This window comes from Dysidea avara, chromosome 3, assembly GCF_963678975.1.
Source record: "Dysidea avara chromosome 3, odDysAvar1.4, whole genome shotgun sequence".
NCBI classification, from domain to species: domain Eukaryota; kingdom Metazoa; phylum Porifera; class Demospongiae; order Dictyoceratida; family Dysideidae; genus Dysidea; species Dysidea avara.
In genome coordinates this window covers 39,814,039-39,958,217 of record NC_089274.1, presented here as the reverse complement: position 1 = coordinate 39,958,217, position 144,179 = coordinate 39,814,039, and the positions used below count along the sequence as shown (strand labels likewise).

Below are 144,179 nucleotides of genomic sequence, written 5' to 3'. Positions count from 1 at the left end.
TTATAATGCCTGCTGCTTGTAATTTATTGTAGCTTAAATCAACTTCTTCTAATGCCATGTTGTTAGAAAGAACAGCTACTATATCATCTGCTGCATCATCAGTAATACCATTACTACTAATGTTTACTGCTTTAAGTGTTGATATGTTTTTTATTCCATTCAGCACATCCAAAGCACCAGAATTTTGAAAGGGATGATATAGCACGTCCTTTGCTGCTTCATTTGTAATGTTGTTGTTACTGATGTTAAGCTTTTTTAAATTTGAGTTTCTCTTCATTCCTTTCAAAATTTTCACAGTACCAGCTACTTGTAATGCATTGTAACTTAAATCAAGTTCTTCTAATTCAGCATTGTGAGACAACACTTCTGCTAAATAATCAACTGCACAGTCACTGATACTATTATTACTAAACTTAAATCTCTTGAGTGTTTGGATATTTTTCATTCCATTTAAGATATCTATAGTGCTTGTTTTATGTAAGTGCTTACAACTCAAATCAAGTTCTTTCAATTTAGTATTGTGTGATAAAATGACTGCTATATTCTTTGCAACTTTCTCAGTGATACTGTTGGTATTGACTTTAAATCTTCCAAGATTCAAAAAGTTTTTCGTTCCATTGAAGATTTCTATAGCACTAGCTTTTTGCAAGTGATTACCACTCAAATCAATCTCTTCCAATTTCGCATATGATAGAATTACTGCTATATCCTTTGCTGCTTTGTGACTGATATGATCACTGCTCATATTAAACTGCTTCAAAGTTGAACCATTGCTCATTTCTTTCAAAACAAGTAAAGCGATAGATATTTTAATTTCACTTAAATCAATAATTTGTTCTAATTCATTGTTGTTAGACAAAACAGCTTTTATACCACTTGCTGGTTCATCACTGATTTGTTCATTATTGTGAGACAAAATAGTTGAAATACTACTTGCTATTTCATCAGTGATGCAGTTATTGTTAATATTGAACAACTTCAGAGATGAAATATTTATCAATTCATTCAAAATCTTTACAATACCTGCTACTTGTAATCTATTGTAACTCAAATCAATTTCTTCCAATTTAGTGTTACAACACAAAATGGGCACAAGATAATCTGTTACCTCATCACTGATACTATTCTTGTTAATAATAAGCTTTTTCAGCGTTACAATCTCTTTCATACCATTAAAAATCTTTATAGCACTTGCAGCTTGTAAGCTATTACAACTCAAATTGAGTTCCTCTAGTTTAGTATTGTGAGACAAAACATCACCTACATCATTTGCTGCTTCTTCGGTGATATTATTGCCACTAATATTCAGTCTCTTTAGGTTTGAAATGTTTGTGGATACTTGCAAAATTGGTATAATCCCTTCTGATAGCATATTATTACAACTCAAATCAAGTTCTTCCAATTGGAGATTGTGAGATAAAACATTTGCTATTGATTTTGCTGCTGCTGGAAAAAGATTATTATGACTAACCACAAGAAGTATTAAAGTTGACGTTTCCTTCATTCCTCTAAATATTCTTGTAGTACCTAATGTCTGTAGGTTATTATGGCTTAAAACAAGTTGTTCTAATTTGGCATTATGGGACAGAACTACTGATAAATCATTTGCAATTGTATCACTGATACAACTATTGATGATACAAAGTTTTGTCAAATTTGAGATATTTTCAATTTCTTTCAAAGTTTTTAATACTTTTGCAACTTTTAAATCGCTGTGATACAAATCTGATATGATGTCACGTGACACAATAACAACAGTGCGTTTACCAGCTTGGGATGCACTGTCACTACAAACTACTATGTTCACCAAATTTGACAGATTTCCTATAGCAATAAAACTTTCATCACTAGCGTTTGTTTGTGAATTACTGATGTTGTCATTTAAATTAGTGCCCTGAGATAAAGCAGTTATAATTTCATCTACTGCATGACCAGTAATGCTATTAAAACCAAAATTGTAATTAGCAGCAGTTAAAACGTTCATTGATCCTTTCAAAATTGCTACAGCACTTTTCACATGTAATCTATTACAACTCAAATCAATCTCTTCCAATTTAGTGTTGCAAACTAAAACACTAGTTATATCTGCTGCTGCTTCATCAGTAATATTGTTATTACTAATATTCAATCTTCTCAAAGTTGAAAGATATTGCATGCCTCTCAAAATTTCCACAGCACCAGCTGCTTGAAGATTATTGTAACTCAAGTCAACAGTATCCAGATTGTTGTTATTAGATAGCAAAACTGCTATACAACTTGCTGCTGCATCAGTGATGTTGTTATAACTAATGTTAAAGACTTTTAAGGTTGATATTTTTGCTGTGCCTTTTAAAATGTCAATGATATCTGCTGCTTGCAAATCATTACTTCTCAAATCAAGTTCTTCCAATTTGTTTGCAAGAGCTAAAGTGCTGGCTAAAGTTTTGTGAATTTTACTGTAACACATTTTCAGTGTTGTTAAATGTGATGCACACTGACTCTGATTAAAACAAGCATTAAACATTTCAAGTTCACACTGTCCAAGAGTACAACCAGAAAAATCCAATGCTACTAAATTAGTTGTATTAGCAGCAAAAACACCAACTGTATGACAATATGTTTGATAATTCAGAAAGCAGTTACAAAATTTCCAAATAGTCACTTTAGATTCTAGCTTCAAAGCCAATACAATTTGTAAATCAGTTGGATTTTGACATGCAAGAGTGTCTTTTGTAACTAACACAGTTGAAGTGTTATGATCGTTTGATAGCAATTCCAGTACATCAGAAGTTAGTGAGAAAAGTAAATTTGTAGTATGTACGAACAGCTCCTTTAACTGAGACTTTCTGTTCAAAAACCTTGTGCAAATGTTGTTTACAAACTGCAACACTAAATGACAATCAGTAATATACAGAAATGATAGTAATTCTTGTTCACCAATTAGATCAGCTATTACAAATGGACTCATACTACAGTTGCTAATAAAAATAGAAGTCAAAAGTTTAAGTGATGCTAGCACTTTACCAATATCATAGAAACTAATTTTACTAGCAATCAGAACATCGTTTTCTACAAGACATATGCTGGTTTGACCTGCAGCATCACAACTGTGCCATGAATCCAATAGTCCTTGAAACACACACTTACTGTCATATAGGACTAATTCAAGCTTGCAAAGAACTTTTGAAGAGAAGGCAGGAGAACTAAGTGGCACCTTTTTTACATTGGCTAAAAGCTTTGGTAGTACTTCAGTGGACAGTTGCACACTGCATGTGTGTTGTATTTTGCCAAGGGTTTTATTGCAACCAATCAATAGCCAATTACATGTACTCGATGTCCACTTGAGTACACCAGCAATATTATCCAGATATTTATCAGGTAATGTATAGTCACAAACAAAGACACTGCTAGCGTTTGTAACAATATCTCTCATTATGCAGTCAGGTAATGCATTTCCCATAATGTGAACTTTATGAAGATCATTCTGCTTTAGTAGTGCAGTTGATAATTCTTTCATTTCTGACTCACTAATCTCCCAGTGACAATTTTTAAGATATAAAGCTTCAAACCTTATTAAATCATTAAGATAATGACATATACTTCTTTGTTTAGCTTTGTTTGCAAATAAAAAAGGACAAACAGAGATTATCTGAGATGCTGTTTCATCAACACAATTTAAAAACTTGTTTACAAACATTTCAAACAGATAATCGTTATTAATATCATTGTGCTCATCATCACCAACAACAACGGCCTGTGATACATGCCAAGCCTGAAATACATCCATTAGTGTTAATATTGATGGAACATGTAATCGATTATGAGAAAAATTGACTTTTTTAATATTTACTACCTGTCTGCTACTTTTATCCCAAAATTGCTGATGCAAAATATTACAACCAACATCTCCAATGCTACAATTTGACAAGTCAAGTATCTTCCATTGTTTACCACTTGACCTTAGTAGAAAAAATCCAAGAGTATTGATATCTTTTGGTAGCAAAGTGTGGTTACTAAGATCAATCACTTCCTCATCAAACAGCTTACTAATTGCTTCATGACCGCCAATTTCTGCGTAGCATTGAAACAAATGAAGGCATCTAATTTTATCACCCAATAGCTTTTTAGAAATTGTAGAAGTTCCAAAAAGCCATGTGGATAATTGGAACCAGTTACCAGAAATAAAATGTCTCCATGAAAATTGTTCTCCACCAGTAATCCCAACATACATGATCCAAGTGTTGAAATAATGTATTTCCCAAAACGTTTCTGATAATAATTTAATTTGTTCACTATTTGACAATGACGCAATATGATAAGCTGCTAAATATTCTTGAATGGAAAAATGAAGAAAATGAAATGAGACATTGGTTACAAACCTAACAGCTTTTAGTAAACCAAGACCACTCCAGCTGTCAGGTGTCATTGTTATATTTGGACAAATATTCTCAATCTCATCAAACTCAAATACTATTTTATCTAACCTCAGAGCATTAAATGCTAACTGACATAAATCCTCAAACATCTTATTGTGTGGTTCGGGAAGGTTAGATAGGTTTTTCAGTAATAAATCACCAGATGATTGTTTTTCTTTCTTTATGGACCGATTAATTGTCATTAAAATAAAATTTCGATACATTTCAGTTTGAGTATTTGGTAAGTTACCTAGCCTTTGAGTGCAATCACTTTGTGTACTGGTATTGGCACTTTCCATCTTACCTTCACCCTCAAAGAGACATAGCAATATGGTCATATTCAAAGGAATATAGCAAAGTGCATTTATTGTAGGATTTGATTGTAGATAAAATTGAAGACCCTCAATTTTATCACCTGATCCTTCTAGGGCATGTTTAATATAATCTAGTCGGTTCTCTTCAGTAAAACCTAACACTTCCACTCTACAGTCTGCAATATCACGAAGATGTACTGAAGCAGTGGGTCGAGATGTGACAACTAGGTCACACTGTGGCAATATCTCCCGCTTAATTATATTAGCAATGAATGAATTTTTTCTATCTTCCTCAGACATCTCATCATAACCGTCAAGTATAACGACGAGATCTTTACCTTTAGTATCAAACAAGTATTCTCCTAAGCTAGATGCCAATTTACCATGCTTCACCATATGTTGTGCTAAATCTTCTACAAAATAAATATTTTTCATGTGAGGATCACGAAGGTATATTAAGAATACCAGTTTTTTCAAAGTAAGCAATTTTTTTACTGCCCATAGATAAGCAATTTCTTTTGACAAAACTGTTTTTCCAATTCCAGGAGCTCCTTCTATTAGAATAAAGCTGGCACTACTGGAAGCTTGCATACTGTAAGAAAATAATTCAGAGATGTCTATTGTAACATTATTGTATTCTCCTCCAATTTGGGATTTTGAATAACTTCCAAGGAAAATGTTTCCTTTAGACACTAACTCCTGTGAAATAACTCTTGTGTCTGCATGTCTTCCTTTGTGATGTATGAGTGCTAATGTTGTATAATGTGTAGGATGGTACGGTGGCCACTCATCAGTACTGAACCTAAATCTACTTTCAACATAAGTGCTGCTTAAGTGATTCATGGCTGACAGTACATGTTCACCTACATATATTAATAATCACAATTTATTTGTACATATACTGTACATACACACAATCACGAATACAGTAAGGTAGAACTGTTATCTGCATACATATGGTAGGAATCATAAAGTTTGCATTGTCCAAAAATATTGACCAAAAACCAACCTCACTGAGGGTGCAATTCCTCAGTGACTTAATGCTAAAGGAGTTGAACTGCTCCTAGGAGGTTACAGCTTCTAGATATCTTACAGAGATTCAGCCAGATCCTACTGAGATAGCCCAAGGTTACTGAGATAGTTAGACTTTTACCAACACTAAATCAGAAAGTCAGATAGTCTAGAAAGAAGCTGAGCCAATTTATTTTCATCATGCAAGGAAAGGTGGTTAATTATATATGGTTGGAGATGTTTTCTTCATACTGTGGTCATCCTTGGGATAGTTGAAATTTAAAGCTATGGTATACTTTTGTCATTAATGTTGATCAAGACATACTATAGTGTGTTGTGCGGCCATGTACAGCCAGTGCAGGCACGCAACAGACAAGTGTGTATTTTACAGGAACCAAGAAAAACGTGGTTTTCACGCATCCATAGCTTGATAGTGCCCGACTGGTAATTAACCATTTTTGCCGTGGAAACTCTCTTGGGGTGGGGCACCTCCTATTTCAAATTTGAGCTGAATCCGCCCATGCAGCCATCACTTGAGATATGCGTCTTCAAAATTTGTCTTCAAATTTTTCTTCTTATTCTTCTTTTTGCAACACTTAGAAAAATCACTATAACTTGCACATGCATTATTGGATTTTCTTCAAATTTGGAGGGCAGTAAGAATGTAATGCAGCACGTTTACAGTTCAAATTTTGTACACATTGGATAAAGAACAAGAGAGTTATACACGATTTTTGAAAAATTTGCATTTTTTGTCATGGCCACAGGATAAACCGCTAGAAGGAATGACTTGAATATCGGTCTGTACATGGAGTAACTATCATAGTGCAAACCTTTTGTGGTTTGAAGGAAATCGCATTAACAGTTATTTACGAAGTTATAACAAAAATACCAACCATGTGTAAAAAGCGCACAATCAAGTTTTGTTTATAAAAAGGTATTTACTTCCCACACCTACCAGGCAAAATAGTTAATAGAATCAGCTGAAAATAGGTATAAAGAGGTAGATTAATTATTTTAGAACGATCTTTCAGTGGTTTATAAGGAATCAGATTAAAAACCACTGAGTTACACTAAGAAAGTCAGCTAAGTGTAACAAGTGCACAATCGAGACACTCTAATAGTGCAATCACCCTAATAGAACATTCGGCTATGTAATAAGTCTTTCTATTAGAATACTCAGCTACAAACAAGTCACCATGTAGAGAGTTCAGCTACAAACAAGTCACCCTGTAGAGTGTTCAACTACAAACAAGTCACCCTAAAGAGAGTTCAGCTGCAAAAAAGTTACCCGTGGAGAGTTCAGCTACAAACAAATAACCCCATGGAGAGATCAGGTACAAACAAATCACCCTGTGGAGAGTTCAGCCATAATTAAGTCGTTCAGCTTAAAAAGTAACCCTAGAGAGAGTTCAGCTGCAAACAAGTCACCCTGTAGAGATTTCAGTTACAAACAATCACTCTGTGGAAGGCTCAGCCACAAACAAGTTACCCTGTTAAGAATTCAGCTCACCTGCACCCTGAAGAGAGTTCAGCTACAAATTACCTCGCAGAGAGATCAGCTACAAAAAGTGACCCTGTGAGAGTTCAGCTATAAACAAATCACCCTGTGGAGAATTCAACCACAAACAAGTAACACTGTAGAGAGTTTAGTAAACAAGTCACCCCCTAGAGTATTCAGTCACAAACAAGTCAGCTGGTACAGAGTTCAGCTACAAATAAATCACCCTGTAGAGAGTTCAGCTACAAAGAAGTCACCCTGTAGAGAGTTTAGCTACAAACAAGCCACCATGTAGAGATGTTCAGCCGCAAACAAATTCCCATTTGGAAGGATTAGCCACAAACAAATCACCACTACAAACAAATCACCCCTACAAATATATTACCCTGTAGAGAGTTCAGCTAGAAAAAAACCACTCAGTAGAGCATTCAGCTACCAACAAGTCACTCTGTAGAAAGTTCAGCTACAAACTAATCCCTCTGTGGAGAATTCAGTACCAAACAAGTCACCCTGAAGAGATTTCAGCTGCAAAAATTCACACTTTAGAGAGTTTAGCTACTAACAAGTCACCTGGTAGAGAGTTCAGCTACAAAAAAAGTCACCCTGTAGAGCATTCAGCTACCAACAAGTCGCCCTGTAGATAGTTCAACTACAGACCTGTGGAAAATTCAGTATTAACCCGATAACGGTCAGATAACGGACAATTTCTGGACAAATTAGCCAATGTCTGACCATAGTCAACAGAATGTCCTATCAAAAGAGCCCAAGCCCAGTGTGTGCATATTTGGTTGACTGTTTACTTTACCAATAATAGCTGTCCCTTGGATGCTAGGAGATTAAACATTCAAGCCACCCAAAGGAGTGACTACAAATGTAACAATGCCAACCCCTCTGCTGTACAGAAACCTCACAAAATCACTTTAATAGTGTCTCAAGAATGCTATCCTCAGCACAACAAAAGGATTGCTACAGCCAAAGTACCTTACATCAGAGAATGCCTACTACAGGAAATGTAATAGGCCACCTGTGTCCATACAAAGTGTAAGTATGTTCGGACAAGTTTGGTTTTGTCAGGACATTTTGCTTGGCACTTAAGAATTCTTATCAGGAGCACTGCAAACAAGTCACCCAGTAGAGAGTTCAAGTCACCTTGTTGAGAGTTCAGCTTCAATAAAGTCACTCTGTAGAGAGTTCAGCTACAAACAAGTCACTCAGTAGAGTTTAGCTGCAAACGAATCACCCTGTTGAGAGTTCAATTATAAACAGGTCATCCTGTAGAGAGTTCACCTACAAACAAATCACCCCATGGAGAATTCAGCTACAAACAAGTAACCTTGTAGATAGTTCAGCTACAACAAGTCATTCTGAAGAGAGTCCAGCTACATTGTAAGTCACTCTGTATACAAACATGCTACCTTGTAAAGATTTCTGCTACAATCTAAGTCTACCTGTAGGAGAGAGGACATGTGATAATTTTCATACAGTATTAATTTTTGTATTAAAAAATTCATCATTATAGAAAATATCCACAGAACTCAGCTCTTGATGTCTTCCTCCTTTCTGCAGTAAAGAAAAAGAAACTCCAAAGCTGGCCTGTCTTTGGAGTACATATAAAAATACAAAAAGAAGTGATATGTAACTATACCAAAACAGCCAAGCTGTGAAAAAAGGGTGTGGTCTCCAAAAAGCCAAGGTGAAAAAAGATGTGAAATCAAAGGTGGCAGTCAAGAAATGACTGTAATGGTAGGCCAATGGCAAAATTTTTAATAACGACAATTCAGGTGAATTTAGTGCCGAATCCTAGTGAAAGTTGGAGAAGGCAACACAAATTGTTGTTATTATAATTGTTACCATTGACCTACCATCACAGTCATTACTTGGCCGCCACCTTTGATTTCACATCTTTTTTCACCCTGGCTTTTTAAGGGCCGCAACCTTTTTTCACAGCTTGGCTGTTTTGGTATAGATAAAGATCTTCATTATACACGTCTATGTAATTTCAAATAAGTATAAAGAAAAACCAGGAATTTTAAGTTTAATTAGGGATCATAGAAAAAAGTAAGGAAACAAGGGAGGTCACCTACACCTGCAGATATACTAGTGAACATTTTTAAGTCCTATACTTCAGTCTATACATGACTGAACTAGGGAATAGGGACTAGTCCACTTGTATATCTGCAGGTGTAGGCAACCTCCCTTGTTTCACTACTTTTATTTTCTATGATCTCTAATTGAACTTAAAATTTCTAATTAATATATTCTCCTTATACTTATTTGTTTACTTTTTTTTGTAACATTATTATAACTGGTGAACCTGCACATACCGCATTAAAAGAAAGGATGGCACAAGAGTCAATGCTTCCATCTGAACGCACGTCCCAGTTATCAGTTACCAACTTGAAGGTGAAGTGACCATTACAGTGGAACCTCCCTTATCCAGACCTCTATTATCCAGGCACCTCCATTGTCCAGACAACCCAAATTGGTCATGTGGCTTGTAGTTTATTGACCATAATGAAGTTTGGTTTAGATGAAAGCACAAGGAGGGAGCCTAAAGGCTGCTGTTTACCTGTTTGGTGGCTTGTTTATTCTACTACTATTAACTACCACTTGGTTGCTAGGTGATAATGCATTTTTACAGCCCAGGGGAGTGACCATGAATGCTCTGTAGTGACTTCCCCCTCTGCCCACTAAACTGCATAGCACTAACAACATTACTTGTATTTAAGTTAGTCACTTTAGCATAATAGCATGTTATGCTTAGTTACGGATATTTCTGAGTATGGACAGTAGTATGTACCAGACTGCCCGGATAAGAGAGGTTCCACTGTATGCTTCACTTTCAGCTACGTTCAGCCCGTTACATAACACCACAAACGAAGAACAGTAGAAGTGCCTCTGCAATCAATCCAGTCACCACAAAAATATGGACGATTTACACACCTCAACTGTCAATTACGTACTCGAAAGTGAAATAGCCATTACGCTTTGCTTTCACCTATTTTCAACCCGTTTCACAGCATTACAAACAAAGAACAGTATTAGAAGTGCCTCTGCAATCAATTCAGTCACCACGGAAAATACAGATGATTCCTGTTTACAAACATGGGGAAGCCATACATTACTCTACCATGAATCGACACCTTGAGCTGTCAGCAAAAAGGAATGGGACACAAAGGAGGACAAACGTAAGTCCATGATGCATGCATTGTATGTACTGCAGTATGCCAAGACATGTCTCAGAACGAAGCAACATCCAACAGTGAAAAATCAAACCCCGTAGCCTTAGCCGTTATCAAGCTACTCTTGCCTGAAGGCATCAGGCAGGCAGGCAGTTAGTCAGTAGACAATTCGTCTTTAAAAATGTCCATTGCCATAGTTTATAGCCTGACTGCATATAGTGTCTATCTAGTAGCTAAGAAGTTAAACTCAGGCTAAATCTTAAGCACACTAACAGGAACTAGAACCCACTATAAACAGGAACTTCTTTACTATCTGTAAACAGTCATGCACCCTGTGCATTGGAATATAAAACATTTACATCCCGTATACTTGGATGATGTCATTGTTACTACATTCAAAACAGGACATAACTATAACATACATTGAATGTTTCACACCATACACAATGATTGTACATGTTTGTCTTTCATATAAGAACTACAGTATACATTGTTGGATTTGATATCAATGGGCAGAGAGTCACAAAATCACAGCTGTTTTAGATAAACAATAAAACCCTGCCTTCTCTGAATTTAAACGGTTTCTCTTTTCATCATAAATATCACTGGTACTAGAAAATATCCTATCTAATGTTGGTAGTGCATGCCAGGTATGGTTGTGGAAATTAATCTAGCTTTATTTTCTTTCCATAAACTGTAGCAGTTAGATCAGTGGAACCAGGAGTCATAAGCCCCACAAGGTGCCTTATGGTACTGACAAACTTCCGGTAGAACTCTAATCAATGGCTCTCCAAAACACTAGTTTACTGAACCAAAAAAGCTAGTAGACCCGCTGTACACACATGACATGGACTCTTCTATGATTAAAACTCTTCCACAGCTCGTCTCCTTGTTGACACACTTCAAGTTGGTTCAGTTACTGTGTCTCCAGAACCTTGTACTCTATCACTGTGCTCTGACTCACTTTTTCTAATTCTTAATTTGCTCTGGACCATTACAAAATCTGTCCATAAAATGTAGGTCCAATAAAGAAGCAAATAAAAGACTTCAACATCATAGAATCTTTGATCCAAAGAACAAAGCATTTCTCTATTCATTGTTCTCACACCAGAATCATTGTGCAGTGTTTTAGACAGCATTTAATGGATGGAATACCAAGTGACACAGATGCACAATCTACAGAAGTGAAATTGATGAGTTTTTCAATTGGTGAGAGTGAATCAACTATCTTATCGACTAAATCCAGTTGCATAGATGATAACATACGTAACCATCACCGTTCTAAAGTATAGGCTGCTAGGCTATATTTTGCTTGACCACATATTTCACCATATACAAAGTGGAGTTCTGTGTGCCCCAACACTCTTGAATGGAACTAAGACAACTAAAAAGTGCTAAAGTAGCCCACAATTCTCTGACACACTGCTGAGACATCCATAACAATAGTACTCCAGTACCAACTGCAAGCTGTAATGAGTCAGAAAAACATCCTAGCAAAGGTAGTGATAGTCCCACATGATTTTTGCCATGTTAGCTGTATTGTCCCAAAGTACTACATGGACCCTGTCCTGATTACTTTTCTCACCCAGTTAACATTCTCTTGTATACTTGTGAACAACCATCACCACTAGCATTCCAGGTGAAACTAAAACACGACACTCTTACAGTTTCAGCCTTCACATCACCATGTACTAATGGTGAAAAACTGCCACAAAAGCACATGTAGTAGACAAGGGAAAAGGGTTGATGGTACAGTCCCCCCCATGGCAAATCTGTGGACTCATCGAGCCCTAGAATCATTAATATCCCATGCTTTAGCCTTGTCTTGTATATTGAACAGCTATAACTGCTTCTTTGATTTCTTTATTTTTCTTGGCATTCGGTATGTATTTCTTGTAAACTTTGCTGTGACTCTTCAAGTGATTCACCAGTACCCCCTCGTGAAATATATTTACTGCAAGATTTGCAGCAGGAGTACTTCATGTCTTTCACCAATTCGTGGGCTATTAACAATCAATAAATTGTGCATTAAATTTCTGATTGTATATCAAAGTTCTTTCATTGGCCTTTTCCAATTGCCAACCCAATAATCAGTACAACACTCGTATATACGTATATACGTTGTAGCAGATTGGACTGCAGCAACCACTGCTAAATGTTTAGTAGATATAATCTGTGCATGTAACATATAGAAACAGCCCAAACCAGGCATTCTTGTCAAAACACCACTGCATGTGTAAAGCTATAAAGCATTGCACTCTAACCATTATACTAAAGCTGCAAGTCAATTATTCACAATACTTTTTCAAAACACAAGGATCAGTACTTAGGCCACTTTTATTCATATTGTATGTCAATGACATAACTGATGGATTGCGAAGTACACTAGAAATATTTACTGACGACTCTAAACTGTATAGAATTATTGAAACACCCTTGGATGGATGTAGAAATTTTACAAAAGGATCTTGACTATATCTCTAACTGGCCTAGACTCTGGTTTCTGAAGTTAAATATTTTAAAGTGCTACGTAATGCATTTAGGTAGAGGAAACAACAACATTATACTTTGTATGATCAGGTCCAGGGGCGGATATAGGATTTATAAAAGGGGGGGGGGGACTAACTCGGGTACTAATCTCTTGGGTGGAGGTGTGCGAAGCACACTGCATGCTGGAACTAGGGGGGTCTGGGGGCATCCCCAGGAAAATTTGAAAAATAGATGCTAAAATACTGCAATTTGGAGACATTTCCACATAAAATTCATACCTGTAGATATTTTATAGACTGCCTTTAGATTATAGGTATGGCTCTCTGAAGCATTTTGCTAATGGAAAAGTTTGGGTAGGTACAGATAACCAAGTACATGGTGCACCCCTCTCACAATTGCACAACACTGAATAGGTGCATGTTAGAATAAGAATGTTGAAAGTGGAAAATTTTGAAATTTGAACAATACAAGATTGAATCTGAGAGCATTTTCAATGGAAATTGTGTACCTGAATTAAGTATTGCCATACATATTAACTACACAAGTAGATGAATGAAGCCCTTTAAACAGACCAATGCACTTCATTGTATGTATAGGTACAGGTAGATTTGGAAAAATTCCATAACAGAACCAACTACATGTTTCCAGTGAATGTTCTATTAGAGCATAAAATTGTGAGTAGTACCAATCAAGTGTTGGCAAGGTTAAAACGTAGTTTCAAGTATAAACCAGCTCCATCTTTTACTACGCTACACAAAATATTGATTCGACCTCACTTAGAGTATTGTGCCCCTATCTGGAATCCTCATTTTGCCAAGGATATTGATGTACTAGAAAAAGTACGAAGGAGGGTCACTAAACCAATACCATCAATCACTACATTGTCATATGAAGCTAGACTTGAAGAACTAAATATACATTCACTTTTTTGTAGAAGGCAAAGAGGTGACCTCATTGAGGTATACAAAATACTTAATTCTTACTACAACATTAATCCAGAATTTGTTTTTACACTACAGCAAGGAAATGCCACAAGGGTCACCAAATGAAACTTTTTAAACGAAGCATAAATACCAGCATTAGTCAGCATTTCTGCACTTTTCGAGTAATTCAACACTGGTACAACCTACCTGAATTAGTTACGGCTGAAATAATCTCAGCACTTAAACGGTTGTTAGACAGACGCTGGATAGGATTTGGATATGGACATTGTCAAAAGCCCCTGGCCTATTAATTTAATTTTGTAATCGAATTGTGTCCATTACATAATAATAATAAAAGAACAATGATATTATGTAAACGAGCTTCACAGGTTTCCAATCAAGCCAGGTGGAATAAGAAAGGTGAGTAAACATTATGAATGGTAAACGTTTAAAAATACAATACAAACTTTCTGCAACACAAGAAGCAAGAAGGTAAATGTACAAACATAAAAACACAAGGTTAGTCATTTAATATAGCACCAGTATGTACACTTTGAGGAAATCAAATAATTCCGATGAAGTACTTTGTATAACAAGTAACACATCATGCTGCATTTTGTGGATTGTTGATCAATTTGTTGGTGGAGAGACGTGTCTTTGGGTTGGTAACCATCCTCCTTGCTAAGTGTTCGAAGTAGCAAGTAACTTGTCATGGAATAACTGTTGATTGCAGAAAAACAACAACCATATAGCCGGAAAATTTGGCAGAAAGAAAGTTAGGTGAATTTGGCAAGTGAGCGGCATTTCACCAAACTAATATCCATCAAACTAAAATCCACCAAATCGTTTGTCCAATACAAATCTAATTTACCTCCACTAAATTCACCAAACTTTATTCTTGCCAAAATCCTATCGTGGCAAATTTGCCACAGTTTACTCCCACCAAACTTTCCAGCTATACGGTAGTGATATTTACCAATAGTTTTGATGGTGAACTACCTGCCATTACTGTTGTGGTGGTGGCAGGAGTAAACGAGCCCATAAACATAAATACAATGCGAAATCAGGCGTTGCTGATATTGGAACAGCTATACCGTATAGTAAAAAACTTTGGCAGTAAAAAAAACTTTGGCGAGTTTGGCGAATAGCATTACAATCGCCAAAGTTTGATCCACCAATTATTTTTAGCAATCACATAAGCAGATTAGCCTTGTTGAAAGGATGGGCATTGAAATATCGTGACAAATATATTGTGGGTATATTTCCAAGCGTTCCCTTCAATTGTCGCAAGGTTCATTGTTCTACAAGAGTTCACGAAAATCTAAACATTACTCTTGATACTCTACATTACAAGAACCAGCGAATGATACTTACACATGTACGGTAGCTAACACTAGAATACAACATCGCTATGTGCAATTAAAAGGGGTGTGACAGTTGTTTCCATCGTGAGTCGTCATTCCTCAATGCAAGGGATAAAGACTCGCAATGGCTGCCACGCCCTTTAATTGGTAAGTTCTTTCTTTAATCACTTGTGTGTAGCGAGCAAAGTTGCATTTGAACAGTACAGTACGTGGTAGCTAAAAAAGTTCAGATGAAGCCCCATTCGCCAAAGTTTTTTCCCAGTCAATTTTGAGGCGAGTGGGTTTTCGCCAAACGTTTTTTACCGCCAAAGTTTTTTACTATATGGTAACCACAACTGCAATCAGGTATTTTGCAGAGAAATAGCCACAGTTTCTGCCCCATGAAAGAAACAACTGTTCATTGACTAAAGGATAAATATCAAGAAGAAATACGTGCTGAGGGTGATATCCCAAGTGCAGAAGACTTTAAAGTGTTTTTTTTAAAACAGGTATCCTCTGAAAATAGGCGTGGACTTAGATAAGCAAGTGAGAGAATACATTGCAAACCTTAGGTACACTGGTACCAGTATCAATACGTCAGTGGTTACAGCTTCTGCTGAAGGTATTTTGAGGCATGAAAATGCTGATCTGCTGTCAATGGTGGATCTCAAAGGCTGGCCAAAATATTTGCTACAAAGAATGTGTTACGTTAAACACAAAGCAACAACCAAAGCAATTGAAATTCTTGACAGCTCCTTGAGGTCTCTCAATATACATGGATGCAGCAATGAGCATAATCCGGACATTTCATCCCTGATTTGTTGTGTTAGTGAATTGATAATATGTAATCTGGTTGTTCCTTGTGAAGTAACATTTGTGGCAACAGCTCTATAACTGCGACGTCCAAGAGAACCAGCAGTCCCTTGCCTTGATGGAGTTACAGGATATCGTTTAGTTCCCCATGGATACTCACATAGAATCTAACATACGAAAATAATCATGTTTCATAGCAGTATTGTATGCAGCAATACATTACAGGCAACATCACCAGATAAAAATTATTAGCCAATATACAGCACAGTATATCAACATCAACTATAGCTAAATAAGGTTCATCAGTGGTGTAGCAATGGCACAGTGATGGGTGACACACTATAATTATGCATACACAACTTGCAGGAGATAGCTACGCAATACTGTAGGAGTATGCAAGCCAGATGAACCAGATAAAGGAAGACAGCCAAGCCAGCCAGAGCCTAGTAGCTAACTTGCCAGGTGAAGGCAAAAAAGATTCCGTACGACACAAAGTATTGGCGGGACAAAACTTTGGCAAATTAGCTGCTTGTAGAATTTGGCGAATAATATTTTGGCGAATGATTGTAATGACGGGCGCCCCATGACACTTAATAATTAGAACCTGAACGCTGCTCTTTAACTGCGACAGTAGCTATTAACCGTGACAGTAACTATTAACTGTACATTTCCCGCATGGGGGTAGTTGGGCAAAACTTGGATGCATATTAATCCTAGACGCTGTTCTGACTATGAAACGCCAAATGTGCCAGCATGCAGTGATAGACTACCGAGTTTAGTATGCTGCTTAACTATTACAGATGTGTTACGTAATCACTGGGCTGAACAATACCTTGTTCCAAGTCGAGGCATGGACCATATGCATCGGGATATGCATGGACCTGCATCATAAGCGCCGTGCCAGCATAAAACAGATGCGCTTATTTGAAATCACGTGGTGATCTAGAGCCACGTGTCAGCATAGTCAGTACTGGTATCTTCTGATGCGACTAAACAGATATGGAGCACGTTTTTGACATCGAGTCTATGGTTTGCGGTTATCACGAATACAAAGATGTCTGGGATGCCCCAGTTGGCGAAATATTACAGTGTCAAAGGGAGATTGGTAATGTCCATGACACGTGTGCTGTCACAGCAATGAGGGGCGACACAATTGTTGGCCATTGTCCCCGAAAGATTTCTGCCATTTGCTTCATATTTATCAGACGTGGTGGTACAATCATATTTCAGGTGACTGGTGGAAGACGTCATTCGTCAGATTTACCTCAAGGAGGACTGGAGGTACCTTGTGTGTTGAAATTTCAAACCAGCAGTAAACAAGACGCAGAAAAGACAGAGAAGTTAATTAGAAATTCTTTGAGCAAGAACATCAAGGATATTCCAAACACTTCTGTTGATTCAACCACTGGCCAGGATGCTACCTCAGCAAGTGGCCTTTCAGCTGATAGTGGTGCTCCTATCAGTATTGAAAATGATGAAAACCCAGCTAAGAAACTGAAGCTGATAAGCAAAGAATTTGAAGGGGAAGAAATAATCATGGGCAACGAGTTGTCGGGTCAGCATATAAACAAGGCACAAAATCTTTTAAAAGTTCAGTTTCCTCAATTAAATGGGCTTACTTCTTCGTTGTTGCAAGCTAAAGAGCTACAGCCAACAGGAAGTGTCAAGAACAAAGTACAAATAATCCATTGTAGTGAGCACCATCACTGGGTAGTAGCAACGACAGTCAATTGTAGGGATGGTCAAGTTCTTGTGATTGACTCGGTGTACAGGTTACTGGACGATGAGACCAAAAACACTGTTTGTCGCCTTTTCCAAAATGGCTCGAAGCATCCTGTAACCAAGGTGATTAGTCCACAGAAGTAAAAGGGAGGTAAAGACTGTGGACTTTTTGCTATAGCTTATGCCACGGCTATTGCTTTCAGTCAGTTCCCTGCCAAGAAAACTTTCAGGCAAGAATCGCTGCGTGCTTGTTTTCAGCACAACAAGATGTCACTATTCCCATAGCAATCTACAAACTTAACTTAAATTGTGATTTAGAATTATGATTATTTACATTTTAAAAAAATGTTTGTTTAAAATCATGTAGCTGTCATTATTTAGAATAATTGTCATTACTAAGAACAATTTACAGGTAAAAGATAATTGCAAATAACACAGTTAACTACAACTTTAGTAATCCAGCTTCCTTAAACCCGTTACGGATTATTTCTGGTTTTCCTTTTACGTGGTCGTACCAGTCCACCATCCACTGAGCGCCTACACTACTGGAGATTTTGTCCACGAAAATCCAATGAAAAAAAAAGTTCACCTTGTGAAAAGTAAAGTATTCATTGGGTGGCATCAATGAAATTTTATTTTCATAGCATTTTCATAGGAAAATTTAATGAAAACCCAATGAAAAATTACCAATGAAAATTCCACGAAAAGCAGTTTCAAAGTATTTTCAGTGGTAATTTTTCATAGGGTTTTCATTAAATTTTCCTATGAAAACGCTATGAAAATAAAATTTCATTGATGCCACCCAATGAATACTTCACTTTTCACAGGGTGAACATTTTTTTCATGGACAAAATCTCCAGTAGTGCTAGTGGTTTGACAATGCTCAAACGAAGATCTATTGGCGGTTCAGTGGTTGCTCCTTATAAATGAGAACAAACTTGTTTGGCATACCACTCATGAAATTTTCTTCTTAAAAATTCTTTTGCAGCTTTGTTCACACTCAAGTCGAGTGGCTGCAACCGGTCTGTACAGTTGGGAGGAACAAGAATCACACTAATATTGTTGGTGTCAAGGAATTTTAACAGCTGTGGTGTGCACTGTCCCTTAAAATTGTCAAAAATGAGCACCACAGGTTGGTCAACAGCAAGCTTAAGTTCTTCACATTTACAGCGAATATATGGCAAAATAATCTTGCTGATGTACTGACGCATTGTAGTCTCATTGCACCAGTGATTGCTGGTATAAGCAATGTCCCAATCCTCTGGAAACTTGAACTTTGGCAAACACTTGCCAGTTTTACCTTGATATACCAGTTGTATCGGAAGAAAGTGCCCAGACATCAAACAAGCAAACAAAGCAGTCAGCTGTCGTTTGTCATCTTTGCCCAGTAACTCCACCCTCTTGGTCCCTGCTTGCTCCTAGTCCAGGAAGAGACAGGTACATAATTTATACCTGTCTGGTCCCAGTTAATCACTAATTGCTTTGGAACTTCGTCCATTTCGACAGCGTTGTTAAACTCTAATACATAAAGTTCCTTTAACTCATCAAAACGTTCCACCAAAACCTTAGATTTCATGTTCACTCTTCTTTTAACGAACCCCATTCTTGAAAGGAGATATCTCGCCCAGTGCTTTTCAAGACTAATGTGGCCACCATTTTCCACCAGCAAATTTGAGTCTTTGTTTATCACTAGCCCCATTCCAACTGCTATCACTACGTGAGCATTTATAACTATACCAAACTTCCGTAGCTCCTTGATATACTCTCTAACTTGAGCATCCAAATCTTCACCGACAAGCAAAGGCCAACCTCTTTTTTTTTGGAATTAACTCTCGAACAGTGTCTTCTGAAGTTTCTTCATGCTGCTTAACTCTTTTTTTTTCAGGTCAGCTTGATAATCAGTCTTAAATCTTCTAACCGATGTCTCCTTTAACTTCTCCTTAAGCTCAGGATAACACCCAACATAGTAGTGAATTGCGGCAGTCGTCCCTACCTCTGTTGCTCTCTTTCCAATTTCATATTTCTGGGCTGGAGTGAATATGTGGTAAGGGCCCCTACCACTACTGTTATCTGCATTATCAAGCAGCTGACTTAAAGAAGCGTTCGCGGAAACTACGCCGGAAGAAGGAATTCTTCACAATAAAGCTCCGTTTGGGTCTGGAAGCGGCTGTCTTCCGCTTTTCAGCTGAAAATATCTTAACAAAGCCATAAACCTGATCTCTGACGTATACCTTGGTTCACCTTCACCTAGGCCTCATGGCAATACCGCATACTTTCTATTTAGCCGAATCTGGTGAGCAAATTATTGGACAAGAAATTTTGGTGAATTGGAATACATTCGCCAAATTCGCCAAAATTTTCTCCCACCAAAATTTTGTATCTTACGGTATTGAATTGGCTGACACCAACACAAGGGAAGTTCGCCATGCCAGCTGCACAAGACAAGATTGTTTACTTGCATTTTATATGTAACTATATTGTAAAGAGTATGGCATATGTTTCCTTGTGTGAACATAGATCCACTGGCAGCTGGCATGGAGACTTGAGACGTTACAAACATGAAAACTTACTTGCAATCTTCTTTTTTATGTGTAAGGTGGCCTCTGGCTCTCCTGCTGTCACTTCACAGACATCGCTAATCTTCTCCTTTGCGCAATCTGTAAATAACAAAGGGTGTGGTACTGGGTGTTATATAGAATTACATGTATGGTCAGGTCATCAGCATGAACGGGCGCGATGATTATACGCTTGTGCCTTCATTCACAGGCGAATTTATCCCCGGTTAGCTCATGTCTCTAGACCTCGCAATTTTCGAGAACATTAATTATTATTTATTCATTATTATTTATTTATGACATAATTTTAACCGCATTTCGTATTATCTTTAGTACTTGGTTGTATAATTATTATTAACACTAGGACCGCGTCACATACAACCAAGTACATACACCAACGTTGCAACCTACCCATTGGGCAAGTATAAACAGTGCCATAGGCAGCACTCAGAGCAGTGTACGTGTACTGGTGGAAACGATACATAGGCATATGTACACAGGCAAGGGAGTATAACTGGCATCAGAAAACCACAATACTAAAACACAACCTACACAAAAACCAAGCTATATTGAAAGTAGCTGTATATTGTAGGTGTGACGTGTCTCTCAAGATGATTCAGCAGTGAAGTGAGGCTATGCAGAACAAGGGACATGGTGAAGGCACAATTGACAATTGATCCCAATCAAGCCAATATGGCACAACAGACTCTGTTGTAACTAGAGGCCACAGGTAATGTGCCAGTATATCAGTGGTGTGGCATTGGCACAGTGATCACAGTCTATAATATTATGCATACAGCCATGCACAACATACAGGAGATAGTTACACATTGTTGTATATGCAGCACTGCATCGGCTTCTTGTTTAGCTATTATACAGACTCACAGTAGAGTAGTAGATAAGTCCAGTGGAAAATAATTCCAGCTGCTAGCAAGCCAGATGAAGGATGTGAAGATGTATAATACAACTACCAGTACAAGTATTACATTACTCATTACCTTGTTGTTCCAGCTGGTTGTTTATGAGCGCATCAGCTGGTATCCCAACTGGTCATTCACTGCATGACTATATCCTGCACACAAAATACACAGTTACAAACATTTAAACATACTTGTAATGTTGTTGTTTACCAGTAAAGTGGCCTCTGGCCTCTCCCGACGTTTACTAATATTCTCCTTCGAGCAATCTGTAATTAAACAAGGGTGTGGTGCCAGGCGTTATATAGAATTACACATATGGTAAAGTCATCAGCACGAACAGGCGTACTTATTATACGGTTGTGCCTTCATTCACAGGCGAATCTATCCCCGCTTAGTTCATGTCTCTAGGCCTCGTAGTTTTCTCAAACATTATTTATTTATTTATTCATTCATTATTAATGACGTAATTTTAACCGCATTTCATATTATTCTTAGTACTTGGTTGTATAACTAGGACCGCGTCACATACAACCAAGTACATACACCAACATGACAGCCCCCTGGTGAAGTTATTAGGTGGCGAAGGCACGATCACCAAATCATCTCAATATGTCACAGTAGTGACAGATACAACACAATAGTGGCATCGTAACTAAAGGCCACCAGTAGCTAAGTGCCAGTACATCATTGGTGTGGTAATGGCACAGTGACGTGTACAAAGTATATGTATACAAAACATACAGGAGAGAACTATACATTATTGCAGTATTGTATGCAACAATACATTATAGACAACATCACCAGATAAAAATTATTAGCCAATATACAGCACAGTATATCAACATCAACTAGAGCTACACGGGGTTCATCAGTGGTGTAGCAATGGCACAGTGATGGGTAACACACTATCATTATGCATACACAACTTGCAGGAGATAGCTATACAATACTGTAGGAGTATGCAAGCCAGATGAACCAGATAAAGGAAGACAGCCATGCCAGCCAGAGCCTAGTAACTACGCCAGGTAAAGGAAAAAAAGATTTAGCAGGTATTGAATTGGCTGACACCAACACAAAGGAAGTTCGCCATGCCAGCTGCACAAGACAAAATTGTTTACTTGTATTTTATATGTAACTGTATTGTAAAGAGCGTGGCATATGTTTTAATGTTTTCTTGTATTGTTTATTTACGTGAATGAATCCACTGGCAGCTGGCATGGAGACTTGAGATGTTACAAACATAAAAACTTACTTGTTATCTTCTTGTTTACATGTAAAGTGGCCTGTGGCTCTCCTGCACAAGCATCACTAATCTTCTCCTTCACACAATCTGTAAATAATTAAGCAAGGGTGTGGTACTGGGCGTTATATAGAATTACACGTATGGTCAAGTCATCAGCACGAACAGGAGCGACGGTTATACGTTGTGCCTTCATTCACAGGCGAATCTATCCCCGGTTAGTTCATGTCTCTACACCTCGTAGTTTTTGAGAACATTATTTATTTATTAAGTATTATTTATCTATTTATGGCATAATTTTAACCGCATTTCGTATTATCTTTACTACTTGGTTGTATAATTATCAATTTCGTCAATGACAGGGTACACAAAAGGCTAAGTGCCTGTACAAGGTGGTCCCCAACAAAACAAAAAGAAACCGTACAATAAACACAAATACACCAGAAACCGTGCAATAAACATAAATACAAAAACAAGACAAAGCAGTACAATTACATAGAAAATAAGAATCGACAAAGTTTTAATTTAAAAGACATGGCCGAGGAAGTAGATATGATGTCATATGGGATTCTGTTCCAGAGAAAAGGTGTGTTGACAAAGAATGAATACCTGTAAGTGTTTATTGTTGAGGCTTTGGATATCAGTGTCAAAGGATGGGATCTGGTAGGAAGAGTATTAAGTTCAAAGTGTCTGGTAAATGTAATAGGTGTCAAATTATGAGGAATAGAATATAACATTAGTATAGCATAATACTGTCTACGAAGTGCTAATGTAGGCCATCTGAGCTCTTTTAAACAAACATCACTGCTCTTGGTCCACTTATGAACATTAGGATCATACTTACTCTGAATCCAACGTGCTGCCCTACACTGAACACTTTCAAGTACATTAATATCTTTGGGTGTATGTGGAGACCAGACGGAACAACCATATTCTAAACAAGGTCGTACAAGGGCCTTGTAAGCTAACAATTTAGTAGCAGCTGTACAACTAAACATGGCTCGGCAAAGGCGATTTAAGCAGAGAGAGGCTTTGTGGGCTATTTTTCTACAATGATCTGACCAATGAAGCTTGGATTGAATCAAAATGCCTAAATATTTGACTTTTGACGTCCAAGTGATTGGTTGCTGTCCAATACGATAAGTAAAAGATATTGGTGATCTTTTGTTAGTGAAACTGATGGCTTCACACTTACAAGGGTTCAAGGTCAATTGCCACTGAACTGCCCACTTGTAAATACATGACAAATCCTCTTGGAGCTGTAAGCAGTCATCAACAGAGGAAACTTTGGCATAGATAGAAACATCATCAGCAAAAAGTCTCAAAGATGAGGACTTGACGACAGATCTGATAAGTTCTTCTCCCTCAATGATTTTTCAGCATCAAAATGCTTTCACTTTTTGGTAGAGATGGACCGATACCACTTTTTACCGATATTTCCGATACGAGTATTTGTACTGAAATTATTTGCCAATACCGATGCCGATACCGATACTATACATTGAAGCCTAGACAAGTTTATTATAGAAATTTCATTGTTGTGATACATAGCTAGCTATTAAAATATCACAGTAATTGATTGATCTCAGTTCAATCAAGTTTTAAAATATTCATTGTATAACAGCTAAACATGATAAACATCATTGTGGATTACTAATTTCTTGATTTGAGGTAGTTTTCTTGTAAGCTTATTGATAAGGCAATTAATTGCGTGGGCGGCCGATAATTGTACAATGTTTGTTACAGCTTTTCAACCAAACTTTTTCATGAAAAAGCAAGCCAAGTAGTCACAAACTTATTTCTTGGGGAACAACTGCACTACCATTTAATTACAAAGGATTCACGTGCTCTAATATATTAGAATACACACGGAGCAATTGCAGCAATACTTGGAAAAGAGTAACAAAGGCTTCGTTTTGCTACTTTGTTAAGTTGCTGATTAGCTCAACTAAGTTATTAGCTACTGGAAACTTAGCTAGAGATGGTTTAATAAAAGTGGTGAGTGTCTACTGTGGTATCTGTACCTTGTATTACCGATACCGATCCGATACCGATACTGGTATCGGTCCACCTTTACTTTTTGGCAGGTGGTGGTGAATCAGTACTGCAACTTTCTGAATGGACTGTGAGATCAACAGTCACCTCCACCACATCATCATTTTTCTCAACTCCTACATTGTTACTGGTAGTCAGGATAGAATCATCGTGAACTTTTCTTACAGTAGCAGAGTTGGCAGAGGCAAGATCAGAGGTCTGCGTACTATCCTGATTGACTACACTTACAGTGACCTATGTTCAATGCTGACTACAACTGGTTTTTGGCCTTGGCAGCGTTCTTTTGATTACTCGCAATAAACTTCAAAACACAGGGTATTTCCAATCCACCTTGTGGCAAATTTGACGAATATCAGCAAAGTCCATTTGTATGGCAAAGAATAGTACCAACAGCCTCATAAATATAAAACATACTGCTGAAATTTTCCTTCAAATGTGACCAACTATCTTCATCCCTCCATCAATAGTTTTTTAGATGGCCACTGCGTGAGTATCGTGTGTGTTACCAGATTCTCACTCACAAACCAAACGATCTTCTACACCAGAGCTCTCCCAAATACACATATATTCATGATAGCCATGTATCATGGAGTTCACGGAGAATGAAATCATTGGCATCTTCTTAGCATGCTGCAGCAAAGCACAAGGTGACAAGACTGCATTAACTAATTAGATTGCTGCTCAGCCTTCAGATTCATTGTCTGGGATTCACGCATGCCTCCAAAACTAATTAAGTTGATATGAATTTGCCAAAATTATGATAGTCAAATTCTCCAAAGTTTTTAGTCGCCAAATTTTCTTCCGTACGGTATATACAATTGAGCATTGATCTATGACAGCAGCTCTGAGAGTACAGTATGACCAGGTTGGGTTGACCCAGTTTTGAACAAAATGGGAATCCAACCACAACCATTAACAACATTTTGCTATAAGAGAGGAAGTAGAAACATGAACCTATGGAGAGATCAGCTACAAACAAGTCACCTGTGCAGAGTTCTGACACAAACAAGTCACCTGCTACAAAAAGTCACCCAGTAGTTCAGTCATACACAAACAAGTCACTCTGTAGAGAGTTCAGCTACAAACAAATCACCCTGTGGAGAGATTAGCTACACCTTGTGGAAAAATAACCCATGCTAAGCTACAAAAGTCACCCAGTAGAGAGTTCAGCCACAAACTGATTGATTGATTGATTATTGATTTAACCTCACAGTAATCAGTACAGCCGTTCTTCCTTACTGGAGTGAACACACATTACAAAAACCAACAAAGGAATAAGTATACAATTACAAATACAAAGAAAAACAAAACAAGACATGCACATAACAAGCTGATTACAAAGTACAACTACTACTCATATAACAACAAATGATCATAAACAGTGGCTGGAAAGTTGGAAGATGAACAAAGGTCGTTTGGCAATTCGTTCCACCAATGTGAGACAGTGTGTCAAAACAGCGTTTTAGTGGAGACTAAAATACAAAAGCCCGGTGTAGTGCTGTTCACCTTCACCGAATAACCGATTAATCAATTGAAGATTTCCGAAACTTCAATAACCAGTAATAAATATTAAATAACCAATAATCAGCTCCCAATTATTTCGTTCAAATTCACACTAACATTCAAGTAGCTTTTGAGTGCTGAACTTACCAATCACTGTAATTCGGTGACTGAGTCTTGGCATAATGCATTTTGCTATGTATCAATAGTCACCCACTTAAGTTAATAAGAATTTAATGTCAATCACACAAGCACATGTGCTCCATAAAGAAATATTTACTGTTTTCTAAACAGTGGAATTTAATTGTACCAATTAACCAATTATCGTCAATTATTGGTGACCAATAAACCGGTGATCAAAATTTTGTAGGTGCACAGCTCCAGTCTGGTGGAATAAACCTGGATGAACATCTTGCAGTGATTTTGTCCAAATAAAATTGATGGATCAGGTAAACTATAATTTCTATTAGTATAGATGTTATTCATGGCACACAAAGAATGATATTTCCCTAAAGATGGAACAGATAGCCAATTCATTTTCTTGTGGTGGTGAGTCACATGATCCGATCTCATAAATTTGCAGTAATACATGAAACAAAACAAGTTACCCTGTATAAAGTTCAGCTACGAACAAGTCACCCTGTAGAGATTTCAGCTACAAACAAATTACCCTGTGGAATGTTCAGCCACAAACAAGTCACCCTGTAGAGAGTTCAATACAAATAAATCACCCAGTAGAGTGCTCAGCTACAAACAAGTCACCCTGTGGAGAGATCAGCTACTAGTCACCCTGTGCAGACTCTGCAGAGTTCAGCCACAAACAAGCCACCAGTAGAGTTAACTACAAAAAGTCACCTAGTAACACCCAATAGAGAATTCAGCTACCAACAAGTCACCTTGTAGAGAGTTCAGCTGTAAATAAATCCCGCAGTGCAGAGTTCATTAATAAACTGTGGAGAGTTCAGCTACAAAGAAATTACCATATAGATAGTTCAGCTACAACAAATCATCCTGTAGAGAGTTCAGGTACATTAGAAGTTGCTTTGTAGAGAGTTCAGATACAAACAAGTCACCTCATAGAGATTTCTGCTACAAGCATGAGCTAACCTGTAGAGCCAACCTGTAGGAGAGAGGACACGTGCAATAATTTTCAATTTTTGTAAAAAAAAATCATTTTAAAAAATCTCCACAAAATTCAGCTCTTCCTCTTTTCTGCAGTAAAGAGAAAGACAAGTAAAAGAAGCTCCAAAGCTGGCCATAAACCGGCTTTGGCAAATACATGATATCTATACCAAAACAGCCAAGCTGTGAAAAAAGGGTGCAGCCCCCAAGAAAGCCAGGGTGAATAAAGATGTGAAATCAAAGGTGGCAGCCAAGAAATGGCTGTGATAGTAGGAAATATTTACAATGACAATTCAGGTGAAATTGGTGCCGAAACTTGGAGAAGACAACACAAATTCACTTGAATTGTTATTTTTTGCCATTAACCTACCATCATAGCCATTTCTTGGCTGCCACCTTTGATTTCACATCTTTTTTCGCCCTGGCTTTTATGGGAGCCACACCTTTTTTCACAGTTTGGCTGTTTTACAGTAATGTATAGATACAATATTACTGTAAATGCTAACTTTCATGTTGTTCCTCTAAGACTTTCTTTGCAGGAACATTTACACTGGGAATTGCATTGCAAGCTATCACTTCAGCCAAGTCTTGGGTAGTCATAGTGCCGTGCTCCTTCATTATCTTTAACATGATATGAAATCCTTTATTGTCACCAGCTTTCAGAGGACCTGAAATATTTAACAACAGCTTTCGAACTCTTTCTAACTTGGTAGAAGCACTTTTAATCTCTTCCTCTTCACTTTTGGCAATAATTTTCTCTGACACAAAATACTTTAGTAGATCATCAACGTCTGTCATTGTATCACACAACTTGGCATAGTATTCTCTAAACACTGTCAATTCGTGGATACCCACACAACTGTCACCTGCATACATGAAAAACAGTTTATATGTAGAAAACATGAAACCTTGATACTTTATTTGGTAATGCTTTTCAGCACTTGAAACTTTTGTATTTTAAAGCATGTAGTGTGTGTGTGTGTGTGTGTGTGTTGTGTGTGTGTGTGTGTGTGTGTGTGTGTGTGTGTGTGTGTGTGTGTGTGTGTGTGTGTGCGTGCGTGCAGTGTGCACTTGCCTGATTTCCTAAAGCGGTTAATACTTGCTTGCATGCAACATTTGTGCATCCCAAGAAGCCAATATGTATATTTATACAACAAAGCATGTTTCATGATTACATTGCTCCGTGATAACTTATGTTTTTAACAGAAATAAAGCCTTAAGTCTACGTACTAAATTATCAGTGTGTGCCAATGTTTGTCTGTCCACATTTACATGAGCAAAACTTTTCATGCTAAAAGCAGCAAGCATGGGAAAAATGAAGCCTTCATTAAACTTCCAAGTTATGGTTTATACAATTCATGCAGATTGAAATACAGGTACTGCAAGTTTGTTGTGAATGCCTTTTCAAACAGGCTCTATATTACAAAATACTGTATCAAGCTACCAGATAAAATATGCCTATAATAATGTGTATTAAACTTCCACACAGGTAAGGTTTACACTGGGGTATAGCTGTACCAATTATCGGATCGGCAAAAATATCGGCCACCAATATGGAAATTTTTAGCCATATTGGTATCGGTACAAAATGGTACGAGGACCGATATCGCTACCGATATTTATACAGTAGGCCTAGCAATAGTTTGTACATACACAGACTATACATTGGTTTTGTATGTTATCTGTGCAGCTGTTTAGTGTCAGTGGCTTACTGCTCACTCTGAGCGAGTGCTACTAGAAGCCATATAAATGAACATGTTCTAGCGTTCTGTTGCTGAAAAGTTTATCATAGTCTTAATAATGAAGCACTTATAGTACCTTAAGAAGAGTCACAGGATAATAACGGAAGCTTGTTCCTTCTTTACAAGCCATTAAAATGTGGAATAATGCAAAAATATCCGTTAAAGGCTGCATGGGAGTATGCATTAAAATGTTTGTGAGTGCCTAATTGGCTGGATTGCACAATAGAAGCCCAACCACTGCCACCACAAGCATAGTAATGAATGCATGCACATGTTGTTGTAGGGTAGGTAAATGCACTTTAATTTGTTTACAACTGTGTATTGCAAATATCGGATCAGCTATCGATTATCGGCTTCATTTGGTAGCATTAATATCGGATATCGGTAAATGCCAAAAGCCCATATCGGTACAGCTCTACACTGAGGTACTTTTTCTTTTCAGGTTAAAATAATTGTGAACAGTTTTCCCAGTGGGCTTTACAGGTACCTAATGAAAAAAAAAAAAAAACCAAAAGAAAAACAATGTATCTAGTGGCTTCAGGCAGAGTGTATCCCTTTTAGAAGTGCACCAATTTGGAAAATTTACCAGTATTATGATAAACAATATAGTGACTACAGAATTAGTGATCCTGAAACCGATATTTTCTAATAGTGGATGCATCTGAGCATAAAGGGTTTTCAGTATTGACACTACTGACAAAAAAACTAAAAGGTGGTTACCAATTTATAAAAGTAGAAAGACATATGAAAAGATGTGATGAACTGAGCAAAGAAATAAATGACCTAACTTTGGGATTGAACCAGAGGCGGAGAAATGGGGGGGTGGGTGGCAGAGGGGAAAATTGTCCCTTACTTTGAAAAGTAGAGGTCACTTTTTCCAATGTTAACAGACTTTATACCTACCACACTCTATCAACAGGTGTCAGAAGTTGCACCAGTGAATGCCCTAGAGGGTACTGAAAAGGCATCATACAACCCAAGTAGAGAGGTCAGTCTAGTGGCACAGCCCACTTAGTACACCATCCTTGGTCTACCCATAGTTCAATTCCCAAGGCGTATTACCAATGGTAGAGACCAACTGTCACTTTGTCAGATCAGTTAGACCTTTGCTGGCAGAATCAGCCTATTCAGGTCAAATTGGAAGACTCTAAACTGAGCATGAGAACAATCGTGGGTGTGGTCCGTAAGGTAAGTGTGCCTAACTCCAGACAGTTATTGTTTTAGTGCTGTATCTCTACCATGTCAGCGAATTACTTAAATCTTAAAATATGGTAATAAAGCCTATCCTATGGTGAATCAGTCCTGTAAGTTTCATCAAAATATCTCCCATCTGTTGAGGAGCTGCACTCCAAATTCAGCGCACTTTCCTAACTCTGGACACTTTTATCATGCCTGAAGTAGCACTTTCAGAAGTTGATTTCAAATTTTAAACACTGCAATTTCATCTACTGCCCACTTCATACTTGATTTTGAGTCATAGTACCTTTCACTGTCAAATTATGGGTATTTCAAATCTAGGTGTATTTCCACAAATATTCATGCAGCTTCAATTAGACTGGCTCTAAAAAATTGTCCATAGCAAGTGTTTGGCTGTGTTAACAATTACGAAGCTCGGTACAGTGGTACATCATAGTTGTCCCTCTGCACTATATTAAAATCAGCCAGATAGCTCTTTGAGTTCGGGAATAAACAAAGATTATCAAAAATTTTGCCACACATGGCAATAAAATAATCACGTCGCTATTACACATATTATCACATATCACAAGGTACACATATCATCATCTTCGGAAAACTAGCAGAACTTTTAAGCATCACAGCATCATTGTACAAGAATCATTAATCACCTAAAATTTCAAGTAAATGCTGTAAATAGATACGATGCCAAATATTGTCTGGAGCTCAGTCCGGAATTTAACCACAGAGTCTAGCTGTCCGGAATTAAGAGCACATCAAGGGGGCTTGGTCACAGGTCAAAGCGAAATTTTGGCTAGTCAAGACTTTGACCGTGGTCGCAGATCTACCTACAGCACGTACCTACGTGATACCCCCTTGCACAAGTTTGGGGTCAAGTTAGGTTCCCGGGTAATGGAACGATAATAGGGCCACCCAATTTTTGATTCAGAAGGTTGCCATTGATGTTCAACATGGCAATGCTGCTTCTGTAATGGCAACAATACCATCATCCCAGGACTGAGCAGAGTTTGCCTCTCTGCCCACTGTTTAAGTGTTTATTGTTGTTATCTTTTTATCTAGGCCCGGGGCACATACAACCAAGTACAACCACCAATGGGGCAATCTACAAATGGGCATGTACAATAGTGCATGACCAGCACAGAATGTGTGGATGGAAAAGATGCACATACAGTAAACATAAGTGATATATGCAATTACAATCGTGAGGGCCTGCTGCTACTACATTGTATTGAATACCCGACCATGGAAGACCACATAATGTATTGTCACTGCCCCTCCTGCATGATTCTCATAAGTTGAGGTGCAAGTGCATGCTCTCATATCTATGGTATTGAATCTCATGCATGCAAGCAATGAAGCAATGCCATTAAACAGTCCTAAAATTATAATGTTTAATGAGGGTACTGGATTAAGACATGCACAGCTGCTGAAGTTTCCAAGAGCAGACATCAATGATAAAAGAAGCAGGGTATTTCACTAGAAACTGTTATCTGAGTTTTTTGATATGAGCTGGGCCATATGTCCTAAAATGATAACATGATATACTACAAGATGAAATTACATTTACAGTGGTGGAGATACACAATACAGGAGATACAATGCAGGTGATACACAATACCGTATGCAGGCAAATAAAGGGTGACAGCCAAGCCATCCATAAGCCAGGAGACTGCTAGGTGAAGGCAAAATGTACAATACAAGAAAATATTAAAACATACCATGCTCTTTACAATACATTACATACACTAGAGGTAGCCAAGTCAACTAGAGCCTGGCAAGCCAGGTGGAAGTACAAAATAATACAAACAAACATACCGTTATTAATCTTTTTCGGGCCGGAAGTGCAATCCAGCCAAAATATTGGCTGGCCAATCAGAATCGAGGAGTTGCATAATCATTTTAAAACACTGAAATACCATTCCAAAATGGCTAGGAATAAAGTAAAACTCAAAATAGGGCATTTACCTGGTGCTATTTCATCATTTATCGTATTAGTAGAGGATAGCATATTATTTCTGGTGAAACATTAAGTAACGATTCACAAGGTGAAACCAGAAAAAACAACTCAACAACATATATCTTGAATAGTGTAGGAGAGTAACTTCTAATAAACGGCTTTAAATATTTGCTTATTCGTCTACTAATACATTCATGCGATTGTGCAACTCCTTGATTCTGATTGGCCAGCCAATATTTTGGCTGGATCGTACTTCCAGGCCCAAGAAACTCGAGCATTGTCACCAGACGGTGTTTGCGCATTAGAGCGAGCCTGGTTGGACACAAGACTACTTGTGCAGCTGGCATGGTTGAACTTCCTTCCCGTTGGTGTTGGGCGTGGCCACCTTAATTACTTGCCTTTACATGGAGCGCATCCACTGGCAGCTGGCATGAGACTTGGTGTGCCAGCTGGCAGCAATTCCAAAACAAATGATCAGTAGTTCGTTAACTGCATTGTAGTGGGCATCATGTGCTAGTTGTTTTGATTGGTGTTAAATAGAATAGTCGTTCCATTTCTATCACCTCCACGAAAACAGCCGCCCATTATACGACTGTCTCTTTGTTCAACATGGATTCTATTCCCAGTGAGTGTGAAGCCTTAGGCCTTGTAGTATTCTCAAACATTACTTATTATTTATTTTATTATTAATGACGTAATTTTAACCGCATTTCGTATTATCTTTATAATATCACTTAAAAAAAAGTTTGGGGTGTTTTTTTATTGGCACTTTATTTATAATTCTTCGCTGTATAAAGTATTAAGGTACACATATCGTCGTTAAACAGCAGTACACAAAGGACAAGCTTGTTTTCAAAGTACGCGTACCGCTCGATTTGCACGCAATCACACAAAGGCCACACAGTGAACATTAATACATTTGCATAGATTATATAATTTATTGACATTTGCCTCTTACTCGTTGAAGCATCCATTGACTTTCCCCCTTGTTTACCGTCTTCAGCTAGGTTTTTCAGCCATTCCACTTCTTGTGACCAGTATCACGTGCAGTTCGACGCATGCGTAAATTTTTAGGCGGTGTACTAAAAAAGTGCCTCCACGGGTGCCCTACCATTGACACAACAGACTGATGTTGATGTTTAGAGATACAAAAATACAGCACATCAAATGTTACTCATGTAATGGGTACAAAATACAGGGTAAGACTTTGCCAACTGACAACTAAACAACATGCAACAATATAATGTGTTTATTATGATGTGCTAGGGTTTGTTAACGTCAAATTTACATCAGAACTACTAGCCATATCAGTCTTCATCTCATCTGTAGTAGTCACAGTAGAGGTTGTTGATTTTGACTTGGATCTTTTCTTCTTTCCACCTTTCTCACCATGCACTTTTGCTTTAGCCGCCTTGCTGCTTGGTTTGCCTTTGTGAGATGTTGAGGCACCAGGAACATAGGGGAATATGGTCGTGACATTTCCAACTGCTTTTGTTCGTCCCTCTCGAAATACCATTCGTGCTCCAGCATGTAAGAACTCAGGATTTTTAATGAAACGGAACCTGCACTTAGCCTTGTCTCCAGTCCGCAGGTGTTCACAGTTCATACTAACAATAGTAGCTGTCTGTCTTGTGCTACCGCAGTGAACTGTAAAATACAAAATAGCACAATTATGACTATTTGAAAGTTGGTACTTTGTTTACCATCATAAAGTTGATTTCATGCTTTATGAAAGATTTACACAACACATACAGTGTGTTAGTAACACTTACCCATGGCCTGGTATTTGGGGCTGATGGTAGTTGGATGATGGAGGACCAAGATCTCACCCAGAAACTCCCAACAAGCAGTTGGTTGTAGCTCCTTAGCCACCATCACCATACCTTTGCGAATCTGATTACGTTTGATCTACAAGAAACCATCATACCATCACAACAGCTACACACCATGTCAAGTAATGTGTCTAACCCAATTGTAAATAAACAATGAGCATTAGGCCAGTAAGTAAAAATTGCTAATATACTGTCCACCAATATTAAACACAACCTCTTTAATAAAGCCACCTAGCATAGGTCCCAAAAAATATTATGGTATACTTCATACTCTCATTAGTAAAGCCACCTACATTTTATGTAATAGTTGTAACACAGGGCATTCGGGCTTTGCCTGATATGTATGCCCGACTGTCCAAGGGCCACAGGCCCAAGGGCATACATATCATAGGCAAAGCCTGAATGCGCTGTGTTACAGCTAATATGTAACACTTATCAGGCTGATAGCCTGTACAAGGCGATCAATCACCCAAGCCAAATCTAGGATATGTCCGTTCAATGTACACAGAATGTACTAGCTGCTGACCCACAATCAAAAATTTTAGGTATGCATATATAATATATCCAGTGGAGATATCACGGAGAATTTTGGTTTTACATGAGTTTAATGTATTAATCAGTGCTATTGAATCATTTATAGAAAAACTACGCAGTTCACTAAAGGCCTAGATAGGTAAGTTTACTTGTAGAGTGGTTACTCCATGTAGAGTGGTAAAAAAAAGCTTCGTGATGGGGGCATGTCCATATTTGAAAACATGTGGAAATGATCGGTGAATAAGCTATAACACTAGGTATCACCTTAGCCCAACTCGTAGGATGGCAAGGGTAACAAAACGCTCTCCGTCTGAGTGGTTTTCATGGAAAAATCCAAGTCGTGCATCCTAATCACGTGAGTATTAATCGATCCCCACAATCGATTTCAGCCTCAACGTCTGTATAATCACTGCCCAGTTGTAGCCCAGGCTACACTTCGTATGTAGTGTTACATAAGATACAATATCATATTTCATTGGTCCCAAAAGTAGTTTTATTAATGAAGTTGCATAACACACTGAATCACTCACTTTCTTGATGGCAAAAGAAGCAGTCTGTCCTCCTCTCACTTCAGTTACAGGAAGTCTCTTACGCTGAATACTCCTGATTGGTACTGGTACAAACTCTCCCAGTGAGGTAGGTCCCAGTAGTAGAGTATCACTCAACTTGATCACTCCCTGCATACATGTCCCTGATATCACTGTACCAACACCCTGTATAGGGGATAATATAGTAGTTGATTTCAATACTTCTAACACAATAAGTGGGTGGCTGCATTTGGCCACCCACTTAAAAACATGTAGCTCAGAGAATTATAGTGTCAGTCTCATCAAGAAACATCCATGAAAAAAATTTTATTTGCAGGCAATATAGTAATTTATGAACCACCAACACACACACACACACACACACACACACACACACACACACACTACTCTACAGTATGTGCATACGCACGCACGCACGCACGCACGCACACAACACTCACAGGTACAGAGTAGGTCTCGTCAATCTGGAACTCAGCTGGTTGATCATCAGTGACTGGCATCCTGGTGGTTAACAGGTTGAGGAAACTCTTGAGTAGGTCCAGATTATGACCAGTGACATTTGACACTTGAAAGATGGGACATATCCTACAATGACAACAACACACATGAAAATGATGCAACAAACAGCATAGATCTAGAAATGATCAACAGATAGTAAATGTAACAATGTACAAATAGCAGGCATAACATCCAGTAGGTAAGATAATCACTCAATCCCCATTCACACATACAACAATTAAGCACCTATTCTACAGTGGAACCGGCCACAGGTATAGAAAGACCACCTTTCTAAGAGTCAACTCCCCTAGTGAGCGATTTATACTAATCTACATGTCTATGGCCCAAAGGTGACCAACTGAGTTACTGTATATAACTAGACATCTATACAATACACCACACAAACCTTTCAGAGGAGAAGTTGGTAGCAGAAGTGATCACATCATCTTGTGTGGACACCACCACAGGGATCTTACGACAACCAGGAGACTTCAGTATCCTCACCAACAACTTCATGGTCTCTTGTAGGATGTTAGCTGGACACATGTCAATCTTTGTGACAACCACAAACACTGGGACACTGAGAGCCAAGGCCAAACCCAAATGTTCTGTAAGGAAATAAAACATACCCACATCATGCATTGCAGTACACTGTGTGCGTTATATTAGAGTGTTTTGGTACAAACACAAATACAAATTATTGTACCATCCATACCTTTGGTCATTCCAATCACACCAGCATTAGACCCCACCATCAACATACAAAAATCAGGGGCATGTCCAGTCATTCCAAATATGGTTGTCTTGAGATATTTCTCATGTCCAGCCAAATCAATGAAGGTCACCACCTGACAACAAAGAAACAGTGAAATGTACATATGTAAATGGTATATGTTTGTGTGTGAGCATAGTATGTACAGTAGTTTGTGAGATGTGGCTGAAATAGCATATCTGTATCTAACAGCTGTGTAGTCACTGATGTGATACGATATGGTGAAAGTGCCTTAAATGCTATTAAATGCATGGGCTGCTACTAAATTTGCGTACCCCATTGCACTGTTATATAACAAGCTTAAAGAGTCTGGCAACAACTAAGTTACACTGTTAAACCAGACCTACACATTTTCACGAATGCGTAATCAAAATATCAATATGTGAGCATAGTATAGGTATCACGATACAGCCAGAATATCGATATCAATATGTATTGCACATCTCTAGTGTACAGCATGATGTACTCACCTTAGATGAAGCCTTGCAAACCTTTATCCAGTCCAGAGAACCTACAAGATATCATCATAAACACAGCATTCTTATTGTGGTAACTACTCACCATGACCCTCAGGCTTATTCACCACTTGTCCCTCACTATCAAATCCCAGAATGTCATTTCCAACACTGGAGGTACGACCAGACTCCATCTCATGTTTGTGTCTGAACAGCTTCTGTCGGGCGTGTCCCCTACCATTATCCAGCTCTCCATGAGTCAACACTCCCAACAGCGTACTCTTGCCAGCATCAACATTACCCACCACTGCAACCCTAGAATAGTGTGAAGATTTTAGCAACCAAAATCACACTATATAGATAACTAAAACAACATGATACATTTCCTACTGGCATGCAACGCGATCTTTAAAGCAAAAATTTCTTAATGTACACAAAGTAATGATACCCCTATTAATTTTCAACAGTCACTAGATTTATATAATGCCACTGAATAACTGTCGCTTGTCCCTACCTCACTTCCATAAAGTCATCCTCAGCTGCACGTTTCCTTACAAGACACTCCACGATGGATCCCTTGTCTGCTGGCTTCTTCCTCAACACAGTCATGTCAGCATCACAGCTGACAGCGAGACTATTCAGAGTAGCAAGAGATGCTTCCAGTTCATCATCAGTTAACCCTGATGCTGTGCTATCTAATGGTACAACATGTGTAACTTGTACTGTAGGTCAACGAGATGTGATGTGTACCTTCTACTCCCAGCTCATAGAATGCCTCCCCTCGACCTTGGAACAAACGCTTCTTGAGATCTTGTTCTAGCCATGCAAATTCTTCATCACTTGGGCTAACAAATTTCAACTACAGAATGCACAAACAGTAAGATGATTTAACAGGATATCAGCTAATGTTTAGTAACTATTGTACTACAGCACACAAACACAGGAATAAACCACAGCAAGCTTCTAGTGATTGCCTATAGAGCAATTGTTGAGACTGTCCACACCACATTGTACACTTCACTGACAAAACATTACAACCATTTGTTGTATAAACTATACTATAACGACTTCATAACACAGTACATACAACAATATGACACAGAACAAGTTGTACTAGCCATCCAGTATGTACGATACACATATGTATTCAGTATTCATGACTTTGTTAGCAACATAACTCTAGTTTTATGCAGGCCACACATAATACTGTGTTACTAGATCTGATCATCTATTTACATTTATAACTTAACAACATTTTATCTCATTTCTCTTCAAACATTTTTTTGTACACTTTGTTGCCTGTCATAGCTGCTTTACATTGTATGTATTGTGAGGTTGTACATTTGAGCATGTCTTGTATAGATAGATAGATAAAGTAGCGTGACCACTTTAGTTGACATTACAATACCCCCAGTGCACCAACAACACTTACAGTTGATGCTGTAACCAGGATAACTCTTTTAACAGGTAACTAAATATTCATAGTTGATTCTAAAAAGTAAATGGCCAGATAATTTTCCCTAAAGTGCACAGCTACTGGATATCCTATAGTAGTCGGAAAAAGGAACATATAATACAACCATATCTTTGCATGCACACAGACTTCAACGTATGAAAGGGACTAAGAACTATGGTACAACTTGGCACACTACAACTCACAGTGTAAGTATAACAAATAATCGCTTACCTTAGTAGAAAGGCAGTCGCCATTTGGTACCAGCACTACACTGGTGTCCAAGGCCTTAGTGATCCCATTAACATCAGCCATTTTGACTAAAGGCTTCTTGATAATGTCAGGTGAACCACCTACCACCTCTTTAGTGACTTGATGATTATTCTCAGTCAGAATTCCTGCCATTTTCACTTTAACTGAACAGGGATTTTATTCTTTCTTTCTGAAACAAACACACAAAATAAAATGACAGCTTGAAGTATCCATGGAGTCTATAGTGTAAAAATCACACCAATTTTTGTCTCTTACCACAGAAACGGGAGCTGCTATTTCGGACGAACTAAGGTGAATGATTTTTGGACTAAACCATTTCTCCTAATGATTCATTATTAACAACTAAAAACTAAAGCACTTAAGTTATCCACCAATGTTTTTTAAATATGTGTAGCCACACGCTGCTAACGGCAACAACCGGCTTCATTATGCCTCCATTATGGAACGCTATTGGTATCAATACGCCTATTCGTTTACGCTTTACGTTTTGTAACAAAGAATGTGAGCAATCGCCTTTTATGCGCGCTAGTGTGGATTGCACAACAAGCACGCAACAACAGATTAAGATGGCGAAGAAGAACTATGATGACTAGCTTACTCAGCAAATGACAGCGCCGGAATTACATCATCATCTATTCTGGGCCCAGGATGACTCGGCGATTTTGGTTCCCCGCTGAGATTACGCGAAGGGTGTGTTGCCTAGTGATCACGTGAGTACGCTAACAATGTAGCTAGCTTCAGTTCAGGTTTCTCATTACGCTTTCAATCCCTTCGAGTTGAGTATCCGAAGTGGGGGAGCGGTCAGAAACTTGAAAGTAACTATTTTGATAAATGTATAAGAAGAAAAATCCCAGTCCCGGCAGGTGATCCTTCTATTATAAATCATATAGACAACTTGATGGAGAGATCATGTAATCACTGATCCTCGTAATCACTGATCCTCGTAATCACTGATCCTCGTAATCACTGATCCTCGCCCCCAGACCTTAGTCTAGCCCCACAAAGGCAAGCTAAAATTTAGTGAGCTATAGCATGCATTGTACTGTTTTATTTGTTGCTTTTGTATTGTGTATTCAATGTCCTTGTATCTTGTAGCTACTGTTTTGTCCTTTTGGGGAGCACGTTTGCAGGCTCATAAAATTGACAATAATAATAATAATGCATGTCTGATACCCTGCAGATATACTAATGGACATCTAGTACCTGCAGATATACTGGCTAAGGGACATTTACTAAATGTCCATTACTGTATCTGCAGATATACCATAATTAGCTAATTACAAACTACCACACTAATTACAATAAACTAAACTACTTACAAGCTACACCGGCTTAACTACATTATAAAACCTAAACAAAATCTATAGTGTCCTCCGAGCAAACAGCATAGCGGTGTCTGAGGACCATTTTGGCATTGTATTTCCATAAAGTCACTGATAACCTTTGCAACAATTGCCTCCTAGCCAACTTCCGAGACAAGCCATTTTTAACTGTAGTGCGGTCAGCAATTGTAAACAGAGTGGACAAAGCAAAAGGAGATCAAACACCAAATGATTCACATACTAGGGTCACCTCCATCATTGGTAACAGATTCTAAATAACAATTGTCCTTAGCTTCCTCACCGGCAGCAGCGGCTACCCCAGCCTGAGAAGCAGCAGAGGATATAAAAGCAGGCTGAGTTGTGCAGTGGCGGATCTAGGATTTTTAAAAGGGGGTTTCTGAATACTGGTATAGCTGAATAAGACATCTGATGACATTTCTCCAGAAATTTTTGGGATTTTTAAAGCTCTGAGATCATTATTATTATATTATCAATTTTGTCAAAATGACAGGATGGTACAGAAGGACAAGCCTGCAAACGTACTCCCCACAATTAAACATACATACAGTAACATTAAATGCACACGAATACAACAACTAAGATGAGACAGATAGCTAATAACAGAGCAATACACAACAGGACAAAAAAGAGAAAGTTATTTGAATAGAAATCGGCAAAGGGCAGCACGGAATATATTTGACTTCTTAATCTGTAGGATGGAATACGGTATGGTGTTCCAAAGGAAAGGGCTGTTTACAAAAAAAGAGAAGTGATATGAATTAATAGTAGATACAATTGGCCGAATCGATAGAGGATGAGATCTAGTTGTGGTTTCGGGTAACTGAAAATGATTGTGAAAAGGTAAAGAGCTTCTGTAGTGCAGACTCAGTATCATGTACGTGGCAAATGGAGAAATATCGGATTTAGGCTATTTTTAGTTAGTAAATCCAATGCTTTAAACTGTAAATATAGCTAACTATAAGGTAAATATGGTGACTACAAGCTGTAGCTTTGATTGCTCTATTAGAGTAGTTACTTGACTGCTCTATTAGAGTATCTCGATCGTTTTGGGAGATAAAAAGTGAAGTCAGAGGGTTTAATAGCTATAAATGGTGTTAGTTAAGTGCAACTGCATGCATGCTACTGAACACAGTGGTGAACACAAATGAGACAAGTTTTCACCAAGTTTTCACCATTACCAAACGAGACAAGTTTTCACCAACTCTGGGCTGGATTCCTAACCTATAAATAGAAGTTATAAACTTGCTTACGTTAGAGGAAGGGGGACTAGATGGGCTGAAAAGTAACCCCAATATCAGAGGAGGAGGTTTTAATTAAAACTCTTTCACTTCTAAGATCAGCAGGATGGTGATAGAAATTAATACTCCAATGAGCATTCAACTAACTCTAATAAAACAATCAGTAAAGATTGTAATAAATAATGAGACACCCACTTGCATTGTTTTAGGCTAACTTTCTGGCCTGATATGAAACATAAAAGTGGTCTTAGTAGCTATAAGGTTAAAATTGAAAAGCCCTCAAAGTCAACTACTCAAATTATGGTGAGCTATAGCTGATATCGGGATCTGGACCTCTGTAAGCTAGCTGTTCTTTCTCCATTGTACCTGTTGTGTCGGTCAAATCAGTCAAGTTTCTATCAGCAGTAGCTGCACTGATTCATACAAAAGATAGCACTTTAGGGGTGTTTAGATGTACTATGGTGTGTAGCTATAGTCCAAACACACTATCTTCTAGACTTGATGTGAAATGCTTCATAACTACTGTAATATATATATTACTTCTGGTGAAACATGTGAGCACATGCAAACACACACACACATGCCACATGGGAAAAGAATGTAGAGACTGCATGTGATCACTATCGCTATGGCAAACACAGTAATCACTAATAAGCTGGGCGATAGTGCATTTTTCAATGTCCAAATGATAGATGAAAGTACAACAATAGTGAAAATTCACATATTTTCTACTTATTACCTTCAAAGAGATATGCAAGTAGGGATGTTACTTATGAATGTTTTCACTAAGAGACTAAACAGCCTTTTTAGGCTGCATTTTGCAGTAATATCTGTATATTTTTACATGATAATTACTCATGTCCAATAGCAATTTTTCAAACGATAGCGATATTATCCCGACATTCCAATATGTTCACACTATCCTCCAGCCCTAAAATTTACTATACAGTGCAATCTCATTTACCAAACTTTCGAATCCTGAAAATGATAATAGTATTGCAGTATATAACGAGTGTTCTATTAGAGTAGTTAAAATTTTCAGTTTAACACTACTTGCTACATATCCAGTTGCCGACTGCTCCATACACATTATTAACCAGATCTGATTCAGCACCTCCTTAGTTCACACATTGCATGTGTAGAGTTTAGTTTCCTGTATATAGACTGAATATCAAGTTCGTGGACTCAGCAATCCACCAGGGCATTAATTGTAAGTACCATTCATGAGTTCCTACCATGTGTATAGCTACAACTGGTGTTAGTTATAGATGCACATGATTTTGTATCACTGTTTGTCACTTAGGATCAAAACTGAAATTTGACTAGCTGAAAATGTGGTCTCAAAATCCCACTTATGCTCTCTATATGTGCCTGTAATATTTTTAATGCAGTATATCCTGTGTTACTCATTTAGTACTACTAGTCCAAACTGAAGCACTTCAGTTGCCACCATGCACTACTTAAACACCAGGGTAAAGCAGAGATCACTCACATCAACATAGTAAGAAGAGAAGATGTGCATGAGGTTTAATTTCATGTTTTTAAAACACTACTTTGTGGTAATTCCCCAGTGTTACTATAGTCTGGATACTACTGTATAGCCATAAAATTTGGCAAATTTGATTTTGGTATTACAAAGTGTGGTGAATTTGTTAGTAGCTAATACAGATTTGTATTGGACAAACAATTTGGCAGATTTTAGTTTGGTAAAACACTGCTCATGATCACTTAATTGCCAAATTCGTCAAACTTTCCTCCTGCCAGACTTTCCATAATTTTATTAGTAAGAATTTTACCTGTCCGCATACCAGTACACACTCATGTATCATAGTTGGGCACATCCTGATGTATACGTATACATGCAGTGAAACCTGTTCAAAACAAATGAAGTAAACTAGTAAATGTATCATTTGCACTGATCACAGTACAGAGCCAGTTTCCTACCTAATGTAGCCATGCACTGGTCCCAACCTAGCTGTATCACATGGTAAGGAACTTTGGTCTAAAGAGGTTGCCGCATGAAATATATAGACAGTTTCATGTTTAGATGTACCACCATGCAGGAGCAGTAATACTGTACCATTTGGACTACCTAACCATTAGATAAATGCAATACATGCACATTTATTTCAGGTCCAGTCATGGATTTTTTTCCTTTCTATGCCTTTTCAAACATATTTATATAACATCTTTAAACAGGTTAAGGTGTACTACAGACCTTCAGCACTTGTGCTGTAAAGCCTTAATAAATAAATAAAAATGCACAAAAAATCACAAAACCACATATATGTACATGAGAAGTGTTGGTGTGTTTGACCAGCTATATATCACTACAATGGTGCATATATACAATATCAGAATAATACTGCAAGAACAGAGACCTATATTCCTGTTGGCTGACTCAGTAGAGAAGACTCAGTAGCTATATATGAGGCTACCATAGATATTTAAACAAACATTGTAAGCCTAATAGAGAATTTAATTACAGGATTTGATTGCAGTCAGTTACTTCCATGCAAACTGGTAGCTAGCTACCCGCAGCTTATGCTCAGCTCAAAATACAAATCATATGGTATATGCAGTGCATGCATACAAATTTGAAACTTGACAATGCATGTTTTTATTTCACACTCTCTTCGCATACACATAAGTACACAGGTATTACTTTTCAGTGTTAATTGCACTCATGAGGTTTTACCAATGAGAATACATATACATGATTCAATCAATACATAATTAAAATTCCAGCAGCAGAGTAAATGTTGTACACAATACACATTATCTCACATACACCCAATGATTGGAATGGCTAGATACATATAACAGTAACAAAATTTGGCTAGTTATATATGTGACACTATAGTATAGAATGTACACCTGTTAGTCTTCCGTTCCACGAATGCAGCAAGTAAATGCTGATGTTTTATTAGTGATACTTAATGAGTGACTATCACTAACAGACACAGTGGCATGCCTGCTTTTGGTAACAGCAACAAATAATTTATGCCAGGAAGCAGTGGGGTCAATCTCCAACCATTTTGCTAACATTGCATTACAACACAAAACAGGCTGATTTCCGTTGCCATATTTTATGCTGTCAAGTTCTCCCTTCAGTATGCCAAGATGTGTTCCTATCATCTTCCAATATGCTGCATAATATGGTGTCACTTGTTCATAGAGGTCCTTGAGTACAGGAACATCTGTCGTCACAGCTGAGAATATAAACAGCATGCAGAAGTAAAACACTTAACGATGGCATAGCTATATCCCAGCACATGTACAAGGTAAAAACTGAGTAATGCAGACTAAGTAGGCACCAGATTAAGTAAAACACACAGCTAGTCAAGCATGGCATACAGCAGAGAAAAAAAGCTAGTCCAGTGCTGCTCAGTGAAATTCATCATAGTCCCTTATGTACTTGCAATGCTATCATACATCCAAAAGTCTGATATGTGACACTGCTAAACAGAGAGCAGCTAAGTTACATGTATTAACCGTCTCAGTTTGGGCCGGCTAGCTAGTAGCTATAGCTGGCCTCCGCTCCTGTAGTTGTCTGAACCCCATGATCTAACTATACCTTCATCGCTTAGACTATCTTGCACCGACATCAGCAATATCTTCGAAGTCCTTGACATCGGAATCTTCGTCCAAATAGCTAGGTTGTACTCTGTACTAAATTATTGATCACGTGATGAGCGAATCTATAGAAAAGTGTTCAATTGTGGGTTTCGGTTACCCGAGATGATATCTGATCACGACATTACTAGCTCTGAGCGGGGAGGAGTGGGTAGTCAAGCGGGCTACCCCCTGATGTCACTACACGCTGGTGGCCGCTTCACTGGATATCAACAGAGTAGGGGGAATAAGTGTGATGTGGAAGTGATCTTGAAGGTGTGTTCGCTTTGTTTTGGTGTGCATCAATTAGAAGCAGCGCTAACCTATTTAGATTGCTGAACAATTAGTTAGCAGTTTATAAGTTACATTAATAGGCAGGTTTTATCAGGAGCTCTGGACTTGATACGTTCCTGGTTATATAGAGTAAACCGCAATATTGCAGTTAGCTTGGGAAATCAAACCTGAGCACTTGTCAGTCCATACTAATTACCAGATTTGGGATAGTTACTTCAGAAAATAACTTTGCTTTCACAGTTAACTTGTACTATATTTATCATACAATTACTTTGTGTAAGTAACTAGTGGATAAGTTACTACAGTGTGTAGTTACTTTCACATGCTTGTTCTATAACAATAACGTTATTCCACTCAGATATGCCTTTCCCAAGGAAGAATACAACTATGCACTTTATTAGAAGCAGAGTGGCCAGTTCTCAACTAAAATTCTGTTCTGTTACATAGCCTGAATCATGATAGAATGTGTCTACTTAACTTGACTGTAGCATGATGTACTGTATGGTACAAATATTCCAGAGCATTTTAAAACATGATTACTAGGAAACTATGTAACTATTAATATTATATTTTAGTTACTTTTTGAACAGTTACATAAGTTACTAGTTATGAAAGTAACTAGTTATCCCAATTCTGCTGATTACAACTGTACCACGGCACTGCCAGCTACCCACCTGCCTACCTTATAAATGTGAAATTGAAGTTCCATAAAGGTGAAGAAAAAACCAAAGCTGAACCCAAGCGTAACACTAACTAAGGTTTTCCTGTTACGCTTAATCGTATATTTCACTGTCTGTACGAAGGTAACTTTACGGTAAGTTCGAAGCGAGCCGTGGTTGACCTTCAACCTTAGCTTTCCACTTACCATAAATTTACACGTAACAGTTTACAACTAGAGCAGCTATTTGACCAGCAGTCCATCCATTTTACTCATTTTCTCCAGCTGTGAAAGTGAGCACCTGATTAAACATTGTATGTTTTCACTTAGTTTGTTAGGTATGTTGTGTCAATACTTATGTAGCTCTAACACTTCTCTGATTACAGCATGTTGATAATGACAATCACTACTTGTGTGGGTACCTGAAGATACAAGGCCTCACTGATGTGAGTGAGTGTTGATGAGAATGTGTTGTGTATACCTCACTACACACAGGACACATTCATGACATTCTTTGAAGGTGAAATAATCAGTAAGGATCATCCATTTCTTACCCGGAAATGGGTATGTAAGCTTCTGTATGTTTCTAATTACATTATGTTGTGTTATTTGTGTACCTATAGGAGGCTGATGCTGGAGTTGACAAGGATCACTGGGTTAGTAGAACAGAGTGTGGAATTGTATTTTGTAAGTTACTCATTTCAGGGCAAGTTTTCTGGATTTAAGAACTTTGCATCACGATTTAATGATGACAGTTTTTCATATGATGAAGTAGAGAAATCAGACTACATTTTCATGAGATGGAAGGTTAGTTTTAAGCTGTTCTAGTAGACATGGCTTGTCAAGACAGTTTGACTATGAAAGTTTGACTAGTGTGGTTGTCATGCACACATGCCTGGCAAAAGTATTATGCAACTTACAAAATGCTAGTGAACTGTATTTTGAAGAAATGTATTCCTTGTATGCATTCCTAGTGATAAAGCAGCCATAGGTGATTGCGTATATATGGTCATTTAATAATTGGTGTAATTGTTTGTCAAAAGTCTGTGACCACTTTTAATTATTGTTTCACCTTAACAAGCTGTTTTTCCTCATGAAATTTACAGCACAAATAAAGTCAAAATACCTCCGATCCCCTCCTTTTGTTTATTCTATTCTATAGGACTTCTGAAATACAGTATTTTCTGTAGTAGGAATTCTTTTACTAGTACACATGCATCTGTCCTAACCCCACCACCACCCATCCCACCCTGATTGTATAGTATGTCTTGCCAGTTACCATTTGAAGTGGAATATATGTGTAATACTTGAAATGTAAGATCATTTGCATTTCACACCCTAATGTGATTCATGAAACCCCACCATGTAGTCATCTAATAAACTGATTTTTAAATTGTGTTTTGCTATTTTGTAGTTGAAATGATTTACCCATAGTGTTTTATTTTCTACTCCTTCATTTCATCAAGTACATCAGCCATGTTGTCATCACTGTAGGAGCTGTTCCTGGTCCCAGATCACAAGGTGGCTGATATCAGTGGTACCTCCTATGCAGGCTTCTACTACATCGCCTTCCAGAAGTCAACGTCATCCATTGAAGGATACTACTACCACAAGAGCTCTGAATGGTGAGGTGTATACCACATCAGCAGTGAACTAGGCTCTGTATCAAACAATATGGTAGTACTGTGTAAGTAGGGATCCCTCCAAAAATGACACGCACCGCTTAAATTCCACCTTTAAAAATCATCCTAGAAACATCTTACATGATGAACTCACCTTTATGGAATAATATTAGTTCATCTAGCATCAAATACAGCATTGAAACCAAGAAAACACTTACAAGTGGCTGGATATAAAATTTAAACCTAAACTCAAATTTTTGCCTGCCTGCCTGCCTGCCTGCCTGCCTGCCTGCCTGCCTGCCTGCCTGCCTGCCTGCCTGCCTGCCTGCCTGCCTGCCTGCCTGCCTGCCTGCCTGCCTGCCTGCCTGCCTGCCTGCCTGCCTGCCTGCCTGCCTGCCTGCCTGCCTGCCTGCCTGCCTGCCTGCCTGCCTGCCTGCCTGCCTGCCTGCCTGCCTGCCTGCCTGCCTGCCTGCCTGCCTGACCACAGTTGCAAGGCTGGAGGCAGCACACTGCCACCACTTTACACCACAATAACAAACTCTCCAGTGGGATATGCCTTTTGGGGTTCTGATGAGTGTGTGCCCTCTGCGCCTTGTCTTTCCTTTTATCTTCAATCAGGTTTGTCTTCATGCAATGAAACCATATTGAGGCATTAACTTTCCCTATCAACACTTTCCTTGAGCAGCATATTTAGATGCCGCAAACACTTACTCTCTCTCGGTAGATACCTGTAACTTCACTAGGTTCAATACCTCGCCTATTAACACGATCTTGGTTGATTAATAACAATCAAACACTGAGACCATGCTTCTTAACAATCTATTTACGCGATCACAATGACACACCCCATTATCAATGAGAATATGGTTGTGATAAAAAGCTGACTCAAGATACTCTAATACAGCAGTCACCCTAATAGAACAGTCACATGTGTATAGCTATAATTATACTATAACAAAAAAACCTAATATTTAAAAATCATTAATTTAAATATGAAGTAGGATCCAAGTGATAAAAAGTAGTGAAACAAGAGGTGAATGATGTTATTAAAGCATAGCTTGATGGTAAAATCCCTACTTTGGCATTGAACCAAATCATTATTATAACATGCCAATGTGGGGATTTTCCCACTGAGCTTATGCTGTAATACTATCATTCATCTCTTGTTTCACTACTTTGTATCGTTCGGATCCCAACTTCATTTTTAAATTAATATACTATGGGACTGAACGATTGTAACATTTTTGCTACTTTCACGATTGTAGGATGTAACATATCATGATTACGATAGCTATTACGATGTTGTAACTCACATGCAGCATCATGTATGCACAACTTTGTATGAATACACAGTGAAATTGTGTACAACTGTTCAACACAACTAAGGCCTTAGGCAGTTTCAGCATAATGAATAATAGTATTCTTATAATTCAATGGTTTCTAACAGGTAAGCTGTAAACTATGTAGTAAGATTTATTTACACAGTGAACTCCATCAAGCTTGTTTCCTGGATCATGTTTTTCCACAACATGTGCCACCATTTTGAATTTACAATTTACTAATACACATTTGCATATGATATCATAACATCACGATTATTTAAAATACATATCATGTTCAGAGACAATCACAATTAATTCCACAATCGATATAATCTCCCAGCCCTAATATACTAGTATATTTCAGTGATACAATTACAAGGATTTCAGTAGGACTATGTTTCTACTGGTTGATTTAGTTTTATACATAAACCTCACCCTGTTACTTTCATACCTTGGGTGCTGTTTGTTTGGTCCAACAGTACAGGTACGGTGGTATGTGCACATACTGAACCTTCATACGAGCAAATATTTGCAAAGTTTGTAATGCACTTTGCTTCATGAATTGCCATTGGAGACTCAAGCTTTCACAATTTTGTCCAGCTCACGACAATGTAAATTTATTAGCCAGATGTGCACCCACAGCTAGCCATGTGCCAGCTGTGGGCAGAGTCGGCAGACTAGCTGTGGGCACATCCTAAAATTGCTTTCTAAACTGCTTTTAACATAATAAACTTCTTTGCTAAGTGTGGGTGTAGAAGAACATAGAAGCATACACACACACACACACACACACACACACACACACACACACACACACACACACACACACACACACACACATTTTCTAGTGAGTATTCTGTAGACCCTGTATTAAACTTATGCACATATCAATGTTTTACCAAACCCCCAGATGGGGTGGGACAATTCAAGGGATTTTACAAAATCTTATACAACTTTGCATGGGGAAGATCAAAGGAAAGGTGTACTTTAAATCTTGAGCATAAAGTGCACTCTCAGCTGGCCAACAGTGCCTCATTGACCACAAAGAGAGCTTTATTGCACCACAAAGAGTGCTTTATTCATTCAATAAAGCACCCTTTGTGGGCAATAAAGCACAGTTGCCCACATGCTCTAGTGCAGGCTAATAGCCTGCGGGGCTAATGCCAGAACGATTAATCACTCAAACCAGTGAAGACTAATAGCCCTTTCCGCGCTGAGTGGTCAATCACCCCAGCCAACGTGAGTGCTACTACTGGATTGCTTTTATAGACATACCTAAATGCTTCGATGATGGGTGGGAGAAGGTAACGTTTGTTAATGTAAGCGGATAAATCCTGGAGATATCACTGAAATATTTCACCATGTGACTCACAATCAGAGCTCAAAATAACAGTCAGCAGTCTGCAGTTTTCCATTCAAATCCCTCCTACAACCGACCAATATTTGTTATGGTCGGCAGTTACTGCCTAGCATGTGGAATAATAACTTAGCAGTGTATTCATGTGTCATAATAGTGTAAAGTAAACATTCACAGTATTCTGCTGAAGTCACTCTCAGATTTGGCATGCCTCCAGGCCCCCTAGCTTAGCATCTATAACACTGGTGTATGCCATCCTGGCTACATCCCTCATTATGCATAGTTGATAATGTAGCACTGCAAATCAATAGCCAGCAACCGCAGGGCAAATTTGGTTTTGATCTGTAGTCACTGCAGTACATATCTTTTTCATTATTTTGAGCACTGCACAATAGAATCAATTGGGGGTTGTGAGCAAACCTGCCACAATACGCGATGAACGTCTACCATGCCAAACTATGGTGAAATACATGTGAGTTACTTTGCTAAACTAGTTTGTGTGTGTTCAAGCTGCTAATAATTTGTGCAACACGTGTTAATTGCAAGTCCTAGTGTATGGTAAAGCTACACGAGTAGAAAGTTCCATAAATCATTTAAAGCATTGCCTTGCTCGTTCGCCTCGTACGTTATTAGCATCTCAGCCGCGCACCTCGTACTTTATTTTTCATATAGCACTCGTGGCTATGCTTTAACATATACATAATGTCAAAAATATTCCCGTTTTGGAGCAAAGACATTGATCTAATCCACCGCTCCCCAATTTGATTGACCTAATGTAAATTATTTTGCCTTATCAAGCTTCCACTGTCAACAGCTGCAGGCAAGGTGTAAATGTCAAATTTTCAGTTGGTACATGAGATCCATGGGAAATGGAGCTTGACATTGATAAGTTTGTCTCTTTTTTTTTCTTTCCCAAACTACTACCCCTAGCACTTAAAGTAGCATGTGCTAGGCAGCTGAGTAATACTGTCAGGTACATAACTAAAGTTTCTGTGCCTACCATTGCATTTGGGTGTGGGCTTCACTCTAAGGCATATACTTTATTCCAATTTGAACTACAGGTGAAAGTTTTTTGTAATAGGCTGTACGAATGTAGTAATGGCCAAAACAACATAACAGACATTGCAGGCTACCAGAAATTGTAAGTCAAAGAGAGATACTAACTCATGTTAGTACTTAATTTTTTTGGAGAATTAACACAGCAACTTGTTTATAGTATTTTTGAATTTCTGGTAGAAATCTAACAAGTAACAAAGAGTTCATTATTTAAACCAGGAGCTTATAAGCGCTGAAGGTGCCTTCAGCACTTATAAGCTCCTGTTCAAACTGATGTGGGTTAGGGTGTTGAAAAGCACATGAGATGAAACACCATTTCTGTACAAGTAGTTCAACCACACAAAGTGTCCAGGGGAGCACATAATTACTCATAATTATTAAACAAAGAGAGCTCTGTTCCTCTAATAGAGCACATATTTATTTAGTTAAGTGATCTTAAATCTGTTACACTATTGCACAAGTATATACAAGAGTATGCTGTATACTTATATGGTACATGGATATCATTTTCATTACAGGTATCAGTCATTGTTTTTGGAATATCAACCTGGATCAACTGTAACTACTTATCAATTTCACTGATCACCATTATTTATAATATACATACCGTATTGTCTCGAATTACGGCCCGGGCATTTATTTCTTTCAAGCAACTTTTTACCCTAAACGAGACCGGCGACTATACAAGACCAGCATTTATATACCTGATCGGCATTCACGAATCAACTTCATACCTCGGTGTTGTACTCTCTTGATGTTTCCCTCATATCTCACAGATTCAAGCTTACAAGGAACTCTATAAAACGTTCTTCACTTCATCGTTAGTAACACTGCCCAGAATTGTTTAAAATAATGACCACTAGATAATTATTTGAGATCCGGCGTTTATTTTTATACCCCGGCGACTAAACGGGACCGGGCGTTTATATGAGACCGGCTGTAATTTGAGGCAATACGGTACTAATTTATAGCAAATGATTTTTTATCACAAGGTATTGTCATGTTCTAAATGTGTTAATGACAAACTGTGACTGTTCCAATAGAGTATGTGACTGCTGTATGTTAGTCCCAGCCTTCATCGTTAAGCCACACTCCACATGAGAATGTAGTCAATGCACAATATTTATTTTCCATAAATATTTAATGTGCAGTACTTATCATCATCACATTATATACAATGTTTTCCTGATGTGAATGGCCCAATGCATATTCTAGGTAGTGATCCTTGTGATGTAATTAGACTAGAGGTACACCAATATCTTTTAGCCAATATTCTGATAACTGAATATTATCAAGGTGATAAACAAAGCCAATCCAATATGGTAGCATGGACCTTTTCTCTAACAAGTTGCACTCTAACTTCAGTTATAAAATGACAGTGTGGGACTTTAATCAACAGTTGACATTACAGGTGTTACTACAGCATGAGTGCCCATAAACAGATGTTTATGTATATCTGTATCTGCTGCTTGTATATACATGTACCGATGATTTAATGATTTGAAGGGAGACTACATCAGTTCTAAGAACTGCTTTTCAGCAGTGCCCTATACAAAGTACACAATATTATACAACAACAACAAAAAATACTTGCACAAGACAAAACAAAATTTACAAAACAAATACGTACAACACAATTGTTTGTAGGTAGCCTTAAAATTAGACAAGTGGTCAGTACCACACAAATTGGGAGGCAAGCTATTCCAAATAAGTACTCCACAATAGTAAAAACTACTCTTCCCAATTGATGAATGGATTTGCAGTACATACAATCGATGTTTATTTCTTCCAGTACGCCCTGTATATGCTTCAGTTGAAACAAACTAGTCTTTTAAATACCTGGGAAACAGATGATGTAAAACTTTAAACACCTGCACAGCAGTATGAAAACGTCGCCTCTCTGCTAGTGTTAACTTGACATAAGAAGAGCAAGCTGAAATACCTTTCAAAAAAATCTGAATGTATGTGTTCCAAATGCTTTGTAAGTAGCACGGATATAGGTGTCCAAACAGCATCGCAGTAATCAAATACTGGTAACACAAATGCCTGATACAATTGACACAATAAGTTATCTGGCAGTGGCTTCAAACGATTCAAGGCAAACAATTTGTATCTAGCTTTCTTCAAAACATAACTAACATGAGCCTTCCATGTCAAATGCTGATCTATAATCACTCCAAGATAACGAGTGGTAGTAACAAAAGTAAGAGTCTTCCTATTAAGCAAGAGAGACACAACAATTTCGCAGCTTCTGCCAGGATCCCAGCACTATTATAACAGACTTTGTAACATTCAGTTGTCTATTAGCTTGTAACCAGCCTTGAACTCGAAAGAGATCTGACTGAAGATCATTCTGAACATGTTGTATTTTATCACCAGAACAATGCAGTTCTGTGTCATCAGCATACATATTGATACTACTATGCTCCACAACAGCTGGCAGGTCATTTACAAATATAGAAAATAACACAGGCTCCAGTATGGAACCCTGTGGCACACCCACATCAATAAAACCCCTCCTTGATTGAAAACCACCATACTTGACACACTGCCATCGATTACTTAAATAACTCCTGAACCAAGCAAGAGCACCATCCACAACTCCATAATGAGCCAACTTATTCAGCAAAATACCATGATCAACACAGTTAAAAGCTTTTGCCAGATCTAGAAATCCAGCTACAACAAATTTATGTTCATCAATAGCTTTACGTCAGGAGTCAAAAACGTACAATAACACATCTTGTGTAGAATGACATGGACGAAATCCAGGTGAGAATAAGTCACACTGTAAAAAATGCGATACCAATTGATCATGAACCACACGCTCCAAAATCTTTGAAAAAACTGGAAGGACCGAGATTGGACGAAAGTTAAATTACCCTTTGACTTCTGAACTGGGGTAACAATAGCACTCTTCCAAGAATCAGGGAATGTGCAAGACAATAATTATACTCTGGTTAATTACTCTAGTCAGTAGTTTAGCCATTGCATGAGGACATGCTTTCAAAAACCTCATAGAGAGTCCATCATAACCAGTGGCTTTTGCTGAGTCCAAGCTTGTCAAGATGAAAATAACTATCTACATCAACAACAGACATCTGAAATTTTGTTTCACAACAGCCAGACAAATAGGAAAGGGGGTCCACTGAGTTGAAGGAACAGATTGAACAGTTTGATGTGGAATTGATAAAATATAGTCATTAATATCGTCTACAGCAAAGGTACTAATGTTAACACTAGACTTGTTTTTCTTTGATGACAAATGATGAAAATATGACCAAAGTTGTTAGGGTTACCCTTAAAAGATTCAGTAAGTTCTGTAAAATATTGCAACTTTACAGATGATTAACTTTATTACGAGCATGAAAAAACAACTGCCAATCTTCTGGAAAACCAGAAGATAAAGCCTGATGGTAGAGTTTATCTCTCAGTCGTCTCACATTAATCACCCTGCCATTAGCAGCCCAAGGATTAATATGTTGTTTGATTCTCACATGACGCAAAGGCAAGAGTACATCTAAAAGACCTTGTAAAACAGTAACAAACTATTCAGTGGATCATTAACATCATCAGCTAATAAATCCTCCAAAACGTTTACATCAAGGTTTTGATAACATCGAGTTTGAATTACTTTGACTCAACCGAGCATGAGATCTTCCAAAATAATCACCAATAATGATGTTGATGATCACTAAACTACATGGCAGGCCAACAACATTAGAGAACAAATATGAGGTGTTGGATAGAAAAACATCCAAATGAGAGGAGCTGGATTCAGTAATGTGAGTGGGACAAATCATTCACATGAAATTCAGACATAAACTCCTGTAGTTTACGAGACTGCAGTAATGCAGGATGTAAAAGATCAGAATTGAGATCTCCAACAATAAGCACTTTTTGATCAACACTGCAAATACGGTCTGATACCAATATTAAAAAAAAAACAAGGCCAATAACCATCCGATTATCGTACACCTATAGTTGTAATCTGCATGCACATGCTTACCATTCCCAGTGTCTATACATGTAATTCTAAACTGCTACAAGGACACTTCTCCTTAGCTATGCCTCAATTTAATTCTCGTAACTGACTGTCTGCCACCTGCAGCCCATAGAGTATAGTCAGTATACAATACATGCATTCATAGTAATTCTATGATTACTGAGTAAATTCATTACACATGTAGCTAATATACAAATCTAGTATGTCACACACTATACTTATGTGTTTGTACCCAATGCAAGTCATGTGTAAGGCAAGTCAATATTTGTAACAAGCTACCCCACAAACATGTACTGTTGTTAAAGAACATAGATTTCCAGGTTCTTTACAGCTGTGTCTTCATCACTGTAGGGCTGATTTTTGCAGATTCGTGCTTCCACATTTTCCTTTAATGGTACAATAGTCTTCCTGTAGAACCACGGCATGCCTAAGTCTGCACAGCATCCAGTGTTAGCTTGGCAACCATGTCCGTCCCAGAGAGGATCTGTGAGGTAGTAATTATTTACATTTGGTGTTGAAACACTGCCAGATTCACAAAAATAATGATCCTTTACAAAGGTTGGAGGGTTATTGTCGTTTGTACCAGTGCATGGACAATGGGTGCTGCCAGATGGAGCAGTAGCATATGTCCACACATGTTGTCATGGTGACCCAACTGTAATGGACAACCCATCAACATATACTTCATCGATTCCAGCAACAACTTGGGCAGATGCAAAAGCATCAGGGTGTCCTTTCTGATAAGCCTTAGCATATCCACAAATATGTTCAAAGTTCATTCCATTAGTAGAGAACTGAGCCGAGACACATCCAGGACCAACACTACCTACACACAGCCTGGAAGGGCTGGTTATTGTACGCCATGCTCCTGGACAGGTCTCATCTAGCGTCATATCTACATAAGCAACCCTCATCCATCCTCCCCCAACACCACCACACTTGAGGTTCATATTACATGTCACCTTGTGTAGTCCAGTGGTGGGGTTTATCCAGAACTCTCCAGTGTGGCCTCTACTGGTTGGATTCCGTTGGTATATGTCATCACATGAGACACCTGGATTGGTAGCTACTTTACCATATGTCTTCTCAGCCAGGACAGCTGTGATCAATGCTAGTAGAATCACTAGGCTATACATTGTTAAGACTACTGTACCAAAATGCTGCGTTTGCACTTAGGATATTTGTACTATCTAAGTAATGACATTTTGTTACTAAATATAGTAGCTAATAGTGGCTACACTTACTACCATATCCCACACAACCACTACACATATTCATACATTCCCATGTGATGCTATAACTTTCAGTATCTTCATATTTTTACTACTGCTACAGTATGTGGGTATTTAGTAGCATGCTGGCATGCACAGTACCAGGTGGAGAACAGTACTCAAAAGTGGGCAGGGCAAGTCATGTGGGGTAGCTTGTTACAAATATTTTAAAATCACTAACTGTGTCATAGCATACAAAGCATACCAATAATAGGGGGGTGGGGGCATGCTCCATAGGAAAAAAATATGAATGCTTTGAGATTGAAACCAAGAACATTTTCAGTGGTACATGTGTCCTTGAATAGGATACTTTAAGATACTGTACAATTAGATACATCAGTGAAGGCATTTCAGATAGACTCATGCTCTTGATTATGTATAGATCATGTGTTAATGAAGACAGATTGAAGTAATTGTGTAACAGAACCAACTGATGATTTCACTAAATTCTCTATTAGAGTAGTTAGGTGACTGCTCTACTAGAGTATCTCGATCTCATGCACTCCCAGTAATGATTCATGCATTCCTTTGGCACAAATCCTAGCATAATAGGCTAGCAAAAGCATCAAGCATTATGCCAGCATAAGACAAAAATTTTAATTAAATGCACAATGCGTGTGCCAAAGATACAGCAAAACAACACACTATGCCCTAATACTGTATTTTATATCAAGAAAACGTGCAATGTTAATATTTTTGTTGTTCTTGGCTGACTTCAAATATACTCTAATAGAGCAGTCACTTACAGTAACACAGCAGGCTAATAAAACAGCCAACTCTAGAGTATAACCTTGATTTTTAAAGCTTAATTTTGGGCATAATAGGCTGAGCACTGTTCAAAAGCATAATTGGCTCAAGTCTAGGGGGGAGGCAGTTGGCCCCTCTGCCCGGCCTGCACAACAATATGTAAAGTTTGCAAAAAAATTAAGTATCATGCTCCTCCACTTTTTGTCAGAGTATCTAGTCACTAGTATATGCACATAGTGGATTAAGCCATTGGTAATTTGCAATTAACTACATATATAAACATGTAATTTACAGAATGTAACAGAACAAGTGTATATATGAGGGTCTTCTCAGTAGATCACTAGTCATGCAGCAGCATTAAATGTAACATGCCATTTTACGTGAATACTTCAAAATCAATTTCAGAAATAGCAGATATTATAAAAATCAATTTTGGAAATAGCAGGTATTAAAATTGAAAGGTTATATGGCAGAATAAATAGAGAAAGATTATTACATGGCATTAGTAAAACTGCGCACCCTCCTGTATTGATCAAGATACTGTAATAAAGCAATCAACTTCAACTACAGGAGTCCATAACAACAATGGTCACATATATGTTAATGTTAAGAATAATCACATAGGTGAAAATGTTTAAGGTATAAGATGGGGATATGTTGTGATCATGAGATATACAAGGTGCTTTACAGCGTTGAAACCGGGTCGGGTCATCCGGGTCACATTTTCTCCGGGTCTGACCCGGTTTACAATTTATCCGGGTCTGACCCGGATTGGATCACGTGAGAAACGAAATTGTTCGTTTGACGACGTGGAAACTTATAAACGCTATTGCGTAGCTCTTTCGTGAGCCACGCCCACTTATCGCATTACCAACATACGCTCAGCCACGCCCATTTGTTAGTAAGTGTAGTATGTAGCACGAAACTGAGGGTATCTATGGTGAGGGGTAGCTATTGTCAGTAGGTGAAGACCTTTTTTTTTTTTTTTAGTCTTCAACCTACAGCTAGGCTGAAGCTGCAATATTTACTCAACACGAATCGAACGCTCAAAATGTAGACTCGTTCGCTCGCTCGAGACTAGCCGAAACACGTCTCGGCTTTAATTAATCCGGGTCACAGGGTCAGCAGTAGTGACCCGGTTTCAACGTTGGTGCTTTATGCCTCTTGCTAATACATTAGTGTCAAGAAAGCCCAAACCTCACTATACAGTACTGCTGTACTGCATCATGATGGTATTGGATGTCCTACAGAAAAGAATTACATTTTTTGGCAGCAGATGAGTTGGCTATGTTTGCTTCTACATATAAAATAATTATACTGTGTAGCTCAATCCCAAGTAATTATCAATTAACAATGTAAAATAGAATTACACATAAATACTGCACAGTTGACTACTGTAGTAGTTAGTTCCTTTATGGATCCTGTCTAGTCCACCGATAGTTCCACACATCTTCCTCAACCTGCTTCTTCACTTCAGGATATAATTCTGCATGCTCTTCAATCTGTAACATTGTTAGTAGTAACACTTGTTAGCCGTAATCATATTGTACTCACCGTCATCTCTTCAAACGGCTTCATTGATCTTAGTTCAGCCAACTATAGGGAACACCACACAATATATACCAGTATGAGCCACTAAACCTGTTGAGTACAGAAAACTGGATCTAACTTCATTTATAAATGATCCATAACTTGATCGATAATGGTTGCTTCTATCACCTTGCAACAAGTTCCACTTGCTCACCGTTAACAGTTCATATAAGACTTGCATGAGTAAACCCACAATCGAAATTAAATAACGTGGCAAGATTTTACAAACACGAGTCACTGTTGTTTATTGCTTGTGTTTACCTATTTACTATATACAAACAAAAAGTACAAGAAACACCTCTATGATGAACGCACCCCATTATCAATCATGGACCTAATCTTGGACTTAAAAGCGAAGTAGCCTTTCTGCTATATTGTCAGCTATGTTCTACCTGTTATATAGTATTATAGTACAAACAACGTCTCTGCAATCAATCTAGTTACTGCAGATATTATGTGGTACAGTGAATTGATACCTACGCAGTAGTGGAGAAAGAAATTGGACAAAAAAAAGGACAAAGGCATCACTCACATGGAACGTTGTCTCACGAGTGTGAGTGATCAAAAACTAACTAATTAAAAGGCGTGGCACCTGTTTCATTCATGAGTAATCACACTTACGAGCAAAATGGGTACCACACCCTTTAATTTCATTAGTAAGTTTTAAATTGCTTACACTATGTTGTATTTGAGCGATACCGTAAGTCCATGATGCATGCACTGTAGCTGGGACGTCTCAGACCAAAGCAATGTCAAACAGTGAAAAAATCAAGCCCATAGCCTTAACTATAGTGGAGTTATGCTTTGCTGGAGACATCAGCCAGTTAGTACAAAATTCTATTAACCCTTAAAACCCACATAAACCAGAAAACTGGATTTGATAAAAATTTTAAAAAAAAAACGAATTGAAAATGCACAATACTTTTGCCAATTTACATAGGTAGCTACAAACAGGCATATCATATCTCAAGAAGCGTTCGTCCGATCACTTAGAAAAACAGATTTTATTAATTGGCAAAGAGTACGCTATCTAACTGTGTATAAACTTTCAACATACAACAAGGAAATCACCCACTATAACATGCTGAACCACTTTGCATCCTTTCGCCTTCGTATCATTATTGTGTTTGTCCGACATTGACTTAGTCACATGATATCTACATATCAACTGAATCGCCATCACGGGAGGAGCAACATGACACCAAGAGAAAGTCAACATGATGAAGAACAGCATCGTTATGTGAAGAAGGAAGAGATAGTTCTTTTGCTCTTTCAAAGTGAAGCAGGAAGCTCTGGGTTGGATGGCTGTGATGAGTATTGGACCATTTAAACCAAAATTTAACAGTGAGCAAGATGGTGTTTGTCATTTTTAGATAGCTTCAACAATTTTTGTGCTTTGGAATTTAGTTTTAGAAGGCATGCATGCAATTCAGTTTATTGTATTATATGTTTTCAGTGCTTGCATTTTATAAAACAGCTGCGGGTTAGGGTTAAATGATTTCTTTTAAATTTCTTAGAAACATACTGGAAGGGTTTGGGGGTCACCCTGAAGGCATTTTTGGGCTTAAGTTTTGTCTAACTACTGCACCCAAGCTGGGGTTTATGGTGACATTTTTGGGCATTAAATCCCACACCAAACCTTCTATACAGTACTATTGTACTGTATGATATTCAAGTACACATCATCACATTTCAAACCTTTTCTTCCAACAGTTTCACATTCTCTTTTGCTTTTTTAATTTTTGCTTCAGAGTGCACATCCTATAGTACAATACATGTAACATCACCATGACAACCAGATAAACTTCACTCACCAGCTTCTTCTTCCTCTCATTGATGGCAGCAGTCTCAACATCTTTCGGGTATGGAATGTTGAGAGAAGTGTACTGGAATAAGATCAACCAAATAAACATTAGGGTACCAGAAACATTTCTACATCACAACACTACTGAGGGAAATTACATACACTCATACACAGCTGTTTGATACAGACACATAGCTCTATGTGTATTGCAAGTGACCATTACAAACAATGCAAAAAGTCTGTGGCATGTCTATCCCCAAAATTATCATAGCTAATCATAATAAAACTAGAGGTGTATATAAGAGAACTAAACCGATCCAATATGAGATTAATCATTTTGAAACCGATACGATAACGATCCGATTACCGATATAACTAAGTGTAGTTATTTATATTTGAGGAACCACATATGCCATGCTCAACCTTTATTTTAACTACTGAAGAAACTACTGAAGACAGTCTTAAGATTATTGGCCATGCTTACATGGTTACCCATGGTGGTGTGGCTTCTATTGACAGCTCAGACTATAAGGTACCCACAAATATTTTAATACATGCCCCTGCCAAGATTAGTCCAGATTGCTCCGGATTTTAATGGCTTGCAGAGATAGCTGGTTGTTTTATTTTGTGCTCTTGGTTCATCTTATTGCTGTTTCCCCAGGCTCACCACTATGAGTGTTTGTTGTATGATTGGTAAGCTTTGTGACAACAAAACAGTGATTATGCACGCACTGAGATGGCTTTGCATAGCGTACAAGGAAGATAACTACTGTTTCCCACCCTTGTTAACTAAATATTAGGGTTTATAATGTGGCTTGATCATTAGACAGTGTCCTCAAGATAGTTCAGTTGTATATCGGTGTATCATAAGTAGAAATTTCTATATCGGCCACCGATACGATATGTATCAGTACATCGGTACACCTCTAAATAGATCAAATACATTTGAGTGCAGCAGGATGGGTTTAATTATGTGCAGGGAGGTGCTTTAACCTATCATAGTATACAGAATATGTGCCTGGATTAGTTTAAAAGCTGGGGTACAATAGAACTTCAGGCCTTAAATCCGCACAACTAGCACAATGTCTGCACATAATTAGTTTTGGGCGGAGACCCATGTCCTTGCAAAACCAATAGTGGTACCATAAAAGCTGATGTGTGCATGTTTGTTTGTAGTGCTAACAATAACTGTCACTTGGTTGCTAGGAGATATTACATTTTCCCAACCCAAGGATTTACCAATGCAGGGCTCAACCCAGAATATTAACCTAGAGGGGGCGAAGTAAGTCGCTTCGGATTCTAGGGGGGTCTGGGGGCATGCTCCCCCAGGTAAATTTTGAAAATTTAGGTGTAAATATACTCAATTTTGGTGAAATTTTACTGTGATGCCATTGAATATTGACCATTGGATTATACAACTTTGGGATCAATTAAACCTTTCCATTTCTCAAGGCTTTAGGTATAAACCTAGGGGGGGCAATAGCTAACCCAGAGGGGGCCTGTGCCCCCCCCCCCCCCCCCCCTAGATTAACCCCTGCAATGCCACCTCCCCTTTGTGTACTGCTATCACCAGCAGCTGTTATGACCACAGTCTGGTGATATGTTGCAGCTATGTGGTTGTGTTTAACCTCAAAACTTTCAATGGAAACTCCCTATTCCAATTCCAGCAGTCTATACAAAGTGCTCCTCTAGCTCATGTCTGTACAATTTGACGCTATGTCTGTACATTTGTGAATATGTAAGGACATTTATCCTCAGCACCTTAAAAATTAAATTAAGGCCTGGAACTTCCATTAAAACAAAAATGCTCAATTTGTTAGATAAATGGAACCTATTCATTAATGTTCACTTGTTCGATGAAATACTCTAATAAAACAATCACTGTTTGGATTATCAAGGTCCCAAGATACCAACACAGCAACAGGGAAGCCACATCACGTTTGCATCATCAGCGAAAAGAACTGAAACACAAAGGCAAGTCCATGATGTGTGTATTGTATGTACTACAGTTGGTGAAAAGGCACATCTTGGGACAAAGCGACATCAAACAGTGAAGAAATCATGCTAGTAGCTATATCCATTGTCGAGTTATGCTTGGCTGAAGGAATTAGTCAATAAAATTCTGAAAATTAAAAATACTTTTTGGAAGGGTTTGGGCTTGGTCTGAAGACATTTTTGGGCTTGGCTGTGCCTAACCAATACTGCCAAGTTGTCATGAAGGGAAACTGAGGCTGGTTTTAGGGTGGTATTATTGGCTGGAAAAGCCCAGTTCTGCATGATCCCTAATATACAGTACTACCATATGATACTATATCTTTGCTAAGCTTTGATTTTGTTACTACTACTACACATGCACTTAACAATGAACAATATAAGTAGTTGAATACATGATTGTATTGCTAGACCATCTCCAGCAGCCAAGCTGTAGTATTTAAAAAAAAAAAACACTACTGAAGAAAGCAACAGACAGAATGCACATGCAACAGTAATGTACACAGTTGAAATGCAAAAACTTCATTCCTACGTAACGGGACTATCTTTTCATCTCCTTTCTTTTTTGATGTGCTTTTGGTTTTGGTTGCTCTATTAGGGTACTTGACTGTTCTATTAGAGTATATCAACAGAAAGCGCTTGACTGTAATCAAGTGGTCAGGGTGAGCCAAACTGGTCCAACCCAGACCTCTACTGCTCCATCAGTAGTATACCACTGGGCCAATCAGCTTATGCTTTGTGTGCATTAGTCACAAGGCTGAATTAGTGCTGAGAAAACTGGAGTAGAAGCCATGAGTTATGTGGGTCATTTTGTGTTCACACTGGGTCAACAGAGCACCATATTGCCTTATCAATACCCTGCATATGACTGGCATGACAAAGCAAGTCATGGAAAAAACTTGTGACACAATAGCACAGGCTTAGCAAGACAGCCTCTTTACATTCGCTAGCAACATGAAATTACTCTGCTTGATTATTTATAGTTTTCCTTCGACTCAATGACCTTTCTATCAAAACAGCTTCACTGTTTTCACACAAGATGATTGAGCAGTGGCCTATTTTGCGTATCCCTGTTGCACAAAAGAATGATGTACTAATAATATACATCATAATCACAAGACACCATGTTTGAATTGTACTCATAATGTTAGGACTGTATGGAATTGCATGCACCATTGTCCATAGGATTTGATGCCGTCCTGATATTATCTATAGTTATTACATATCATAAAATTGCAAATTTTTCAAGGTGCAGATTTCATGGATTGCCAGCAAATTGCAAAACTATTATCGTGAATAGAGTAGTCTCATCCCAGCTGCCCACATGCTAGATCACATGAAGGTGAGTTCTTACGGATTGTTTAAAATCAGAAAAAAATTAGGACAATTATTAACACACAGGTTTGTAGAAGTGGGCAGAAAAGCTGCATAATTTTTGTTAGAATTTCACATGAATTCAATACAACAGTGGGAATTGACGGGATGTACATTTCATGTAAGCATTAAGGGTAATGTACTTTTGTTCATAAATTTCTCTACAAAATCAACGAAACACTTTTGAAACAGTGAAAACTATTTGCAGAGTATTCCAGGCATATGTATATTCTTTAATTTTAAACAAGACAATGATACCACACTCTGACACATCATCCGCACAACTTTATTGATTCATTGCTTATACTGCTCCTACCCTCCCCTGTTACTTGTACTAACAACTAGACCAAAAATAATCAACGCTATTTAGAGGCCCAACTTAAAAAAACTGCCAAGTTCATTTATAATACACATATCATTCACACATGGGCTCAATCACATATGGCACATAACAATCTTAACAAATATAACTATGCATTGTATGCAACAAGTAATTATTTAACAATGGATCACAAAGCATGTCACATAACATATAGTAGTGGGTACTACACAACTTAATGTGATGTATATGTTCCTTTATGCTACACCATCCAAACTATCCAGTACAAAGTAAATTACCTGTTTCTTAAATGAGTCTACTAGTGCAGACTTGTTGGTTAACTTAGACTTGTAGTAATCCCAATCTATCGGCTCCGGTGTTGATGGGTAAGAATTCAAACTAACACAACTCCAATTAACGCACAACACAACATAAATAAAACCCTCACCCTGCTTTAATCGCTTCATACTTGTTCCGGAACACATGAAATTCTGGTTTAAACTCTGCAGGAAGTCTCGCAAGTATGGACACCCAGTCATACACCCTCTTGCCAACCTGCCGGGCCGCCATTTTATCTGGCTACGGATACTATCACGGGATACTACAAACTCTCCGGACACTATACACAAACGAGGCGTTAATTAGAGCAGATAAACATAAAACCCCAGCCCCTATCGAAATAGAAAGTAAAAGAGAAAGAGGTTAGCTGCTATGGCGTCGTCAACTGGCGAAGCTAGTAATGATAAGGTGAGTATCTTGTTAACATAATGTTTATAAAGTAGATGGGTGGGGGCCAACGACTCGAGGTGTCTCTTTCTAAGCATGGCAACTGTAAGCTGACAGCACGGATTTTGGTCCGCTTTGTGACCTTGCTAGAAACCATAGTGATCGTACACAGCTGTCACTTCATGATAAAGCGTTCCAATAAACTGGTAATCTGACTAGTACTGCTAGGTTGGTCCCTGTGATCATGACTTCTCTCAGTGTGACTATATACATCTGTACTTATTACAAACATCATGAAGTGAAGCATGACATCTGCTTGAAAGCCCTAGATCTTGAACTATGCAAATGTGTGTTGCATAATCAGATTTTTTTTTTTTAATGCCACACGTTGTTCTTGGGAGTGCCATTAGGTTCTCCACTGCATGTTTACTATCCTTTGTGGGTTTCCGGTGGAGATACAATAGGTAGATATGTGAAAATTGGCCTAGCATGTGGCAAGCTGAATAGTCAGAACTAGTGCTGAAACGATTATTCGGTTATTTGACTTTTCGGTTAGCATGACACTATTCGATTCATTAACACACTATTCGAATAATCGTTAGCACTTTGTACACTGTATTCAGATGGAAAGCCAGCTTTGAAACTTAAGATTGTGAATGAAGTGATGTATCTATGATGTAAAAATTCTATTTTAGAAAATATAGAAATAGCTCTTAGGCTTTACCTTGCTCCCTAACAAAAGGTTTCAGTACTTATTCAATAGAAATATAAGCTTAAAGAATAATCGAATATTCGGTTGTTTTGTTAAGAACTGTTCGATTAGTAAAAATTGCTAATCATTTCAGCACTAGTCAGAACCCTTGTTTACATCGTACAGCAGTGACATAGCTATGTCATTACATACTGTAACACTCTTGGTATCATAGTGTGTAATTGTCCTAATGTATAGCAATTACTAACTTTGTTTATGCACCCAAATACAGTCATGGGCACTTCATGTATCCAATCTTTTATTTCATCAATGTATTGTAGTTTTGGTAACCTTTTGTTCTGTATACAGAGCACTAGTGTACAGTATGAGTTTCCTTTTCCAATGGTAAAATCATATTAGCACAAGTGCACAACAATAAGAGAATTGTATAGAAATTATAGGGAAAGTGTATATAGTGTGGGGGGATCTTATTGTTGCTGTGTATATGTACAGTACATATTTGGGTACATGTATTACTTTATACAACCAGTAGCTGCTGACTCACTGCCATGTTGTTAAGTGTTAACGTTATGATATCCATTATAGGAGGTTGGTAGTGATCTTCGTAAGAAGAGGGAAGATTTTGAGTTTGGGAAGATTCTGGGAGAGGGTTCATATTCAACTGTGAGACTAGAAGTGTTTTACATGTTTTCATGCGATAATGTGTGTATGTACGTAGGTATTACTGGCAACTGATAAAGTCTCAAAGAAACTTTATGCAAGTGTGTGTGTGTGTGTGTGTGTGTGTGTGTGTGTGTGTGTGTGTGTGTGTGTGTGTGTGTGTGTGTGTGTGTGTGTGTGTGTGCACTTGCGTGCTTACAGGGATGCTTGCATACAGACAGACAGACACATGTACACTCACTACACAAGTGTGACGTGCAGTGTATGTTTAACTGTACAGGTTATATGTGTACACCTATGTGTTGTGTATTTGTCTAAACATGTGTTGTATGATGTTAGCAATACATGTCTGTTGACTTTTTACCTTTTATTGTGTGTTCGCTTTACTGAGCAATGTTTGGCATACACCATTGTATCTTGTTTATTTACTGAATATGAAGTACATTCATAGTGTAACTATAGCTTATTGTTGAGAGGTGTTTCTACTTCAATACTGTTCTGTGATGAAACATTTCAACGTGTATACTGCAATAGAATGAATTGCGTAGTCAGTACACATGCTGATCGTACACTGTACATGTTTGTGTTCAAGGAATATGAATTCAAATCCTACAGTATATCAAGACATTTTCCTACATGTGATATAACATTATTAAAAGTGCAAACACAAATAATTTCCTTCTTCATTGAATGTAGGAGGAATCCTGGAATTATCATGTGCCTCACTGCGTGTTTCCAGAGTGTTGGTCTGGGGGTATAGGTGTAGTATTATAATGATAACTTATCTATGAAAATTGTCTATCATAAGTTTGCTTTTTTTACGGTTCGTTTAATGATTTTATGTTATGTAGGTTTCTAAAGTGTGTACAAATTGGACTCAATAAGACCTGCTAGTCATAACTTTTGTCAGTCATTGTACAGTAAGGGAATTTAAGTTGGTCTGTTTAGATACGTAGGTGGCATTCTCCAATGACCTGATTAAAAAATAAAAGCAGAATATTCATTGTACAATTTTTTTTGATTTTCTAAGCCATACTTCTTAGACCAGGGGTGCATTAACTCACTAACCATGGAGCCAACATGTTACTAGTTATTTCCTTATAAAATGGTAGTGCTTTGGTTGAATTCTACAATGCTGTTGAATTGTTCTGAGGGTGGCTTTTGATGAGTGATTCACTTTTCCTCCTTCTCACTCTTCTGATATCAACACTTTCCTGATCAGCTTCTCCCACTATAGGATACATACATAGTATGTAGTTTCATTTTGTATCTCTTTGTGTAAGGAATAGAGTTTATGATGAGTAACTTATAGTCACTCATGTATAACGTGGTGGTTTTAACTAATTGATAAGTCACAAATCTCACCTTATTACATACTCCATGACTTAAGGCCCAATGTTACAAGGAGTAACTAATATTTTCTGTGTATACATTTACTGCACATGTGTGTGAATGTGTATGTGTGGTGTGTGCATGCATGTGTGCGTGTGGATCTGCATGTGTGCATATGCATTTTGGTGTGTATATAACTGCATGTGCATACAAGTATATTTGTGATCTACACTGTATCAATGCTAATATGTCTGCTTCACAGCATCACAACATTTCTTAAAGTGCAGTACATAATTACTTTCATATATGTGCAATGTTCCACTGATACAGTGAAGATACTCAGCAAACATCACATTGTTAAGGAGAAGAAGGTACCGTACGTAAAACGAGAGAAAGACGTACTTGTCAAGATCAACCACCCGTTCTTCGTCAAACTCTTCTTCACCTTTCAAGACAAAGAGAACCTCTGTATCCATTCCAACTGTAATACATATTGTTTTGTGTAGCAAGTGTTTCCTTGACCCTGGGGAAAGATTATGGACTAAGTTTAGCAGAAAAGGGAGAAATATTGGATTACATTAGAAGAGTGAGTACTAATTGTATTCATGTTAGCAATAAAATGTTTGCTTTTGAGAAAGGATACCCATCCTTATCATCAATTAGCAGTAAATCTAGTTTAGTCCTTAATAGTCCAATGATAGACTGCAGAACATAATTTGTTGTAATGCTCACTAATCATGTTATATAACTTTGTTTTGTCAACAGCTGCTACCTGTTCCATGTTAACTACTTGTTTGTACATGTTAGTGCTATAATGTTTCCTGTACAAATAAATGTGCAGTACTTGTAAGACCTTCTGTATTCTCTGCACACAGGTGGGAAGTTTCGATGAACATGGTTCCCAGTTCTATTCAGCAGAGATCATACTGGCTCTGGAGTACCTGCACAGCTTGGACATCATCCACAGGTCAGTATACCTATTGTATAAAGTTGTCCCTTCCATTAATTTCTTGATAGTTTCACAACACCAAAGCTACATATTATAATTATGCACATACCTTTTCCCTAGTAGTAGTACATGTACCATGTTTTGAGTGTTTGCTTCTATGACCCACAAATATATATAATTATTGTGAAGGATGGCTATACTCATTGTACATGGAAAGCTGCCATGTAGACATTTGAGGTAATATCATATAATAAGCTGACTACGCTGTCAAAATGTGTCCGGAGCTGTGACAATGTTTATATTCAAAATTCACCTCCAAATATGCCCATAACCCTAAGGTTGTCTAATCAACACTTGTTGCTGTGTAGCTGATATAAGACATATAAAATAACAGTAGTGGGTGTGTGTGTCAGAGTGGCCGAGTGGTCTAAGGCGCTGCATTCAGGTTGCAGTCCACTATTGTGGGCGTGGGTTCGAATCCCACCTCTGACAAGTGTGCTCCTTGTTTCTTTTTAGTATCATTTAGTATCTGCTTAACATTTATTCTTCATTTTTGTGTTTATTTTGTGGTAGTAGGTAAATAGTGAATTCAACTACTAGCTCCCTCCTCACACATAAGTCCTGGCTGTGTATAACTGCCATGCTCTGTTTTCCTTATACATTAAAACATGTATAGGTGTTAGCAGTGTGCTATAAGCTGCATGGTTTGTATAAGTTATATAACCAATTTACATAGTGCAAACAATGTAAAAATTGAGATAACATTGCCATACATATACAGCGTGTGTGAAAGTTTCTGGGATGCCCTTGGAACCCTTGCATTAAGGCTGAACTCTGGTTTGCGGCCTGTGGCTGCTTATGGAGGATACTGAGCTAGGCAGCCACCCTTCCATTAAAGATATTCCTGGCCTGAAGGTCACCACTTTTAGGATCTACTGTATAGTACTAGTGTGTCTTGATGTAGTACATGGTGTGACCAATTGGTCTAAGGTGCTGCATTCAGTATCACTGTTGTAGGCATGAGATTGAATCCCACCTCTGATATGTTCTTCTCTTTTATATTGTCATTTTTATTTCAGGGATCTAAAACCAGAGAATATACTACTTAACAATGAGATGCATATTCAGATCACAGATTTTGGAACAGCTAAAATTTTAGAAGATGGTGAAGGTAATAAAGTGATAATTATGGATATGTGCATGAATCAGCTGTATATTGTTTGTAGAGAGAGCAAATTCTTTTGTGGGTACTGCTGAGTATGTGTCTCCAGAACTATTGCAAAGTAAAGTTGCTTATAAAAGGTATGTGTGAGTATGTGTGAGTATGTGTGAGTATGTGTGAGTATGTTCACATCTGTATGTTACATTGTAACCTCCTTGTGTATTGGCAATGCTAGAAGTGGGATAAATGTGCATAATACATTTTGTAGTGTAGATACAGCTGTGTTCCTACACACATACAACACACACACACACACACACACACACACACACGCACACACACACACACACACACACACACACATACAACACACACACACACACACACACATACAACACACACACACACACACACACATACCACACACACACACACACAGAGTCACTCACACATGCACTTACTTACATATGAGCAGGCACACACACAAGAAAGACATGGTATGCATAAAGTAAAATGTATTTATGTATATATACCACTTTAGCATGGGCATTCAAAGACCCCACTCAGGATATAACTCGCATATTTACCAGGCAATATCATGAGCGACACAGAGCATTTTCTCATGAGTTTTAGTTTACACATTAGGCAAAGCTCAGTGTAATTGCTAAGTTTAGATGACTAAACTACATTCTAAGATGAATGATCTGTAACTTCAAAATCAATCCCGCAATTGAAGTTCCTAGCATGTGTTGAAACATAATGACGTAGGAATAACGTTCTGAGAGCTGTTTGCCCACGTAATTGAAACCACAATCAATCATCAGATACTAGTGTATATAACAAATGGGGTGAGTGCTCTGTAATTCTTTTACCTGTCAGGTGAGTATGCCCTAAGTGATACATACCACTTATACCATGACTGTGTCGGGATTTTGCTGATATATACACCAAAATCCCTCACAGCCGTGGTATAACTATTACATATGCACCACTCCGCACTTACTATTATACTTCTCACTACAGTTCTGACATTTGGGCATTGGGTTGTATCCTATATCAGTTACTATCAGGAAGACCTCCTTTCCATGCTCCGTGAGTTACCCCCAACACTGTACAGGATTAAAGTACATGTTGTTTACCCACTAGAAATGAGTACTTGTGTTTCCAGAAGATCACTAAGCTTGAATACATGTTCCCTGATGGGTTTCCTGATCATGCTAAAGACTTGATCAGCAAAATATTAGTGAGTTTATGGGAATTATTCACTGAATTATTACTTGTACAGTGGTATGAGGGAATCATAAATGTGTGTATGTTCATATATTTCATATTTTACACATTGTGATTGTGTCGGGTCATTGAGTCATTTGAGTACATTGTCCAGGTCTAGTGGGTCTCATCCATTTTATAGAACCTCGGGTCTGAACTGGATGAGACCACATGTGTGATCATAAATTAACAAGTTCTATTGAACTGATAGAAATGCAGTTGTACATACTCAAGAAACTTATGTGGAGCCACGCCCACTTAACAGGTTGTGCGCTCCTATCTGTGGCATCCACTTATCAGGATTATTTGTGCTACTTATAGGCAGCATGGGGCCATGCTTAGAATTGTGGATTGCTATAGCTGCTGTAAGTTTATGCTTGCCTCTGTTTTGATTAAATTATGGTCAGATCTGTGTCCCATTTAGATTACTATTCGGGTCAGCAGTACTGACCTGCTTAAAACCCTGATTCTAACTTTATAACTGAAAAGTTTATCTGAGACTTCGAATATCTACCAAAGAGGCTGGTTTGGGGCTCATGTCAATCTTCTTCTCTCAATCAAATGACTTGTACAGATAATTTATATGTAGGACTACCTGTGGGCTAAAAAATTGTTTCAGATATTAGGGTGATTAAGTAGCTGTCTAGGACGTACTTGACACAGTCACTAGAATGGGGTGGTCTTTTTAAGGAGGTCGTGAATTCAATTTACTTACACTTTTGCTGTGATCTACTTGATGTGGCCATTATATAATGAGGCGGTTGTATTAGAGAGACAGCCACCTGTTTGGATCACTCAGCAGGGTTCTGTCCAGGAATTCCTGAGTGGTGGTCTGCAGATTAAATCTCTGCTTAGATTTTCCCAACCCAAAGTTAACAAAGTTGATATGCTGTGTGTTGTATTATAGAGTGTTTGTGTGTTATATTAGTGTACATTGCATATGCAGTAGTGATATAGTGCTGGTCGGTTTTTAGAGGTACTGGTTGCTTTCAACCAGTGTGGGCAGAACCCTGATTAAGGTTCCACTATAATCTTTTACAACATATAGCATAGTTGAGTACTCCTGTTTCGTTTTCCTGTGTAGTTTTCTCAAATTTTGTTATCGAAATTGCTATCCCACTAGAGAACTGTGAGAAGGCTATTTAAAGTGTATGAATACAGGAAATGTTGAAACTTAGCCCTACTGAATGCAGAAAATTCAGACCCAGTGGTGTGACTTGAACCCTAGCAACATGCAGTCGTAAGGAACTTTGATTCTGAAATTTTCTCTGCTTTTTAGTTTCTACCTATAGCTATGCTTTAACTATCTTGACTTGTTTTTGTAATAGACCAAGTATTAGCTGGAATTTTGAGACAATGGAAACAATTGCCTCTCACTTGCATCAGTGACAAATCATAATCTAACTCCAGTAGGTCAAATAATTCATTTCATATTTGTATAGTGCTACAGTGGGACCTCCATTGTCTGTAACTATGAGTGTAAGTGAATTCTTTAATAGAACATACACCCGTTAATAAAACACTCTAATAGAATGATCACATCTACTGTTTGAGGTTCAGTAACTTCAGTTTGACTAACTGAGGTCTTAACTATATTGTAAACAATTTTCCCTGTTGTTTTTATGTCAGATACTTGCACCAGATAAAAGGATTGGTTGTGAACAAATGGGAGGCTACCAGCCACTTAAGACACATAAGTTTTATACAGGTACTGTGAATTGTATTTATTGTATTGATTTATTAATTTGTATTTTTAAACTCGGCGCAACACGTATTTTAGGGGCGTACTGAGGGGGGTTTCCAGGGGTTTCAAAAAACCCCTTTGGATTTTATGCACTACTTGAAACATTAAGAAGAAATTTTAGTTAAATAATAGTTTCTAACATGATAGCAACACTTATAGCATTGTTCTGAATTATGACTTTGGTGGAAAGATCGAGATACTCTAACAGATCATAATAGAGCAGTCAGGTAATATAAATTACTCTAATATAACAGTCACTTAGCTGTAGTGGAAACCCCTTTTCAAAATTCCTGCGTATCCCCCTGTATTTAGTTTGTGTGTATTTATGGAACTGTTATAAACATGTAAGGCCAACATTTCTTACTTTAATAGAAGATTCGGATTATGCAATAGAGTATTCTCGCTTATATGGTAGGTGACATAGAGCATGTTGTATGTTGTGTGTAGGTATTGACTGGGCTAAGTTGCCGGAGACCCAACCTCCTCAGATATTACCCTACCTGCCTGCAAAGTCCAAGGATGACCAAGCACTCACTAGTGACTACAATGTATGTAATGTGTTTTGTGGAACATTTGTATGCATGTATGTGTGTACATGTTGTATGTACCATACAGTGGAAAATTACTGAGGGGGAATTTTTTTGCATTTTTCATAGATTAGCTACAATGTGCAAAAAATTTTCTCCTTGAAATATACAACTTGGTAAAAATTACATTGTTTGATGCATTAAAGATTTTGAAGATAAATGAAAATTTTCCCCCTCAAATTTTTGAACAATGGTCATCCATGAAATATTTAATATTTCCCCCTCAAAAATATCATGCTATATGGTAATACATGTGCTGCTTCTACTGCATATACATAAGTTGAATCTTGAAACCCTAACTATAAAATGTTTCAACTTGTACGTATATAATACTGTTATCCTGGTGTATACAGTCTCTCTGAGCTGTTGAATAAACCGTTGTGTTTTTGTGCGCATCTGTGTAAGCAATTGATTTAGCATTTTATAAGCACATGTCATTGCATGCAAGAAAATTTGATTCCCCCAAAATTAATTTGTATGTAATACAACCATTTTGAATTTATCTTTACTTGTGGTTTGCAGATTATGAATGACAGACCATTGTCGGATGATTTCGATGAACGATTTCTCAGTGCATTTGGTCTGGGTGATCCAGACAATCCCCTCAAGTCCAGTAGTAGTGCCAGCATCACTAGCAATAGAGAGACCAAACTAGAGAGACAGGCTAAAGAATCACCATGGTTAGTTCAGGAATGTGTGTAGTGTGTAGGACTACATCAATTCTATTGTCACTATTGGTATATTGCTGTACTAAACTTGACCATTACTGTGTAATGGGTTATTTTCAGATTTTTGGATTACTTGAAGAGAACAGATTTTACAAAAATTTTAATTCTTCAACTATATAGCTAGTTTGCTGCATAGATACTGCAATCGAGTACAAATGTTTACAAGAGACCTTATGCTGTCTGAAGCTGAAGTGTATGGGTGCATTGTGGCGTTGCATAAGACAAGATCACCCGACCAACTATATCACTGCATTTCATAACTGTCACAGCAAATCCATCATAAAGATTTTCCGGTTCACATCAGTGAAACAATATTTTTCCCTAGCGCAGTGATACAAATTTCTTTATAGACACAACATCCCCTTGTCAGTTGTCACTGTCTCTATTTCAATCGTACCGGTACATGCGATCAACATTATTAACGCAGTTTAATGTGCACTATGACACTATGCTGTAAGTTGTGCCTGTTAAAAGACATTTTACTGGCTGTTCTTCAAAAAGTTTGCCATCTAGTAGGGTGTTAATTATGAAAAGAAGTGTTTACTGCAAACAACAAATGCAGCAAAACCACTTAAACACCAAACACACAACGTGCACCAAATGCACCTCTTCTCTACCAAACACAACAATAAAAGTTGATAACCAAAATACAGCATTGGTATAACCAGTTTATGTACAAGCTATATACTTTAAATTACCCACAAGTTTTTTTTTTGTTTGAATAAAAACCAGTTATATCACAGCAGTATCTTTGTTATTGACACCTATTCTCTGCTTCACCTCAAACTTGTGTCAATGGCTGCTGTGATAAAATGATGGTTTGGTGGTAATCATTGGTTAATTAATTGATAGTTTGGTGGTGACCACAGACCAAACCCTAGCAGACAGTGGGATAACCTACTTGTACTGAAGTGCTAAGTGCTCTTATTGCAGTGTAGCATTGAGTACCATCGTTTAACAGGTATATAGTGAATACGTGACTGCATTTATACATGCACTAATGGATGATTCAAAGTTACGGGTTATTCAAAGTTATGAGCAGGGCTTGGCCCCAACAGGTTCGGATAAACAAGGTCCCACTGTATCAAAATGCTGTTAGCTGGTTATGGTGGACCCCTGGTTAATGTCTAAGGCAATGACAAATGTGTTCAGAGATGTGAAATGTTCGAAGCCCATATATTTATATACAGAGCTATTGTTGAATTGCTCTAATAGAACATACAACTAATAATACTCTAATAGAACAGTCATTTCCAATTTCAGATAAACAAGGGTCTAGGATATACTGTACTAATAAACGTGTGAAGTTGTGAAGTACTATAGTTAGGAAATTATTTATTAATGTTGTTTGATAAACGTTTTCAAGATAATATATTTTTGTCCCTTCCTTGATAATTTTTATGAGCGAATAACTGCGGGTATGCTATATGAGACTGCTGAAAAGAGAAAAAGGTAATATGTATCTAACTAATCTACCTAGTCAGAAGTCATAAGTCACGTCGGCGAGACTGCTAGCTACTAGCACTGATGTTTTAATGTACAATGCCACGCAGACACAATGGTGCCAGGTGTACTATACTGGTGTATGATACAGTAAGTGTGCAAGCTATAGTGATATATGCTGTAGCTGTTTACTAGACTACACTAGACTTAGCACACCTGTTGTGGAGTGTGCGCTTTGTTTATCCACTTCCACTGGCAATTACTTTCTTCTGTCACTTCCCTATTCATTAGTACGATAGCTAGCATCCAGGGAGTTGAATGGCAGATGCAAGTACCCCTTTCTGCTTAAGAGAATCATTGCAACTGGCTGTTTACCACCCATTACCATTTGTTATCACTAATAAAGAATGAATTTTTTGGTATGGGATACTTTTATTAAATTTTCATTTCCGCTTATGACAATTTTTTTGTATTGAATATTTCCTAACTACAGTAGCTACTTAAGGCTTATTAATAAGGTACTGTAACTGGTACCAGTCCTTGTATTGATATGTATGAAATCTGTGAGGTTGTATATGCGTGTGTGTCTTTGTGTCTGCGTATTGGGTCATGCATGTGTCTCTCTGTTTGCTATCCCAGTTATAATATTGCTTCTTGTTCCCAAATTCAGGCATCAATTTGTCAACAATGAACTAATTGTCAAATCAGGATTAGTTGATAAGAGAAAAGTAACAACTATTAAATACCACATGTTTTTATACACACTGCCATTAGGGACTGTTCTCAAAGAGAAGACAGTTAATATTAACTGATGCTCCCAGGTTGTATTATGTTGATCCAGTAGCAATGGAACTGAAGGGGGAAATCCCATGGTGAGGTATATAGAGCGTGTACTATGATGTGTTGACTTAACTTGTAGGAATCACAGAATGCACGTGGAGTTGAAGAACTGGCGTATATTTTTTGTACATACGGTGAGCAGTCTGTTAATGTGCTATGGTGAAACCTCATACCTATAAGACCAGACCTCAATAATGAAGTGGTCGTATTGTGAGTTAATGAAATCATTTCGGCTCTGTTTGAAACTTAGTAGAGCTGTTATGAGGTTATCTATTTAAAAAGGTGGACCTTATAGCTCACATGCAGGATGTGCTTTTGGGGGTTCCGATGAGTGTCTACTCTCTGCACCTTGCCTTTCCTTCAATCATGCCGGTCACCTTCTTTATGAAATGAAGCACAATAGAACCTTTTATAAACCTGAGCTGGACCAATACCAATCAAGCAACATGCCCCTTTACAATCTAGCTGGACTAATAATGATCAAAGACACACCCCTTAATGATCTATCTGTACTCATAGAGATTGATATACTCATATTGGTAGCAAGGTGAAAAACAAGACATAACAAGACTACGTTTCTTAAATATCGTGTACATAGTCTAATTGGCTCGAGACACTCTAATAAAGCAGTCACCCTAATACTACAGCCAGCTTCAATATTCTAGTAGCTAGAACAGTCACAAGTATATATCATAGCTGTAGCTGTGGCTATAGCGAAAAGCTAAACAACTAGTATATAAAATTAATTTTTAAAATGAAATAGGAATCTAGCAATAAAATCTAAAATTATATGAATGATGAAATCATGATTAAGACCACAAAGATACAGTGCAAAAACCAACAATGTGTAACAATCACACATTCAAGCTTGTTAATAAAATATGTTTAGTTGCCTCACCTACTAGGCAAACCACTTATACAAATGTATGAATGAACTGAAAATTGGTGTATAGGTGGATTAATTAAACATTGTACTTACTAAACCTCTCCAAAAGAACACACACAATGTGGTTGGTAACTTACACTGCAAGTTAGTACTGTATTGTTTTGTCTTCCAGCCTGATCGTACCTACTATCTTGATGATCCAACTGGTCACTCACAGCAGTGGGTGAACACTATTACTGAATGGATAGAAAGAGCAAGATCGTCATAGTAGTAGTTATAGAACTAATATAGCTATATGTAATAATAGTATATTGTATTAGAGATGCACGCAGTGCTTAATATAGTATAATAGTTTGATAATGGAAGATTTTCTTCTTGTGCTACAGTCACATACATCTTGGTCCTGGTTGTTGTGCTATGCCAGCAGCTGCCAAAATGTTTCATGGCACAACCGCTGCATGTGAAGCCCTTTAAATGGAGTTGTTGATAAACATGATTGGTGGACAACTACCATTATATTGGGAATGGGATCTTCACAGTACGTATTAATATGTGGAACTTGCTAAGTCTTTAAATGAAACTGATTACAACTCTTAATTATATCCTAGTGTACTAGCTATAGTGCTCCCCTAAGGACTGGAACTACGAAGTAATTGCAATTACCTTTTTGGTCCCACTAATACATAGAACTGGACTGTGAATATTGTTATTAAGGGGGCAAGCAACTATGTCCTATAGCTTCCGTGAATAAAATTATGTGTTTTATATGAAGCTGTAAAACCAACACAGATACTGTTCTCCACCTGATGAATAACACATGTTGTAATTGAGACATTGAACTTCTGTTTAGTGCAAATCTGAGTGAAATCCTCTGAAGTATGTACAAATTATGGCGTGGTTACAAAACACTAATTTTAACACTAAAATCGATTCTCCTACAGCTAATTGTGAAACTCCCCCAAAATTCTTGCAGTGGCTTGTAATAACATTATCTTTAAAAGTATGGAAACAGATTTTAGGAATGACTACTATGGCTTCAAAAGAGGGGATAACTGTTTTTCATAGAAATTTAAAGAGTTCAATAGCTCAATTGATAAAATACTTCAAAAAATTACTACCATACTTTTGTTACAAACATACTTAGGTAGCAGATGACAAAGTTTAAGAAGTGTAGAATTAAAACTGTGAGACTAGATCCAAAATTTGTAGAATTTTCATTCTTTAGGTCTAAAATACTAAACTGAGTCATAAAGTCAGTACTTCTATTAATTACCACAAACACAACTGATACAAAAGGGGATGGAAAGCAAGTACAGATCAATGAAAACCAAGATTTTGCATGTGAAGCCATAGGAATTAGTAGCGTGCCCCTTTAATCATAGTTAGTTTTGGAAGATTATATACAATTGCTTCAATAAGTATCACAGAGTATCATTTTGCTGATTATCCGATACTGAAATTCACATAATGACTGACACTGATAACTGATCCGATGTTCATGTTCGCCAAAATTCCAACTTGTATTTTGTAAAATTGCGCATATTTAACCTTAATTTTTGTAAATTAATATTGCTGAAATTTGGCTGATAAACCAATTTCTGATTATTTACCAATTAATCACACCATCACATTTAACCAATAAGTACTCCAATTAACACTGGAACTACAAATACATTTGTATGACATTTCCAGTGAGAACAATTGATAAAAAATACTTATCAAGATTGTTTACAAAACCTTCCTAATAACTCTCATCACTGTGAGGATGCATTGGATCACTTAGTTCCAATACCAGGTATTCACAGTCAATGAGCACATTAAAAATCAACTCAAACTAATATTGATACAATGGCACTCCATGCACTAGTTTTGCTTCCCATAATGCTTTTCTATTTTGTGTAAGCCTATACATATACAATTTGCAAAGAGTTTGTGTACTACACAGAGGGGCTTCATATGTGTGAATAATTGTTTAGTACTAATGTGGGAGACATACTGTGTGTATGTCAATTCCCCAATGGCTTCACACTAAAATTCCACTGGCATTTAACTATACACAAGTGAAATTTATTTTTATGCTGTGAAAAAGTCCCCTGTGCATAGCTAGTCACTTTAATCCAGCCATTTTATTAAAATAAACAAGACATGTACTACTCTATAAATTAATTATTTGATACCTAACCAAGAGTTCATAATATGAACTCTTGGTTATACTTACCAAGAATTGGCAAGAAACACCATAAACAACTGAAACACAAGCAGAAAATATGTATGTTATACCACTGATGTAAAAACTTTATATCACATATTATGTGACAAACTATAGAAAATTAATAACTGATTTGATTAATAGCAGGGGCTGATCCATCCACCCAGTTTCTCAGACATGCAATAATGTTTTCCTGAAATGATTCCACAATGTTAATTACTAACACTCTTGTTATTATGTTTAGCTATACGCTATATAGTCACAATATTTTATCAATCCCTGCATTGCCACTCCAATCTATATCATCTTTATTTACACTCATTTTTTCCTGCCACTATCAAATTATGGAACAGCCTCCCAGCTACAACAATTGAAGCACAAAATACAGATGACTTTAAGAAAAGGATTGTGGACGTGTTGGCAATGATACCACAATTGATGAGGGAATTTGTTCATCTACCTACTTCTCTACGTACAGAAGAAGTTACCAAAGAGTGTGTGGTAGAGCAAGAGGATAGCAGAAGGGACACACTGTTGGCTTTTATGGCTACCAGTATGACCATCACACTATTGATGGCTCTTATGCTGATTGTCTATCAATAACGTATTATAGCCCTTGACAACACATTTGGACTTACACTGGAGGATTTTATGATACTGCTGTAAGTAATTTGTGGAATTGTCCATGTGCTGTTGGTGGAGGACCAGCTCCACCCTCTTTTGTGGGAGCAAACTATTACTGCGAATCAGACAATACTAATGTATATGGTCACTCTGTGTACTACCTGGACGACCCATTGTGGGATGGATCAGGCTGCATTACTAGTCATTGTTGTGGCAATCCTACCCAACCATGGTTCTATTTTGAGTTGAACAAAGCTACTTCAAGTGATATAGAAGCTAGACTGTGTACCTTAGATAGTTTTGATATAAGAGCAGTTCTGATTGATCAACTAGAACTATACATTCAGTAAGAATTCCATCAGGTATGCTGCACATGAATGTACTAAAGCTCTGCTGGATACTTATACATTACTGTGGTCTAGAAGTGTTTACCAGTATATTGCTGCACAAGAATTTGAATTAAGAATTTGAATTGTGAATGAAATTAGCAATATGAATATCATCAAGAGTACATAATAAAAATAGGGAGGCATACTGTTACATACTCAGACCTAATGATACAGCCGGCTCTATTTGTAGTTCCAACGTGCACCAATGCTAGAATTGCTGTACTCAGGAAGTGATAATATCTTGCTGTATGAACCTTTTATGGGGGCGAGTGTTGAAGAATACTGGTAGTAGTTGTCTGATAAACACTTGCAGTATTATATGTACAACCAGATGATATTATACCTCCTCTCAATGTGTGCAATGCACATCCAACTTGGGACTCTATCATACATGGCTGCACATGCATCTGAAATTTATTAACTGTAATATAAAGTATGTAATGCTAATTATGCACCTATCAATGCAAAGCCCCACCTTACCCTTTCCAGGCATAGGTGGGGATTTGCACAATAGATAGTACAAAAGGCTCATCCCCTCGGACAAAATTTTTTACAATGCCCTATGTTAGACACACCCACCACCCTGGGGGAACATAGGGACTTTGTGTAGCATCCATGTAATAGACACAAGCTTACAATTGCTAGTACAATCGCTGCAAAAGTTCAGAACACAACTGATTTTAATGTTATTCAATATTCCATGAAAAATATGTACCAATACAAAATCCCGGTACTAAGTTCCAGCAAAAGATGTACAAATCCTCACCTATTCCCAGGAGGGGGATGGGGCTTGACATTGATAAGTGCACTAAATATTTGAATTACCAAACTTAACTTTCTTGGTAATTATCAGAGTATGCAGCCTTCAAATAATCCTAAATATGGCACATATCACTAGTTTAAAATGGAAGGTGTCCAGATTAAAAAAGTCTTTCAGTGACTACGTAGCTATGTACAAGAGATATTGTATTAAAATAAATTTCACTTGTGTATAATATTTTGCAATTGGAATTTTTAGTGTGAAGCCATTGGGGAATTGATAGCTATACACAAAGCATGTCTCCCACATTAGAAGTAGACAAAGTATTTACCTGACCTGAAGGAAGCCCATCCATGTAGTACATGGGCTTGCTAGCTGGACTACACTGTAAAAACTGAAGTGTCTGCAGTACAATAAATGGACATCTGAACCCTTGCATGGACACCAAAAATGCTGGTGTCCACTTTTGCTATACAGTAATGCTTAGAGGTAGTGTCCACTGTACACTCACCTTTCAGACACCAATTACTCATGGTGTCCTGAATATACACCTCTTTGGACACCAAATATCACCTCTGTACACTCAACCCATACCAAATGGTAAAAGTGTCCAGAGTACATCGACTACATCCACTGACGGACACCAAATGATAATGGTGTCTAGAGTACACCAACCATTAGACACCAAAAATGACAATGAAACCTCTATTAACAAACTGTTCCACTGTAACGGTGTTCTTACCTCTGTATATTATTGCTGTACAAATGCAATGCCCTTGCCAGAAATTAAATACTAAATAATATGCATGGTGCTCATTATACCATGTCATGTTAGTCTCCAAGGGGCATTTCTAGTAATAGGCTATCAAAACATCGAACATTATGCCAGACAATTTTCAAGATTTTTATGCTCTGATCTTCTCTATGGCAACAGGAGCTCATAAGCATTGCAGGTGCAAGCTCCTGATGGCAATAATCTTCTTCGTCACAAAATACTTTAGTGTATTATATAGCATTGCATAGTTCTCATTTGTTAGACCCTACTATGTGAAATACAGTGTGTTAGTAGTACTTAATGCACACATCATAACACATGCAGATAATGTAACTATAAGCTCTGTAAGCCTAATGGTAAGATCTGCAATCCAACAACCGACAGAAGTACCTTCTGTTCATCTTGCAAATAACAATTCTTATTTTCTTTACATTTAGTAAGATACTCTAATAAAGCAGTCAAATAACTACTCTAATAGAGAAATCAAAGATACAGTATGGGACAACTTTTGTCTACAGTTACTTCTCAGTTTTTGCTGTGATTATAGGCATAGCCTAAAATCTGATCTCAGAGCTAGTCTCAAATTTTGAAGGCATGTCCCCAGACCCCTCGATCTTTATTGCATAGCTATATTGTAACAACATTATATTACAGAAACCACCTTTTTGAAAATCTTAGATCCAACACTGTTGAATTTATCACAAATTTATAATGGTTAAATTAATTACTAAATAATGCACACCTGCCTGTCATGTTCCTACACTGCCAGCTTTTCCTTGGCCATATGCTGACACACGTCACTGCTATTTATACCCATCTATGTATATAATTCCCAGGTGCAGATCTAGGATTTCTCAAGGGGGTGTGCTAAGCTAGGGGCATCTACAGTGGGGGATAAAAAATGTAGCAAATGGTTTTGACACAACTCAGTAGTGGTGCAGTATGAGAAGCACACGCAGCACAAAGAGCATGCTTTATCTAGGGGGTCTGAGGGCATGCCTGTACAGGAAGTTTACCTTCTAAGATCAAATTTGGCAATAATATTGACTGATCCTTATTGAATAGATTTTGTGAGCCACTTTAGCTAAATGAAATCATCGGTTTCTAGCAGTGGTAACCACCTTTCATATAAAGGGCACAGCAGTATGGTTTGAGCTCAAAGTTGAAGTTCAAGGGGTCTGGGAGTTGGTCTTTGTTCTTAATTGTTTAAACTGAGAATTTTAACAAGTGAATGGTCTATTAGAGTAGTCGACTGTTCTATTAGAGTATTTTGATATTTAGGGGTCCTTCAGCCCCCCATGCACCCCCTAAATCCACCCTTGGTGTTCTAATCCAAAATGGTAAGATATATTGTATAGCCTAAATATTTTGAGATTGAGCAATGTAGCTAAAAATATATATATTTTTTACTATTAACTCTTGCTGCAATCCATGTAGCTATAGAGATTTTTGAAGACCTAAGAAGCTTTACAGTCAATTGCAGTGTAACTATTTTATGTTCACATGCTTAGCATATGTAGGTTAATTCAATATAGCTACCACACAATAACTACTACATTCTGCATGTATACATTTAACCACGTCCAAGTGGTACATGTCAAATGCATCTTAGACTGGTATTTCAGGACAGCTAGGGGGTCGCATAGGTTAATCCTGCAGATTTAGGAGCAATTATACCTAAGCAAATCAGATTTAAGTTAAAGCTCTTAAAATTTAGAAGAGATTTAACAGTTTAAAAAGTTAAAGCTCTTGCCACATCGTATTCAATGATTGTCTTTGTACCACCCACTATGCAGTAAAGAGTATGAAGATATGAAGTGTATAATACAAAATCAAACAAGTACAATCTGTTTTAACTGTCCACAGAGTTCCTGCTACCATAATCAAATATGACAATAATAGTCAACTTACACTAGCACAGCATCTCATAGTACTTCCCGTATGTCTCAGAATACACACACCTACAGTGTTCCAGAAAAAATGATCATATAGACTACATGATAGAAAAATTGTAGTTTATGGGTATACCTTCCCTGTTATATATAGCAGTGTGAAATACCAGGGTTATAGGTGATAGCAATGCTTTGAAGTTAACTACCACCACTACTCTATATTACTATATATTCTGGCCTTCATGGTTTTATTTTATAATTAACTAGTAGCTATTACCAGTTAGAGACTGCAGGGTGAGCACACATAGCTATATTTAATGATGTTAAATAAGCCATTGCTGATGTGCATGATTTTCAACAATTAGGCCGTACCTATTTGAAAAGTTGTTGCTTGGACCCGACTGACCCAATTTTGCAGATTTTAACTAAGAAAAGAAAAATTTTAGATCACATAATGCCTTAAAAGTGCTGCAAAAGAAGATACTCTAATAGAACAGTCAGTTGGTACAATTTTGATTTCAAATACAATGCTAGCTATCTGTAAACGTAAAATCAGCATGTTTCTCACCCCTGGCTAAGAAAAATCTATGATAGCATCAGTGCAGTGCTCATTGAACTACTAGCTATGTTTATCTGCTTTTAATAGTTATGTATTAGGAGGTAGGTCTGCATACAGGTTTGATGTGACTTAGCTACTGATCTATTTTGAAATAGTATATGGCTTGTAACCAGAAATCATAAACATGTCTAAAATTATAGTTAGCCAGCTTTTCTCTTTTTTGCTTACTGACTGACCTATTTTGTTGTAAAATAAATCCGAGCAATAATTTTTCAAATAAGTATGGCCTTACAACCATTAGCTAGCTACTTTACTGCTATATAGCTTAATCTTAGTCATCAAATCATCATAATATGTTAGTGACCCACAGATTATAATACCACTATATATACACATATTTATAGTCACTTAATTAATTATCACTACTGGAACATTCTGTTGTGAAAAATGTAATGAAGCGGGTCATGAAATTTAAAATTTTCACAACTTGGGTACTGAAAACCTAATTAAATTGTGATGAAATGAACCTGAATCATTTTTCATCACTTTTTCAGTAGTTGTGAATCAGTTATGAAATTGATACTGAAAATTCTATGAAACACTTGTGAAAAAAATTTTCATTAGGTTTTCAGTAGCCATTAAAAACATGTGAATTTTTTTCATTGAATTTTCAGTACCAATTTCATAACTAATTCACAACTATAGTCCAGCTCCTAAACCACAAAACCATTCACTTTTTGATAAAAGCACCAAATTTCTTATAGGGTTTGTAGCACGTGTACTAAGTGATTTTAGAAGGGGAGGCATGTAAAAAGTCCTTTGGAAACCTACTTTTTGGACCTTGACAACAAAACTATTTGTTTACATGGAAAACAATCAAGTTTAAAGGCTGGATCTAGTATTAGACCAGTACAAAGCTTGCAGCTGTAACATGATGGCCCATTAAAATGCCACATGAAACAAATTGTTTTCTCAGCCTGGCAGTAAACAAAATGACTGAAAATGCTATTTTCAAGGTAAGGGGTTTTATTAAAGTTTCGCATTTCCAATACACACAGTTCTGTAGTATCATGTACAAGGATCATCCTGATGTGTACCATTCCTTTATCGAAGGTGTATAACAAAAGTTATTGAATGATGAAGTTTTAATTGGTTACAGGTGGACATAAAATTATTGAAATCCCTCTCTATATGCTTAAATCAAGCAATTATTCTTGCAGTGTTGATCAAATCTAGTTAGTATTGTAGAAATACCTTGTTGTTTCAGGGGCGGATCTAGGGGGTGGGCTTTGGAGGCTGAAGCCCCCCCTCCCCCCTTCACTTTTAGGCTTTACTTGATCAGTATGCTGAAGATTATAATGAAATTTTGTCTTAGCAAATTTAGTACCCATAAACCCACCTTATAAACATCTTTCCAAGGTGGATTTATGCTAAAGGTTGTGTAACAAGGACCCGGATCAGCATTGGAGGTGTACAAGATCGAGATACTCTAATAGAACAGTCACCTAACTACCCTAATAGAACATGCAGTGCAAGCACAATAGTTGGTTCTGTTATGGAATTTTTCCAAATCTGCCTGTGCCTATACATACAATGAAGTGCATTGGTCAGTTTAAAAGGCTTGTTCATCTACTTGTGTAGTTATTACCAGTACTGGTGTGCTTAATTCAGGTCAGATTCAATCTCGTATCATTCAAATTTCAAAAATTTTCCAGTTTCAACATTTTCATGTATGCAATTGTGAGAGGGTGCATCATGTGCTTGGTTGTCTGAACCTACCCAAATGCTACAGAGAGCCATATATATATCTAAAGGCAGTATATAAAATATCTAGACAGAAATATGCATTTTATGTCCAAATTGCAGTATTTTAGCATCTTTATTTCAAAATTTTCCTGGGGGGGGGGGGGGGGGGGGCATGCCCCCAGACCCCCTAGTTCCAGCATGCTTCGCAAACTCCACCCAAGAGATTAGTACCTTGAGTTACCCCCCCCCCCCTTTTATTATAAATCCTAGATCCGCTTCTGTTGTTTGGTATATACTCTGATATTCCAATTATTTTATGTCCACCTATAACCAATTAAAACTTCATTCGATAACTTTTGTTATACACCTTCAATAAAGAAATGATACACATCAGGATGATCCTTGTACATGATACTACAGAACTGCATGCATTGGAAATGCGAAACTTTAATAAAACCCCTTGAAAATAGCATTTTCAGTAATTTTGTTTACTGCCAGGCTGAGAAAACAATTTGTTTCATGTGGCATTTTAGTGGGCCATCATATTGCAGCTGCAAGCTTTGTACTGGTCTAATACTATAGATCCAGCCTTCAAACTTGATTGTTTTCCATGTAAACAAATAATTTTGTTGTCAAGGTCCAAAAAGTAGGGTTCCAAAGGACTTTTTACATGCCTCCCCTTCTAAAATCACTTAGTACATGTGCTACAAATTCCTTTAAAAATTTGATGCTTTTATCAAAAAGTGAACGATTATCTCAGTTACAGGGTCTTAGGTGCTGCACTACTACTGAAAAAATGATTCAAGATCATTTCATCATAGACGTAGATATGATTTCATCAGATTTAAGATTAGGTACTGGGCAGTCAGCTCAGCTGGTTTGCCCAGGGGGTGAAAACCCCAAATGGTACAATCAAATACATACATACATACATACAATTTCAGTGATAATTAATTACAGTAGTGTAGGTTAAGTACACAACTGATTTAACTAATCAAATAGTTTTTCAGTATCCAGGTCGCGAAATTGTAAAATTTCACGACCCACTTCATTACATTTTCACAACAAAATGTTCCAGTAGTGTATGTACACTGTTAAAATTCAGGTGTACCAAAAGCACCTTTAGGGGTGTCCAGTTGCATGTTTAAAAACAACTCCCTTCAGGTGTTAGAAAAGGGTGCTGTGGTGACACTTAGAGGGTGTGAAAGAAGAGTGCTAAGGTGCTGCAAGAAATATAACACCAGAGTGTAAAGGTGCTACAAGAGGTGTAAGTCCAGGGTGTGTGGTGGGGTACACTGTTAATTTCCAACACTTTCGTGGGGGTGGATCTCCTCCTATACCTTCATTTTCATTGATGATATATTTAGGAAACACATATTATGACCTGTGAAATACAGTAATTCAACATGATTACAAGTACACTTACTTGCTTGTCTTTCTACACTTTATATGTAAGTTGCAATTTGTACTTATAACGTAACTACCAAAGAAACTTTTAATTGTGGGATTTCATTCACAGAAACACCCTTGTAGGTGCAAAGGGTGTACCCATTACACCTCATCAATGAAATATAGTTGTATTGATTATCATAATTATACAGAAGTGCAGCACTTCATGCATAGTAAACAAATTTCCTTTAGCACAATGTAAAAGCATTTATGCAGCTATTGTTTGGAAAACCAATCCATATTAATGACCGAATTTGACAAAATAAGGCTTACACGCACATCCACTTTATGACTTTGAAGTACCATAACTCATTCATTATGTAGGAGTATGCCATTAGTTTCCAATTTTGAACTGGTATTTTACTATGCTATGGAAGGACTTTGTGTAAATGTTAGGCCAATAGCTTGCTGAGTAGTCAAGTTACAGCTGGTTAAAGTCAGAAAATTGGATGTGTGTAGAAGCCTTGTTTTGTCAAATCCGGTCACATATTTATTTTAGAAGTTTTGAGATAAATGGTTTAGATTTAAAATTGCCAAAGCACACATATGAAATTACACCAGAGATGCATCAATTTATTACCTTTCAGATACTTGTAGTATTCCTGCCAAATAAGAAAGAAAATCAGATAACTTTAATGAGTGAGCTAGCTAGCTCACTACAGTAAAATGCATATTTGTGCATATGTGATGAATTAGATAATGTCTTGATTGGTGTTCAGGGGCTGTTTACAGCACAGTCCACAAGTGCAGTCAGCGACTAAATGTGATATGCATGAAATGTACTTAGGTGGGGTAAGTAATATGTAGGAGATAATAGTTCACATTTGCTATTTAATGAGGCAAATTTGAACTATCATCTCCTACACATCACATACACCACAGGAGTTCACGCTATGTACAACATGTTTGGAGCATATCGCATACACATGACACTTTTTTTGTAGTGGAGGTAGAATCACAGCTGCTCACAAAGGAGTGGAAGGTGGGCTGTAGAGGAGTGGGAAATAAAGACTGCAATTGAAATCCAGACATGCATGAGGTTACAGAGCTGTGCTGGCTCCTAAGTGCCTGGTATATATGCAGCAAAAGCAATTATCAACACAGAATAATATGTGACCGGGCCTGCGAAAACAGGGCATGTGGGCACAAACTACACCCTATCACTCTACAGCTCATATCTCAGTGCTGGAAACATATATTTCCATTCTGTAACTTGCATTATGATGCCAATTAAATACTATGTTATGTGTGATGAAAGTATGAAAAAGTAGGCAAAAGTCATGTGCCCACATGCCCTATTATCGCAGGCCCGGTCACATATGTTGGGCAACTAAAATAGGCCATCCACCAATTCCTGTCAACCCAAGACAGTCAACCTTACCAAGGCCAGAAATTTCCATTTAACTTTTCACACCACCTCCACCATTAAAGCCAGCGTCAAGTAGTTTGAGCTTAAAACCATGAACTAGTATGGTAGTATGGCAATACTCTGGTATTTGATTTTGTCTGATGTGAAATTTGTATCAGTTTTGTAAAATCTGATACTGTTAATAGCTATTATATTTCACTTGAAACTGCAGGTGTTCATCTTGCATGATGATTCAGGGCAGGTGCTGTTGTCATGGGGGCCGATAAATCACTTGGCCCATAAATAAATTGCAGTCAAGTGTTTCTGCCACACTTCTACACAGTAAAAACAAACTAGTGAACGTCACTACTAAATGTAGTGAACGTCACTACTAATGTCTGCCACAATACTCACTATTTTTGTGTAGTGACGTTCACTACTAATTTTGTAGTGAACGTCACTACATTGACCACCAAGTAGTGACGTTCACTGCAAAAAGTAGTGACGTTCACTACAAAAAGTAGTGAACGTCACTACTTAAAAGTAGTGAGTATTGTGGCAGAGCAATTCACTACTAAATTTTTACAGTGTAGCAGTGTTAGTAACTGTATGCGATTACATGTACATTACACCCTATCATGAGGTGTTAGACCTCTGTTTAGGGTTTCCAATGAACAATCACAGTAAGGGTGTTTACAAAATGGTAACACCCAACAAGTGTGACTATAAACCTCTTATGGTGGTAATTATTTTCAGGGGTGTTGCAACAACACCCCCTTGATTTTTTTTAGAAAATCATAGGTGTCATGGTAGCACCTAAGTTTTAACAGTGTAGCTAACCAAACTTACCGCTCGCACCGCTGGCTCCGACGAGCCAGACACGACCCCGACACTATCCAACAATATTAAATTAATTCTATCCTCATTACAGTGAAGGCTGAGGATACGGCAATAATCTGAACCTCAGTCGTCATCGATTCATTATCTATTTACCGAGCCTTCTCGACTGAGGAATGTGTTGTCGCACGTGACTCAGTGATGCTGGCATGATTTTTATGTGTGGATGAAACCAAAATCATGATCATTATCATATGAACAAGACATACATTCAATGGATACTTCAAAGAGTAAGTAATTTATGAGGTAATTTAAATTATGTGCCTAATTTCGGCGCGTGATGCATGGCGTAGAATCGCGGCGCAAAGCCAGGTTCAGTTGAAACTACAAAGTCGTTCGTCTTCGTGTACTGTTCATTCATTACGAGTGCTGTAGCCTAATGTAAAGATTACTATTAAATGTTCAAGCTAAAAGCGTCTATTTTGTATACTCCCGACCATAGACTAGCCGGCTAGCTAGTATGAAAAAGATGTGGTATCAAAGGTGGCGGCCAAGAAGGGGTAGTCACTACTGATAGTCCTGTAGAACCATCTGTGACCGGGATCAAAATCAAGTGATCAAGAGGTAAATTAGCACTGAATCAATTGATCAAGACTAGAGATGGACCGATACCACTTTTTACCCATATTTCCGATACGAGTATAATTATTTACCGATACCGATACTATACATTGAAGCCTAGACAAGTTTATTATAGAAATTTCATTGTTGTGATACATAGCTAGCTATTAAAATATCACAGTAATTGATTGATCTCAGTTCAATCAAGTTTTAAAATATTCATTGTATAACAGCTAAACATGATAAACATCATGGTAGATTACTAGTAGATTACTAATTTCTTGATTCGAGGTAGCTAGTTTTCTTGTAAGCTTATTGATAAGGCAATTGATTGCGTGGGCGGCCGATAATTGTACAATGTTTGTTACAGCTTATCAACCAAACCTTTTCATGAAAAAGCAAGCCAAGTAGTCATAAACTTATTTCTTGAGGAACAACTGCACTACCATTTAATTACAAAGGATTCACGTGTTCTAATATATTAGAATACACACGGAGCAATTGCAGCAATACTTGGAAAAGAGTAACAAAGGCTTTGTTTCGCTACTTTGTTAAGTTACTGATTAGCTCAACTAAGTTATTAGCTACTGGAAACTTAGCTTAGAGATGGTTAAATAAAAATGGTGAGTGTCTACTGTGGTATCTGTACCTTGTATTACCGATACCGATCCGATACCTATACCACTGGTATCGGTCCACCTTTAATCAAGACGTCCTAAAAAGTGGTGATTAAGCTAGCCTGCAAACAAAACGAGAATTTGTGCTAAATTATCAAGCAATCAAGGCTGTTTTTAAGACAAAATCAAGTGGTCAAGGTATATTTTCAACAGGTTTTCTCTATGGGCAACCCACAACTATCTAGTGTAAACAAATTAGTACCCAAATAATCCACACACATGTCATCCTACTTCGAGTCCTACTTACAAATGTAACTATAAATAGTCTAAATATGAATATCTACGTAGTTCCTACATCTTCCTCCCCCCAGACAAGTGTTTGTGGGAGGGTACACTGCCACAAATGCTATACACACAGTATATATGAGTCAGTTCCAATCTGGATCTTCAATGAGTCTTCGTGTGGGATGTATGGTACGGGATGATCGCCGTAGGGGTAGTGGCTGTGGTATAGGGGGTGATGTGTCACTTGATGGTTGGAATTAATGTTGGTAGGTGACAATGAAGGAAGCGACGATTGCGAACTAATACTCCCCCCCCCCTTGGTTTTGATGTAGTAGCGGCGCTGTGACAGTAACAATGCTATAGATGTCCCAAACTTTAGTTTGTGGATTTTGGATGGCAATATGTGATCCGATAGTGATGTCTGACAGGGGATGGGCATGTTGGTTGTAGAAGGTAGCAGATGATGTAAGGTGGTCTTGCTGCTGTTGCAATGGGACGCTGCCACTCTAGTAGAAATGCATGATGATGAGCTGGTAGGATATCCTGCACAGGGTGCCCAAACAATAATTTTTGAGCAGTAGATAGTCCATCCTTCCTACTGGGAGTGTTACGATACTGTAGCAAAGCTCGACAGAACTTTTCGTGGTCAAGGGATCTCCCAATCCAGCAGGTGTGTAGTAATTTCTTCATTGATTTTACGGTAGCTTCTGCTTTCCCATTGCTTTGGGGGTTGTGGGGAGAGGAGACTTTATGTACAAAGTCCCAGCAACGAGCAGTCATTAAATAGCTTAGATGTAACTCCATCTGACCACATCATATCTGGTATGGCTGTGCGGCAAAATGATTGGTGGACAGCTGTAATGACTTGTGTGGATGTAGTACCATGGTCCAAGGAGATAACAGCTGGCCAGTCAGTGAAGCAGTCCACAATAATCAAGTATGTACATCCGGCGTGAGAGCAGAAGTCTAATGCAATCTCCTGGAATGGCCTTTCTGGCTTAGGTTTCTGAGTAAGAGGTTTTTTGGGGTTACTAGGAAGGTGGTCCTGGCATTGTTGACAAGACAGGATGACACTGTCAATGTCATTGTTGATTCCCGGCCAGTAGACTGATAGGCGTGCTCTCTGTTTAGTTCTCACTGAACCTTGGTGTGACTCGTGGAGTTGAGTGAGTATTTCTTGGCGAAGTTTGGTAGGGATTAGTAATCTGCATCCATTCACGATAAGGTCATCATCTATGGTAAGATGATCACGCACCAGCCAATATCTCTTACATGAATCAGGTAATTGTGAACGGTGTGATGGAAACCCATTGAGGATAAACTGTCTTAATTGTTGATATTCTGTATCTTCCTTGGCCACTTTTTGCAGTGTCTCTAGGTGAGGATTAGGTTGTGTAGGGGTAGTGGTAGCTTTAATTTCTGAGATTGGTGACTCAGGCTGGTAGAGTATGTCCACTTCTGCCAACATGTCCTGGGGTGACGGTTTTGACACTGGGTGTCTAGAAAGTGCATCAGGTGCATTGTTGTGACTGCCTTTGAGCCATATAGCAGTGAGGTTGTAACCCATGATTCTAGTACGCAGACATTGTAAGCGAGGATTTTCTATTTCATCCAGTCTGTGGTTGTTTAAGATTGGAATCAGTGGATTATGGTCTGTAACCACTTGGAAGTGTTGTAATCCTACTAGAAATGTGTGACATTTAAGATGGCCCAGCACACTGCGAGCATTTCTAGTTCTATGATGGCATAACGAGATTCAGTTTCGGACAAAAAATGTGAACCAGTTTGTGTCAGACTCCATGCACCATCAGATGTTTGCTGCTGTAGTATGAAGCCAAGGCCATGACGGCTGGCATCTGTGTAAAGCCTAGTGGGCTTGCTTATATCAAAAAATGATAGAACTGGCGCAGCTGTAAGATGCTTTTTTGCTACTTGAAATGCTTGATCGTGTGTGGAGCACCAAAGAAAGTCATTCTTTGTGCTCAGAAGGGGTCTAAGTGGGGTTAGCAGTGAAGATATAATGTTAGTGGAGGCGGACAACTGGTTAGCCAATCCAAAAAATGAACGGAGGTCAGTGCGGTTGTTCGGTGTTGGGAAACTTGCGATAGTATCAGTGATAGACTTGTCAACCTGATAGCCATTGCTGGAAAACTGAAAGCCTGCGAAAGTGACAGTACTTTGGAAGATAAGGCATTTGTCTATGTTAAGGGCTATCTGTTTGTCAGTGCATCTTTGAAGGAAGGCTCTAACACTGGCTACATGTTGGGCAGCATCACTGTCATATATGACAATGTCATTGACAATATGTCAAAATCCACTTACCCTATGAATGCTTCTGCCATGCGTCTGTCATAGTGTTCAGAGATAGACGAAATGCCATAAGGAGCTCTAAGGTACTTGAATCTTCCAAAAGGGGTGATAAACGTAGTCAAAAGTTGGCTTTCTTCATCTAGTGGGCACTGGTGGTACCCCTTTTTGGCATCAAGAACAGTGAAGTATCTAGCATTTCTAGCTGCCATGTTTGTCAGCTGGGGAGCATGACTGGTATCGTTCTCTTCTTATGAAGCAGTTTAAGTGCAACAGGTCTACACACATACGGATTGAATCAGTATGCTTCTTCGGGGTAACTACAATGGGAGCACACCAATCAGTGGGTTCGGTGACAGGGGCGATAATGTTTTGCTCCTGTAGCAATTCCAGCTCTGCTGCTAACTTATCACAATATGCAAAAGGGAAGGAGTGGGGGGTGTTACACAAAATGGTTTAGCATTATTCATCAGGTAGATGTGAAATTTCTCACCATCCATAGCTCTAATAACACCATCAAATACACTGGGGAATTCAGTCACAATGGAGTCTTTATTAAGTGGTAATGTGCTGGTATTAGTGGAAGTAGGTGGTGAATTGAGGATTGGTGGAGCCACAGTGGCAGTAGTGTACACAGTGTTGGTGGTTACTGGTGGGTGCGGATAGCAGTCTGGTAATATTCCAAGATTTTTGCAGGCTTTCCATGAGATTAGGATCCCGCACACGTCGGGATAGATGTGTAGATCATCTGAGAATTCTTTGTCACCAAGTTTGAGGCGTATAGGCAGCTTTCCCACAGGATGCATTTCAGTGCCATTGGCTGCTTTTGGAACAGTGTTTGATGGTAGAAGATTGTCAATATGCTCATTCGGGTGACCTAAGATTGCTGTACTGGCTGTAGGCCTGAGCGATTGTGAAATTTTGCTACTTTCACGATTGTAAGAAGCAACATATCACGATTATGATAACCATCACGATGTTATAACTTCACATGCATTGACATGCAACATTGTATGTACGTACACTGTATGTCATAATTTGTATGAATTATTTTAAAGAAAAAACAATATGAACTTGCGTACAACATTTCAATGCAAAAAGTACAAGACCATAAGCAGTTATAGTTCAATACAATCACTTTATCAAAATCATGTATAGTATTCTGGTATAGTTTAACTGGTATGAATCACGGTAAGTTTTCTGCCAAAAACACTAGTTTATTCACGTTGTCAGATAACAAGGCTGATCTTTTTTGGTTAACAATATGGCCTGCTAGGCTAAATGCCCTCTCAGCTGGTACTGACGTTGCAGGAATAGCAAGATACTTTCTGGCAACATATGACAAACAAGGATACCTTGCACTGTTCATCCTCCACCAAACCAATGGTGATTCAGCCTCTGGTTCTTCATCTACATATTTGTGGATTTCAGCTTTTGCTTTTTCAGCAGGACTTGTACCCCGATGTTTAGACTTGACTATGTCATCGACAAAAGAAAGGAGGCGTTTTTCTGCTTTGCTTACTTTGCATCTCTTTGAAAGAGGTAAGTCCAATTCTTCAGTTGCTTCTGCAGACTCTGCAGATGAACTCACTGCTGATTCTGTATCTTTTGATGCAATGTTTTGTGCCACCATAACTGTCTCTGCTTCAATAGAAGCAATCACATCTAATCTGTCATCATCTGGAAGAAAAGACAGTGCCTTAAATCTCGGATCTAAGAATGCAGCTTTGTTTAGTAATTTCAGCACTGAACCTTTGTAACGATCTGCTAGGTTTGCACGCATGACTGTCTTCATTGTTTTCTCTAGCTGTGTAATCCTTTCACCCTCCTTCGGTCTGAAGTATACTTCAAGTAACTTATAAAGCACAGGACGTACTGCAGAGATAGTTACCCACTTTTGTGCACCAATGGATTCAGTTATTTCAACAAGAGGCTCCATTACCTTTACAAATAGCTCCAGGGTCTTGAACTCTGTATCAGATGGCATCAGGTCACCTCTATGTAACTCTAACAGGGTAGCACACAGTGGCTGTTGTTGGGATAACAGGCGTTCTGCCATGTAATAGGCTGAATTCCATCGGGTACTAACATCCTGAACTAAACTTAATTGTTTGTGCTGAAGGCTAATCTGTTTTTGTTTAAAAAGGTAAGTAGATTTTGAAGAGCGGTTGAAATGGGCAATTAGCTGTCTACTTCTAGCTAAAGCTCGTGATACCTCTGGAAGCTTAAGCACTACTTCAACAGCGAGCTGCAAAGTATGACTAAAGCATGGCATCCTCAGCCATCTTGTGATGTCAAAGGCAGCAACAATGTTGCTGCCATTATCTGTCGTAACAGCAGATAAGTTGTCTTCTGGCAGTTTCCAATTATCAAGTACCAGCTGTAGCTCTGCAGCGATGTTAACACCTGTGTGAGCCACTGGAAATTCAACGGTTTCTAGCAGGTAAGCTTTTAACTGGAAAGATTTAGCCACAAAATGAACCGTCACACCAGTGTAGGCTTCATTGTGACGTGAAGTCCAAACATCAGTGGTAAGTGCATAGCTACTTATTTCAGAACTACACAACTCACCACAAATCCGTTCCCTTTCTTTGTCATAAAGCTTGGGAATATAATTAGTGGCTAGTGTTTTGCGGTCCATGGGAACATATCGGGGATCGAAGGCAGCTAACATGGCTCGAAATCCAGTGTCATTTACAGTTTGATACGGGTGCATATCTCTCGAAATGAAATAACAGACTGCATCATTCAAAACTTTCAACCTCGCGGAGTTTCGAGGGTAAGGCTGCTTTCGAGCAATCACTAAATCAATCGTCGGTTGATCGCTGCTGGCCATGGAAACACTCGTAGCAGTAGTACTACTCGACGACTCCTTCTCACTGGCTTGTTTGGCTTCTTCTTTCGCTTCTCGATAGGTTTCCACGTGACATTCTTCCAAGTGCTGCCACAAATTTGTTGTATTCCCAACATAAGAGTAGTCCCGTTTGCACAGTTTACAAAAAACACGTTTTCGTTTCTTCTTATCAGGTTCTATCATTTTCTCATCTCTGCTGGGGAAGCCGAAATGCTTCCACACAACACTGGTCGAGTTCTCTAACGGTAACAAAGTTACTAAATCTTCTTCCGCGAAAGAATGCGTCGCCATCTTGAATTCGCCAATACGCATGCGTGTGACATCATAACATCGTGATGATTCTATAATACACATCGACATCGCGATTGTTCAGTGGCAATCGTGATTAATCGTAGAATCGATATAATCGCTCAGGCCTAACTGGCTGCCGAGATATCAGCACCTGAGTCTGGTAAGACAGTAGCAGATGTAGAGCCATTGAGGGATGTGATTGTCAAGGTGATCTTGGGGGCAGGATCAGTAGCAGCTATGTGGCGGATGGTGGAGAGTAGTGACAATGGATTAGCACCTGCTGATGTGGGTTTGGCATCTCGTTGTGCAGGCTTGCTGCGACACACCTTAGCGAAGTGGCCTATTTTGCCACAAGTGTTGCAAGATGGGGTAAAGGCAGGGCACCGAGATCTACCTCCAGGGTGTGGCTTGCCACCACATCCTGGGCAGGCTTGAGAAAAGTTGGATGGCGCTTGGCTGAGTGGCTTCTGCGGAGTGGTGGTGAGTTACGTACAGCTGCCAGTGAGTCTTGATGGCCAGTAGACATGGAGGCACATTGTCTCTTGGCCATTTCTTGGGCCTGGAAAATCTGGATGGCCCTGGTGAGGGAAAGGTCTTTCTCCTGTAGCAACTCTTCGACCGTGTTACCATCAAGAATACCTTCGATAATCTGGTCACGTAAGTTCTTGCGAGTGCTATTGTCTGAGCAAAAGTTGCATGTTTTGACTAGTTCGTGGAGTGCTACCAAGAAGTCATCAAAGCTTTCTCCTGGTTGTTGAGTACGTCTGCGAAAATTTTTACGCTCAACTGATTCATTTATATGACCGTCAATATATTTTTTGATATTGCTTATGATGGCTGCAACGTCTTCTTTCTTGGTGTCAGAGAGGCCGAGATTCTGGACACTGGAGAGAGTTTCACGAGAAAAACACAAGTTCAATGCTTGGACTTTCTTCGCAGCACTTTCTTCGAAAAGTCCTGAGAGGCTCATGTATGATTCCCACTGGGATTGCCATGCCATAAAGTCAGAACCACGATCTACTTGTAAGTCTAACCTGGGTAAGTCATCTTGTCTAAATACAAAAGGCATCGTCGGTAGTGAAGACTCGGTTGAACTCGACGGATCAGGGCTTCTGTGGTGCCTCTAACCGGCATCAGGGAACCAGTTGATAGGTTAAAATGATTCGAAGGATGACAACAAGGTGGATGGCTACGCGGATCGGATAACTGCTCGCAGCACCATGTAGGAACACAATCATCTCTAATCTAATTACACACACCACACACATGTCATCCTACTTACAAATGTAACTATAAATAGTCTAAGTATGAATATCTACGTAGTTCCTACAACTTTCTGCAGGTACAAAACAAAAGCAACAACCAGTGTAGCTACATGCTATTCATTGTAATCGTTTATCAGTGTTAATTGCTAGACTAGGAAAGAAAGTAATTATAAGTGCTGTTGTAAAAGTATATCTAATCCAAAACAGCCAAGCTGTAAAAAAAGTGTGCGGCCCTCAGAAAGGCTATGGTGAAAAAAGATGTGAAATCCAAGGTGGCGGCCAAGAAATGGCTGTGATGGTAGGTTAATGGTAAAAATTTTAATAATGACAATTCAGGTAAATTTTGTGAAGCGGCACAAAAATTCACCTGAATTGTCGTTATTAAAATTTTTACCATTAACCTACCATCACAGCCATTTCTTGGCCGCCACCTTGGATTTCACATCTTTTTTCACCATAGCCTTTCTGAGGGCCGCACACTTTTTTTACAGCTTGGCTGTTTTGGATTAGATTTCATTTCTTTTTGTATTTGTATACCCCAAAGCCGGCCTATGGCCAGCTTTGTGACTTTTTTAACCTATGTTTTTTTTCTTTACTACAGGAAGAAGAAAAGATGAAGTAGATGTACTTTAAATATTTTATCAGTAAATGTACAAATTATATATATATAATACATATGTGACCGGATTTGCGAAAAGGGGCCTTCCACACACATCCAATTTGCCAACTTTGACAATTGATAACTTCAGATTGGAAAGAGCTATCGCCTTGAAATTTGGGCAGTGGTGATTTCTTTGCAGCTGAACTCTCTACAAGGTAATTTCTTCTAGCTGATCTCTCTACAGGGAGATTTGTTTGTAGCTAAACTATCTACAAGGTAACTTCTTTTAGCTGATCTCTCTACAGGGTGATTTGTTCATAGCTGAATTCTGTACAGGTGATTTGTTTGCAGCTGAGCTCTTTAAAGAATGGTTTCTTTGTAGCTGAACTCTCTACAAGGTAACTTTTCTAGCTGATGTCTCTACAAGGTGACTAGTTTGTAGCTGAACTCTCTACATGGTGGTTCCTTTGTAACTGAACTTTCTACAAGGTGACTTCTTCTAGCTGATCTTTCAATAGGGTGATTTGTTTGTAGCTTCACTTTCTACAAGGTAACTTCTTCTAGCTGATCTCTCTACAGGGAGATTTGTTTGCAGCTGAACTCTCTACAGGTGATTTGTTTGAAGCTAAATGATGGTTTCTTTGTAGCTGAACTCTCTACAAGTTAACTTCTTCTAGCTGAATTCTGTACAGGTGATTTGTTTGCAGCTGAGCTCTTTACAGAATGGTTTCTTTGTAGCTGAACTCTCTAAAAGGTAACTTCTTCTAACTGATCTTTCTACGGGGCAATTTGTTTCTGGCAGAATTTTATACAGGGTGATTTCTTTGCAGCTGAACTCTCTACATGGTGGTTTCTTTGTAGCTGAACTCTCTACAAGGTAATTTCTTCTAGCTGATCTCTCTACAGGGAGATTTGTTTGTAGCTGAACTATCTACAAGGTAACTTCTTCTAGCTGATCTCTCTACAGGGTGATTTGTTCGTAGCTGAATTCTGTACAGGTGATTTGTTTGCAGCTGAGCTCTTTACAAAATGGTTTCTTTGTAGCTGAACTCTCTACAAGGTAACTTCTTCTAACTGATCTTTCTACAGGGCAATTTGTTTGTGGCAGAATTTTATACAGGGTGATTTCTTTGCAGCTGAACTCTCTACATGGTGGTTTCTTTGTAGCTGAACTCTCTACAAGGTAACTTCTTCTAGCTGATCTCTCTACAGGGTGATTTGTTTGTAGCTGAACGATCTACAAGGTAACTTCTTCTAGCTGATCTCTCCACAGGGTGGTTTTTTTGTAGCTGAACTCTCTACAAGGTAACTTCTTCTAGCTGATCTCTCTACAGGGTGATTTGTTTGTAGCTGAACGATCTACAAGGTAACTTCTTCTAGCTGATCTCTCTACAGGGTGATTTTTTTGTAGCTGAACTCTCTACAAGGTAACTTCTTCTAGCTGATCTCTCTACAGGGTGATTTGTTTGTAGCTGAACGATCTACAAGGTAACTTCTTCTAGCTGATCTCTCTACAGAGTGGTTTCTTTGTAGCTGAACTCTCTAAAAGGTAACTGATCTTTCTACAGGGCAATTTGTTTGTGGCTGCATTTTCTACAGGGTGATTTCTTTGCAGCTGAACTCTCTGCATGGTGGTTTCTTTGTAGCTGAACTCTCTACAAGGTAATTTCTTCTAGCTGATCTCTCTACAGGGAGATCTGTTTGTAGCTGAACTATCTACAAGGTAACTTCTTCTAACTGATCTTTCTACAAGGCAATTTGTTTGTGGCATAATTTTATACAGGGTGATTTCTTTGCAGCTGAACTCTCTACATGGTGGTTTCTTTGTAGCTGAACTCTCTACAAAGTAATTTCTTCTGGCTGATCTCTCTACAGGGTGATTTGTTTGTAGCTGAATTCTGTACGGGTGATTTGTTTGCAGCTGAGCTCTTTACAGAATGGTTTCTTTGTAGCTGAACTCTCTACAAGGTAACTTCTTCTAACTGATCTTTCTACAGGGCAATTTGTTCGTGGCTGCATTTTCTACAGGGTGATTTCTTTGCAGCTGAACTCTCTACAGGGTGATTTGTTTGTAGCTGAACGATCTACAAGGTAACTTCTTCTAGCTGATCTCTCTACAGGGTGATTTGTTTGTAGCTGAATTCTGTATAGGTGATTTGTTTGCAGCTGAGCTCTTTACAGAATGGTTTTGTAGCTGAACTCTCTAAAAGGTAACTTCTTCTAACTGATCTTTCTACAGGGCAATTTGTTTGTGGCTGAATTTTCTACAGGGTGATTTCTTTGCAGCTGAACTCTCTACTTGGTGGTTTCTTTGTAGCTGAACTATGCACAAAGTAATTTCTTCTAGCTGACCTCTCTACAGGGTGATTTGTTTGTAGCTGAATTCTGTACAGGTGATTTGTTTGCAGCTGAGCTCTAAACAGAATGGTTTTGTTTGAAGCTGAACTCTCTACAAGGTAACTTCTTCTAGCTGATCTCTCTACAGGGAGATTTGTTTGTAGCTGAACTCTCTACATGATGGTTTCTTTGTAGCTGAACTCTCTACAAGGTAACTTCTTCTAGCTAATCTCTCTACAGGGAGATTTGTTTGTAGCTGAACTCTCTACATGATGGTTTCTTTGTAGCTGAAGTCTCTGCAAGGTAACTTCTTCTATTGATCTCTCCACAGGGCGATTTGTTTGTAGCAGAACTCTCTACGTGGTGGTTTCTTTGTAGCTGAACTCTACAAGGTGATTTTTTCTAGCTGAACTATCTCTTTCCATAGTTGCATGAACTCCCTACAAGGTAAATTCTTCTAGCTGATCTCTCTACAGGGTGACTTGTGTGTAGCTGATCTCTATACAGGTTTCTTATTTCTAGCTGATCTCTTGAATTCTCTTCAGGGTGACTGCTCTATTAGGATGACTGCTCTATTAGAGTATCTCGATCTCGCACTTGCTGCACCAAGTTGGATTTCGTGTTATAACTCCGTGGCTTTAAGTCTGATTCTTCTACACCATTGATGAGCCTTTCTAAGATGATTACTCCATCTGTACAACGATTTTCAAAGCATTACCCCAAGCGGTTTATCTGGTAGGCGTGGCAAGCAGTCGTTTTTTTTTATTAGCTAATCTCGATTGCGTAATTGTTACACACTGTTGGTTTTTTCGTTGTATCTTCCTGTTTTTTAGCTCGATTTCTTTCAAACCACAAAAGGTTTGAGGTTCAATAGTTAACCTATTCACCCACCGATTTTCAGCTTCTTCCCATACGCGGTTTACCCTGTAGGCGTGACAACATATTGGTGTTATTTTTCGTGAATAATCGCTCATAACTCTTTGCCTGTTTATCGTATTCCAGCCAAAGTTGGTACCGAGATGCGCCTTTATATCCCCCTTCTGTGTGCCAAATTTCAAGGCAATCGGATATGGCGTTCGAGTTTTATAGCAGTTTTTGTAAGTGTGCGACAAGAAAAAGAAAAATAAGAAGAAAAAAAAAACGAAGAAACTGAGCCAATTTTTGAAGTCGCATATCTCGGGAACGCGCGAAGCGATTTCGCTCAAATTTGGAATGTGGAATGCTGCAGTTGGAGGGCATGTCCACAGCAAAAATCAAGGAAGCACTGAGCTACGGAGGTGCGAAAATTGCATTTTCTTTCTTCCTGTCAATATACTCACGGGTGTTACGCGCCGGCTTCTTGGGCCGCACGACACACTACCGTGTGTCTTGATAAAGCCTGTAGTACGTGTTATCACACTGATAACTGTCTTACCTGTAGTCTGAAACGAGCTTTATTTTTGTCTTTCCTTCAGCTTATAAAGCCTCATTTATTAATAGCTAGCCCTATACTGTTTTTCAGAGTTTGCCAAAGCACATGTGTTGGCTTGGGCTCATGCATAACAGCAAGAGCTTGCTTAGTCCACCGTTTAGTTGGACACTGAATTGCATTAAGAAAGGTTACCAGAGCCTTGGATTTCTAGCCAACTCACGTGATCGGCATTTTTAAAAAGCATACATGCAATTTTACCCCTCCCCCCTAGCGTACGGTTTGTATGTTCGTGAAACGGCTGAAAATTGTGGACCACTCCTAACAATAATAGTAAAAAAGCTGTAATACTTGCAAATTTCATGTTAAAAACATTGTGTGATCCATTTTACCTGTAATTTACCACATAATCTGACATAATTCTAGATATTGTACAATGTCAGATTACAGAGGTGACTTGATAATCCAACGGCCTCCTTAATCTAGCAAATTTATGGTTCCCATTGAGTGTCGGATTAGAAAGGTTTGACTGTGTGCCAACTTGTTTTCATACCCCAAGCTAGAGCTCGGGGTGTTTAATTAACTTTTGTCATAAAACGTGTGCTTCCTTTTAAATCTAAAGCCACTTTCGCACTGGAAATGCCATGGATGATTGCTGGTAGCAGTGATGAGAGACACTGAGGTTGTTTTTCTACACTTGAAAAGGACACAGATTGATTCCTCGTGAAATCGAAAAGGCTAAAGGCGAACTGAGCAAGGAATTCTTAACCAGCCTCAGTGTCTCTCACCACCACTACTGGCAATCGTTCATGGCAATTTTCCAGTGCGTACGTGTCTTGAAATTTAAAAGGAATTACACTACAACAAGTTTGATACTGAAATTTGATTGGCTGAAAACGTGGTCTCTAAATCTTGTAGAGCCACGCTCATGTCCAATAGAGACCACGCTCTGAGGCGATACGAAACACGATAATTACGCGCCTGTAACAATGGCAACGCATGGGCATTTAAATGGCTAGTAACAGCCGTATTGAATTAGAGGGAGGTGTAATGGGCTTGTTTGTACTAATCAACACTACATTACTTGCTTACAAGCAGCTTTCGAGGCACAACAACAGCAACAATGAGTTGTAGTCCAGTCGCTGAGTCCAGTACTTCGATACATAGCACGCGCCTGTAACATTGGCAACGCATGGGCGTTTAAATGGGTAGCAACAGCTACGCTGAGGTCCCGCCATGTAGGGAGGTGTAGAGGGCTTGTTTCTAGTAATTAGCCATACATTTCTCGTTTACAAGCAGCTGTCAACTCAAGGTACAATAACGAGTTGTAGTCTAAATAAGTTAGACGTCAAGAACCACTGGGTTCTACGGGATTTAGAAACCCTCAGGCCCTTAGTAGCACCCTCGCTGTGCTCGGGCGCTACAGCCCAGGGCCTTCTAGTTTTCTAAATCCCGTAGAACCCTGGTTCTTGACGTCTAACTATTATGTAAACGTTTTATGATGAAAGTTGATTAAACACCACAAGCTCTTGGGATGTGAAAATGAGTTGGCATATTGATCCTGGACCAGACCCTTTTTCGAGCAGACGCTTATAATTCTAATTGATAAGCGCTGTGCCGAGAAAAAGCAGTCTGGCCACGCAAGACTATTACTACTCTTTTGTGGTGGCAGTCACTACAAAATTAGTAGTGAGCGTCACTACATAAAAATAGTGAGTAGCTATTGTGTAGTGACCTTCACTGTAGTTTGTTTTTATGGTGTATGTTGTAATGTTACAAATTAAGTGATAATATTAATATTATTGCAGATGCTTGGCTGCCACCTTTGATATCACATACTTTGGAAAGTCGCGTCCTTTTTCACAGCTAATCTGTTTTGGATTAGATTTATTTATATAATTATTAATGTAGCTGTGCTATTAATAATATGGTTGACAGTTTTATACAACATAAGTAGTTTTGTGCTGTGTCTTCTAACTAGGGGCGTATCTAGCCAGAAGGTGATGGAGGGGCAGGAATGCCCCCACGAAACACTCAAAATTGTTCATGCTTGCAAAAAAGGCTAATGACCCAATGGTGGGCTAGCCAACATACGGTGTTGTATTATTGCAGCTTACATAACTAGCTATGTAACTACTTCATTACTGATTGCTACCAGTTATCACTTATCAATGGAGGTATATTTGTCGAGCATAATCGCACGTGCCACAACTGTACAACAAATTCATCCACAATCCGGTAAAACTACATTGTGAATATCCTAAAGTAAATACAATGTATCACGGTTACTTACGTACGTTAGCCACAGCCTGTGCTGCAGTCCTAGCACACTGACAGTATGACGTGTAAGTTCACTCACTTCAGCCGGCGAAAACGAAATCCCAGTTCATAACCTGTCTTGTTAGCACTTAATTTTAACCTTGTGACGGATCCGCTGGCCTGACTGACAAAGTGAAAAAAAAGACAGGCATGCCACTGCACTGCCATACGAAGATCCAGTGTGATCAACTCGAGAAAATAAACTTAGTAAGTTATGTTTAACTCTTTATCACTTTGTAGGCAGTAGGTTCGTAGCGTCATCTGCCTAGTTTCCTTTGTCACTTGTGAGTTGCGACTCCTGTGAAGTCACTTTGAGCGTGTCACTTATCTTTTTAGGTTCGAAAAATGCTCTATCACGTGAGTAATTTAGGCTAAATATAGAAGTGTGTCTATAATTTTCATTTGGTGGATTCACGAACAAGTTGAATGTTGTGTGCGCATTCATTAGCAATCCCTGGTGATACCGTGTAGTAACGCACGGTAAGCTTGTGACGGAGGTAAAAAAAAGCATTGGGGCGGGATTTCTGCTTCTAACATTAAGAGTTGGCCAATTCAGGTTGTTCATTGTTCAACATTGTAGTGAGATGTTCTAAAATCATTGTATACATATATCAAAACTTGCTATTGGGAATTGTAAACCGAAGTGGTTATAATAAAATTAGAAAAAGGTATGCATAATATGCTTTGATCTTTGGAGGATAGTAAGGTCTTTAAAATCCACTAAGAGATCTGCTAGCAGTTTCTTAAAATGGTTAGAAACCTGCTAGCAGAAAATCACAAATCTCACCTTCGATCATTGATTTGCAATTTGCAATACTCCCTCCAAGCATATTCAGGCTGATAACCTGACCAGTCATCCAGGCAAACATGTGGTTAACCACTTTATTCATTTTATAGGCATACCTAAAAGAATTCAATTATGGGAGGTACAGTCTAACATTGTACATATGTACGTTTGTTACGATGAACGGAGAAGTCCACAAATATTGTGGAAAATTCTGTTTAGTGTCCATCTATTTCTAGAGTGTTTTAAGGCTGTTTTCATCTTCTGTTAAACTATGGATGGACTTTACTAAGACCTAAATGGGTAATCTTCCTTGTAGAAATGTTATTTTGTGCTACGTGTAATGTGAGTGTGGTCCACACTTGAAACCATGCCTGTTCTTTGTGCTATTGTGGCGCTGTTGAAAGCACAACTTGTGACAACTTGTTCCCATCGTATAAGTTTCATCCACACAAGCTGCTGATTTTTTGACACACGTGTTCTTTACACTGCTGTGACGCCATAGGCACTGGCTACCATTAACCCGGCTCAACATTATCGATCACTGCCGTTTCCCAGCTGTGCCAGATCCAAGTCTAACTTGTGAAAGGAAGCAGTGTGAGCTTCGATTTTTTCAATACTTCAACAAAAGCACATTCAGTCTTCCATGATTTTTTAACATTGTGTGATGATTTCTGTATGAACATATAACCCAATCCCACAATGACTCCACCTATATTCCCATATAAAACACATAAGTTGGTTAGAGACCATGCCCTCGGATCTTCGTGAATTTTACTAAAAATCCACAAAGGTCTCTACCCTATACTTATACTGAGTTACATTGTAAAACATATGAAAAAACAGGGTTTTCCTGCTGGTTTATTGCATATCTGAATGCGTAATTTGGCAATGTAACTCTATCCTGCCTTTTCTCTTGGTCACTTCACAAACTCCTACATATCACTCAATTTGCCATTGATCAAGGGTTCTGATGAGCCACACCAGATCTCCATAAATTAAAGCATGCGAAAGTTATGGCACCGTGTTTAATGGACAGTGTCATTTTCATGTATATTTTATGTTACAGACTTTTATAGTGTATGGTAAATGTTTTGATATGAAACCTGGCCTGTTTATTACATATTTGTAATCTACTTAGCCAAGTGCATGCTCTGGCAAAGTTTCAGTCAATAAATTCATGACTTACAGTCCTAAAAAGTAACAAAAACAGAAAAATTGAAGTATAAGGAAATAAATTACAGGTGCTCACTAAAACAGTTGTAACGTATGAGCAGAGTGAGATATATATGCAGAGTTAAAATTTGAACCATCGTGTACGCGTGTTTGCTATGATTAGGAAAGTTAATTACCGGGTATGTTTTTCCTTTCAATACCAACTTTTTAGGCATGAAATCACCATAAATAATCTATGTGTTTTATGAGTTATTTACCCTGAAAAACGTTCACAGTACATTCATAGTGTTGGGAAATTCATCACAATACTCCATGAAATGCCTATGAATCTATACACATAGGTGACATCAGTGACCCTCATGTAAATTTCTTAGTGTAGTTGAAAGTGTATGGTAGTAGTTTCACGATCAATTCATATGGTTTCATGGAATAATCATTCATGTTTTCAATATTAATTCATGGTATTTTCATTTGGCAGTTCTGTAACAAATGCCCGTAACTTATGTATCCTTAGGTATGCTGCAACGAAATAAACATTTTCAAACTCCTCTTAAGTAGGCAAAAAAGGTGATATCCACGTTTTTGTTGTTAGGCCCTATCTTTACTAGCGCTTAAAATACGCAAGTGTTTCACCCATTGTGTTACAAGCATAGTGAAATCATCACACCTACCATGAATTGACACCTTGAACTGTCAGTGAAGAGAAATGGGAGACAAAGCTAAGTCAATGATGTGTCCATTGTATATACTGGCAATACTGCAGTATGCCAAAAGGTACCTGTTGGGCTGAAGCGACATCTGCCTTAACCGTTATTGTCTGAAGATATAAGGCAATTAGTCTAGTAAAAAAAAAATTTTGAATTATTGAAGTATTTCGGGTTGTGCTGAAGGCACTTTTGGGCTTAATTATGCATAACCAATACTACAAAGGTTTTTGGCTTTGAGAAATTGGCAAGCTTCCATGATCCCTAATATATAGTACTACCCTGATGTTTTGTACCACAAAATTTACACTTAAGCTATATGTCGGGTTTTTGTAGGATCTGGTCCGTGTTTTATTTAGTACTCATAATTATGATGTTCAATAGTTGCTAAGAATCTGTGGTGTTTGGTGGTTAGCTTCATGTAAGCTTTCAGGCATGCTGTGGTTAGCCACAAAAATGTGCAGAAGCCATTGAAGACCATGTATGAACACAAACTCTTGTCATACAGAAACTAAAGAGGATGCACAAACAGAACTGGGAAGTACATTGATTTTTACACATTTTAAAGGTTGTTTGCTGATCATATATAGGTTATACTGTTGGCTAGTTACAAGCTTTCAATGGCTTCAATACATGTTAATTGGCATTCAAAGCCATCAAGTGGTTACATAATATGCAATTAATGCTAACTACATTCCCAGACGCTTTTACTAAACTCCCTAATACTTGACTCCATAAGATTGCCTGCTACTGTTGTTATAAGTAACCACAATATTCACACAGAAGGCTTCACTTCGCTTTACTATATATATATTCACTGGAAAATGAAGGCAAGCTGATGTCTCATGATTAGCTATAGAGCCATAACTTTGCATCACAAAATTATCTTAGAATGTGTAATCATAACTTCCTTGCTCCTGACAATGTTGTCACATTTAGAAAGACAGTTTCAACAAATCTGAGTGAAGTACACTCATGCTCCAATAGTATGTGTACATTTTCTGTTCTGTGGAAGTGATTATGTAACTACTGTGACATCGGGTGTTATTGTTCTAAGAACAAATATCTACAGTTGTTGACTGAAGTTGATCACCTAAATTATTAGTGCTAGGTCACTGTCAAGTCTCTTCTATCATGAATTTGTTTCATTTTGCTCACCCCAAGTTGAGGATACCAAAGTCTATTATTAAAAAATGGTTAGATGATGTTGCCTCTGCCAGTATTCCTGCCTCTCAAGAATATTTCTGGCAAGATCAGCACTGTAAAGAGTGGTCCACAAAATAGATAGTTAACTATAATAGATTTAATTCTTTCTCTCGATCCTTTATTTTTCTTGTAGTTTTTTCTTTGTACCTTGCTATGCCTACAGCAGCGTTGAATCCGGGTCAGGTCAACCGGGTCACATTTTCTCCAGATCATCTGGGTCTGACCCGGTTTACAAATTATCCGGGGCTGACCCGGACTGGATCACGTGAGAAACGAAATTATTCGTTTGACGAGGTGGAAACTTATAAGTGCTAGTTGCGTAGCTCTTTTGTGAGCCACGCCCACTTATCGCATTACAAACAGACATTCAGCCACGCCCATTTATTAGTAAGTGCAGTCTGTAGCACGGAACTGTGTCCGTTGCTGTCTGCAAGCTTACGTGGAGCCATGCCCACTAATTGATTATTGTACAAGTTGTATATAGTCTAGTCTTGCAGCAGGATAAGTACTTTTGTGAGCCACACCCACTTCAATATATCGGGAAACTGTAATACTACGTATGCGCGAAGCCACACCCAATTGCTGTCTGTAAACTCACAGTAGCTACGTGAAACCAAAACCCACTGACTGATTTTAAATTATAAGCTTACCGGCTTAGTTATCACAAAACTACTCGTTTACTCAACACGAATCGAACGCTCAAAGCGTAGTCTCGCTCACACGAGACTACCCGAAACATAGCTCTTATCGCATGCCTTGGCTTAATTAATCCGGGTCAATCTGGGTCACATCTGGGTCAAATCCGGGTCAGTGGGTCATCCGGGTCAGCAGTAGTGACCCGGTTTCAACACTGGCCTACAGTGGTTCTCTATGTGGTCCACTTTGTGGTCGCATGCTGCCCATGGATTCATATGCCTTTTTTCTTATTTGTTCTATATTCATGGTTTTCTGCCTTTTCAGCCAAATAGTCTCACTATTCAGCTATTAACATGCCATAGATCATTAAAATTAATTTTGGTGCAGGCATCAGGAAACCACTTCTATAAAAGGCTTCAGAGAGATCTTTGTTTCCAGGCTGTTTTATTTTATGCTGAAGCTGCAAATATATTTCTCTAATTAATGTTCCTATACATGAAAAGGACTCTGACTCTGTCACGTTACTCTACACAGTTAGAAATGTTTATATCTCAAACAGTTAAGTGCTATGTTGTTCCATTGTAGAGAAATTAGGCGGCATAGGTTTCATTTCTCAACTTGTTACTGTTAATGTACACACTTGACCTATATGACATTCTCTTTTTCATAAAATCTATCAAAGACCTTTCAGAATCGTTCAACATCAGGAACTACATATTTAGACTTCTGTCGTGTGAGCACAACATTTCATGCTAGCATAGAAAAATGAAGGCTGTATCAGGGGAATATATAGCCAGGATGTTTCTTGGGGGTTTCCACCAGCAATACTAAGTCTTGGGTGCAGCCCCCAGCTGCTGAGGGACATCAAATATTTTAATGGTCGAATACTCAGCAGATTGCTATATTCCATGTGTGAATTAGCATATAAATATGATAGTGAATCAGTTATATTTGTATAACCCCTGGGAAACAGCTAGCTTGTGGGCCTACATAAATCCACTGATAGACATGTATTTGGGAACCTATATTAGGAAACCAGGCGTGCATCTCCATCCAGCTACATATGAGCATACATATGCATCTGTATGGTTAAAATGAAACAAACAAGAAGTTTATGTTGTGTTGTGCTAAAACCTAGGCACCGTACAGCCAGGTGGAATTAATTGCATGCTATTACTTATTTTAGCTAATTAGTTTAGTTTTGTTGTAATACATGGCATTACATTGTATGCACAATCAATATATTATTTATGACTGTAAGTTTTTATTTTGTAATTCATTAATTATTTAGTAATTCTGTAATTATTTTGCTATTCACTGCTAAGGAAGCATGTCAGACTCAACAAACTGCTTTTAACTACAAATAATACACAGAAGTGTCTTCTTCATTGTGTTATATTTTCTCTACAGGATTATCTTATGAAGGCAAAGCCTCAAAGCTGAGCATTCGCATATGTAAGGGACTGACTTCCTTTGAATTCATATGTGACCATATCTGCAACATGTTCCTAATTTTACAGCAGAATTCACCAAACACAATGTATGACGTGCTTATAAATTATTATAAAGTACTTTAACTTATGAATTCTGTTTCACATTGAAGAAAAGTGCTAATGACAAAAATCTTATTATCAACATGTTCCCCAATGCAAAGGAGTTAAAAGCTTTTGTGTAAGATGATGCATTGGACATGTGGTTCACTCACATTTTTTATTGCAGTTTTTGCCTTCACCCTGAAGGACTTGTAAGGCATAACTATAGATTTGCCCATTTATGGGGAGCGTGATACTTAAGTTAAAGTACGTCTCCATATAAGACCATCTGTAAGTTATAGCCGTTTAATTGAGCTCCTGTAGTTTATTATCCATGCTACCACTGTACAAATCAATCTTTCTGTGGTTACTACTTTGTAGTGCTGTAAGTTCTAAAGCTCTTGGCTTCTAGGGCTGAAACTTTAGTTGACCATTGCTTTCGCACAACAAAATGGAATTTGAGAAATGTGTGAACATTTATGTGAGATTTGTGCAAATCCAGTCACATACAGCTTATGCATGCATGTACATAACTATTAAGACATGTGGTAGTGTTTTAACCCAAGAAAATGGTGTGCCATTCTCGTGTGTTACAATAAAAACATGTTTCAAACACATACGTATATTTAGAAAGCCGAAATCTGACTAATTCATATACTGTACACTTCAGGCTGACAATATACAGTGACACTAGGTATTGTTCACAACAGGAAGCATTAATTAACTTGTAAAATCCCCTAACTTTTGTTCTTTCTGCATGGTAAGCTATATGTTTTGTTTCACATGTGTAGGTGATGATTGTTTGGATGTCAATGAATTGACAGTGTTTAGAGAATACTATGCAAAGTTGTGTGATACAATGACAGACATTGATGATCTACTGAAGTATTTTGTGTCAGAGGAAATTATCACCATCAGTGAAGAACAGGAGATTAAGAGTTCTTCAGAAAGAGTTCGAAATCTATTGAGATATATTGCAGGACCTCTGTAAGCTGGTGACAGTAAAGGATTTTATGTCATGTTGAAGATAATGAAGGAGTGTGGAACTAAAGCTACCCAACGCTTGGCTGAAGTTATGGCTTCCAGTATAGTACCCAGTGCGAATATTCCTGAAAGAAATGTCTTAGAGGAACAAAGTGAGAGTTAGTATAAGTTTACGAAATAATTGTGTAACTATACGTTGTATGTAATTTTAAAGAAAAACACACATAGCCACAAATAGCAGTTGAAAAGGTATAAATCATAGGTGATTTGTAATGCAGCCTTCCAAAAAGAAGTTAATTGACATTGCAGCCAATTCTTGGCTGCCATCTTTGATTTCACTTTTTTTTCACCCTGGCTTTTTGGGGGCTGCATTCTTTTTACACCTTGGCTGTTTTAGTTTAGATAACACTTATTTTTGTAATTGCATATACCAAAGCTGGCCTCTGGCCAGCATTGAACTTCCTTTTGACTTAAGGTGGCAGTCAAGCAGCTACCAGGAAGTTCGCCAAGTGGAAGTCATACAAAAATTCTATACCACATTCAGAGATGGGGTAAGGCGTTACGTAATATATATTACAATTTGGAATTTAGAGTATTATAACGTGCTACTTCGGCTGGTAGAGTAATATAACTTCAGTTACTTAGGAAACCAAGTACTCCGTTACAAGTAACGCTCTGTTACTTGTAAATTACAAGCAACTCTTCGTGACACACGTAACGCTTCGTTACAAGTTAATTTGTAGCGATGCGTTAGCTACTCGTGCAAGTAACGCTTCGTTACTTTTCATTGCTAGCCGCAGTAACTTACATGTTTAAAGAGTAGTAGCTAACAATCCATCAGCATTGAATGCCCCTTTGTGCCAGTTTATGGGCTCTGCCTATGTCAGAAATCTAGACAGACCACGCATATCCTATATACCACGTGACTGTATTGGCTACACTATTTAATGCGCACTATGTGTGTGAATACACGTGGTTACTCGTGCTGATGTCGGAAGTTGAAGAAGTGGTCATCGTTGCAAGTCAGGCTAGCGACAGTAGTAGCAGTAATACAGGCACTAGAACTAGCAAAGGAGTAAAGGAAGCTACATTGTATCATTGGAAGTATAGCCACTACTTCAAAGTAGTAGAGGAAGGTGATAAAAACCTAAGAGCTCGTTGTACTCTTTGTTCAGCCAGTGCCAAACCGCTCTCCTGTGCCAGGAATACAACTTCCAATTTTAAGAAACACTTGGATTCTGTTCACAAAACCGTGAATCTGGTTGCCATCTTACCAGAGACTGTGAAGCGTAAGAGATCTGCAGAGGACGATGGAGGTAATGAGGCTAAAAGACAGGCAACACTGGATAAAAGAGGTGTATCATCAGAAGAAGTTAGGAAGCTATTAATGGAATATATCATTGATGATATGCTACCTCTGACAACAGTAGAGTCCCCTGCTTTCAAAGAGTTGATCAACGAGCTCTCACCTCGCCCTGTACAGTTACCTGACAGGAAGACGCTATCTTCATACATAGAACAGGCGTATGATGCAATGATGAGACTGATCAAGGAAACTTTGGGCACAGTAGAGAAAGTTTCCACTACGGCTGATGTCTGGACTGCACACCATAGAAGTTATCTAGGTATGACTGTCCATTGGATCAATGAAAAATCTTTAAAAAGGCAGAAGGCAGCCATCGCTTGTATTCGTATTACTGGGTGTCACACTTACGATATCCTGGCAGCAAAGATCGAACAAGTCCACAGAAGCTTTGGGTTCCATGGTGAGATCAGTGCTACAGTGACTGATAATGGGTCAAATTTTGTGAAAGCCTTCAACACTTTTTCTGTGCAGGAAACTGACCTTGACGACACTGATGAACATTCAATTACAGATAATGATGGTGTAGTGCTAGATGACGATGTAACCTTTACATACTTGCATGATGTAGTGATACTGGATCAAGAGGATGATGATCTGACACAGGTTGAATACGAGCTTCTTCCACACCAGCGATGTGCATCCCACACTTTGAATTTAGTAGCTAGTACCGATGTTGAAAAGCACTTGCTATCATGTACCTTGTCAAAAAGTCTCTATAGAAGTTCCTTTGGAAGGTGCATAGCACTGTGGAACAAGACGAGGAGATCAACACTGGCTGCAGACAAGATGAGTGAAGAAAAAATTATTGGTTCCATTACCAACGTGTTGGAACTCGCAGTACGATGCTGTTTCTAGAGTGATTGAAAACCCATCTGCAACCCTGAATGAGTTATGCACTAGCATTAGTCTTTGAAGTTTTACAGAGAAGGAGCTGGTATTTTTGAAGGAGTATTGTGTTGTTCTTGAGCCACTTTCAAGAGGATTAGACATCCTTCAAGGAGAGGACTGTTGTTATTGTGGCACTTTGCTTCCAACACTTCAAACAATTGTCAAAAAAACAAAAGCTGAAATACCAAATTTATCACCAGCAGCAACAAGGCTTGCGTATGCCATTGAGAGCTCGATTAAGAGGAGGTTTAGTCACGTCTTTGATTCCAAAGAAGCCATAATTGCTGCACTTGCATCACCTAAGTTTAAGGTGAAGTGGGTTGATTTGCAAGAAAAGAAGGATGCATACAAACAAATGATGATAGATGAATTGCGTGCCCTAGAAAGTGTCACTGTAACTGAAGAAGATGGTACAAGTGGTTTGAATACAACACAACACAATGAGAAGAAAAGGGATTTTTACGAGTTCGATACTGATGATGATGAACAAACAGAAGATGATGTAGAGAATGAGGCTGTCGAGTACGTACTTTAAGAATGCAAAAAGTCTTGATTGCTTGAGTAAATATCTGAAAATTAAACAGCTGTTTTTGAGATACAACGTAACTATACCATTAAGTGCTCCTGTTGAAAGGCTCTTCAGCCTAGGCAGTCTTGTTTTGAGCTCAAGGCGCAATAGACTAACAGATGGCAAATTCGAGAGAATCCTATTAATGAGATACAACAAACATTTTGTCAAGCTCCTTTAAGCTGGAAGCTTATTTAGTCAGGACTGTCTAACAAGAACCAATGTCATTTAGCTTTTTAACACTACTGTTGCTTATGTATTTCAAATTCAATATTTGTGATTTTAAACTACAATGCATATTAATAATTTTAGTAATGGTGCAAGTTCTTCATAATAATGTAAATAAGAGTTAATTGGTAACTATTATGTAGTATTGGCTTAATAATTATGTTAACATTTAATATGGTACTGGTCCTCTTCCATAGCTCAGAACACCTCCAATGAACTTGATGCCAGCACTTCAACTGCAGTTCTTTGTACCACACCACACCTGAAAGGTAGTAGAGTTATTATTAGCCTTAAAAAATTACGTGATGCCATTCACACTATTACCTGTCACACTGCTGCTTGCCGAACTGATCGGTGAAGTGAAGCATGATGGCCTTGGTTGCATTCTATTAGCAAAATGCAACAGATGCAGTGAGGAGTTTAAACTCAGATCATGTAACAAAATAGATTTAACAAGGGAGGACAGTACGAAAAGGACAATATATCAAACAAATGTAACAGCTGTGATGGGCCAGATGTCTACTGGTGGTGGGTGTAGTTGAGCATAGTGGGTATACCATCACTGTCAAAGTCAGTGTTCATTCGCATCAAAAGATGCTTAGTATCCTCCTTTGAATATTACCTCAATGAGTTGATGTTGAAGGCTGGACAGGAAGAAAAAATTACCATACGTAATCAAAAGGACCATCAAGAAATACCTAATAGGGTGATTGCACTATTAGAGTATCTCGATCAATCATTTATTACATGTATTTGGTTTCATGGTATAACTTGAGTGTTTTTTTTTATTGTGGATTCTTTTAAACCACCAAAAGGTTTCTCTACAATGATTAATCCTCTTTTCAGCTTATTCCTATAAGCAGTTTGTCTAGTAGGCGTGGCAACGTGCTGTACTAAACGTTTGTATTAACAAAACTCAATCGCATGATTGTTGTACACTGTTAGTTTTTGCTTAATAGTCTTAATTTTGATATCTTTCAAACCACTAAAAGGTACTCCTAGAATGGTTAATCTAACTACAGACCAATTTTCAACTGATTCTTTGAAGCAGTTTACCCTGTAGGCATAACAGAACTTTAATATTATGTTTTATGTGAATAATTGGTTATCAAGACACACGATAGTGTGTCGTGCAGCCCAAGAAGCTGGCGTGCCACACCGTGGGTATATTGACAGGAAGAAAGAAAATCTCATTTTCACACCTTTGTATCTCGGTGATATCTTATCCGATTTGAACCAAATTTGCTGCAGAGTTGCCCGCCAGCTAGGGGAGTCCACATTCCAAATTTGAAGGAAATCACTCAAGCCATTTCCAAGTTACAAACAGCCAAAGTTTCGGTTTTTTTCTTTGTTTTTTTCTTCTTCGTGTTTTTGCACACTTGCAAAAATTGCTATAAAACGCAAATGCGTACTCCGATTGCCTTGAAATTCGGCACACAGAAAGGGAGTCCAAAGGCGGATCCTAGTATCAAATTTGGTGCAAATCCGATGAACAGTTAAGGATTTATGACCAATTATTCGCGTAAAACAAGATCACTTTGTTGTCACGCCTACAGGGTAAACCGCTTCATGGAATGAGTTGAAAATTGTTTTGTGGATAGATCAACCATTGTAGGAGTGCCTTTTGGTTGTTTGAAAGTAATCAAAATAAAGATCATGGAGATATGACACGAAACCGAAGGTGTGTAACAATTGCGCGATCAAGATTTGTAAATAAAAATACCAATAATTTTCATGCCTACCAGGCAAACTGCTTAGAGCATTCAGTGAGCTGAAAATTGGTATGTAGCTGGAATAGTCATCGTAGAAAGTCCTTGCAGTAGTACAGAACAATAGGATTACAAACCACTGAGATATGATTCGAAAGCCAACTCCGTGTAGCAAATGCGAGATCGAGATACTCTAATAGAACAGTCACCCTAATAGAGCATTCAACTAGTTCATGACTTACTCCATTATAGATTTCTATTACATTGCAAGTTATGCTGTAGGGAGTTCAGCAGCTACCAGTTAATATTGTAGACAGTTCAACTACAAGCAAGTCACCTTGCAGAGAGTTCAGCTACAAAGAAATCATCCTGTAGAGAGTTCAGCTACAAACAAATCACCCTGTAGAGAGTTCTAGCTGCTACAAACAGATCGCCCTGCAGAGAGTTTGGCTACAAAGAAACCATCATGTAGAGAGTTCAGCTGCAAACAAATCACCCTGTAGAGAGTTCAGCTACGAAAAGATCACCCTGTAGAGAGTTCAGCTAGAAGAAGTCACGGCCTTGTAGAGAGTTCAGCTACAAAGAAACCACACCATGTAGAGAGTTCAGCTTCAAACAAATCACCCTGTAGAGAATTCAGCTACAAACAAATCACCCTGTAGAAAGATCAGCTAGAAGAAGTTACCTTGTAGAGAGTTCAGCTACAAAGAAACCATTCTGTAGAGAGCTCAGCTGCAAACAAATCACCTGTACAGAATTCAGCTACAAACAAGTCACCCTCTAGAGAGATCAGCTAGAAGAAGTCACCTTGTAGAGAGTTCAGCTACAAAGAAACCATTCTGTAGAGAGCTCAGCTGCAAACAAATCACCTGTTCAGAATTCAGCTACAAACAAGTCACCCTCTAGAGAGATCAGCTAGAAGAAGTTACCTTATAGATAGTTCAGCTACAAACAATTCACCCTGTATAGAGATCAGCTAGAAGAAGTCACTTTGTAGAGAGTTCAGTTACAAAGAAACAATCATGTAGAGTTCTGTAATAAATATATGTATTATTTGTACATTTACTGATAAAATCAGAAATATTTAAAGTATTTAACATCTGCTTCATCTTTTCTTCTTCCTGTGGTAAAGAAAAAAAGATAGGTTAAAAAGCCCCAAAGCCAGCCATAGGCCGGCTTTGGTGTATACAAATACAAAAAGATATGAAATCTAATCCAAAACAGCCAAGCTGTAAAAAAAAGTGCGGTCCTCAAATAGTGTTGGGCGATATCACATATTTAATCTAGATATTTGTTACCAAATAATCTAGATTTTCGATTTAATCTCGATATTTGTAACATTATGTAAATGATTATTGTAACCAGATAAAAACAGTAAAAGAACATAAAGTCTTATAAATTAGTAGCTAAAAAGGTTAACATGTTGACCTTCTCAGGGTTTAGTAAGGATCGTTTATCAGTAACATTGTTTCCTGAAACGCTAAATAATCGTTCAGATGGACAGCTGGTGGCACAAATGCACAGATATTTCCTTGCTAACACTGACAGGGTAGGGAAAGAAGCAAAATTTCTCCTCCAACACTTTAATGGGTTTGAATCTGCATCTGGCTTTGGGGACTGCAAGTAGGTTTCAATTTCCTTCTTCACCTTGTCTTCCAAACTAGTCCTACTGCCAGTGTCAGCACTTCTGCTTTCTGTGGTTTGTTTAAGGATACTCCCCAGAGTAACTTTTTTCTTCTTTGCTGGAGGCTCATCTGTCCCATCTGTGGCAATTGTTAAGTCTACTCTAGCATCTCCATCTTCTCTTTCTTTCGTAGCTATTGTCATAGCTTCAACAGTTATGCTATTCTTGATTGTACCCAAGTCTTTACTGTCAATGAAATTGGTTTTGAAACATGGGTCTACAAAGCCTGCCATATCAAGTAGTTTGTTAACCTCGGGATCAGTATACTTGTCTTCTAAGTAAGCCATGACTTTAGACTTGATATCCTTTGTAAGCTGAACATCGTCTTCTTTGACAGATAGAATATCTGTACGGAAATGACCTAGTATTGGTTTAATATGTAGCTGACACTGTGACATGCTTTTCAGCAGATAAAACATCAGTAAAGTTCTTTAAGGCTGACAAAGCATTGTTAACACCATTCAAAACTTCTTTGTCTTGCCAGGTAGGAACTAAATGGCATGTATTTTTGTCTTTGCTAAGTACTTGACGAATAGCATCTTCTTGTTCTATTACATGCTCCACCATCATTTGGTTAGATCCCCACCTTGTTGGACAATTAGTAACAAGTGTATGCTCTGGCAGGTTCAGGCTTGTTTGAATGGCAGATAAGTCTTGTGTTTTTTTTAAAGCTGTGAGAAAAGGCTGAGGCTATTTTTTTACATAATCCGAATGCCCTTGCCACACGATCATCCCCTTTTGTTGAATTTGTCACTGCTAAATTCAGATTGCGTCCGAAACAGGAGAGATGTGTCCAATTCAGCATGCTAACTGCGGAAAGGATATTGGATCCATTATCAGTGGTGATGCAAACTTTCTTGGTTTCATTCAGTCCCCATGATTTTAGTGTTTCACATAAGCCCTCAGACAAGTTTTCACCTGTATGTGATTCAGGGAAGTAGAGAGTTTGAAGGCATTTACTTTGAATTTCCCAGGTCTCATTAATGTAGTGAACAGTGAAACCCAAGTACGGATCACTAGTGTTGCTGGACCATAAATCTGTAGTTGATGAAAAAAATTCAGCTCCATGTATACTTTTCAGTACTTTATCTTTGGTAGTGTTGTATAACCCAGGTATGGCAACACGAGACATGTAGTTGCGGCTTGGTGGCTCAAAATGTGGATCAAACGTTTGTAACAAGTGCTTATATCCAGGTTTCTCGACTGAGTATATTGGCATCATGTCTTTTGTGATACAATAAGTGACAGCATCTGTTAATTTCTGTCATTTTTTCCTATTATGGGGATAACGCTGAAATTTAGGCACACTTTCAAGTATTGTCATCTGCCTTGACTCCGTAGAAGCTTTCTCTTTATCATCATGGGACTCAGTTGTTGACTCATTCTGAAGATCTCTTACTGACTTGAAAATGATAGGGTGGTGTAATTTGAGATGCTGAAATAAATTAGTAGTGTTGGAGCCCTTAGTTGCTACTGTATTATAACACTTCTTGCAGACAGGCTTCTGTAGATCATTGGGCTTACCATCACCACCAGGAACAAAACCAAAATAAGACCAGACAGGTGATTTAGTTTTCCCTGGCTTTGAAATTAAATTAACAGGATTACTAATAGATGTGTTAGCACTGTCACTGGCCATTTCACCTGCTGCATGCTCACTACCTGCCATTGCACCTGCCACGCTCACTCGCTACTGGCCTTTACACCTGCCACTGGCCTTTACACCTGCCACGTGTACAGTGTACACAACACAACAGCTCATTAATTGAAACACAATGTGAAAACCACTAGTAGACAAATTAAGTTGTTGGCGCTCCAGCTGCACTAATCAAAAAGTCGATGTTGGCTACATAACAAGATGTATAATCGATTAGTGGCAAATATCTAGATTAATTGATTAATCGATTACTCTATTAATCGCCCAACACTACCCTCAAAAAGGCTATGGTGAAAAAAGATGTGAAATCCAAGGTGGCGGCTTTTTTCACCATAGCCTTTTTGAGGGCCACACTCTTTTTTTACAGCTTGGCTGTTTTGGATTAGATAATATAACTCTGTGAATCTTGATCAGATTTCTACCAAATGAGACGATTTGCTCCTTTAAGTGTGCCAAATTTCAGCTTGACTGGCATACATGTTTGTGTTTTATAGTGGCTTTTGAAAAGTGTATGAAAAAAGTAGTAGTAGTAGAAGAAAATGGGAAAAAACTGAACCTTTGGCTGTTTGTATCTCGAAGATGGCTGGGGCAGTTTCCTTATGTGAACTCCCCTACCTGGTGGGCATATCTATAGCCAAATTGATTCCAATCAGTTAAAGAGATTACAGAGCTACATATGTGCAAAAAAATGTGTTTTCTTTCTTCCTGTCAATATACCCATGGTGTGGCGTGCCTGTCCTGGGCCACACAACATGCTACTGTGTATTTTGATATATCATACAGCTGTACATTAGGGATCATGAAGGTTTGCACTTTCTCACAAAAACATTATATTGACCTCACAGTACAGTACCTTCATGGTGCCTTGGCAGTATTGGTGAGGTATAACTGAGTGATAAAGTGCTTTCAGTAAAAGATAAAAAGCTTCTAAAATTACTCAGTGGGGTTTTCTACTGATTGACTGACCGACCAACCGACCGTGATACCTACAGACAAACATATCTCGATAACGGCTAAGGCTACGGGTATGATTTTTCACTGTTTGATGTTGTTTCAGCCCAATAGGTGCCTTTTGGCATGCCACAGTACGAACATTGCATGCATTGTAGACTTACCTTTGTCCTCCTTTGTGTCCCATTTCTCTTTGCTGCCAGCTCGAGGTGTTAATTCACAGTAGAACTGCAAAATGGCTTCCCTACCTTTTCACTATTTCAGTAATTGATAGTTGGGGCACACATTCAAGCAAAAACTAATAGTCTGGCACCATTCTTTCTTCTAATGCGGTATGCAGCCATAATTATGTTACCAAAAAAGTTTACAAAAAAACTATAAGGAAAAATTGTAAGTTTGAGTAGGGATCATAGAAATAGAAAGTGATAAACAAAGAACACCTGCAAATATACTAATGGAGATTTTATCCTTAATTAAGTTATGGGTATAGACTGAAGTAGAGATTAAATGTCCATCAGTATATCTGCAGGTGGAGGTGACCTCCTTTGTTTACTTTTCATTTCTATGATATTTAATCAAACTTCTAATTTTCCTTGTGTACTTATATGTGTGCATAATTATATATTTATTCTGTCTTGCATACACAGGTAACATCAGTGACAGTTATCCTAAAGAATTGACAGTGTTTCAACAATACTATGCAATTTTGTGTAACACAGTGACAGACATTGATGATCTACTGAAGTATTTTGTGTCAGAGGAAATAATCAGTATAAGTGAAGAGGAGGAGATTAAAGGTTTTTCTGTCAAGTCAGAAAAAATTCGAAAGCTGTTGATAAATATTTCAGGTCCTCTGAAAGCTGGTGACAAAAATGGTTTCTATGTCATGTTGAAGATAATGAAGGAGTATGGTACTAAGGCTACTCAAGTTTTGGCTGAAAAGATGACCTCAAGTATAGTACTACCTAGTGTGAAACTTTCTGCAGAAAATGTCTTAAAGGAACAACATGAAAGTTAGTTAGTATTTACAAAATTGCATGTAGACTAAAAGTTGACATATCTATAATTATGTATTAGTTATACCAGTAGCACATCGAATCCTATGGACAAGGGAGCATGTAACTCCGTAAACAGCAAAATTCAAACATGGCTGCCGTGTACTATAATAAGTAACTTTTAAAATTTCCTAATTAGGATAATATACGGAAGCGATGATCTTCCTATCAAAGCAGCTTTGCATAAGACGATGGAGTAGTAGCCCATTCAATGTATCCCTGTTGCATGTAAGAATGATGTAACCAATTACATACTTAGTAACACTGGACGCCATGTTTGAATTTTGCCCTTAGTATTGGTAGTGTACGGAGTCACATGCTCCCTTGTCCATAGGATTCAATGAGCTCCTGGTTATACCAAGGACACAAGTGCCGTGGTATAATTAATATGTGCCACATGGGACACATGTGGGAAACTGCTGGCTTGTTGTAAGAGTGTACTCAAACTGGACCGTGTGACACAAGATTAACGACAATGTACTATTGTACTGAGGATTCAAATGCATACATTATGACACAAGCATGTGAAAAGATCAATTGTGGCTTTATACAGTGAGCAAGTAAGCACAGGATACCAAACCACAAGTTGATAATGTGTAACTAAGTACTCACTATAATCGTAAATAAATTATAAGCATGAATAGATTGTAGTTGTACACGAACAGGAGCTCATCGAATTGGTTACATCATTCTTATGCGCAACAAGGATACACTGAATCATAGATATACAGACAAGTATCCGGGATTGGAATCATCCAGTTTTTCGTGCCAGATCATTGCTGTCGGAAGTAGTAATATCTTCGATTTTATTACACAAAAGATGCATTCTACTCTTGTGACTACTTCCTAAAGTATTAATAAGTAGTTTCTGTATGCCAAAAGTCTAGTTTCTCCAATAATGGTGCTTATGCTTCAGCCAGTCGTATTGAGAGACACACCCACAAACCAGCCCCGGTTGCTAATTAACCACCCCTTTCATGAGAAAGGCTTACCAACAACTAAAATAAACACTCTCACGTATTGACACTACAGAAATGTATTGTGAGTAGTGCAATTTACTATCCCACCTTTTTCGAAGAGGTAACAATGATCTGGTGAATGCATTTGTATTGTAGTCAATGGGTTCACGTGAGGTGATTCCGATCCTGGGTACTTGTCTGTATATCTATGACTGAATGGGCTGCTACTCCATCCCGTCTTATGTATTGAAAGCTTCTTCGGTAGGAAGATTGTCGAGTCAAAGGTAGAGCTTGGAACAGTCAAGTGGAGGGATACATAACATCAAGCCAGGTGTATATTAGTCTGCACATAAGTATGGCACACAAGAGTGTCACATACCTCAAACTACAACATATACTAGTGCAATATTTATTAATTTAAAAAGTTCCAGCGATAAAACAAGAAGTGATGGTAGCTATGAGGGAAACCCTTACTTGGCCTTGTAGCAATGTGGAAAATCCCTAAATTTGCTAGTGATTTTCCCACATTGCTACAATGTCAAGCAAGGATTTTCCTTCATAACTACCACCATTATCTGTTTCACTACTTTTTATCATGGTCAAGCCAGTCATGCATGGAGAGAGCCACTTCAGCCTAGCTGAGAAGCAACTGCTGCATATCTCATCATATAACTTGTATCTGGAAGCAGCATAAACAGTTTAGAAAGTTTGTAATAGGCATTGTCAGGTAACTAGCTAGGATTCTTTGTGAACTTCTTTATATTTAATAGTTGGATCTTTAAAAATGCTTTTGGTTCAAGGGAGTAGCTAACTTTCAGTGTTGAGTAGTTAGCTATCTATATACCTAATCTGTACCAGCTATAGTCCATCAATTTACAGGCTTTCAATACAGGTGAAATAGCTTACCAAACATTCTTGACTGCTCTATTAGAGTATTTTAATGTATATAGTCCATCAATTTACAGGCTTTCAATACAGGTGAAATAGCTTACCAGACATTCTTGAGACTGCTCTATTACAATATTTTAATGTAGGTGAAATCTCTATTAGGGTATTTTGAACGTGTTTGCCAAAGGATTCAACAATGCTGCAAAGAAGCAAAATCCAACCCGTATATTAACATGATGATCATTTTCCATTGGTCGTTCCCATTCCTGCTTTCCTACTTACTTGTTTTAAAAGTGTAATATCTGATGTGGTGACCAAGCACAAACTTCAATGATGTTAATAAACTATCCACACAAAATATTAGCATTGACATCATTGCAGCCATTTCTTGGCCGCCACCTTTGATTTCACAACTTTTTTCACCCAGGCTTTTTAAGGCCGCACCATTTTTCACAGCTTGGCTGTTTTTGTGTGGATTTCACTTCTTTTTGTACTTTTTAAGGCCCCAAAACCAGCCTATGGCTGACTTTGAGGTCTTTTTACTCACATTTCTTTTTTTATATGTAGATATAATGATGATTATCAAAGACAGACTTCTAAAAGTATTTCATTACATGATTTAATTCAATATTTGATTGTAATACTCTAATAGAGTGCACATTTTTTTGAGGACTTCTAATAGAACATACATGTAGAATGTTCTAGAACAATCTAGTACTTCTATTGGTAGATCTATGAAATTACAAATGTTTGATTATAAGCAAATTTCAACAGAAATTTCATTTATAAAGCAGAAATTAAGGGAGTTGATCAGCCAAGGTAGCAGTGGTTCAGTGGTTAAGGATGCAGGTGTTAGGTATGGAGGTCCCTGGTTCTAATTCTGTTAAGTTTTTTTTCGACATTTTTTGTACACCTTTTTTACCCTGTGGTGACTGCTCTCTTAGAGTATCTCGATCCAATGATTCTACACTTGCTTAGTTTTTGCTTTATAACTTTGTCACTGTAACTGTATTGCTATTCAAACTAAGGCACTATACGATGATCAGCCTATTTACACACCAATTTTCAAGTTATTTCTATACTTGGTTTACACTGTAGCCGTGACAGAAGTTTGATCTTTTTACATGGATAAACACTCATAACTCCTTGAATATTACTTAGATTCACAACAAACCTGGTATGTGAATCCACCGTTACATGCTCTTCATTTGTGCCAAAGATCGAGGCAATTGAGTTACACGTTTGCATTTTATAACAATTTTTGCAAAGTGTACAAAAAGAAATCAAAGCCCCGTAGCCCCCATACGGCATAAAAAGAAGGAAAGAAATTAAAACGAAATTTTGAACACTTATATCTCGCAAATGGCTGTTGCAAATTTAATCAAATTTGCTGTGTGGCGTGCCCTACTTGGGGGACAGCTATAATGCAAAAATGGTGTGCTTTGGAGAAGGGACTATGGAGCTATGCACACATGAAAAAGCTGTTTTCTTTCTTCCTGTAAATATACTCACGGTGTGGTCGCCATCTTTCTTGGCCACATGATACACTACGGTGTGTCTTGATAACAGGTTAGCTGAAAGAAGGATGTGGATTTCAAAAAGTTCTAGGGTTGAAAGTCGTGAAATTCTACCATATAAAATTCACTATCCTTTATCATCATTGAAGTAATTTCTCAGTTGTCACTATAATTTCACAACTAACTCTGCTCTTTTGCAGCTTGGTTATTTTGATCAATTCTTTCCATTGCAAGTCTCAAGGCTGATATGCTACTTTATACTTGCCCTATGTGCAGGACAATGTTAGGTTCCACATTAACCACAACAATGTAAATAATGTGCTAGGACCAAGCATTAACCATCAGCATTGTTCATTCTCTAAAGGTATACAACATGCACAATCTGTAAGGGTACGTGAGCGTTATGCCACCCTGCCGCTACGGTGAAATGATGCGAACATACAGGGTTAACTTGTTTTTTACTCTGTGTTAACTTGTTTTTTACTCTGTATCAGGTAACCCTTCAGCTTAAGCAGCAAGGATAGGCTACTGTACCATTCTTCCAGGGGCTCTTCACAAATCAGCTCTACTTTACTTGATACGCAACTGCTGCAAAACTGTACAACACACAGAACAGCAAAATGTCTGCTCTTTTATAGATGGACAAACCTCAGCCTTTAAAAATAAATTCCAAATTTGGAGTAAACAAGATGTCGTGTAACATTCCTGTGGTAGTGTGTGCCTATGTTCCATGTGTGTGTGCCAACAAGTTCCCATAAGTAAACCATCATTGGGGAACAGAGGACTTGTTTCTTGGCAAGTGACCCTTTCAGGATCTAATCCATTTTACCTCTTTGGTCCTGTTTCTTCTTTCATTCATTTCTTCAGTACACATCTGCTGTGTGGCACTTGGTGGGGGCAGGTGGCTAATATTATGTGACGCTGGTAAACTGAGTCTCTTACATGATAGCATCTTCTAATAAACACTTTATCATGTGAACATATTTTCCATAGATTTCCCACTTGAGTCCTCTAGGCGGTTCATCATGTTCTGCTACCGGACAAAGATTATTGCAAGCTTCTATATGTTTTCCTTCATCTATTACAGCATGTTGAAGGACATGATGTAAGGAAAACTTCAGCTGCATTCCATTGTGAACCACAGAATAAACAGTTTGACTGGTAGAGCAGGGGTTGCTGCAGTTAGGACATAGATTTGAATCCTGCCAATAGCATAACGCCTTTTGGTGCATATATATATACTTTTTGAACTTGACATTTAATTATTTAATAATATATATTTGATGTACATACTTCCTGAGTGGAGACATGTCTAAATCATATGAATGATTGTGTATACATTAGTTGTTACCTAGTTAATGTATATGTGTATGTATGAAATTTTTTGTGTTCAAATGATTCTTGATTAACCAAATTTCTTGGTAGAGTGTTCCAGAGTCTGATTGCTGATGGTATAAAGGAGTACTTATATGCATCCATTCTTGTGTAAGGCTGCATCAAGTGATCACGTGTATAATGATGTGTTACTGGTATATGTATATCAAAATCTACGTCAACAATATTGTTAATTATTTTATAAAGCATAACCAATTTTGTATCTGTCCTTTTACTTTGCAAACTAGATCAACCACAAGAAATCCATTATTTTGGTAACACTAGCATCATATCTGTCTTTCTTATTTAGTACAAATCTTGCTGATCATCTTTGTACCATTGCAAGTTTCATAGTTAAGTTCATAGTATTGCTTCACAGCACATGGGACTATATTGCACATTCAATATGTGAAAGGCAGGATGTGTGTTCTTTTGTCTCTGTTTTTATCTCATGTGTAGTAAGTATGTACCTGCTCTTTCATAATGTCAGTTCTTCTCATGTTAAGGTAATTTTATCTTAATTCTCAGTAAATAGTGCTGGCCTTAAAACTATACTGAATGTATCTTTTGCTGTCAGAAACTGAAGCTGTGCATGTTATGTGTGCCTACATGATAGGACAGGCACTATTAGCACCACATAATTTGCACCTGTTTTGATAATTGCTTTGCTTACATGCAGTTGATCTGAAAGTCTCGTTTTGCATGGATACCATATCAATACTTGCATAGATCAGTGAGTAAGCATCGTCAATGTCTGAAACTTGAAAACCACATGTCACAGAAAAGTGACACTGAGAAGAATTAATTGTCATGGGAACCTGATGCTGAAGGTTGGGAGGTCGGAGAACTCATGACTCCAAAGAATACTAGCAGCAACTTTCAAATAGCAACAACTCTTGCTGTTGTTTATCACAATTGACCTGGAATTACATGCCAGCCCTTGTGCACACTAAATTAAAATTAATGGAATGCGCTAAGGATGTCAGGCGTGAGTGCCTGCCTGTCTGACAGGGTGTAATTATGACTTGTTCTACTAGTTAACTTCGTTTAACCTGCTGTTAAATTTGTGTTACTATGTATCCAGACAAGCGTAAGTCGACAATGGTTACAGCTATGGACTGACCTCATTATTTTACTATTAGACATAGCTTGGGCCTGGACAGATTCTCTTGCAGCAAATAACAAAAGAGATATACGCCCTTGTTCTCCTGGAAACAGTATACTCGCATCGATGAATGCGAGGCTGCTTTGGTGCCTGGTTGTTACTTTCGTAAAATGGCATTCTGATGAGGAAATGGAAATTCCTGAAGTTCCAGCATCACATGGGTGGAAGGTAATTTATTAAGTAGTGCTTCCACCTAAGTACCAAAGTGATGTTCTCAGTCTTGCCCATGAAAACACCAATGGCTGGTCATCTAGGGGTAATACTAGAAGATCTGGCTTTTACTTATCATTCTTCTTCTGAAGAGCATGGCACTCTGACATTTCGCTGACAATAATATCACGTAGGTCCCCCAGGAAGTAAAGTACCTCAGCCATTAGTGTTTCCGGGACCAGCTGAATGACCACTGTGGTTGGTGTGTCCATTTGAAGTAGTGCTGGTATCACTGGAGCTATTGGAATCTTTCCAAACAACTTGTCGGTCAAAGCATAATCATCAGCACGGGTGCATGGCTACTTATGGAGGGTGTCTATCTTTTGCTTCTCCAGATAGGTCTTGATCTTACTAGGGAGACAGTTCTTAAATTCCTCTGTCAGCAGTAGTTGCCTCAGTCTACCGAAATCCTTCTGAATGTCCTTAGATCAAGCAACTCAACATAGGTTTGGGAGTCATACTTCCTGCTGTCCCTAAAGTTCTATCTGTAGGCCTCCGGTACTACTATAGTTCATAGGCCCTGAGGTCACTGTGTCATAGTCAGAACTGACAAGACTGAATAAACTTCATGCGCTTTACCAAACAGAACACTCTGGAGCAGAAGTGTCCATACTTCTTTGGGCCAAGACAGACTTAAAGCCACCTTGTAAAAAGTGTTTGTCCACCTCTGTTTCTTGAAAGAGTGGTACAAAGCGTACATGATTGCTCATGTCAAAATCACTACAATGGGCTCACTGTAGCAGTAGCTGCTACTAACTCCAATTCCTTAATCTTCAGTTGCATCGCCAACTCACACTCTTTCAGCTCCATTTCCTTCTGCTTCAGAGTTGGCTCTCACTTCCTTTTCTTTAAGTTCAAGTTTCTTTAGCTCTACCACACTAGCACTAGTCAGCGTATCTTCATCGTCAGAAACAATCTTTTCCTCCACTAATACTCCACAAGCAGCTTTTGAATATTGCTCTTCTTCATAATACTAGTAATTTCCAGTTTATAACATTGAGCTAGAGCGGATAAGTCTGCTTTCTTCAGTGACACCAAGATCGGCAATTTAGGAGACTCTACAAAAGCTTTGATACTAAATGACATGATAACTTGTAGATATAACAACATGACTGTACGAAATAGTTTCATCAGCCAGCAAGTCTAGACAATACAGTTCCAATAGTTGCCCACCACCCTGTTAACAATCCAATCCCTAACAAATGAGAACACAGAGAAATAATGCCAAATAACAAAATTTACACCTGTTTGATGCCAAGGAATTTGAGTTTGGGGTTAGAAGAGTGAGGTTTGTACTACGTGGAGTGAAGTGGCCTTAACAATTGGCGATAATCAACAGCAAATACGATGTCTGTACACCAAGATCTTCAAAGATCAAGCTTCTAGTTCTCCCGGTCAAGCCCCCAGGCAGGATTTGGCTTCAAGTGGCTGATCAACGTTAGCTGGCACCTCATCTGTTTTATTACTATAATTTACTCTCTAATATGCATGCATAAAACACGCTATAACAATATGCAGTTGAACTCTTTACATACAGGGTGACTGTTTGTAGCTGAACTCTCCACAGGGTGATTTGTTTGTAGCTGAACTCTCCACAGGGTGATTTGTTTGTAGCTGAACTCTCCACAGGGTGATTTGTTTGTAGTTGAACTCTCTACTGGGTCACTTGTTTGTAGCTGAACTCTCCACAGGGTGATTTGTTTGTAGCTGAACTCTCCACAGGGTGATTTGTTTGTAGTTGAACTCTCTACTGGGTCACTTATATGCAGTCTCTTGACTGTGTGACTTATTTGTAACTGAACTCTCCAGGCAGCATCCACGCAGTTTAACAGTTTTGCTGGTAGCTATGGATATCACTTCTTTTCTGTGCTTTTCTCTCTTCTTTTTTTGTAAGAACAACAAAAACAACATCAAATTATTAGTATTGAACTAATAAAATACAGTGAACTAGTTATTTAATTTATGTAAGTAGTTTGAACTGTATACAGACTGAATGCTCTAATAGAGTGACTGTACTATTAGAGTATCTCTATTACACACTTGCTAAACGTAGTTGGATTTTGTATTATAACTCATTGGCTTTTACTCTGACTCTTCTATATTATATACTACTATAAGGACTTTCTATGATGATTATTCCATCTAGATACTGGTTTTCAGCTCACTCTTCTATGCAGTTTGCCTGGTAGGTTGAAAACTAACAGTTTTTTTTATTCATGAAACTCAATTGCAAAATTGTTACGCAGGTTGATTTTGTGTCATATCTCCATGGTCTTTATCTCGATTCATTTTGAACCACGAAAAGCACTCCCATGATGGTTACTTCATCTACATAAAAATTTTTAGCTCATTCCTTGATCTCCAGGGGGCAAATAATTGGTCACCACTCCATGAATGTTCATCAGATTCCCACTAAACTTGGTACTGAAATTTGCTTTAATGAGCCCTTTAAGTGCGCCAAATTTCAGCCTGATTGGAGTATGCATTTGTGTTTTGTGGCAGATTTTGCAAAGTGTGTAAAATGAAGAAGATCTAGAAGAAGGAGAGAAAAAATGAAGAGATTAAAATGAAACTTTGGCTGCTCATATATCTCTGGGGCAATTTTCTTCAAATTTGGCAGATATGTAGAGTAACCTACCTGGCAGGGGTGTAACAAATTTGGTTTCAATCGGATAAGGGAATTGTGTATGCATGAAAATCACATTTTCTTTCTTCCTGTCAATATACTCATGGTGTGGTGCATCAGCTTCTTGGGCCACACGACACACCACCGTGTGTCTTGAACTTTGTGACTCTCACTGTGAACCACTATCACATTTAATATAATACATGTGCACATGTGTGTATGCAAATAATTTTTGTTTTTGACATGTGTAGATGAACATGTGCTGTCAGCCAAGGATCACTTATGTGACACATATGTTAATAGTAGATTTAATTCCAGTGCTGATGAATGGCCACCATACCATCCTAAACATTATACAACATTAGCACTCATATGCCATAAAGGAAGGAACACTAACACAAAAGTTATTTCACAAAAATTAGCACGTGAGGAAAAGATTTTTACTGAATTAGCGTCTGAGGGAAAGATTTTTACTGAATTAGCATCTGAGGAGAAGATTTTTACTAAAAGCCATTCAAAATTCCAAACTACAGAAGATAATAAAAATTTTACTATAGACGTTTCCGAATTATTTTCTCAAGTTTCCAGTAATTCCAGCTTTATTTTAATAGAAGGAGCTCCTGGAATTGGAAAAACAGTTTTGTCCAAAGAAATTACCTATCTATGGGCAGTTAAAAAATTGTTTACTTTGAAAAAACTGGTCTTCTTACTATACCTTCGTGATCCTAACATAAAAAAGATTCATTTAGTAGAAGATTTAGCACAGCATATGGTTAGGCATCGTAAATTAGCATCTAGATTAGGAGAATACTTGTTTAATACTAAAGGTAAAGATCTTGTTGTTATACTTGATGGTTATGATGAGATGCCTGAGGAAGATAGAAAAAATTCATTCATTGCTCTTATAATTAAGCGAGAGGCATTGTCACAGTGTGACCTAGTTGTCACATCTCGACCCACTGCTTCAGAGCACCTTCGCGACCAGGCAGATTGTAGAGTGGAAGTGTTAGGTTTTACTGAAGAGAACCGACTTGATTATATTAAATATGCACTGCAAGAATCAAATGATAAAATTGATGTGCTTCAGTCATATATGCAGTCAAATCCCACAATTAATGCACTTTGCTATATTCCTTTAAATATGACCATATTGCTATGTCTCTTTGAGGGTGAAGGTAAGATGGAAAGTGCCAATACCAGTACGCAAAGTGATTGTACACAAAGGCTAGGTAACTTACCAAGTACTCAGACTGAAATGTATAAAAAATTTGTTTTAATGACAATCAATCGGTCTATTAAGAGGGAAAAGCAATCATCCAGTGATTTATTACCGAAAGATCTATCTAACCTTCCCAAACCATACAATAAGATATTTGAAGATTTATGTCTGTTAGCATTTAGTGCTCTGAAGTTTGATAAAATAGTATTAGAGTTTGATAAGATTAATAGCATTTTTCCAACTTTAACAACAACAACTGAAAACTGGAGTGGTCTTGGTTTACTAAAAGCTGTTAAATTTGAAGACACTGTCTCATTTCATTTTCTTCATTTTTCCATTCAAGAATATTTAGCAGCATATCATATTGCATCACTGTCAAACAGTGCACAAATTACACTATTAAAAGAAACGTTTTGGGAAATACGTTATTTCAACACTTGGATAATGTATGTTGGAATTACTGGTGGAGAACAATTTGCATGGAAGCATTTTATGTCTGGTAACTGGTTTCAATTATCCACATGGCTTTTTGGAACTTCTAAAATATCTAAAAAGCTATTAAGTGATAAAATTAGATGCCTTCACTTGTTTCAATGCTATGCAGAAATTGGCGGGCATGAAGAAATCAAGAAATTGTTTGATGGGCATGTAATTGATCTTAGTAACCAGACTTTACTACCAAAAGATATCAATATTCTTGGATTTTTTCTAATGAGATCAAATAATAAACAATGGAAGATACTTGACTTGTCAAATTGCAACATTGGAGATGTTGGTTGTAATATTTTGCATCGGCAGTTTTGTGATAAAAGTACTAGATGTATGGTAAACATTGAGGAAGTCAATTTTTCTCATAATCAATTGCATGTTCCATCAATATTAGGACTAATGGATGTATTTCAGGCTTGGCACGTATCACAGGCCATTATTGATGATGATAATGCATACAACTATCAGTTTAAAACATTTATAACTAAATTTTTAAATTGTGTTAATGGAACTACATCTCAGATAATTTCTGTTGGTCCTTATTTATTTGCAAATAAAACTAAACAGAAAAATGTGTGTCATTATTTTAAAAAATCAACAACGTTTAAAGCGTTGTATCTAAAAAGTTGTCACTGGGAGATTAGCAAGTCAGACATGCAAGAATTATCAACTGTATTACTAAAGCAGAATCTTTATGAACTTCACATTGTGGGGAATGCATTTCCTGAGTACATAATGATAGACATTGTTTCAAATGCTAGCAGTGTCTTTGTTTGTGACTATATATTACCTGATGAATATCTGGATAACATTGCTGGTGTACTGAAGTGGACATCGAGTACATGTAACTGGCTATTGATTGGTTGTAATAAAGTCCTTGGCAGAATACAACACACATGCAGTGTACAGTTGTCCATCATAGCATTATTACCACGGCTATTAATCAATATTAGAAAGGTACCCCTCAATTCTCCTGCCTTCTCTTCAAAAGTGCTTTGCAAGCTTGAACTAATCCTTTATAACAGTAAGTGTGTGTTTCAAGGATTAGTGGATTTATGGCACAGTCATGATGTTGCAGGTTCAACCAGCACATGTCTTGTAGAAAACGATGTTCTTATTGCCAGTAAAGTTAGTTACTATGATCTTGGTAAAGTGCTAACATCACTTAAATTTTTGGCTTTTATTTTTATTAGCAACTGTACTATAGGTGCATATGAAATTGCTGATCTAATTGGTGAACAAGAATTACTATCGTTTCTGTATATTACTGATTGTCATTTAGCACTGCAGTTTGTAAACAAAATTTGCACAAGATATTTGACCGGAAAGTCTCAATTAAAGGAACTGTTCATTCACACTACTAATTTAGTTTTCTCATTGACTTCTGATATACTGGTATTGCTATCAAATTATCAGAGTACTTCAACTGTGTTAGTTACAAAAGACACTTTTGCATGTCAAAATCCAACTGACTTACAAATTTCATTGGCTTTGCAGTTAGAAACTAAAATATCTGTTTGGAAATTTTGTAACTGCTATTTAAATTATAAAACATATCATCATGTAGTCAGTGTTTTAGCTGCTAATGTAGTTAATTTAAGCATTTTTGGTTGTAATCTTGGACGGTGTGAACTTGAAGTGTTTAATGCTTGTTTTAATCAGAGCCATTGTGTATTACATTTAAAAACACTAAAGATTAGTTTCAGTAAAATCAACAACACTGCACTTATCCTAGGCAGCACTTTAGCTCTTACAAATAAACTGGATGAACTTGATTTGAGAAGTAACAATTTACAAACAGCAGATATCATTGACATTTTAAAAGGCACAACAAAAATATCAACCTTAAAAGTCTTTAATGTTAGTCATAACAACATCACTGATGCAGCAGCAAATTCTATAGCAGTTTTGCTTTCTAATAACAACAATCTGAATACTGTTGACTTGAGTTACAATAGTTTTCAAGCAGCTGGTGCTGTGGAAATTTTGAAGGGCATGCAAAACCTTTCAAATTTGAGAAGATTGAATATTAGTAATAACAACATTACTGATGAAGCAGCAGCAGATATAACTGCTGTTTTAATTTGCAACACTAAATTGGAAGAGATCGACTTGAGGCATAATAAATTACATGTGAAAAGTGCTGTAGCAATTTTGAAAAGATCAGTAAATGTTTTAGCTGCTGCTAATTATAATATTGGTTTTAATACTATAACTGGTCAAGCAGCAGATGAAATTATAACTGCTTTATCTCAGGGCACACAAACAAATGCCAGTATTGAAAGTTTCACTGCAATAGGAAATCCATCAAATTTGGTGAACATTGCAGTTTGTATCAATCATGGTAGTGCTTCCCAAGCAGGTAAACGGGTTGCTGTTATTGTTTCAGGTGACATAATATCAGATTTGCATCACAATTGTTTACACATTACAAAAGTGTTGAGAGTTCTTAAAGAAAATACAAATGTTTCATATTTGACAAGAATTTGTATCACTAATAGTTCCATCAGTGATGAAGCTGCAGATGATTTATCAGTTGTTCTGTCTCGTAATAACAAATTACAGCAACTTGTTTTAAGCCATAACAATCTACAAACCCTGAAGACTACAACGATAGTTGGAGGGATGGGGAAAATGTCAAATTTAACACTTATTAATGTTCGCCATAATAATCTTTGTCTAAAAGCAGCAAAACATATAGCAACTGTTTTATCTCACAATTCTAAATTAGAAGAACTCAATTTGAGTTGTAATAAAATGCAAACAGCAGGTGTTATAAAAATTTTGTGTGGAATCACAAGAATTTCAAATCTAAAGAAATTAAATGTTAATGACAATAATATCACTGATGCAGCAGCACAGTATATAGGTGCTGTTTTATCTCGCAATACTAAATTAGAAGAGCTGGATTTGAGTTGTAATAGCTTACAAGCTGCAGGTGCAATAAAGCTTTTTGATGGTATGAAAGAGATTGTAACACTGAAAAGGCTTAGTATTAGCAAGAACAGTATCACTGATGAGGTAATAGATTATCTTGTGCCCATTTTGTGTCGCAACACTAAATTGGAAGAAATTGATTTGAGTTACAATAAGTTACAAGTAGCAGGTATTGTAAAGGTTTTGAATTGGTTGAAAGATATTTCAACACTGAAATTAGTAAAAGTTGCTAATCACTATATCACAGAAGAAGTAGCCAACGACATTGCAGCTCTTTTGTCTCACAATAATAAACGAATCACTGATGAAGCAGTGAGTGGTATAACAACTGTTTTGTGTTGCAATAATGAATTGGTAGAAATAAATTTGATTGAAATTAAAATATCTATCGCTATACTTGTTTTGAAAGGAGCTTCAACTTTAATAAAACGGTTTAGTATGAATAATAGTTGTATCAGTTATAAAACAGCAAAGGATATAGCAATTATTTTATCATGCAATACTAAGTTGGAAGAGCTTGAATTGAGCTGTATTCAGTTACAAATAGCAAGTGCTATAGAAGTTTTCAACGGAATAAGACAAAATTCAAATCTGTTAAGATTTAAAATTAAGAACAGTGGGATTGCTGATGAAGTAGCAAAGTATATAGCAGCTATATTTGTGCATAACACAAAATTGGAAGAACTTGATTTGAGTTATAATCGTTTACAATCAGCAGGTGCTATAAAAATCTTTAGTGGAATGAAAAGAATTGTAACACTGAAGAGGCTTAATATTAGTAATAATAGCATTAGTGAGCATGCAGCAGATCATCTGGTAGAAGAAGTATTGTCCCACAATGTTGAATTAGAAGAACTTGATTTGAGTTGCAACAACTTGCAAGCAGCAGGTGCTATGAAAGTTTCAAAAGGAATGAAACAGTTAACCAAATTGAGAAGATTTAGAATGAGTAACAATGAAATCACTCCTGAAGCAGCAAAGGATATAGCAAAAGCTTTGTCATATAGTACTAAATTGGAAGAACTTGATTTGAGTGGTAATTGTTTGCAAAATCTTGGTGCTTTGGATGTGCTAAATGGAATGAAAAATATTTCAACACTTAAAGCACTTAGAATGAGTAATAATAGTATTACTGATGATATAGCAGGTGATGTAGTAGCTGTCATGTCTAATTATGTGGCATTGGAAGAAGTTGATTTAAGTTATAATAGGTTGCAAACAACTGCAGTAAACATTCTAAAACTTTGGGGAGAAACGAACAAGATTTTTACTATGAAAAATCTTAACCTTAGTCATAATATTATCACTGGTCAAGTTGCTGATGAAGTGACATCTACACTGCGTAACATGATACTGGAGCAAAATATGATTAATCTACAAATGAAAGGTAGATTAGAAATTTTCAGTGTATTAGAAAGCCCATCAAGTTTGGTGAACATAACTGCCAGTAGTAATTTCAGCACCTCTAATGTTGGGATGGTTATTATACCATTTGGTATGTCAGACCTGAGTTACAATAATTTAAAAATTGCAGATATTTTAAAACATTTTAGAGGAATTGACACTGCAACTAATTTTACAAAAATTTATATCAGTCATTGTCCTATCACTGATGAAGCTGCTAATGATTTAGCAGTTGGTCTATCTTACAGCATCAAATTAGAACACCTTGTCATATGTCACAACAACATACAATCTGCTGATGCTATTATAATTTTTCAAGGAATTGAAAATTTGTCAAGTCTTACACATATTAATATTACTCACAATAACATTTCCAGTGAAGCTGCAGACTATTTAGCAGTTGTCTTGTCTCATAATTTTAAACTGAAAGAACTTATTTTAAATCACAATAAGCTACCAACAGCAGGAGCTATAAAAATTTTTCAAGGAATGAAGAATTTGTCAAACTTAACGCACATTAGTGTTGGCAATAATTGCATTTTCCATCCAGCAGCAAATCACATAGCCAGAGTTATATGCAATAATAGTAAATTGCAAATACTTGATATAAGTTTTAATGTTTGCATTGAAGCATCATTGATACTCCAGGGCATTGTAAAAAGCTTGTCATTGATGACTTCAGCTTTGATACATCTTGACATCGGAGGTACTAACTTTGAAGATTATGAAGCATTTCATTTAGCAAAGTTATTTTTGTGTTATCCTAAACTGGAAGTAGTTTACTTACATTCTAACAACCTTCATTCACCAGGTATGTCAGAGATATTCCAAGGAATGAAAAATATGTTGAATTTGAAATGCCTTGATATAAGTAAAAATCTTATCACTCATGAATCTGGAGATTGCATAGGCAATGTTCTATCACATAATCACAACCTTCAAGAACTCAATTTTAGCCATAATAATCTGGAGAACAAAGGTATTAAAGAAATCTTTCAGGGACTAACAAGTGTTTCATGCTTAACCAAACTTGATATCAGCCGTACAAACATAAATAATGGAGCAGCTGATGCAATAGCAGCTGTGTTATCCCACAATAATAATTTACAAGAATTTTATTTGAGTTCCAACATTTTACATCCAGAAGGTGTCATCAAAATTTTTAATGGCATGCAAAACATTTTGAGCTTGACAAAGCTTGTTGTTGGTCACAATAACATCACAGATGGAGCTGCTGATAGCATTGCTTCTGTCTTATCTCGTAATTGTAATTTACAGTGGCTATATTTGGACAAAACTAACATGAAATTGGAAGGCATTTCAATTATTGCCAAAGCTATAAAGCATATTCCAGTAAAACTACTTGATATCAGGAAAAATAGAATCACTTGTCATGAAGCAGATGTTATAGCTGGTCTTGTACATAGTAACACTCATTTAAAATTTACAAGTACTTAGTGTATGTAGTGGTTATCCCCTTTATTTTGTACTATTATCTATAAATCAGTATATAATCTAACGGTGTAAACATCGTGGTAATTAAAATGGGAAATAGAGATTGTGGAAAACTAAAGAAGCAAGTCAGCATGTTAAGTTGCTCTGGAACTACAATGGATGCCACCTTGAAGTCACCTGGCACCCCTTGGTATTGTACATCCATTGAAAGCTTACCGCAAAAATAAAAGCCATTAAATTAATTTACTATGTTCAATCTTATTCATTGTAATGGAGTGGTGTTATGATCTTTACAGTTTACTGACACAGATATCACTCTACAATAAAAATATTTTTTAAAAAACAGTTTAGAATTTGAAACTGCATGCAGAAATAAAAGTCAACATACAATTTATCAATAAATGCATGCAACTGTCTATTTATTTTTCAAAAATATTTATGCACTTTTATATTGTTTGGACAAAGAGGGAAGCTTGCTCCTTGGCATATGCAATTCCTAGAGCACTACTCTACAGCCACACTTTGATAAAGTTTCTGTTTACATTTACTGTTCCTTGACATAGCTAAAGTTCACACACTGGTACTCAGAAAACCTTGTCTGCCACAAAACTATTGTCTTGCCAATCACATTGATATCCTTTTTGGAATGTGTTCTTCTATTGTGCTGCACAACTATATGTTGCTTATATTTTGCCCACTAGTTGCACATATATATTTGTTGCAGGAATACTATTTTAAAAGATAAACATTGATATTTGCTATAACTCTGGCAACATGCACTATTTACCAACTGACATTGTCATATCTCTTGCAGAAAATCCAGATATTAGTGCATGGATCTGGAGTAGTTTTATCATAATAGCATACGGACACATAATACCTTTCCAATGTCTTCAGACTCCAATTACAACAGATACTGTGTAGTAAGTAAACTTTTGCATAACTATTCTAGATTGTCTTTTCTGAGGCCAAAATACATGCATGTAAAGACATACCTATTAAAGGTTGATGAAAGCCTGCACAACTGAATTCAGTAAAAAATCCTGGCCCAGTCCATTACGGCAAGAGTTCATAATATATATAGCATTATGAACTCTTGATTGTGCTGACTTGAGGACTGACTAAAACTTGGGCATGCAGAGATTTGATGTCATAACGTTTGATGTGATTTTTAATTCTTATATTTGGCATAGCTTAACTTCAATAACAGCTAGGAGGTGCACACACCAGCACATAATCTATAAAGCCATGAAACAAACAGCCAGCATTCTGCAACAACACAAAAATTAAATGCACACATAATTATTATATATACAGCAAATTGGATTATTGAGCACAGTACTGATGTTTGTGCATATAATTTATAATAGTTGCCATGAAATTCCTGTAGTTAGCAATAGTAGTGTTTCAGGCAATGTATTCCTGTTAATTTAGTGGCTGATAGCCAACAGCTGCAGCTTGATGCGTTGATAAAAGTTAAAGAACATTGTGTGTTGCATCTATTCTGTGCTCCAATGGTGATCATACACAAAGTCTACAATATTGAATATGATGTTGAGGAACATGATCATACTTCTGCAGTGATTGAATTGTATGAGTGCCCCAATTTAGAGGACGTTTGACTGGTTAATTTGAGCTTGAGTAACCAATGGAAGTTGAAAAGTTGAAAGTATTTAGTGCTTACTACTCACATCATGTCATTTGAGTCCACTGTTTAGGCAAAGAAACTGTATTACCAACGTTGAAAAAGATAACTATTGAAGCTTTATCATTTGTTGGTGATAAATTTGTAAAAGGTCATGATTTTACTGACTGAAGTGTCGATGGTCCCTTTAAAGAGCATTAATTTACAACATGCACACATACAGGACCACCCACAGGGGGGATTTGAAATTTACGACATGCACACATATACAGAGCCACCCACATGTTGTACAGAGGGGGGAAATTTGCCAGCATGTTAGGAGCCTTTTTGCCTACCTTCCCTGCCTATAGTGTAGGGATGTCACTTTCATATTTTTGCCCCAGGCCCCATAAAATCTATGGGCAGTCCTGCACACACACATATCTTGAGTTTCTTTCTGGTGTCTAACTAGTGGAACCACAATACACATTTGCTGAGCCTTCATGCTCTAGAAAGTGCAAGGAGCAAGTTCCCCTCTAGGCCTTGTACAGTTCTTGCAGTGGAAAATTGCTTTCTAAAACAAATAGTACATTGCTTTTACTGATAAACTATATTTCCACAATTTTAAATTCTGTTATATCTAAACTGTAGTTTTACTCTTCATACCTTTATTGTGCAGTGATAACTATGTCAGTCAACTACTCACCAAAAGATCGAGATAATTTGTATTAATATAAAAGCATTCAGATTATTAATCAGTACAGATCATCGATGAAATACTGAGTACTAGCTCAACATGGAATCAAGGGTGTGTGATCCATAGAGCAGTCATTTCACATAAATTGTATATATTTTTGGAAGGAGCTATTCTCCCAGTTCCATGCATAATAAAAAAAACTTAGTGGATTGGCAAAACAAAAAAACACAAAATTTCCGGGGCTCCAACTTGGACTACCAGTGTGAAAAGTCAGTGTGGTACCAGCTGTACTACTGCTGCTAGCTACCCAGCTACTTTACTTTTCTATCTTATAAATGTGATTCACCAAGTATTTGATAAGACTGACCAACCGGGTGAAGAAGAAACCAAAGCTGAACCAACCCTATAGGTCATGGATGCTTCTAGCCTATAAGAATTCACTTTGGGGTTTTGGGCCACAATGTCACAATTTTGCTAAGAATGTGGTGAAACAGACCAGACAATGAAAATTTCCAGTGTTAGGATTTAAATTGTTTTTTACATGATTGCAGTTCAATGCAGTGTAACATCATAACATGCTGACTTGTTTGACTCTTGTTTCATTCATTTGTTTGTTTGTTTTCAGTGATCTCCAGCTATTTATAATATTTTTTGACATGCACGAGAAATTATGATAATCAGTGTAAGGTGCAAGTGGCAGGCATTATTCAATCAAACCAAAATCACCAAACACTGGTGCATATATAGCATCCTTGCCTATAATTTAGTGTCCGTCCGTCCTTATAAAGTGTCCTTGCAATTGAAGGTTAAACAGTACTGGAATCCGGCAGACACATGTAGCTGCCTGGTGGAATACCTTTACAGTGGCATATGAAATGTTTCCTGCTGCCAAGTGGGTTGCAAACAGTACTAACATGGCTTCAGTAAATGGCATGAGGTGGCACTGCAGATGTACAAAAGTTGTGGAATTTTTGTTTCCCTGCTGAATATGTGTATTTTGTAGAGAAAGCTATAATAGTCCTTCTCTCATTGGTCAAGCTTTACAGGTAGGCATGATGTCCAAGGAGAGTAACCAAAGGATAAAACCAGGAAATATTTAGCTAGCATATAGATAACTTGTCTACTATGCAACAATTAGACTGCCAATAATTAACAAACAACAGTGATACTGTAACAGGGTATTGGTACAGGGAAGTATGTATACACGTAATGACTTAAGTACAAATAGAAAGTGGTTACAGCTCCACATTATGTAAGGTTTGATGCCAGTGGTTCGTAAGTATCATCTGGAGTACTATAGTCTACTTGAAACTGTTGAAAAATTCTGGTAAGGTCCAGTCAAGCTTTTCTGGGGATATTATTTGCAGCAGTGGGGAAGATTGATCCTGATACCAGTGGCAATTATGGGTATGATATATAGTAGGAATTTTTTGTTTAGTTCCTAAATAACACATTGCATCATTGCATGGATGTATTGTTCTGCACTTCAGAGATGTACAACACCCCAGACAGCACAACTAAATAATTATCAGTTCTTTAGCCACGATTAACGCTTCATCCCATTTGGGTGGCCAAGTGTGTTGTAGCCATCGGTAATCAAAGCATGCCCCTGCAGTTCAGTTGAAAAAAAACTGTATCCTGCATAGGAGAGTTAGAAATAAACCATTGATAAACTTAAAGCCTAGTTACATGGCAAAGCTACTTGACTCATAATACATAAACAAATACTAGAATTGGGGATTAGAAACATTTGAATAAAAAAATGCAAAATAGTTGGAATCTTTGTAATAATTACACCCGCAATTAAGGTTTTTAATTTATTGCAATTAAGGAATGAACACCTATTTTTTTGGAATTCTGAACACTTACTTGTTAAATTGTTCACCATTACAGACAGTAGCTATAAGTACACTTTTTCACATACCTGGCATGTAGTGCTTCTGGCTGTGCATGCATCTGAACATCAGGCTGTAAAATTAGTGTAAACATAGATAATAGACCCACATATCCTGTAAACAACATTACACCTGGTGTGTGTCATATCGCACACCTGATTATCAGCTTATAAACAAATTCCAAACAGTGATACTTCTTGTTCAGAAGCCACTTAGTCACAATTACTATAATATAAGGCCAAACATACCATACCATAAGGACAGCATAACTTTTGCATGGCAAAAGGAAAGGTGAGTACATATACAAAGTGCTGTGAACAGCTGACAGGTACACAAAATATTAAGTTTAGGGAAGTGCTACTGCTAGTCTCACATGGCTAGACCATTTTTTCTCCATCACTGTAAGTATGTGCTTGGATGTTCTCTTGTCACCACCTTGTACATGTTTATCTGTCATTGATCAGTTTGGTGGTCATGTTGTTGGTTGCTCATGTGGACCATTATGTTTCCAATGCCACGATGGTCTAATTGCTGTTATACACCATACCCCACTCCAAGACAATTCTGGTGTACTTTGGACTAACCACCCTGGCCCTGGGGACATTTACCGCTCTGCATGATTTCTCTCTTTGTCATCCAATTTATAATTATTCTGACCTCTGTCAGATTTGTTCTATTATTTTCTCCACTGCTTCTCTAGTTGGGGTAGCTGCTGCTATACCAGTGCATGGTGTCTGCATGGGGTGCTGTTTGTAATGATTACTGGTGCAGAATTGCAGATGCCGTGCGTTGACAATTTAATTATGATCATGTTCTTGAAGCAATCCAACTTTACTACAGTCCAAAGTAGGTGGTTCCATTTGACCTTGATTATGGACCTCTTACTGAGTGTCTATTTGTGGGTTGAAATATTCAAGTTGAAGATGCTGGTGTGAGGTACTATATGGTGAGTAAGGAATGGTGTGATAGGTATAGTAGTCATGCCTTAATGATGGTATATGATAGGCACACCTCAGTGATGGTATTGTTGTACCCTATTTATGGATGTTTTTCTGTAGCTCTATTTGTCTATGTTTATTGGTGGGTGGTAATAGTGTTGGTGAGGGTGGTGTGGAGGTATTCCATAACAGACCTGAGTATATGGTGACCAGCAGGTCACTATAAATGAAAGTAATAATAAATCATACAATATACTGTATATTATAGGGATCTTGAAGGTTTGCACCTTCTCACAAAAGGATTTGGCCAGAAACTAGCCTCACAGTGGCTACCTTCATAGCATTGGTTAGGTATAATCCATAAGTGCCTTCAGTACAATCTGGAATGCTTCGAATAAGTAAAAATGATTCAGTGGAATTTTCCTAACTGCATGATGCTTTCAGATGAACCTTCAGACAAGCGTACTAACTCAGGGCTATGGGCTTTTTTTTTTCACTGTTCAACATTTTCAGCCTGACAGGTACCTTACAGTACATAAAGGCATGCTTCATGGACTTACCTTCCATTTATCTTTGCTGACTGCCCATTGTGTCAAGCATCACGATGACTTTCTTATGTTCAGTTGTAACTAGTCAACCCGATGCACAAAGTGTGAGGTACTTTGCACACAGGACTGCTACGTCAGACGAAAATTCAGTCATGGGTATAGACTGAAAATAATAGGGAGTAAATGTCCACTATAGTATATCGTCAGGTGTTGGCAATCCTTTTCTATTTGTTTGACCATAAAATTCCCAATTTTCCTTGTTACTTGTGGGACACAGTGTGTGGGAGATAAATGATGTCAGAGTTGTTCTTGGTTACCAACAAGCTCTTTGCTGTTGTTGAATTTGAGGTCGATCCCTCCAGCACTGTACTGTGAACTAAGAGTACATTACATTACATTTAGGGGACTCTTTTCATGTGTTGGTGCACACAGAAAGTCCCAGAATGAGTTGATCACTGTTGGTGGCATGTATATGGTGCATTTATATATTATTTAATGTGCTAAATAAATTTTCATGTGAAAATACTGCAAACTGTTTACAACTGCCACACTGACCACCTGTACAATAGTGCACATCTCCAATAAGAAGATAATGTGAGAGCAACAGTCTTGCTTAGCAGA

General features: G+C 37.8%; 7 protein-coding genes and 1 non-coding gene across 12 annotated transcripts; 4 read left to right on the top strand and 4 right to left on the bottom strand.

Annotated features, from left to right (window-relative positions):
* Positions 1-33,108: 33,108 nt before the first annotated feature.
* LOC136250957 (GTP-binding protein 1-like) lies at positions 33,109-39,084 on the bottom strand. 4 transcript variants are annotated; one of them, XM_066043310.1, is made up of 12 exons: positions 38,945-39,084; positions 38,308-38,515; positions 37,371-37,479; positions 37,135-37,315; positions 36,727-36,935; positions 36,636-36,676; positions 36,109-36,241; positions 35,800-36,001; positions 35,336-35,480; positions 34,878-35,060; positions 33,754-33,889; positions 33,109-33,628 (listed from the first exon to the last, which is right to left on the bottom strand). In XM_066043310.1, the coding sequence occupies exons 2-12, from the start codon at positions 38,476-38,478 to the stop codon at positions 33,234-33,236; spliced, it is 1,905 nt and encodes a 634-aa protein (XP_065899382.1). In that variant the 5' UTR covers positions 38,479-38,515; positions 38,945-39,084; the 3' UTR covers positions 33,109-33,233. The 4 variants fall into 4 exon arrangements, with proteins under 4 accessions (XP_065899382.1, XP_065899386.1, XP_065899384.1 ...); XM_066043314.1 differs by having other exon boundaries at positions 38,308-38,511; positions 38,945-39,046; XM_066043312.1 differs by lacking the exon at positions 38,945-39,084 and adding an exon at positions 38,602-38,931.
* A 5,536-nt stretch (positions 39,085-44,620) lies between these two features.
* LOC136250956 (glucose-induced degradation protein 4 homolog) lies at positions 44,621-51,472 on the top strand. Its single transcript, XM_066043309.1, has 7 exons — positions 44,621-44,818; positions 45,881-45,940; positions 45,990-46,058; positions 46,118-46,150; positions 46,200-46,301; positions 46,989-47,119; positions 51,370-51,472. Exons 1-7 carry the CDS (start codon positions 44,669-44,671, stop codon positions 51,431-51,433), a joined length of 609 nt encoding a protein of 202 aa, XP_065899381.1. The 5' UTR covers positions 44,621-44,668; the 3' UTR covers positions 51,434-51,472.
* Positions 51,473-58,197: 6,725 nt separating this feature from the next.
* LOC136250955 (ATP synthase subunit d, mitochondrial-like) lies at positions 58,198-64,566 on the bottom strand. The gene is made up of 6 exons (XM_066043308.1): positions 64,403-64,566; positions 64,254-64,353; positions 60,280-60,351; positions 60,164-60,226; positions 58,430-58,471; positions 58,198-58,377 (listed from the first exon to the last, which is right to left on the bottom strand). Exons 1-6 carry the CDS (start codon positions 64,522-64,524, stop codon positions 58,288-58,290), a joined length of 489 nt encoding a protein of 162 aa, XP_065899380.1. The 5' UTR covers positions 64,525-64,566; the 3' UTR covers positions 58,198-58,287.
* LOC136250954 (3-phosphoinositide-dependent protein kinase 1-like) lies at positions 64,545-77,357 on the top strand. Its single transcript, XM_066043307.1, has 17 exons — positions 64,545-64,701; positions 65,978-66,055; positions 66,111-66,153; positions 67,715-67,852; positions 67,918-67,970; positions 68,260-68,351; positions 69,413-69,504; positions 69,560-69,635; positions 70,519-70,587; positions 70,642-70,738; positions 72,394-72,472; positions 72,956-73,056; positions 73,618-73,775; positions 75,937-75,994; positions 76,041-76,138; positions 76,186-76,240; positions 77,165-77,357. The coding sequence occupies exons 1-17, from the start codon at positions 64,666-64,668 to the stop codon at positions 77,258-77,260; spliced, it is 1,419 nt and encodes a 472-aa protein (XP_065899379.1). The 5' UTR covers positions 64,545-64,665; the 3' UTR covers positions 77,261-77,357.
* Trnal-cag (transfer RNA leucine (anticodon CAG)) lies at positions 68,742-68,825 on the top strand. The gene has a single exon. It is a non-coding gene; the product is annotated as a tRNA-Leu (tRNA).
* Positions 77,358-89,759: 12,402 nt separating the features above from the next.
* On the top strand, positions 89,760-137,920 carry LOC136250953 (uncharacterized). Of its 2 annotated transcripts, XM_066043306.1 has the most exons (5): positions 89,790-89,870; positions 110,402-110,446; positions 111,315-111,659; positions 121,206-121,571; positions 130,604-137,920. In XM_066043306.1, the coding sequence occupies exons 3-5, from the start codon at positions 111,542-111,544 to the stop codon at positions 137,857-137,859; spliced, it is 7,740 nt and encodes a 2,579-aa protein (XP_065899378.1). In that variant the 5' UTR covers positions 89,790-89,870; positions 110,402-110,446; positions 111,315-111,541; the 3' UTR covers positions 137,860-137,920. The 2 variants fall into 2 exon arrangements, with proteins under 2 accessions (XP_065899377.1, XP_065899378.1); XM_066043305.1 differs by lacking the exon at positions 110,402-110,446 and having other exon boundaries at positions 89,760-89,870.
* On the bottom strand, positions 94,597-96,624 carry LOC136248511 (E3 SUMO-protein ligase ZBED1-like). The gene has a single exon (XM_066040286.1). The coding sequence runs from the start codon at positions 96,622-96,624 to the stop codon at positions 94,597-94,599; it is 2,028 nt and encodes a 675-aa protein (XP_065896358.1).
* Positions 96,681-97,624, bottom strand: LOC136248510 (uncharacterized). Its single transcript, XM_066040284.1, has 2 exons — positions 96,950-97,624; positions 96,681-96,881 (listed from the first exon to the last, which is right to left on the bottom strand). Exons 1-2 carry the CDS (start codon positions 97,622-97,624, stop codon positions 96,681-96,683), a joined length of 876 nt encoding a protein of 291 aa, XP_065896356.1.
* Positions 137,921-144,179: the final 6,259 nt, after the last annotated feature.

What these genes read in the sequence shown, in the direction of transcription:
- LOC136250957 (XM_066043310.1), bottom strand. Translation starts at nt 38,478, where the DNA reads ATGGCAGGAATTCTGACTGAGAATAATCATCAAGTCACTAAAGAGGTG. An exon ending in GATGACTTTATGGAAGTGAG is followed by an intron (nt 36,936 to 37,134) that starts GTAGGGACAAGC and finishes ACACTATTCTAG; the next exon opens with GGTTGCAGTGGTGGGTAATG. An exon ending in CTTCTTTTGCCATCAAGAAA is followed by an intron (nt 33,890 to 34,877) that starts GTGAGTGATTCA and finishes GGTTTCTTGTAG; the next exon opens with ATCAAACGTAATCAGATTCG.
- LOC136250956 (XM_066043309.1), top strand. Translation starts at nt 44,669, where the DNA reads ATGATATCTGATCACGACATTACTAGCTCTGAGCGGGGAGGAGTGGGT. An exon ending in ATGTGGAAGTGATCTTGAAG is followed by an intron (nt 44,819 to 45,880) that starts GTGTGTTCGCTT and finishes CTCTGATTACAG; the next exon opens with CATGTTGATAATGACAATCA. An exon ending in ACATTTTCATGAGATGGAAG is followed by an intron (nt 46,302 to 46,988) that starts GTTAGTTTTAAG and finishes TCATCACTGTAG; the next exon opens with GAGCTGTTCCTGGTCCCAGA.
- LOC136250955 (XM_066043308.1), bottom strand. Translation starts at nt 64,524, where the DNA reads ATGGCGGCCCGGCAGGTTGGCAAGAGGGTGTATGACTGGGTGTCCATA. An exon ending in ATGAGAGGAAGAAGAAGCTG is followed by an intron (nt 60,227 to 60,279) that starts GTGAGTGAAGTT and finishes ATTGTACTATAG; the next exon opens with GATGTGCACTCTGAAGCAAA. An exon ending in TGAAACTGTTGGAAGAAAAG is followed by an intron (nt 58,472 to 60,163) that starts GTTTGAAATGTG and finishes TGTTCCCTATAG; the next exon opens with TTGGCTGAACTAAGATCAAT.
- LOC136250954 (XM_066043307.1), top strand. Translation starts at nt 64,666, where the DNA reads ATGGCGTCGTCAACTGGCGAAGCTAGTAATGATAAG. An exon ending in TCAAGACAAAGAGAACCTCT is followed by an intron (nt 67,853 to 67,917) that starts GTATCCATTCCA and finishes CCCTGGGGAAAG; the next exon opens with ATTATGGACTAAGTTTAGCA. An exon ending in GACACATAAGTTTTATACAG is followed by an intron (nt 72,473 to 72,955) that starts GTACTGTGAATT and finishes TGTTGTGTGTAG; the next exon opens with GTATTGACTGGGCTAAGTTG.
- LOC136248511 (XM_066040286.1), bottom strand. Translation starts at nt 96,624, where the DNA reads ATGTCGATGTGTATTATAGAATCATCACGATGTTATGATGTCACACGC.
- LOC136248510 (XM_066040284.1), bottom strand. Translation starts at nt 97,624, where the DNA reads ATGCCTTTTGTATTTAGACAAGATGACTTACCCAGGTTAGACTTACAA. An exon ending in TGGCAAGCCACACCCTGGAG is followed by an intron (nt 96,882 to 96,949) that starts GTAGATCTCGGT and finishes CACTTCGCTAAG; the next exon opens with GTGTGTCGCAGCAAGCCTGC.
- LOC136250953 (XM_066043305.1), top strand. Translation starts at nt 111,542, where the DNA reads ATGTTGAAGATAATGAAGGAGTGTGGAACTAAAGCTACCCAACGCTTG. An exon ending in AAATGTCTTAGAGGAACAAA is followed by an intron (nt 111,660 to 121,205) that starts GTGAGAGTTAGT and finishes TTGCATACACAG; the next exon opens with GTAACATCAGTGACAGTTAT. An exon ending in CTTAAAGGAACAACATGAAA is followed by an intron (nt 121,572 to 130,603) that starts GTTAGTTAGTAT and finishes TGACATGTGTAG; the next exon opens with ATGAACATGTGCTGTCAGCC.